The sequence below is a fragment of the Prionailurus viverrinus genome, chromosome D4 (assembly GCF_022837055.1).
Source record: "Prionailurus viverrinus isolate Anna chromosome D4, UM_Priviv_1.0, whole genome shotgun sequence".
In the NCBI taxonomy this organism is placed as follows: domain Eukaryota; kingdom Metazoa; phylum Chordata; class Mammalia; order Carnivora; family Felidae; genus Prionailurus; species Prionailurus viverrinus.
Genome location: NC_062573.1, coordinates 64097508 through 64225537, shown reverse-complemented (window position 1 = coordinate 64225537; position 128030 = coordinate 64097508). Strand labels below are relative to the sequence as shown.

Here is a 128030-nt window from a genome sequence, read left to right as displayed (position 1 = left end):
TATTTCACCCAGAGATTTTACTCTTGGGTATTCACTCATATTTTCCTAAAGCAGTGAACATAAAGGACTGAGCTGCTGAATATGGCAGGGCCAAAAATAGGAAGGGATGATAGTTTTGATATTCATAAACTGATGAACAAACAGAAGTTTGGCTAGGCTAACAACCTGCCCAGGGTCACATGGAGAGTAAATGGCAAAAGTATATTCAAATCTGAGTCATTTATTTTTTTTATCAATCAAATGGTTGATTGATCTTTATGACACAAACCAACATGTTTGACGACTCCTTATTCAGTATATAATTAATTTTCTTTTCACTGAGCTATGCTTTTTGTTGTGACAGAAGCCAGTCTAACCAGAGAATTAAACTGTCATTTTCCACCTCTATGACTTCCCTTCCAGGTTTTGGCAGGAATGTGAATTTAAAGTGAACATATCATAAAGATACATGACCTAGTCATTGTGACCATGATGATCATTCTTTGGGACCGGTATTGATTCCGCAGCAGTTCTAAGTACAGATCATGAGAACAAATTTTGAACTTGGATCAGATACAGTGCCACCTAGCTCAGCAGTCACAAAGGCAATAGGGATTTGAAGGATTTATCTCAATAATAAAACAGAAAACACTTCAGTTTCAGTTCATTAAACATCATTTCATATTGGTATAACAAGTTTTTAAAAGATTCCAGAGGTTATTTATATTTCTAGGATCTTCTTCAAATTCTTGTTTGAGTCATTTATTTTAAGCTCTGTGGCTTTTCCATCGTCGTATTTTAGAGAGATGGGAAATTCTTTTGTTAGAGATCTTCTGTTGAGGTGTCAGAGCAGGAGGGACCACATTATGATTTTTGTGGGGCCTGGGCACTTTTGCCTTCATAGGCCCCTTCTTTCATAATAATATTAATTTCAAATCTTACTTTTGATACAACTTTAAGAATTTTAAGATTTTATTTTTTTAAGTAATCTTTAAACCTAATGTGGAGTCTGAACCCACAAGCCTGAGATCTAGAGTCCCAAGTTCTAACAACTGGGCCGGCCAGGTGCCCCAGCTTTGGATATAACCTTAAATATTTTAATTGTTTTCCTACTTTAGGCGAAATTTAATAGATTTTTCAGGGACCCTAAAATTTTAATTTTCTTTAAATTTTCATTTGAAGAAAATGAAACTTTTTCTTCAATTTCAAAGGTGTGTTTTCTCTCCTGATTTTAAAAGAAATTAAAAAATTTTTATGGTCCCCTAATGTGGTGAGGGTCATCAGCAATATGCCTATTGTGCCTAATGGATAAACTGTTCTTGCAAGCAATCCAAACATTGGGACAATCCTATACATTTCTTAGAGGGCATGATAGTGGTATTACCAAAATGATAATACTTCTGACTCCAGTCAGCTTAAATCAGATCTTCAGGGAAAGGGTTAACACATAGTTATCACATTGCTATAAGCAAATACATTTGAGTCTATGGATCTTGACATTTTCTTTTCAGTAAAACAAACTCATTCCCTTCATCCACACTCAAACACTATAAATTGCCAAGTGAGAATGAAAAGAGAACAAATAATGAAGGGAGCAGACCCTAGCTTTCTGGGAAGCTGTCAATCAATTATACAGCTTCCTTTCTCTGTTGCTGCAACTATTGGACCAACTGAGCTCCCTGAGCTGTAGTAATCAGCAGTAGCTGGGTGGGCAGATCATTACTTGCATCCCCTACAGGGCAGAGCGAAACTGGTATTTTCCACTTGCAGACATCACTATTCTTTATCAAGACTATATCACCCCTCTAACTGGGAAATGTTACCATGAATCAACCTTTGGTCACACCTCTCAGATATCATATGAATGCATTTAATCTGCAGTTCTCTTCAGTCATTTTCTCTATTTCCCACTTGTGTGCCTTTATTCATGTGTTCTTTCTGCCTCAAATACTCTTTCCCCTCTTCCATTTATCAGCCTCCTAGCCAACCTTCAAGACCCAGGCTCCACCTATTCTTTGGCTGCTTTCCAGATCCTTGCTCTCAGAATTAATGTTTCTTTTCTTTCTATATAAATTCTAGTTATCTCTGCCTCTACTATAAAACATGTATTGTAGTTAATCGTGTTGTATCCTTTCCAAAGTACACAAAGATCTTACCTTGCCTATTTTTCTATCTTCCATTCTGCCTGGAAAGTATTCAAAAGCAATTGTTGAATTTGGGGATTGAGTTGAGGTTCTTTAGGTTCGTCATTGCTGTAATTCTTCCCATTTGACTCTTCCATATATCTTGATTTGAAAGATGAAAAATATGCAAGCCCTTGAGCATCTGAAGAGCTAATGCATGTTGCTGAGCACTTCAGACAATCTTCAATGAACTGTTATACTTCAAAGAATCTGTTAAGGATTCAGGATGAAATCGCTTGGTTAAGTCCCTATGTAGGGACTATCACGTAGTTTATCAGGAACCACCAGTCCAGTGATACCTTAAAGCAGGATCCCAAGTTACCTTTGATCACAAAATCCTTAGTAGCTGCCACTGTGCTCAGGAAGAAATGCCTGTATCTCCCCAAGTCCAAGCTCTGGGAGTGTCTGCATGGACCCTACTTCCTACCTTCATCATTCCAACTTCCTTCAGCGTTATTACTAAATAACTTACTAAAATATAATAGCTACCATTTCCCAAACATTGACTGTGCTTCGGGCACTATTTGGTTAACCATACATTGTGTCACTTTTCCTTAAAATATCTCATATTGCTATTACCATGTAATTAAAAAAAAAAAACAAATTCTAAATGGACCAAAACTGCTCAAGATGACTGGATATGTTCTGCACAATCCTATTGGTGGTCAGAAGACCACATCTCTTTCCTCTAGGAAGTCTGTAGCATAAAGCGGAAGCAATTAGAGATGTGGTGAAATGAGGAGTTAACTTTTGAAGTGCCTGAAGCATCCTACCCTGGTGTTATGTCACATGTCTCCTCACAAGTGCTTTGTACAAGGTAGATGCCCAGGACATGTTGGGGCCACTGCTACTGTGTAATATTTATATGAACTCTTGAAAATCTTAAAAATAAAAGGCCAAGGAGAAGTAGTTATTTTAGCTCTACAAAAAGAAGCTTGAAGTTTAGAGGCAAGGAAGACTAGAAATGAAAGATACATTCAAAGGTTCATACCTAGAACTCAACAGCCTTATACTTCAGCATACCCAGAGGAGGCCTTAGATTCCTGAGTGCTTCTGCTGTACTTCTTACCCTTCCTTTCTAGTAAGATATAGGGGGAAAGAAGGGAGGCAATGCTAACTTTACAAGTATACATTTGAAATTGTTGGTATATAGCAGGAGAAGGCAATAAAACATATTTTTATGATACCACTAGATGTTTAGGACTTACTCCCTTTCTGAATATCTGTATCTGGGAGTGGATTAAGGGAATAATTGTGAGGACTCAGCCATATCACATCAAGAGAATATAAGCAAGATAGCAAATGTCCTTTCTGTCCACCTAACACATGGGGGAAAGTTTCTGTGGCTCCCTTCTTGTCCTTCAAAGACTGTGCAAGACTTCTCCAGCACATGCATAGGTCTGTATCAAAGTCTGGGAAATTTCTCTTAAAAATGAGGCTTTATATAACAGAAAAGGCCTAGAGTTGGGTTATCAAATACTTGAATTGAGACCTGATAGTGCTATTTAGGGTAGATTTTCAGAAGTCACATGAGATCCCAAATTTCCATTTATTTGCAGAGCTAAGACCTCTGCAGAGCTAAGACCTCTAACACTTACAGTGCTGATACCAACTGACCCACAGTGTTGTGAAAATTCAATGGGATAATACACGAGGTGTATTTTGCAGCCTGTAAAAGGGCTATTCAATATTTACTTCTTATTTTTAATTATTTTTGAAACTGAAAATCTAAAAAACTAAGACAGTCATATAAAAAGCTCACTAAAGGGGACAAACTTAGCATTCTCTTGGGAATTAGACATAAAACAATCCTTTTAAAATGTGCTTTTATTCTATGTGGACATTGATTTATCATAAATTATTCATTATGTCTCTGAGGCTTGTTTAATCAGACAGAGACAATCATAAAATGTGTAGGTCTAAGTGACTTTAGATATGTGCCCACAGATTCACAGATTATCTTTGTTGCCTGAAACAAAAATCCTGGCATGGGGTTGGGAGTACTGAACCAGCAGGATTTCTCTTTTCTTTTCTCTTCCTTTCCTATCTTTTTTCCCCTGGGAACTCTATGAATACCATTTTCTCATAGTATTCTGTTACCTTTTCTGGGCTTCTATAAGACTACATGGTTCCTACAGAATTAAACTTCAAAGGCAGCAATAAAAAAAAGTTTCATGCAGTTTTGCAAACATAAGGGGAAAAAATCATAGATCCTGTCATATTTGGAATCAGAATTAATTTTTCATAAACAAAGCATGATCCATGTAAAGTAGCCAACTTAGATGGCAAGAAAGATTTCCTCAGTGCTACTAAAGAAATCCCCAGTCTTCAGTAAGAGCATTTATAACCCTAAAAAAAAGGAGTCTAGAATAACTAAAACCATTTAAAGCAGTAGAGAGAGACAGCCCAATTTTTCTAAATTTCTGACTGCCAGGGGAAAAGTTCAAAAAATAAATACTCATTATGACACCTAATTAAAACCACCACCACTTCCCCCTCTCTTCATTGGCTAAGGGAGCCCCGTGTTGTGTGAAACAATGGCAAATTCCAGGAGAAGGTGCTTTCTGGTAAACTCCAAAGCCAAACAAGATAGTAAGCCATCATTACTCTTTGTTCTTTTGAAGGACTTACTAGGGATATAATGGAAAAAAACTGCTATATCAAAAAAAAATTTGATTTCCATTGGAAATAGGAATTTTGCCAGGAGACTATGCCATGACTAGCTTCCTCTCTTATATCCTGTCTCTGCCTACTGGGAAGCACTTGGAAACTTTGACCAAGCATCACCATTTCAAGTTTGTTTCAAACTGACAGGAATAAAAATGATGCTTGCATATATGACATTCTAAAAATTGCTTTCAGAGCATCATTACCACAATGAGCATTTCGGAATGTTTTTTTTTCCTGTCTTCTTTCCCAAACAGCTCATATAGAATATTTTCCCTCCTCACATCCTTTTAAGTAAAACATCAATTTAAGCCTAGCAAGACTCTAACTGGGGAGCATTTTGATTCCTTGGGTAGATATGGTGACAATGTAACTAAGCTTGATGTGTGGGGGAAGGCTTCTATTGTTTTGCATTCTGAAATTCCAAAATCAAGTCTAGCTTTGTATTTTTGCCAAATTGGAGCTGATGGAAACACTTCAGGGAGTGACCTGGGTTGCAAAGTGTGCTAGGGAAACAAGCTCCTTGACTGGTTATAAAGGAGTGAGATGCCTAAGGAAAAAAGATGCAAGGTAAACAGCAGCAGTGGCAGAGCCTATAGTTGTAACTTTAGTCCAGCACAAAAAAAGACATCAAATGGAAATATACATATTCATATTTAAAACCTATAAATGCAAACCAACGCTCCATGGCCCCAGTACTCAGATTCATCCATTAATCCCAAAAGTTCTGGGTTCTACTGATTGCTCTGGAGCAAGAATAGTACTGGCTCCATTTTCTCCCTTGTCTGATTGGTTTTGGAGCTGCTGTCAATAGCTCCTTTCCCCAAGAAGTTCCCTGTGTCTCCATATATGTGTCTGCCATCTTGAGAAGTTAGGACTTAATGTGTTTACATGTACATGGCAATACAGAAATACAGACATAATTCCTAGTGGCAAGTTACAAGTGGAAATCCCTAAACTCCTTGCCTAATTTAATTTTGGATAGGATGTCAAATCTAAGGGGCAGGGCACAAGGGCAACCATTCTCTCATGAATATTCCAGGTATATAGTCTAGAACCCAAAGTCCTGGTTGGTTGTTTGTATATTTTGGATACAAGTCTTTTATTGGATGTGTGTATTTGCAAACATTTTCTCCAATGTAGCTGCTTAATTTTTATTCTCTTAACAATGTTTTTTACAGAACAGAAGTCTTGTGTTTTAATGAAGTTCAACTCATCAGTTTTTCTTTCATGGGTAGTTCTTTGGTTATTGTATCTAGAGTCTCATAGCCTAGGTCACCTAGATTTTCTGCTGTGTAATCTTCTAGAAGTTTTGAAATTTTGTGTTTTACATTTAGGTCTGTGATTCATTTTGAGAGATTTTTGTGAAAGATGTAAAGTGTATGTATAGATCCCTTGCTTTTTAATTTTTTTGTTGTTGTTTGGTTTGGTTGTTTGTTGTGTTTTTTACCTGTGGATGGCCAGCTGTTCCAGCACCATTTGTTGAAAACACTATTGTTTCTTCATTGGATTGCATTTGTTGGTTCACCAAAGATTAGTTGACTATATTTGTGTGGTCTGTTTCTCAGCTCTCTGTTTCACTGCTCTATTTGCCTATTCTTTTGCCAATACCACACTGTTTTGATTACTGTAGATTTATATAAAGTTTTGAAGTCAATGTCAGTCCTCCAACTTTATTCTTCTTCAATATTATGTTAGCTATTCTGGGTCTTTTGCTTTTCTTTATAAATTTCTCAATGAGGTTTTTTTTTTGTTGTTAATATAAATCCAGGATACAACCTATAGAGTCTAAAGATTACTAAATCAACATTAAAGCATGTATTTCCACTTTCACATTTAATAGAATAAACATCATGGTGATCATTTAAAAATAAAAATAATTTGTCTGTCACAAATTCAAATGACCTTTTCAGATCCCCTATCTTATGAGCTATGTTGCTACAGGAAAAGGAAGTTCCTCTTCCTTGCTACTTGAAAGTGTCATTTGTCAGACCAGGGCAAAAAGATCAGAAGTAATTTCCAATTGTCATACTATAGAATGTATAAAATTGTGAGCCCTCTTATGTTTCCTCCATTTTTCTTGAATGATATGGAAAATGGTACATTCCAAAGGCTAACAACTACTAGTAAAGATAGGACTTTATTTCTCCCACAGATTAGGCACAACGAAATTTGAGATACACTTTTCTCTAAAATTCAAAATCTTTTGGGTCTTCTTCATTTAATACCTTTGGCTTTTCAGGTAAAAATTCAAGGTATTTTTATTCACATTCATATTACATTCACAGCAATTTTGACAATTTGGGGTAACAAACATATTATATGGACTAGAACAAACATATTATCTGTATCAGGACTAGAAATGGGTTCAAATTCTTGGAAGAATTAGTACATATAGTGGATTATCATTCATTGTTAACTCTCCAAAATCTTCCAATGGTTCTTAGAGCCTTCCTAGAGCTTACTTACATTCATAGAACTCCTCCCATTCCTTCTTTCAGAGGCTTTCTCTCGAGATCTTATCTCATTCTATAAACATCTTCGTGAGTGACTTTTCATTAACAGGCATGTTCCATATTTATTTAGCTGCCTCTCTTTCCTTCATACCTATATCAACTCTGTTAAACTTTGTAGGGCAAGGATGAGTATGTCAACTTGACCCCATATAATGAGACATTAAAAGCAAATTTTCAACAAGGAATAGCGTAACAATCATTTACAAGAATGAATACCATCAGCATGTCTTCAGTAGGAATCCATGGTCATACCGTATGCATTGTCACATGGTAGTATTAGTATTAGGCTTAAAAAAAAAAAAGAACCCACAGATCTTTACACACACACACACACACACACACACACACACACACACATGCTTAATGCAAAATCAGATGTTCTTCCCATGGTATCAGCAAGGAACATCCTTCGTTGTCCATTCTTCTCCTCATTTTCTAAATAATATGAGTCCCACCCAATGGAAGTCCTGTTTTGGAGTGATTCATCTCTTTCAGTAACAGTACCATCACATCCACTTTGTTCCAGTTACAAGATGCAGTCGCCAGAATAATTTAATGCCCTCCTGCTAATTGCCAAGGCTAATAGAGGAACTGCTATAGCTCTTCAAATGCTTTTCATTTACATGTTGATTTCTCACTTTCCCACTTGGGAAAGGTGTGTTTGGCTCTAACTGCTTTTGATCTAATGGTTCTGTAGTCTGACCTACTTTCATTTTTCTTACTGCTGACATTTATTTTATTTTCTTTATTTAAGGGCAGAAAATAACAGAAAAGGTAATCAGCATGCATTTAGGTCATTGTAAGTGTCCCAGTTACATTTGCATTTTTCTGCTTAAAGTCTAATGCTGCCTTTGAATGATTTAAGATATTTGGACAAGGGGAAAAATAACACTTCCTTCCTATAAATCCAGAGTGAAAACAAAGAGAATACATAATCCACCTGCCTTGATTTGGCACTATGTAAGTTACAACAGCTACAGCCATAGATTTTGCCTGGCTCCCAGACATCATCCCTTTAGGACCAATATCCAGGTAAGGCAGAGAGCCCCCTATTCCCTTACAGCACGAGAGACTTTGAAGGACCCAGCAAACAGAGCCTACCTTTTTGATTACTGAGTTTCAAGGCAGAGTGTGATCTTTGTCCCATGTAGGAGAGGTGACATCCAACAGAGGAATCCCAGAGCTCTGTCTTACTCTCTCACTACAGGGAATAATACAAGAATCATGTATGCTTCAAGGATCATTTACATATTTCAAGAATCAGAATAAGGTTGGTATAGACCTACAAAATGATTAAGTAACAATGAGAACACTGCATCTAAAAGATAAAATTGTGCCACACTATTGGGGTGTTTGGGACAGACACTGGAGACAGACAGGAATCACATGATGAGTTTAGCAATAAAACGGCTCCAGAGAGTGGTAGGAGCTCATCTAAACCTCTGGTTAGAGGGTCTTACATCAGTTTCTCAGTGATGGTTTTCTTTTACTCCTCAAGGATTCGGAGTGTAGCATTTCCCAAAGTGCCTTCTACTTTTTAATAGTTGCTCCTACGGTTTCTCTAGTCAAATTAGGTATGAGGAAATTTGGTTTACAGAAAGTTTGTTTCTTTTGTTTTTAATTTACAACTTCTCTGACTTTTTAATTTGGAAATGTGTGTTGTGACTCTTCCAAAAGAGAGAAAAGGTATTAAAAATAAACCAATTGACCAAGGAATTCCCTTTATGGAATGATACTATTCTGTAATTGTTACTGAAATCACATGTACATATAGATATGAAATCAGATTTGCAGATCAAATGGTAATGACCATCACAGTCTCTGACCCCCCATTTCTGGCCACTATATTCCTACTCCAGTAGGAAACTTCATCTAGGCATGTATGTTTTAAGATTTTCTGGATTTTTCTATCATACACTTACAAAATTATTTATTATCAACTTTTGAAATGAAACTTTGACCATCTGCATTGATGGACTGGGAATTTTAGTTAACTTGTACCATATGTCCATTCTCTCTCTACCGTCTTCTTAAAATAGTTATATAATTAGTCACTTTAATCATGAGTTTTGTAACTTTATTTTTTAAGGTTATTTTTTAATAAGTTTATTATTTTTATTTTGACAGAGATAGAGATAGTGCAAAGTGAGGGGCAGAGAGAGAAAGAGGCACAGAATCTCAAGCAGACGCCACACTGTCAGCACAGAGCCCACTGTGGGGCTTGAACTCACAAAACCATGAGATCATGACCTGAGCCGAAACCAAGAGTTGGATGCTTAACTGAACCAGCCAGGCACCCCAAGTTTTATAACTTTAAATGAACACACATAAAAGCTGTTTCTTATGCCATCTACTTTTTTGTCCTTTTCATCTCAAAGTACTTTTAGATTTACAGAAGAAATGTAAAGATAGTACAAAGAGATTCCATATGCCCTTACCTAGCTTCTCTCAATGTTAACACCTTATATAACCATGTTGCATTTATCAAAATAAAGAAACTAACATTGGTATAATACTAATATACATCAGAGACATTATTTTTCTCTCAGTGTATTCTTTTCCTATTCCATGACCCAGTCTTGAATACCACATTATATTTAATTGACTTGTCTCTAGACTTGCCTTCGGTCTATAAGAGTTTCTTAGTCTTGCTTGTCTTTCCATAACCCCCAAACTTTCAAAGAGTACTGGTCAGGTTTTTATCTAGTGTTTTATCATGATTGTACTGAAGTTATGGATCTGGGGGAAGAATACCACAGAGGAGTCCTTCTTTTCATCTCAGGGGTACATGATATCAACGTGACTTATTACTGGTTATATTAACTTTGATCACTTGGATCAGAGACCATTAGCAAAGTTTCTCCACTGTAAATTACCATTCTTCCCTTCCTGTGCACTATTCATTAGAATAGATAAGTGCAGCCATACTCAAGGGTAGAAGAATTAAGCTCTAACTCCTGCAGCTATGAGTATCAAAGAGTTTATGGGTATATGTTAAAATCACAACAAAAGATAATAAGTTGTGGGGGAAGATACTTTGAGACTATGCAAATCTTGCCTTAAACAATCTCTCACTAATTTAGAATTCATCAGTGGATCTTGCCTGCAGTAATCATTACTGTGGTATTCTAATGCCGATTTTCTATTTCCCTCATTAACACTCTATTTATAAATTAGAATTCTTTTGTAAGGAAGATTTGTTCCTTCTCTTCTATTTAGTCATATATGTATGTATGTATGTATGTATTCAAATGTTATTTATATCAATATCAGTATCAGCTCACGTCAGCTCATGGATATTGAATTTTTTCTTTGGATTACAATTCAATAATATAATTAATTTCTTACTTAAATTGTTCCAGTTTTAATCACTTGAAGCTCTTTCAGAGTAACTCTTATGTCCTTTTAACATGCTCCATTTTTTTTAAGGACTTTCTTATTTTCTGTCACTATGAGATAGTTCAGAGACTCATATTTTTCCTAATCTAGTCCTAAAATAAGCCATTTCTTCAAGGTTTCCCCGGCTGCTTTTATTAAAGAACATTATTTAAAAACAAATATCTGAATCCTAGGTGTACTTACTGTGAATGGGGTATCACTGCTTGTAGCCCCTATCAGTGAAGAGGGCTAGGAAATAATGTATGTATACTAACCTATGTGTACACACATATCTCCATTTGTTTCTGTACTTGTGTGTATGTGTGTAAACATGAGTTCATACTGATATCTCTGACCCTATCTGGCCTAGGTTTCATCCTAGCATTTCCAACTTGCTTATCTGTAACTTCTTTCTCTGACAGTATAAATGACTGGGTTCTCATAATATACATATATGTACTTATTGAATCTACTGTTTGGATATAGTTAGTTTCCAAGTTGCTAAATCATATTCCTATAAGAAAAAAAGTTTATAAACTAAAATACAATGTTTGTGTACAGTTCTTTCTTTAGGCTTAGAAAATCTAACCTTACTGTTTTTCAAAAATATTTAGCTTCTTTTTTCTCCATCCCCTTCAATGAGTTGATCGCATTTGTTTGTAATAATAGTTAACGTATTGTGGATTGTGGCAAAGTCCTATATCCACCATCACAGTAACATATAGAAGAGTTACGCTGTTCTAAAAATTGCCTTGTGTGATCCATTTGTAGTCTACTCTTCCCTTGCTACCAATTCCTGGCAAGGGAATTGCCTGCTACCATTTGCCATCCCTATATAGTTTTGCCTTTTCCAGAGTGCTATATAAAGTAAATCATACAGTATATAGACTTTTGGGTCTGGTTTCTTTCACTTAGCTAAATACATTTATATTTTGGCCATGTTGTTGAGTGAATTAATAGTTTTTTTTTATTATTGCTGAGCAATATTCCAATGTATGGATATACCCAGTTTGTTTATCCATTCACCCACTAGAAGGACATCTGGGTTGCTTCCAGTTTTTGACAATTATGAATACAGATTTTTGTGAGAACATAAAATTATAATTCATTTGGGAGTGTGACTGTTGAGTCATACAGTAAAGTGTGTGTTTTTTAAGAAATTGCTAGACTTTTCCAAAATGGCTGTAGCATTCTGCATTTCCATGTGAAATGGAATGAGAATTCCTGTAGTTCCTCATTGTCCCTAGTGCTTGGGATTGTCAGGGTTTCAGGAGGATTTCTTTCATTTGTTTTTACTTTTAACTATTCTAAGAGTTGTGTAGTTGTATGTTATTGTACTTTTAATTTGTATTTACCTAAAAGATAGACAGTGAAGCTGTTTAGGCACAGAGTATCCCTTTGTGGAAGCTTATTAATTACTTATTCAACTTATTTAGTAGATATAGAACTATTCTGGTTATGTATTTCTTCTTAAGTTTCCATAGTTTGTGACTTTCAAAGAACGAGTTCATTTCGCTAAGCTTGTAGAATTTATGAGCAGAGATGTATTTTTAGTAATCTCTTGTTATCCTTTTAAACTGTTTTGGGTCAGTACGGATGCCCCCTATTTCTCTCCTGATATTAGTCTTTAGTGTCTTTTCTCTTTTATTTCTTGGTCAGTCTGGTAAAGATTTGTTCATTATAATGATTTTCTCAAGAACCAGGTTTGGGTTTCATTGAATTTTCTCTATTGTTTTGTTGTTGTTGTTGTTGTTGTTGCTGCTGCTGTTATTAATTTCATTGATTTCTATGCTAATCTTTTTTTTTCCTTCTGCATTTTTAGGTTTAATTTCTCTTCTTTCTCTAGTTTCTTGATTTGGTAAATTAGGTTACTGGTTTTTAGATCTTTTAATTTCTAATATAAGCATTTAATGCTATAAATTTCCCTCAGAGCACAGTTCCAGTTGTATCCTACCGATTTTGATGTTTTGTTTCCATTTTGAGTATAAAATATATTTTAAAAATTTCCTTTTTACTTCCTATTTGACTCAAAGGTAACTTCGAAATATACTGCTTAGTTTCAAAATAATTTTTACTTTTCCCTATATCTTTCTGTTATTGATCCCATTGTTTAATTTTGTTATGAACAAGAAGATACTTTGTGTTATTTAAATTCTTTTAAACTTGTTAAACTTGCTTTTATGGCTGAGGATATGATCTATCTTGGTGAATGTTTTATGTGCACTGGAGAAGAATGTGTATTCTGCTATTGTTAACTAAAGGATTCCATAAATGCCAATTAAGTCTAATTGGTTGACAGTATTATTCTAGTTGTCTATATCCTTAATTATTTTTTACTTATTTGTTCTGTCAATTACTGAGAAGAGATTGTTGAAGTCTCCAACTATAGCTAGACTGTCTATTTCTTCTTTAAAATCTAACACTTTGGGGGCACCTGGGTGGTTCAGTCGGTTAAGTGTCCAACTCTTGACTTCAGCTCAGGGGTTCAAGCCTGGCATCGAGCTCTGCACTGACAGTACAGAGCCTGCTTGGGATTCTCTCTCTCCCCCCTCTCCTCTCTGCCCCTACCCCTCTGGCACGTGCACGCACTCGCTCTCTCTCTCCCTCTCTCTTTCTCTCAAAATAAATAAATAAATAAACTTTAAAAAAATCTAACATTTTGCCTCATGTATTTTGAAGCTCTGTTGTAAGATGCAAATACATTTAGGATTTGTGTGGCTTTTTGAAAAATTTCCCGTTTATCACTATGTAATGTCCCTTCATCCAAACTCTTCTTTGCGTGAAATACGCTATCCCACCTTTCTCTTAGTTAGTATTTGTATAATATACCTTTCTCCATCCTTTTAGAATATCTATGTTTTTATATTTAAGTGAATTTTTGTAAATAACATTTAGTTAAGTCTTGCTCTTATCCATTCTCACAATTTGTCTTTTAAGTGGTGTGTTTAGATCATGCACATTAATAAAGCATTACTGGTATGTTTAGATTAATATCTATCATCAAGTTTTCCATTTGTTCTGTTTTTTTATTTTTTTTCTTGTGTTAATTGAGTATTTTTATTCCATTTTATTTCATCTCTTAGTTTATTATTTATACTTTTTTCCTATCTCCCTTCTAAAGTTAGCTTTTTATTTATATTTACATCGACAATGCTGACAACACTCAAAAATCATAATTCTGAAACAGTCTCCTATACTTTGGCTATAGGTTGAGTCTAAATTTTATATTTGCAACACAATGACTTGGTAATATTATTCATTGGAAAATCATAAACTGTGCTATGATTATATGTCTTTCTTCTCAGTTAAGCACATAATCCTTTGCACTACTCAAAGAAAAATATACAAAAGGTTTCCCATTTCTAACATGCCCTAAGTACTCAAAAGTATGCTGCATTTTGCTGTATACTTGAACAACACTTTTCTCAAGCAGTTTTATTCCTTATTTACAATATTTCTTATTGATGTTCTTTCTTTCTTTGCATGAGGGTGATACATGTAATAGTCACTGTATTTTTACCTTGTCCAAAGTTTACAACATTTTTCTACTGGTAGAATCCATTCAGCTGTTTTCCTTGAAGCCCACTAACTCCCCACTGCAATTATGACCACGACTTTCTTGCACAGTATGCTATTCTTTCTTAAGCATCTAATTGTCTTTATTTTCTTTTGTTCTCTCTTTACCACATTTTAAACTTAGTTCACTGATTCATTTTTCAAGAGTCCTCTGTTCTCCTGCTCAAATTTGGACTGACTTTTCTCTAGGCCTACTGGGGCATTCATTACTGCTCTCCAAGGTGGAATAAATGTTCCTTGAATCCTCTAACTTCCTCCTTCTAGGGTTACTTACTGCTTTGCTGGAACACTTGTTTACATGTCCTCATAGGAAAGTGTGCTTCAGGAGGCATATGGGTAAAATTTTTATCCTTTACATGTCTGAAAACTGCTGTTATTCTGCTCTCAATAATAATAATAATGATAAATAGTAATAATAATTTGATTAAGTAGAGAAATACAAGTTAAATAATCTTTTGCACTACTTGAGTACAATAAGAAATTGAGACCCAAAGGAAATGAGGATTTTATTCTGGGGCACAATCATCCACACTAGCTACACCAAAATCATTCAAGACAATTTGTTCAACTCATTTGGGAGGAAAAAATATCTGAGATTCATTTGGTCTGAGATTTAAATGTCTGTCTGTCAGCCCTCTGTAACTCAATATGGGATGGTTTCTTGTTCTGTATAGACTTCTGATTAATTATTCTCTATGGTTTTAGATCCATCTTTCACTCATGCTCCATTGGACTTGCAAATTTGAGTCAGAAGCTTTGTCAAAGTTCTGCTAGGAAAAGTCAGCTGCCTTACTTTCAGAGACTTTTGTCTGTATATTTTAGGTTCTGGTTAACTTCTCAACTTTATCAGTTGAAAATTCTATTCCTTTCTTAGCTTCTGGAAATTTGATGGAACTTCTCATTCTACATCATTCCCACCAGCTTCTCTATTATCTTTGTCATTTTGGGTTTATATCAATGTTATTCTTTTAGTTTTATTGTATTGAGATCTTGTGAGGTAGAAAGGATAAATGCAGTTACTCAGTCTTCTATCTTAAACCAGAAGCTTTTGTAACAAACATAAATGTTCTCCCTTCAAAAAAGAGAAGATACTGATACCTGATAAAGTTGATGTAATGGAAGGGCACCCGGGTGGCCCAGTTAGTTAAGCATCCAACTTCAGCTCAGGTCATGATCTAACAATTCGTGGGTTCAAGCCGTGTTGCACTCCATGCTATACAGAGCCTGCTTGGGATTCTCTCACTCCCTCTCCCTCTGCCCCTCCCCCGCTCATGCCTCTCATCTCTTTCTCAAATAAATGAATAAACTTAAAAAAATTTTTTTAAGTTAATGTGATGGAAAACCAACCAAACAAACAAAAAAACCCCACAACACTTAAGTGGGAGCTTGGGAGACGAGAGATCTAATGCCAACTCTGCTGCAAAATCACCCCTTCACACATGGATTATTTCCCTATAAATTATAGTGTTTGCCTCTGTACTAGCTCTGATAGCACGTGACTCTTACCCTTTTCCATGGAAATCACGACAGTGAAATAGAAAGAACACAGACTTTGTGTTAGAGGGATGTTAGTTTAAATCCTGACTCAGCCAGTTTTAGCCCTGAAGACACTGGGAATTATTTATGCCTCACTGGGTCTCAGTTTCTTAATTTTGTAATGATATCTGCCATATCTGCTAAGAATAAAAATGCATATATTTTTGCTAACGTATGAGAAGATATAAAATAAATATAAGTAAATCTGTTATTAGGATCTAACACAAAATTTTACTAGAATACAATGGTGCTTGGTGATATTGTGCTGATTATTCTGATTGCCTCCCTATATTCTTTCTCTACATTTCTCTGCCCAGCTATGAGTCCTGGGGCACCTGCTTGGAGCATTTCTTGGGCACTTTGGCTAAGTCTGAGATGAGAGGACAAGAAAAGGAGACAGAGGAAGTTGTGGGAGAGGTATTTTTCTGCCACCTCATTGCAGGGCAGGTACCTCCCTTCATAAGTCCCAGTTCAGAAACTCCTTTTCTGCCATCCTGATTAACCTGGGCTTTATTAACACTATTTCCCTTTTGGACCCTTTGAATGTAAAGAGGTAGTAACATCTTCCTGTGGTGATAGACGCTGTGTGCTTCACCATCTCCTGTGTTTTGTTTGTTTTGTTTTGTTTGTTTTTTCTCTTAAGCCTACCCACCCCTCTGCAAGTAAAACTTCATTAGCATCTTTTCATTTCAGCTATCTTGGTTTTTTGTTTCCTTCCTGGATCATGATTGCTATAACTGACTAAAATCTGTTAAAAGCAAGGTTCCAGCATATTTATTAGAATAAGGATGGAGGGGCGCCTGGGTGGCGCAGTCGGTTAAGCGTCCGACTTCAGCCAGGTCACGATCTCGCGGCCCGTGAGTTTGAGCCCCGCGTCAGGCTCTGGGCTGATGGCTCAGAGCCTGGAGCCTGTTTCCGATTCTGTGTCTCCCTCTCTCTCTGCCCCTCCCCCGTTCATGCTCTGTCTCTCTCTGTCCCAAAAATAAATAAATGTTGAAAAAAAAAATTTTAATAAAAAAAAAAAAGAATAAGGATGGAGAGAAAGACAAGAAAAGGTGTTTTCCTCCTTTTCTGAGTAACGGACCCTCTAACATTTTTAAAAACCAACAGTTTTCTTAGGCACCTTTCCAGCTCTCGTCTTTACTCCTACCATGTAATCCAATTTTGCAACGAATATCTTCCCAAGCATCCAACTGCAGCACCTGGCTGTGCAATCAGACTGGTAGCAAAAGTGACATGGGGTGGCTTTTAGTGGTGGTGGCGGGGAGACGATGTTAATCTCTTTGATAATCGACCTTAGCTTTCTGCATCTTGATACAAAGATCTGACATTTGCTTAATGCAATGCAAGTCCACAAAAAAACAGCTTCTTATTTTCAACTTCCAAACTGATTGTCAAGTCTAAGTTCTTCCTATGTAGTAATTCCTGAGCTGCCTCTGTCATTGTGTCTTTTCTGTCCTGCCTAAAACCAATCAGAAGAAATTTTACCTGTATCATTAGTAGGACCCTACAACAGTACAACAGGTCATGTGCCTGCCTTGTGTTGTAAGTCCAGTACTTCCTATATGCAGCAGAACTACAATGCAGATGAAGCTGTTGTGAATTTATCAGAACTCTTGTCTTCTATAAACTGAAGATATAGTATGCAAACATAAATCAATAAATAATTAAATACAAGTAGAGTTACTGTCATTTGATGAGCTCATTTGATAGGGCACAAAGAGCTGTTTGTCAAATATAATTACAATAATTCTCCCAAGAAGAAGCAGAGACTTCCTCGAAAAAAAGAACCTAGGTGTTCTTTGGGGGCACCTGGGTGGCTCTCAGTTGGTTAAGCATCCAACTCTTGATTTCCGCTCAGGTCATGAACTCACACTTCATGAGATCGAGCCCCATATTGGGCTGTGTGTTGACAGCACAGAACACCTTGGTATTCATTCATATTCTCTCTCTCTCTCTCCCTCTCTCTCTCTCTCTCTCTCTCCCCCTTCTCCCTCTCCCTCTCCCACTCCCTCTCCATCTCCTTCTCTCTCTGCCCCTCCCAGGTTTGCTCTCTCTCTCTCTTTCTCTCTCAAATTAAATAAAAATAAACATTACAAAAATAAAAAAGAACCAAGGTGTTCTTTGAATCTAAGAGGGAGAGAACTTACCAAACTGGGTGGAGAGATTCTTTGAAGGCTAAAATACATGGAGGGTAAAAACTTGAGCCTGATGTAAGGTGAAGAGGCAGTTTGGCTGAAACGAAAGGAGCAAAACAACAATAACGATTTTTAAAAGTACATTGGCAAATAAACACAAGGAGTGATCCTAAACATTGATGTTTTATATTTTAAGTTCATAAAGAAAAAATTTTAAAGAACATGAGATACTTCCCAGTAACACAGCAAAATGTTTATAACCCTGAATTCCATGGGATTCAAATGTAGTGACATAGCTTTAACAGAGTTTCAAGACAGGACTACCACTCACTGCTTTTGAGGGCCTTCCTTCTGTCATTTACCCATAATTCTGCGAACTTTTTAAATAAAACTCAATATTGTTTAAGGAAATATGGTTTGATTCATGGAACTTTGCTATGTAGAAATACTCTAATGAAGACCAATTGGTAAATCTTGATATAACATATAATCTGTTCCAAAGCCCCATATTTTTTCTGTTTTATTTATATATTTATGAATATAGTTATTTTCTAATATTTTAGAGAAAATTTTAAGACACATAAAAGTAAAATATATAATATAAAGTTGTCCCATCATCATGGGACTTTTTTTATATACACTGACACTGTATCATATTTTAAATGTTTTTAAATAAATAAATCATTACACGAAAAATGATGTTCACTAGAGTTCCCTCCTCAACCTCATTCAACTTCCTTTCTTCACAAAGTTTATAGCTATCCTGAATTTGATGTCCACCTTTCTGTTCATGTTATATTTACTGATTTATTGCTATTTTTAGTTTTTTACATTCACATACGAAAGTAAACAATAAAGATAAATGTTTTCTTTTTTTTTTTTTTTAAATATGCAGTATTAGGGCACCTGGGTGGCTCAGTCCATTGAGTGTTCAACTCTTGATTTTGGCTAGGGTTATGATCCCAGGGTCATGGGATAGAGCCCTGCGTTGGGCTCTGCACTGAGCATGGAGCCTGATTTAGATTCTCTCTCTCTCTCTGTCTCTCTCTCTCCCCTGCTTATACTCTCTCTCTCTCTCTAAAATAAATAAAAATAAATAAATAATATGAAATATTGATATATAAACTTTTTAAACTTTTTCAGTTATTTAACAGCTGTAAGTTAGTGTTTCATATGATTGCATCATACTTTACTTACTCATTCTTCTACTGTTACTATGAAAACTTTGTGCATATAGCATTGTCCATAGGTGAAAGAATATCTCTTGGGCATTTACTTCAATGGGAAATTATTGGGCCACATTATAAACATGTTTTATTTTGCTAGAAACCATCAGCTTTCCCCACAAAGTGGTTGTGCTAATGAACATGCCCTCCATGAGAATATGAGAATTCAAGTTACTACTTTCTCTCCATCCCTTGATGTTGTGATACTCCTTAACTTTTCTGCCACACTAACTGGTGTGAAATACAACTCCATGGTTGTTTTAACTCATTATTTCTTGATTTCTAGTGAAGTTGAGTATACTTTCACATGTTTATTTCCCATGTGTTATTTCATGTTTGCCCTTTTCTAATTGATTTGTAAATCTTTTCTGTATTTTCTGGATACTAACCTCCTTTCCATCATCTACATGACAGATGTCTTACTGCAATATTTCAGCTTCTACTCTGGTTCTTTTGGCCTACAAAAGTTTTTAATTTTTATACACGCATATCTATCAGTTTTGCCTTCAAGGTTAATGCCTTACATGGGTTGCTTAAGAAATTATTTTCTATGTTTTGGTCATGAAGATAATCTCCAAAACTTGATTCCCAGGGATTTTATTTTTCCAATTTAGATCTTTATTCCACCAGGAGTTGATTTTCATGGGTGAAGTGATATAGTAATCTGATTTTTTTCTTCCATATAAAAAGCAACATGTCCTAATTTTAGTTATGGAACAGTGTTTTCTTTCACATTGATTTGAAATGTCATTTTCATCATCTAAGAATTCTCAAATATCCATGGGTCTTTCTAGGCTCTTACTTTTTTCTTGTTGAACTAAATCAACACTTAATGACACTGTCATTTTCACATTACCTCCATACTATTGCTTTATTATAAATCTTGAAATCACATCCTCCCTATCTTTTTTTTTTTTTTTTGATGTCTCAGCTACTCTTGGCCTTATGGACTCTACATGCATTTAAGTATTGGTTTTTCAACATTGACAAAACAATCCCATTGGTATTTGAATTTGATTAGAATTTATATATTAGTTTGGGTTCTTAACATATTTTAATCTGTTTTAAATATCTCCACATAAAATGGCACATTCAGGAAAGTACTAGAGGTTAACCAACCCATAGATACACTTAAATTTAAATTCATTTAAATTTAATACACTAAAATTTAAATTCATTTTAGTTGTCATATGTTGAAGAGAAAGAAAGTAATAGAATCTTTTTTGTAGTTGGCGGATTTTTTTGCAGTTATTCTAACAGTCTGGCTAAATTAGACATGTGATTTCAAGTGTTTCCATAATCCTAGATCTGCCCATGGGCTGTAAACAGAGTCAGAAAAATTATATGATCAATATTTAGGAGAAATAATGATTAGACATTATATACTTACTGAACTTTATTCTCAGCACTGAGCCCAGTTCTACAATACACAGAAAGTAGTTTCAGAATTTCTGGCCTATATCACTCAGTTGTGCTTCTAATTTGTGAGAAAACAAATTTACTCAGTAGAGTTCAATGTGTTTTTATAGTTCTTTTTTGTTTGTGCGCTGGGTATATAAAGTCAAAACACAGTGTTTAAAAATTACTTGAATATTTTTTTCTCTCCTTTGGAATGGTTATAGGAAATACAGTGAGGTTTATTTTTTTCTGTTTATATTCTGTTTTATGTTTTCTTTTCCCTCATCTTTGTTCATTTAGTTTTTCTTTTGTTGTTCACTTGTTTTTTTTGCCTTGAGTATGTGAAACATTAACATGATTCTATTATTTTCTATAGAAATTATATGCAGGGAAATGTCACCCTATATCCCTTTCAACTCATTCATACACATCACTTCTAACAATCACATTAGTTTCTGCTTTAGTCTGTTTAAAAAATGAACATGGGTTGCCATGAATCTAGCTAAATTTTAGTTGGGTTACTTCAATCACTAGAAGTAAGAAATATACTAGGGAATAAAAAGGGACAATAAGTAGTCTCTCTAACAAAGTTCACTAAATGGTAGCTAGAGATCTATTAGTTATATTATACTTCTAAGGAGTTAGCTGTTTATAATCACTTAGGATATTTCTACTTAACACACATCTACTCAGTAATACTTTTTTTTAAAGTTTATTTATTTATTTTGAGAGGCAGGGAGGGGCAGAGAGAGGTGGGGAGAGAGAATTCCAAGCAAGCTCTGCACTCTCAGCACAGAGGTCAACATGGGGCTTGAACCCATGAACAGTGAGATCATGACCTGAGCTGAAACCAAGAGTCAGATGCTCAACTAAGTGAGCCACCCAGGCACCCTGACTCAGTAATACTTTAAAATATATGGATAAGATTGTAACTGCCCTACCAGGAAATGAAATTTTGGTGGTAGATATTTAATATAGCTCAGAAGTGTTATGATAAGAATAAAAATAAAACTAAGAAAACACAAAAAAACTGTACCTAAACCAGTACTGAGAGGTTAAGGAAGGCCCTCTTGAACAAGGAAAGTTTAAGGAGAACATTAAAATTTGTTTTCAGGAAGGGAAGTGGGTGGGCAAAGTAGGAATGGAGGATGTCTGGGAGAAGAATCTAAATGTTAAAAGGTCTGAAGGTGAGAAAGACAGAGAATAGTTCAATATGTGTCCAACACTTTGTGCAGCAAGGGGAGAGGTGAGAGATGGCCTGGAGAGAGAAACTGGAGTAGATCACCAATTACCTTTTGGTCTCTGCCAGGAAGCTTGTATTCTATCATTCTAACCGAGGGCAGGGGTGAAGCCATGTAAGAGTTGTAAGCATAAAAGGAACAAGTCACATTAGTGACTTACAAAGACTATATCATATAGAGGATACGTGACAGAGGGGCAATACTGGGTTAGGGTTGCCAGAGGAATAAAAAAGAAAGACAGAGGGAGAGAGGAAGGGTGGGAAGGAGGGGGAGAGAGAGAGAGGTGAGTCAGGTTACAAAACCATGATTTCTAACCATCCTACTAAATAGCTAACAAAGATTCTTAGATTAATTATGAGTAAATTTTTTGAAGTCAGAAGTCTTCTAAACAGGATAAGGGACATGATGTGGGGTGGGAGACATTGGAGTGATTTAATGGTTCTACCTTCGCAGACATGTAAAATTCTATGTTGATGTCCTATTTCTATGAAGGGTATACCAACAAATGGAGAAAGAGAGTATATTTTGAGTAAAATATAAGGTTATTTTAAGATATTGTTCCTATCACCAAAGGAGTCAAAATAACAGAATCCATTGGAAAAAGGAAATTTTCAAAATCTAATGTAAGTTTATTAAAGGAATCTTCCAAAGGACAACCACCTTATTGCAATGTGGATTTAAATTAACTGATCTGTCATAGGGTGTGAAGTTTTAATTAAGGCCAACTGTATATTCTCAAGATAAGTGGAGGATTTCAGCAATTATCTAGTTATTTGAGGAAAATTAGCTTCTTTTCTTGTAAACATCTAGTTAATTATGGCAAAAATACTGGATTTATTACTTGCATTACCTGATAATTGCCTCACTTTCCTTTTTCATTTAGTATCTGCCAATATAACCTCAAAGTCCTTCATAATGCTCAATAGTTAATAACATCAAAGACTTCTCTTAGAAACCTAAGCTACTGCTGATTTTATAAGCATAGTCCATTCATTGGTTTTTCTAGGTAGGGTGGGAAAGAGGGGGAAAAAGTTTGCTGCCCTCATAAGCTCACTGATACTTGTAGTACCCCTTAGGCAATTTGACACGAGTGCGCGCGCGCACACACACACACACACACACACACCCCATAGTCCAAATGTCCTCATCCTGAGTATTGACGATAATTAATCATTTCTATTTTCCCTTTACCCTTTACCCTTTAATCTCCTCCAATGTGACAGAAATGGCTAGTATTTGTCAAAACCATATCACTTAGCAGAACTGTTTCTCAAACACATTTGAAAGGGATAATCATTGCTATACTGTGATATTTGGAAACTCTGGCTTTATATTTCTAAAAATCAATAAAGAGAGTAATTTTTTAATAAATGAGTCTATATTTTCTCTAGTAATGAGATAACTAAGGCTCAGTCTGCAATATGCCAAGAAAGTTAAGAGCTGGAAATTCTTGTCCAGTTTTCTCTATAGTTGAAACAATACATTAAAATGCTTAACATTCAGTCTTATGTGAATTAAATATTAGTTGGACTGAAACTTTAAAACTACATCACTAATTTTGAGTTATCATTTCATGCCAGCTTTATGAACAAACGACTTTGACAATTTCAGATCTTTCTTCTCCATGAACTTACAGGAGTTTGAGGTGTGACGAAATAAGGTACAGTGAGGTTAGAATAATTTCTTTGTATCCTGGAGGCCAATGTAGATGATTTCTCTGATTTTTTCATATTGTTAGAGTTAATGGTTTGAATTCTTCCTACTAATGAAGATTTTTAGACATTTGTGCAATTTACAGCATGTGCTCATTTTTTCTAAATGTTTTATTTTTTTAGTCAATTCATTGATACTAGTCTGGTTTGAATCAGCAACCAATTGCTTGACTCCTACTAGTAATTCAATTGCAAAAAGAAATTCCCACTTAAATGTCTGATGACTTCACATTCCTGTTTTCAAGGTTACAATTAGAGTGGTCAATCACTACTAAACCTTTCACATCAAATGTAGTATCAAATATCCATGTTTTGCTCTAAAATTATCAGCCTCCCTTGCAGTCAGATTGGGGCAAGGTTACTGTGCTAAAGCCAATGGATGTAAGTGGAAGTGATGAAAGCCATTTCTAGGCCTGGATTAAAAAAAAAAAAAAACTTTCAGTCAATCTTCTAATTCTCTTCTCTTGCCATGGTGTATTGGTTATATATGCTGTGCAAAGAATTATTGCAGAACTTAGTGGCTTAAACAATTTTAGTTTCTGTGGATCAGGAATCTAGGTGTATTTTAGCTGTCTGCTTCTGGATCAGAGTCACTCAGAAGATTATGTTCAAGGTGTCGGGGGGATGCGGTAATCTCAAGACTCACCTGGGGGAAAATCTGCTTCCAAGTTAACTCATGTACCTATTGGTAAGACTCGGGGCATCACTGGACCTTGGCTGGAGACATCAGTTCTTTGTTATGTGGGCCCTTCCATATAGCTACTACCCACATTATGACAACTTGATTCTCACAGAATGAGGATTTCAAGAGAGGAGAGAGCGAGAGAAAGAGCAAGGGGGAAAGGGAGAAAGAAAGAAGGAGGGGGAGAAAATCCCTCAAAGAAAGGGGATTACACAAGGGTGTGAATACTTCAACAGGGGGGATCATTGAGATCCACTCAGAGGCTGTGTACCACACATGATGATCTTCAAGGTCATGTGTTCCAGACAGTGCAACTACAAGATGGAAGCAGCCTGAGGAAAGTACCACATTTACACTGAGAACATCAGCCTTCCCCAAGGGACAGAAAGAGTTGCAGAAAGAGTATCCCGGAACTCCTCAAAAGTCCTTCCTCCATGGGGCGCCTGGGTGGCGCAGTCGGTTAAGCGTCCGACTTCAGCCAGGTCACAATCTCGCGGTCCGTGAGTTCGAGCCCCGCGTCAGGCTCTGGGCTGATGGCTCAGAGCCTGGAGCCTGTTTCCGATTCTGTGTCTCCCTCTCTCTCTGCCCCTCCCCCGTTTATGCTCTGTCTCTCTCTGTCCCAGAAATAAATAAACGTTGAAAAAAAAAATTTTAAAGTCCTTCCTCCAAAAAAATCACCTGGGAAGGCTGCACAGGCACAGATACACCTACCAAGAAGAAAGAAGTCTTACATCATTTGAATCAAGTGACTGGTATTTCTTTAGTGCAAGTTTTCTCATACATAAAAGTGGAGATTGTTCCTATTCAACATATTTATTAAAATAACTAAGAGAGATAAATGAAAACACTTAGTTGACTCCCACATAAAATAGGATCAGAATGAAAAAAAAATACTTGGAAATAAATTTAACCAAGGAGATGAAAGATCTGTACACTAAAAACTATAAAGCATTGATTGAAAGAAATGGAGGAAGACACAAATAAATGAAAAGATATTCTGTGCTCATGAACTGGAAGAATTGATATTGTTAAAATGTCTATACTATTCAAAGAAATCTACAGATTCAATGCAATTTCTATCAAAACTCCAACAGTATTTTTCACAGGAAGATGGAAAACAATCCTAACTTTCATATGGAACCACAAAAGACCCCAAATAGCAAAAATAATGAAAAGGAAGAACAAATCTGTAGGTAGGTATCACATTTCCTGACTTTTTAACTACATTACAAAGCTATAGTAATCAAAACAGTATTGTATTGGCATAAAAACAGATGCATAGATCAATAGAACAGAAAAGAGAGCTCAAAAATAAACCCATGCATATATAGCCAATTAATTTTCAATAAAGGAGTCAAGAATAGTTTCTTCAATAAACGGTAATCGCAAAACTGGATATCTACATGCAAAGGAATGAAACTGGACCCATATCTTATACTGTACACAAAAATCAACTCAAAATGGATTAACGACTTGCACATAAAACTGAAAAGTATAAACTCCTAGAAGAAAAGAGGAGGTAAGCTCCTTAATGTTGTCCTCAACAATGATTTGTTAGATATGATAAGTAGCATTGATTCAAAAGATGAAAGCCAAAGCAATACAACATGGGCCACTGTGTTCTGCTAGTCAGAATAGACATGCATGTAGAGATTATTGCATGAGAAGAAATACTTCCCAAACTATGCTTCCCCCCAAATAGCTCTGAATTCAAAAGCTTTGTATGCACAGGCCACAAATGTGGGGATTCATGTGAAATGTCCAGAATAGGCAAATGCAAAGAGACAGAAAGTAGATTAGTGGTTATCAGGGAATGGGGAAGCAAATGGGGAGTGACTGCTAAGAGGTGTGGGGTTTCTGGGGGGAAAGATGATGAAAAGGTTCTGAAATTAGATAGTAATGATGATTGCACTACCTTATAAATATAAATACCACTGAATTACACACTTAAAGTGGTGAATTTTATTTTAAAAGCTATTGAAACGTTAAGATAGTAGATGGTAAATAAACAATGCAAGTTTTCAGTGTTATTCTAAAATAAAATGCACTCTGGCAGGGGTGCTTGGGTGTCTCAGTCAGTGAAGCGTCTGACTTCGGCGCAGGTCATGATCTCACAGTTCATGGGTTGAAACCCCATGTAGGGCTCTGTGCTGACAGCTCAGGGCCTGGAGCCTGCTTCAGATTCTGTGTCTTCCTCTCTCTCTGCCCCTCCCCAATTCGTGCTCTGTCTCTGTCTCTCAAAAATAAATAAAAATGTAAAAAAAAAAATTTTTTTAATGCACTCTGGCAAAACTCCAATAGCTAAACAAGTTTTAATAAGCTCAGGATTATTTGGAATAATAACTGGAAATAATAAGAATAATATTTTGAATTATTTTCCAGAATAATATTTGGAAATTGAAACACTAGTTGGTTATTTGATAATATTATAATTTTTTTCAAGTTTTTACTATGATCATAATGGTATTATGGTTGTATATGTGTTTAACACAGTCCTTATGTTTTAGAAGTACATGTGGAACTACTGAGAGAGGAAATGGTATCCTGGACTTGCTTCAAAATAATGTGGAGAGGGGAATTTGAAAGAATTGAAAAGAATTATGAAATCTAGTACGTGGGTACATTTGAGTTTATTATAATCATTTTCTACTTCCCTATGTATTTCAAGCTTCCATGATAGAAGAATTTTTTAAAAATTATATAAAATATACTAAAATATACTTTGAGTAAAATGTGAATATTAAAGGGAAATTCATAAATATCAGGGTATTTATCAATGTTTTGATAAAACTTTGTTTTATACAAATTGCTACTCCAAGTATTCAGTAGCTTAAAGCCACTGTAGTAAGCACTTGGAACATTTGACTGTGAATGAGTTAGAAAATTTTGTTACTCATTTTTTCCCCCCAATACTGCTGGTATTGGCTTGGAGCCTAGAAAACTGACTTCTAGTCTTATCTGCCTCTGAAATCTGTGTTAACCTGAACAATCCAGCTACTGCTGTGTGCTATGCAAATAATTGGATGTCTTACCAATGCAATGAACCAACCTCTATTTGAATAAGTAATCTTACTTTTACTCCAACCCACTAAAAACTAGATGAAAAATAATAAAAAGTGGGTTAGCAACACATTTAATAAAGGCAGAGATTGTGACAATTTTGTTCATTGATATATTCCCAATTCTTATCACAATCTGGTACATAATAGATATCCTAAAAGCTGTGGATGAATGAAGGGATGGAAGGATGGATGGATGAATGAATTTTAAATAAGTGGATTCTGTGTAAGTGTAAGTAAATCCCAATATATCGTCTTAGACTGTGAATATTTATATCTAAATTCCAATAAAATTTTTAGACTATAACTGCATTTCTCTACTGTCTAGACTAGTGGTTCTCAAAGGAAAACATCCATAAGAATCACCCAGAAACTTGTAAATACATTCTGAGCCCCCACTCCAAAATTCTTGAATTTGCCTTTCAAACAAGCTCCCAAGTACTATGGAGCACAATTTGAGTAGCATTAATAGTTGGTGAGCAGTTTTTGTCACTAACTATGTCCATCAGAATTATCTGGGGAACTTTTTAAATATTCAGATTCCCATGACTCCTCTAAAACCTGCTGAATCAGAATTTCTGAGAGTGAGTTTCAGAAATATGAATTTTAAGAAGCTCCTTAAATCATTCTTAGGCATGCCCAAGCTTCAGAATGGCTTAGACTAGTGTTGTCCAATAGAACTCTCAGAGGTGATGCAAATGTTCTATATCTGCACTTCCAGTGCAGTAGCAATCAGGCACATGTGGCTATGGCACACCTGAAATGTGGCTACTCTGCCAGAGAAACCGGGTTTTTTATTTTATTATATTTTAATTATTTGTAACTTACATGTAAATTGCCACTCAGGCTAGTGGCCACCATATTAGAGCTACATTTTCAACCTTTCCTTCTTGAAACTAGAATTTCATTCAGTCACAGAGCAGAAGGGGTGACTAGAGTATGAAGTTCCCAGGATACCATCCTTTTCTACCCAGAGCAGATACCCTAGTTTACCTTGAGCTTTCGTTTGATACTATGGTTTCTCTGCCAACTGGAGTCCATGGCCATACAGAGACATCCCTAAAGCTCCTGTGAAAGATAAATCCAAGTGCTCTGACACATTTTCAAATAAATGGCACATAGTTAGCTTGATGGAATCATTATATATCTGCCAAATAATTATGCTTTGAGTCTATTTTAATGCCAGCTTCTCAAGGGATTCCAAGTACACTCACCAACTTATTATCTCATTAATCCTCATAATGACTTTGTGAGCAAGAAAAAAGGACTCAAGTTATTATCCCCATTTCACTTGCAGAAAAACTGACTCGAAGGAAGCGAGTGGTTTGCTGAAGCCTCCCTAGGCAACTCCCTTATGGGATGTTATTTTCTCTAACACTTGCCATTCTCTGTAAGTAATTAAGATTCCTACAGTCAAGGACACCTCAGCAGTACTTTAAAAAGCAATTTGCTTTCTTTGGCAGTAAGTCTCCATGAGGATGGAATTTAGGCCCTAGGTGAAATGGGACAAACCCAAACTGGACGCAGACATCCTAGACTTCATAGGGCAGATTATGCTCCTAGACTTCTCAGGGTTTCCTGGAACAACCCACAGGCTGCTAAATTAATAAATTAATTAAGCAGAGAGATGTCCAAATAGGCATGGCAACACATATACTAATTATATTTTTTCTTTTCAGAATCACAGTAGGGGTAGGAAGAATGCTCTGGGTGGAGTAGGAGACAGGAGATTGGAAATGAGATAATAAGTATCTCTCTCCAAATGACAAATTTCAGGTCCTCCCTAGGTGATTTAGTTTCATAGCAAGATTTATGCCTGCGGCACCATCCTCAACTAGATAGATTGAGACAAGACCATAGGCCATCACGAAGTCAAAGGCATGAAATAGTAATTAGCTACAAGTAGCCCAAGGAGACGCGAAAATGTTGTCAAAGTCCAAAAATTTGTGAAGCCAGCTACAGCTTCACTTTACTTTATGCCATGTCATTGGAGCTATCTACACAAAGCCTAAAGGAACTAAAGCAAACATCTCATGGACAAGTTTACCTTGCTGGGAGGAGGAAAAACTCCCACTGTCCTGTCAGTTTTCTTTAAACCAGAGCTTCCTTTCAAGAAGAGGTAGGGGCAGATTCTGGTGGATGCTGGGGGCTGGGGAAGGGGAGAAGGAGAGGGAGATGAGTACATAAAATTGGGATAGCATCCCCTGAGTTTAAAATGGAGAACATCTCCAAGAAGAGAGGCCCTGGGTAGACTTTATTCACTTAATAGACTTTAAGTGCCTGAGGACACAGTACAAACTTGTATCACATTATCAGACAGGCCCCCTCACAGCATCAGTGTCGGCAGAGGCTCATGAATATGTAAATACTATATGTATCTTGGAAACATGCTTGACAAGAGAATAGCTAAAATGAACTGATTCCAGTTATAAGCCCATCAGCCTGCCATTCTTTATGTTTGAACAGGCAGGCTATTGCTAGGTGACAGATCATTAAGGCTATCTACTCAGTCAGCGGAAATGAAGAAATAATTTGTTCCTAATAACCTTCAGATGACCTCCCAGGCAAAAGGGAGTCTTTAAAGTGCTGTCTCTGCCGATACATGTCAGGCAGTGCGTGGGGTTCTTCTGGCCCTGCAGTCAGAGCAGGGCGGCTGGTGAAACAGATTAATAAACACCTACTGACAGGGACACATCGGGAAAAGATCTCATCACCTGCCATTATCAGGTTGATGAATAATTCAGAGCTCTCCATCAGAGCCAGGAATTTCAGGCTGCGCCATGCTGCACGCTCGCAGGGAGGAGGAAAGCATGAAGGCGCTGATTGCCAGGATTAAATGGGGGCCTAGGAGATATGCTGCTGTTCCAGACTGTGCGGGTTTCAAGTGGGTGGAAAAGCATGCAAATACTTGTTTCTTCAGAAGGTGACCAGTAAGGTTTAGGGCCAAAGAGCCAAGGACTCCTGACCATCCTGAAATTTTGGTGCCCAGGGCAGGCCCCCAGCACTTGTCTAGCACCATTGTTGATGAAAGAGGCCCCAGCCTTTGTTTCTTCATTTCACTGGTGGCTTCCAGAGGAACAGATAGGTCAGTCTCTCCAACAGGCCCCTCACTTCTTGGGAACATAGTTTTGCCCTCATTTCTACTTTCTCCCTATTTGTTAGGAAATATTTGCAGTGCAAATACAATCATTGTAACAGCTTTAAGTCAGACAGGCTTCTGTGAGGATCTCAGGAGTATCTAACAATCAGCTGTGTGATCCTGACCATCATATATGGCCTCTCTGAAACTCAGTTCTCTGGTCTGTAAAATGGGTTCAAAAATATCTTATTCAGACAGCCATTATGAGTTTTAAAAACAAGTATGCATGTAGAGGTCTTAGCAGAAGCTTGGCACCAAGCCAGTGTTCACTTCATACTAGAGACAAATAGCTATCTCCATCTACCCATCTGTTCTTTGACCAGAGACAAGGCAGGAAACAGACTACACAGCCAAACTTGGTAATTCAAGGAAAGTTAAAGAGAGGGGCCATTGCCATAGGTGCTGGCCAAGGAACAAGAGTGTGTGATGTGCCTCAGGACTGATAACAGCAGGGATCCCTTATCTCCTCTAGGACCTAAGGGACAAGAGGAAGAAGCCAGCTATTTAGGACAAGAGGTTTCTGCCTGACAGAAGTCTTCTACAGAAGCTCTCAGCCAACTACAGCAAGCTGGCAGGATATGGAAACAGGATAAATATCCCCCCTTTACCAGGGGCTCCCTTTCACTGAACCCAACTAGATTCCAGGCAAAAGGTCTGTTGATGGGTCCTTAAAGGTCAGCTGCCTGAGGCAGAGATGAAGGTGGGAAAGGGTGGGAATTGAATCTGCAGGGACAAACAGAAGAGAAGCAGCATATCACCTGCTTGATCTGACAGTCAGCACTTCTCCATGTATGGTGCCTTTCAATATGTGCACAGAAAAGTAAAGACAAAGCAAAAGAAAGGGCACATCTGTGCATTTTAGGACCTTATAGACTGGACTATTTGGGGGCAGGGGAGAGAGAGGAAAAAAGGAGAAAGAGAATTTGAGTAGTATAATGGGCTAAAGAAAACTTAAGTCATCATAAATCCTTGCCTATCTTTTTCTAAGCCACTTCATCACCTCTCTGGTTTGGTCACCCCTAAAATGAAAACTTTGAACTACTTGATATCACAGACTTTTCCTAGCATGGAATTAATGACCTAAAGCCTGATTAAATAGAGTAGGTCCATCATGCTTTCCCCTTCCCCTTCCCAAGTAGGTAATGGTATGGAAGACAAAGATTGCCATTCTTTGGAACTTGGGAGTCACAGAACATCTCTTCCTGAACTTGAACTTGATTTAAGAGCTCATTATACCAGAACATTTTGATGAAACGTATACATCATTTAGAGCCTACTCATTCCATGTGTTCAGCCCAATTTGAGCTTCACTGGGCTCTCCAGTGAAGGAGAGCTGGGCAAGTGATATTCTTTAATTCAAAGCATATACCTTCCATAATCCCCCAAGCTCTACGTTTTCTTCTTTTATCCTTAATGGAACCACAGAATATTGGGATAAAGAGCACCTTAGTTATAATCTCATTTAAACTCTTGAAAAACTGAAGTCTGGAGACTTAATGGCTCCTTGGACTGGAACTTAGAAATGTTAAAAAGAAAACCACAGGCCCCAAATGGTGCCACTTAGACTAAGTCCCCAAACCGGACTTAATACCTAATCTAATTGCAGTCTCAACCTCCCCCAGAAATGTAGTGAGAATTGGTCAAGAAGTAGGAGAAAAATATGAAGTTCTTTTCCTAAATGATAAGCAGAGAAAAGCCTCCAGCCAGAGAGCTAGAAAGACCATAGATTTTTTTGAGAGTCAATCAGCTCTAAAGAAACATCACTTTAAAGAATCTTGTTAAGTGGCTTAGAGATGAAGTGCATTTTCAAAAGCATTTGGTTTCAAGAAATAGTTTGAAAGTGAGGATGCACTTGGTAATTTGAGGGCTAAGAGGAGAGCAGGTAGAGAAGTGAGCAGAGCTGGAAGGAGAAAGACCAAGTATACCAAGAGATGACCTTGAGTATATGCAACAGAAACCCTGTACATCTTCTTTTTAAAGCATTCTGAGTGCCTTTGGTTCTACTGTATTTTGTATAGAATCCCTGGAAATAAGGAATACACCATACTAGAGGAGGAAGATTTATACCAGGCCTCAGATGGCCTTAAAGAATAAGCTCTTCAGTCACTTGACTCCAGAACTAAGGCGTAACTCACTCATTCTCTCTTTCATTAATTCATATTTTTAAGAAATATTTATTGAGTACTTGATTCCAGAAAGTCTTCTAGAAATATATTCATAACTCACTTAGACCCCACAATCAGGGGAAGTCTCTGAATTTTAAATGATAAAGAAGAACCAGCCATGAAAGGGGTAGCAGAGAGAGTATCCCAGGCAGAGAGAGAAATCAATGCAAAGGCTGCGGAAGCCTGACCAGGCATGTGGCCTGTGTGAGGGGTATGAGGAAGGGTGGTGTGCTGGAGGGTCATGAGTCTGGATGGCAGAGCCTGAGACTGAAGAGGAAGGAAGGGAGCAGGCCCCAGGGCTTTGTGAGGATACTCACTACCACATCTCCAGACTCCAAATAATGAGAAAAAGTACATTATAATGGAAGGTTCAAAGTCTTGTTGGAATCGATCTTCATGTGTTAACCTTGGATCATAATTCAGCAGGTGGAAATGACAGGGCAAGCACATCCACTGATATGAAGGTGCCTTGGGGATGCAGTTAAGCCACAGCAAAGCTGGCTAGGATTCACCTCCTCTGCCATCCTCTTTTTGTTACCCAGTATATGGCATTTGCATTTCTTCTTATGGTTTTGATAGGGAAGGGTCTAAAAGGCCGTGTTTTACCAACACATTCTCCTGAGGCTCTCCTTTAGGACAGGAAAGTCACATTTCAAGAAGGGACACAACAGACCAATTGGCCAGAATCAGGCACCCATCTGCATAGGAAGGGCTGGAGACACACTCTTGTTCAGGAATGGAGAAGGGTCCCTGGCACTTCAGCTGCTCACATGGCATCTTTCTTCTACCTGGAGTGCTTTCACCCTTGAACTGGAACTTAGAAATGGTAAAAAGAAAATCACAGGTTCCAAAAGGTGCCACTTAGACCAAGTTCCCAAACTGGACTTAATACCTAATCTAATTGCAGTTTCGACCTCCCCCAGAAATGTAGGGTTAATTGGTCAGTGAGGAATTTTTTGATCAGCTCAGATTAGTCTGCCTCATGCACCCTCTCAACCCCCAAAAGAAGATGAGGTAATCTGCATGGCAAGACCCCTTGCTTTTCACACTAGAAAGTGGTCTCCCCTGAAACAGTCTTTTTCTTTTGCTAAGTAACTTTCTTGCCCAAACCTCCTTCTGTAAAAAACTTTCATTTTGTACACCTCCTTGGAGTTCCCTTCTACTTGCCAGATGGGATATTGCCCTATTCATGAATCATTTAATAAGGCCATTAGATCTTTAAATTTTACTCCATTGATTTGTTATTTAACAGAGAGAACACGAGTATATGTTTTCTGGGCCTTTGGTTTTTCTTGTAAGTTTACTTCCGATACCTCCAAATATATGGTTTGTCTTCTGGATACATAAAAGGGAGGGCTGGTTTCCTTTAGGAACTTGTCTGAATATGGGTAACTGTGTTTCTGGAGAAGTTCCACTGATCATTCCCTGTTTGGACTATGTTCTCCTTTGCTTATTATCTCTTGCTTTACTTATTACCTCTTGCTTTGCTTATTATCTGAAGATATCTGTTGTTTGTTTGTTTGTTTGTTTGTTTGTTTGTTTTCCAGTAAATATAGCCTCTGGGCTCTGCCATGTATTGGAAACTTTTTTCAAATGCAGGATCATTATTATAACCAGTAGTCATTAACTGCTTAAATGAGGCAGTTAGTTACTGAGGTAAATAGTTAAATTTGTAGGTGACAAAAAAGCTAAGCCAAAGAAAGCAGGGAGGGAAAAGAATAAAGGTGGAGATGGTTTATAAGAATATCAAAAGAGAAAACAGTGGGTATTTTGGTTTCTTTCTTTCTTCCCTATGTCATTAGACAGAACGATGAAGAGTTTCTTACACCAAAAGGATTAAGATGTCTGCTGGGGAGGAAAGTGACACCAGGCATAGAGTCAGGAAAAGTAAATCCTAATTAGGGTGACCGTATGTTTTGATTTGCCTGGGAAAGTCCAAGTTTCCACCTGTTCTTCTGGCATAGTTACTACCAATGTTCTCCCTTCACTTTCAAAAGTATCCTTTTGGGATGATAAATTATATGGTGACATCAGCCTTAACTCTGCTTTCTCTACTAAGTGGGTATGATTCTATGGGTAAATCCTTCATCTCTCCAGACTTCAGTTTTTCAAGAGTTTAAATGAGCTTGTCACTAAGGTACTCTTTATCCCAATATCCTGTGGTTCCATTACGGATAAAAGAAGAAAAAGTAGAGTTTGGGGGATTAGAGAAGTTATATGCTTTGAATTAAAGAATATCACTTACTTTTGAGGGGCATGCTTGCCTCCTGGTTTAGTGCTGCCTTTGTCTTATCTAACAGCATTTATTAATGGTGATTGGAAGATTACTCTATGTAAGTGCTACAATACAGATCTTAAAGGTATTATCTTACTTAATCCCAACAAAATTAGTATGGTTTCTATTTTATCTGGACTCATAGTCACTTCAAACCATCTTTAGACCTAATTCTGAGTATAGCATACTGTGTTCTTAACCATCATGCCATATCTAGGATACTTTCATCAAAAACAGCAAGGAAGGTACTTAGTGGATCAGTCAGGATAGGCTAAGGTATGCAGCAACAACAAACACTCCACAGTTTTACTGGCTTTAAACATTTATTTCCCAATTATGTTACATGTTCATTAGGAGTTCTCTGGGGGTGCTGGGGGTGCTCCAGGACTCACCAGGTTGATGGAGCAGCAACCATCTGGATTGTGGTCCCAGTGTATTGATAAAAGAAAAGAGACAGAGTAGCACATTTTACACTGGCTCTTCAAGCTTTATCCAGAAGACACCACATCACTTCTGCTCATATTCCATTGCCTAATTCAAGTCCTATGACTACACCCAACTCCAAGAAGACAGGAAGTAACATTGTACAATGAAACAGGAAGGAGAACAAGAATATTTGGTGAAAAGTGACTACAACACCGAGGTGTTCCCAGAACAAAAGATCTAAAGTCTCTCTTGTAGTTTTTAAATTCTCCCAGTTCCAATTACTTCTAAGTGAAATTTCATAGAACTAGGTGTGCATTTTGATTCTATTTCTTTAATGCTCCATTAAACTCTTTGTTAACTGCAGACTTACTAACTCACCTCTGCTAAAAAAAAACAAAAAAACAAAAAACAAAAACAAAAAAAAACCAGTTTCTTTCTATCCAGAGAAGCAAGTAGAATGATATGGCTATAAACTACTCCTAATCCAATTATGTCCATCCTCCCTCTCCAAAGGTCTTCACTGTATCTACTATACAACTAAGAGATGACACTTCAGTGAAGGAAAAGGTGTGTTTACCTCAGGAAAGAGTGTCTTTATGACACTGATCTGCTCTGATGAATCCACTAATGTGAAATTTCTGACCCAATAGGCAGTGATTGCACAGCTCTGAGACTCCTCTCATTATTCATGAAATATGTGCCGTGTGGTGTCAGTGCTCTCCCTGCAGACTCACTGCCAAGCAATTACTCATTTCCATCACTTAGATTTTTTTATTATTATTATTTTTCAGTGGGTGTCTATATATTCAGCACACTTCAAGAAGCAAAGCACAGTCCCAGAATGAAAATGATGCTTGTCTTGTTTGATTTTAAATAGAAAAGCACTTCCAAGTCCTTAAAAATTGATGTTGTTTTAAACTTTACAACAAGCAAGAGGGGAAACTGGTAGCTGCAGAAATAAATGGAGAGCAATCAGGAGCATTTCCACTGTTATACATATTTGCTACCCAAGAGCTGCTGGAGGGACTATCTTATATATCCTGATTTATTTCTCTCATTCTCCCCAGGAGCCCTTAAGAGGAACAATGAACCAGAAATGGCAATGGAGCTCTGGTTGCGGTCCTCTGCCAGAGGCAGGAGTACTCATGGGCAGTGGCCTGTGGTTAGAAAAGGGACAGGCTCCAGGAACCATGTCCCTTTCTCATCACAATGCTTGCTTATTATGTCCTTGCAGATATAAATAAAGTCTAATGTAAAAGAATGACTATTTTTTGCTGCTCTGTGATATAATCTGTGCAGAGCACTTGTGCCCCTGTGGATATCACAACTGAGGAACATTCCAACCCCAGAAGTGTGCCAGAAGAGTTTTGGAAATGATGAAACTTATTAAACAAAGAGTCCTTAGTCTAGGCTCCAATCCTCCTGTGCGGACAAAATCTTCTCATATACTATGGTCAATTACAGTTATGGCCCCAGCTAATCTACCAGTTCTCATGTGAATTTGTGGTTCCTCATTAAAAAGGCAGAGTCTCTTTCTCAATTTCTTGAATATGAGAGGGTTTTATGACTTCCTTGGCCAGTCTAATGTGCAGAGGTGATGGTGGGCCAATTTTAACCCCTATCTCCAATGTCCCTGCATGTTGTCACCTGACCTCTCTTGCACTCTTGCTATCACCACTGAAATGTGTCCAGGCTAGCCTGCTAAAAGGTGGAACAGCTCTAAGCTGCCCTAATTGTCCCAACCAAGGCCAGACAGAATAACTACCAGCCAGCTAGCAGACCCTCAAGACATGAGCAAGCCCAACCAAGATCAGCTGAGCCACCAAGCCAAAATCTAGCTACCCCCAGACACATAAGTAATGCATGTCTATAAACAAGTCACATAAATAACTGACTCATATCCCATCAGGAAATTATGACTTACTTTTTTTCCCCTCTCCCACACCTCACCCAGATATATTTTATTTACTTTGATTTTTCAATTTTCTTCAGTTTATTTTATTCTACATATTATTATTAAGTACATAACATTGTACTGGACAGCATGGTTAATGCAGAGACTGGTGAACCAGAGAACTTGCTCTTAGGGAACCCTCATTCTAACATAGCAGTTCTCAGAATTTTTTATCTTGACTTACTAAATGTATGGCATTGATATGTGCAAGGCACCCTCAAGAGCAAATTTGGAGTTATGAACAATTCTTTGTGAATTTGCTCCTTCTCTCCCCATGTCTCCTATGCCCAAGAAATGGCACTTGAATGCTAGTGAGTCAAAGCAGCATTAAAAAGTTTGAAACATATCACAGATGTCACCCTGAATTGTTTGTGTGTTATTTTACCTACCATTCATTGTAAATAACTTTCAACACACTTAACTGCTGATTGTTACATCCTGGGTTTTGATGTCCCAGATGAGAACAACTGGCCTACTGAAAGGAGAATGCTGACATCTGGGTATTAATCACAATCCAAAGCAAACTGAAAGCGGGTTCCACAGAAACACAAGCATCAGATTGTGGGGGTACTCAGAAATGAACCACGTGTGCTTCCAACTGAAGCACATAGAGAGGCTTCCCAGGAGATTTGACATCTGATCTAAACCTGGGGTTTTGACAGAGATTGAATCAGTTCATTAGTAACAGAACACTCTTTATCCATCTCCTCCAAACCCAGATGTCCCCCAGTTCTTTTGACTGGGCTCAGTGGAGGTTGAAATTTCAATCAGATCAAAGAAATTGGACATTATTGCCACACTTTACTGAGATGGGTGATGGGAAGGTTACACCTCAGAATGTGGAGCTCTGAGCCCAGCTTCCCTGACTCTGTTGCTATGTCTCCCCCAAAAGGATGTTGGAGGAGTCAGCTTCCCTCACTTGCATTTCCAGACAAAAGGATAAGTCAGGCCAGGTCCACCGGTTCTCTACCATCTGGTTAAGAGCAGATCTGGGATAAACATGGCTTTCTTCTCCCTGGACTAATGTTCTTTTCGCTTTATTGAATGTTTGATGATCTTTAGAAGTCCTTTATAACCTTGGCTTCTGAATCGTTTTCTTTTGAGTCTTGTCTGTCAGTCTAAAGGCAGGATTTATAGATACCATCCCTCCCACTCCTGCTTTTGAGGACCAAATCACAGGAGTCAAAGCTGCTCTTTACAAACAGAGGCCTTGGGGATTCTAGAGGACTCTATTTTAAGAAAAACTATTTCCCTGTTTCCTCCTTCTGTGTCTATCCTAGCAAAGTGTGATCTTTCAGCTTCATTCCACTGCATGGTTTTCCCAAGTGGCTTTCCCATTATGTAATGGCACAGGAATGGGAAACAGTTCCCAATTGGCAGTAGGTGCCACAATGAGAGCAATAAAGTTCTACAAATAGTATTGCATAAAGAATAAGGTTTGGAAAGGTGCATTCTTTTATGTAGTTTGAAAAAACGGAGCTCCATTGGCAGATGGGGAAGGTGTATGGAGCCTTTGCTCCCCTCTAGGAAAATCACAGTGCAGACTTTTAAGGGTTAAGAGCAAAGCTAGGCCATCCTCTGCAGTTACCAATTGTTTTGAGAAAGAACTTCTGGCTCAGCCCTAATAGAGACTGAATGCTTCATGACAGGCTGCAATCTGTAGACTTACAGAATACCTTGTTATCATTTTGACATTCCACAAAGCAGCACTTATGACCAGAGAACTCAAGAATAGTGTGTGGTCTAACACACCAAGCCATAAAGTTGGATAGGCACTTCAGTACTCCACCATCAAGTGGGAATACTATATATGATACTCCCCATGAGCATGTGGCTCAGATTTTCATGGTTCCTACATTTGCTACATTCCCTCCTTTCTTTCACCCCACCTCTAGGGACTTATTCAGAGTTCCCTATGACCAGTTGGCTAAGACAGAAAAACTTCAAGTTTGCTTTAGAGAGGGTTCTGTATAATGTGGCAGCATCTGAAAGTACATGGCTATTTACAACATAGCCTCACTTGGGGATGGCCCAAAGGACATCTGGTGAGAGGATATCCTGCCATCAGGAAGAACTTCCAAGCAATGTACTTGGTTATTCATTTTTGCCTAGAATGAGAGACAGCAACATATGGAATTACATTGATTCAAGGGCAATGACTAATGGTTTCGTTGAATGGTCGGGGACTTGGAGGAATACCACTTAAAAATTGGTAGCAAGGAGGACTGGGGAGAAGTCTGTGGATAGATCTCTTGGAATAGGCAAAATATGAAAAGATTTTTTTTTGTCTCACAAAAGAGAAGCTTAATGATCAGGTGGACAAGATGACCAATTCTGCGGATGTTGGTCAGTCTCTTTTCTGAGCAACACCTGTCTGTCCCCATTAAACTAGTAAATATAGTGGCCATGTCATCAGGTGTGGAGGTTATGCATGGACTCAAAAACATGAACTTCCAGTCAACAAGGCTACAGCCTCTGCCCCAGGTTCACGCCCCATTGCTGGCTGTGCACCCACAGTCTGTAGCTACACAGAGACAACAGGTTTCCATACACATCTCCTTAAGCTCCCCCTATACTGTCCCAATTTGGTGGTTAAGATGTACTGGGCCTCTTGTACTTCTCTTCAAACTCAGACTTCAGAAGCTTGACAGTGGGCATCCAGAGGATATATTAATAATTCTTTCCCTGATCCTCCAACTTCCACTTCCCTAGCAGGGGGCCACATTTGTATTAAGTCTAATTCCCATAATAAATCTATCCCCATAATCTTCATGAGGGCTTTGTTTCCTTGGCTGAACCTTGTATAAACCATCCATTGAGGCCTGTTGAGATTGCTAGTTTTTCAGGACACACCTTGTATTTGCGGTTTGTCCATAGTCTGGAAAGTGATCAGGAGTGAGTAGGCTCCCTATGTGTAGAAAGAAAGAAAAGGAAATACTCCGAATCCAAAATAATGTTAAAGGCTTTCTTTTGGTAGTGAGACTGCATATGATTTATGTTTTCCTTTTTTATAAAGCTATATAGTTTCCGAATTTTTTATAATACACTTGGTCTATTACTTGATTAGTGAAAAAGTAACAAACTATTTTGAATAAAGTCAAGAAATTTAAAGAGCACAGATCATTTGATGACTTACATACATATACTAGGGCATAACATGCAATCCATTTATTGAAGAGTTGAATTAATCAGTTTGCACCCAGTGTCAACCCATAACAAGGTTATAGTTCAAAAAATACCCTGGTTTTCAGTAATTCAACCAGTAAGACTCACTGGGTGTGTTGGTGAGGCTCCTTTGGCTATAAGAAGAGTCTGTCTAAGGCTCTAAGTATGGTGGTTTATTGTAAGAACATGTAAGACATTACAATTGCTAGAATTTGTAGTTGTCCCAAATTTCATGGAGGCACAGAGTACTTGAAGTTTGGGCCTAGTTTGAAGTTCCTCTGACCCTGAAACACCTCTTAGGGACTTGGGGGAAAGTTATGAGTCTTTACAGAAATACCTAACTAATAGATGATTCACCTTCCTCCTGTGGTTTTCTGTGTGTGTGTGTGTGTGTGTGTGTGTGTGTGTGTGTGTGTGATTGCTAACAAAGAAATTTAGATCATTTATGAGAAAAAATTAAAAAATTATCTCATTCTTTGTATATCACAAGTATTTTATCTTACAGGCAATGGGAAGCAATAGTGAAGTTTGAAGCAAGGATGTAAACTATTCAAGTCTGAGGTTGAGATTAATAATGAAACACCCTGGAAACGGTAAAAGGACAAAAGTTGCAGAAACAGAGAAGCCAAGTTAGGTTGCTAGTATAGCAATCTAGCCAAGAAATAATTGTGAACTGACTCAGCAAACCAGCAAGAAAACCAGCAAGAAGGGCTAAAAATTATGTTAGAGAAACTAATGAAAGTATTAGCATAGTTAGTAACCTACTAGTTTAATTTTAAGGAAAAGCCATATTTTTACTGACAAAGAACCAAGAAAGGTTTGCCTTGCATTTAGCCAAATGTATATGAGATTTACAATCCTATGGATTTGTTAATAGTAGAGTCTTCCTATCTGTCTGACAAAGCAAACTGATGATTCATGATCTTATGATTGCTATATCCGAATGGGGGGAAAGTATTGATCACCAAGATTAGATTGTGCTGCAGTTAGAGCCCCTAGATCTCAGTGGCTTAAAACCACACATCATTCACATTACACGTCCATCATGGTTCAGCTGAGGGTCAGCACTGTTCTGGAGCTTGGCTCCAGGATTAGGCTGAAACTGCAGCCACCATCTGCCACCACTGCCTTTCACTGTAGTAGCAGGAAAGAGAAAGTGGCCAGTCATCTAGCAGCCTCGAAAACATCTTTCTGGAGTGGAATGTGAAATTTCATTGGCCAAAGGAAATCATATGGTTCCACCCAATTTCTAGGCACTAGAATAAGTGCAGTCCTTACATGCCCAGTCAGAACCAGAAATCCTTCCATGAACAACGCTACTGTCTACCCCACTGATTATGGTTCATGGCTAGCAGGGATAGCTGCCTTGAATCTCATGAACTACCCAGAGATCAGGAAAAATGTTTTAAAGTAAGACCCCACTTGCAGCAGCAAGTAGTGATGCCATTATTTCCCACAAGCTTAGTTAGGAAGCCCTAAGGTCTTAGCTATTTATAGTCGCAAACACCCAAGACATTTCCTGACAGATTATGGATGTGGAATACAGTAACAGTCTTAGTAGAATTTCCGTTCTGGTTTCTATCTTGTCGGGAATCTTCCCAGTGGTCTACCCAGGGCCTCCCCCGCCACACCCTGGGCTTCTTCTTCACCTTCTGCCCTGCTGCACACAGTGACTGTTAAGCAGCTGTCCTCTCCTACTGCGGGGAGGGCCTTCCATCCACAAGGCATCGTTAGCACAGCAGCATATGCTACTGGAGCACTGGGGAAATGGGCTGGATGGAAAATACAGGGACTTAATTGAATTAGAAGCATACACTCTGGATATTCTGGTCTGTAGTCTTTACAGCCCTCTTTCTGTTTGCCAGAGAAAATCTGTCTACTTTCACATGACCTGCTAGCATTTGGGATTAATTCTTTGCACTTTCTACTAACTCCAGTAGCTGTATCATATTCCTTTGCATCCTCACTTTCTATAAACTAGAGAAAAGATGGTCTTTAGCAATAGTTCAGCAGTCCTGGCTGGAAATAGACAATAGAAGTAGTTCTAGAATGAATGAGGGCCTTAAGGCATCCCACATGCTGGGTTCTACCTTCTTGGTAACTGGCAGCCCTCTAGGCAAGGATTCCCACACTTTTCTGATGATAATAAGCAATCAGGGTGTTGGTTAAAATATAGATTACTCATCCTGTCCTGGGGAAGATATGAATCAGAAGAAGGTCTGGATAGAACCCAGGAATTTGATTTTAAGAAACACTTGAGATGAATTGTATTGTCAAGCAAGTTTGGGAAACACTAGACAGTGTTTGTTCCCTTCCTTTTGCAATGCTTGGATATTTTTCAGCTTCACCAAACAAAGCTGCAAGGCTGGAGAATAATACCATCAAGACTTTCTCAAATAATCTCAAATCAATCTGCTCTTTTCTGCTATAAAATTTTTCAGCCTCTAAGTATATTTAGTGTACCTTCCTATATCTTTATATAGTGTTGGGCTATTGTCTCCAGCTGTTGTGGTATGTATGTTTAGTCTCTCCCTAAAAATATGAATTCCCTAAGGTCAAGGCTAGTGCCTCTACTTTGTCTTCCTCTCTCTCCTCCCATATCCAGTGATTATCTATCTATCATCTATGTCTCTATCATCTATCTACTTATTCATCCATACTTCTATCCAACCATCCACCACCTACCTACCTCTCTCTTCCCATTAAACTGGAAACTCCCTGAGAGCATGGAGCTTGCCTCCTCCACAGCATCTAGAACTGCTCCCAAGATATATTATGGACTCTGAACAAATAAGTCCTGACTTGTGGGTGAAATTAAAAAGAAGGGTTTGAACAAGTCTGAGACATCTCAAAAGTCACAAAGTTGCCTGCTATCTTCACTGTGCTTTATCAGTATGATTATTCCCCTTTCTCTTCACTTATGCTCTCTTTCCAGTCCCTTTCCTTTTCTTCGGTCTAGATTCTCCTAAAGAGTGCTTTTACCTAATCTAATGGAGAAACAGAAGTGCAGAGGTGAATACAAGTAGCATACAGTTTTGACTTTTACTGACCCACAATCTGTTTCTCTTGCTTTTGTTGGCAGAAGTCTGAATCTCCCTCAGCGAACAATCTCAGTCTCTGTGTTAAGGTAAGATTGTCCCAGACTGACCAATCCACATATTCCTTTGTTTCAAGGCTTGTTTCAGGAATGGCTGTGTGATCTCTGGGTCCAATCAGAGTTGGGGATTTTTGCTGGGACTTTGGGAAACACTGGCTCTGGTATGGCTGAGGCTGTCAGCTGGACAATATTAGAATAGCTAGAGTTTCTGGGAGCCCTCACATAGAAAGAGCCCTCACATGAGATTGAAACTAACACAGAGAAGAACAGGACAAAGTGCTGACCAGAGAAGGAGACAGGCACAACATGCCACCTGAGCACAGGCCATGGCAATGTGAACCAGGGGAACAGGCTATGGGACACACTTTCTCTTTCACCTCATGTAAGCACCCCAAACATTAGGCATAGTCCTTAGGGCAGGCTGGGTAAAGAAGAGAGCTTTTGTTGCCCACACAGAGCCAGGCCAACCTCTTGTCATCCTTGATCAATATTCAGGGGTTTTCCTAAATGCCCTTGCATGCTATTTTTTATATATTTTGCATTCAAATTTCCACACTGTCTACAGTAGATTTGTTTCCACTCTAGTCTGTGAGCTGCTCCTTGAGGGCCAGGGCCAGATTTTCCCCATGTTGTACCCGCATACCTAGCAGTGCCTGTGGATGTTCCATGCTAAATACACACTGGTTACACAATGCAGGGGGTACATATAGTAGATTATAGAATTTACTTCTAAGTTTCCTGACCTGAAAATCCAAGGGACATGCACCCACCAGAATTTAGAGCTACTAAGGGAAAGTGCTTCTTGTTTTCTTGACCTTGCTGGGTGGAGATGAGTCAGCTATGAACTCACTGTCAATGGCATCTACTCCTTCTCTGCACAGATGACAGCCTCCAGCCAACCTGTGAGAAGATATGCCACCGAGAAGCAGGGAGCAGCCTCCTGCCCCTGGAAGAGATGCGCCATGACAGAGAACTTCACCTGCTGCTCTGCTCATTGGAGAATGCCCAAGGTGACCTGAATGCCCCACTACACCCTGTGAAAAGCAGGAGGAAAACATTTCAGGGAGGACAAGAGGGTAAGAGAGAGAGCAATTAGAGGTTTTTTGGCTTTGGTTTTGTTTATAGCATCTAGTTCTAAGGAAAGTGAAAGTAGCCATTCCTCTGTAAGTATATGGATTCCACTGGATGGAAATGGAGGCTGAGGCATAAGTGCGTGGCTCTTTTCTTTTTCTTTCTTTTTCTTTCTTTCTTTCATTCATTCTTCCTTCCCTCCTTCCTCTTTCTTTTCTTTCTTTTTTTCTTTCTTTCTTTCTTTCTTTCTTTCTTTCTTTCTTTCTTTCTTTCTTTCTTTCTTTCTTTCTTTCTTTTTCTTTCTCACATAGTAACATTTACCTCCAATCCTTAGAAAGAGTTGGTATAAATAGCTGTTTACATTTGAGAAGCATTTTGAAGAGCCCAATCAAAAGGCCACTTTTCCACAGCTTGGCTATTGGGAATAATGCTGCAAGGAACATGGGAGCACAGATAGCTTGGAAGTACTGATTTTATTTACCTGGATAGATACACAGAGGTGAGAATGCTGGATCACCTGGTGGTTCTATTTTTAATTTTTGAGGAACCTATATACTGTTTTCCATAATGGCTGTACCAATCTACATTCCTACCACCAGTGTACAAGAGTTCCCTTTGTGTCTGATGGACAAATGGATAAAGAAAATGTGATAAGTATATATAATATGTACACATTTATAAATATTTATAGATCTCTATATAGATACATATACACAATGGAATACTATTCAGCGTTAACAAAGGAGATACTGCATTTGCAACTATGTGGATGAACCTGGAAGACATTATGCTAAGTGACATAAACCAGACATCGAAAGAAAAATACTGCATGATCTCACTTGTATTTGGAACCTAAAAAAAGTCTAACTCCTAGAACCAGAGGATAGAATGGTGATTACCAGGAACTGGGGGGTGCGGAAAATGGGAGTTGGTGGTTAAAGGGTACAAAATTTCAGGTGTGTGGGATGAACGAGTCTGGAAACCTAAAGTACAGCATGATGACTATATATAACAAAACTGCATTGAATACTAGAAATTTGCTAAGAGAGTAGATCTCTCTCAGGTGCTTTCACCACACACAAAGAGAAATGGAACTATGGGAGGGGATGGATATGTTAATTAGTTTGACTGCAGTATTCATTTCACTGTGTCAATGTATATCAAAACATCATCTGGTACACCTTAAAAACACATAATTTTCATTAAAAAAAAAAATAAAGGTCACTGTTCCTCAGTAACTAATTCCTATTACTATGGGATTTCAACAAGCTTTTTCTTTCTAAAGGGAGAGGCTGCCTTTACACACTACTTCTCATCAACAAATCACCACATTCCCACATTATCTTCTTTTTGCCTTGTCCACCTTTTCTTCTTTGAACTCATATTGAAATTATGTCCAAAATATGTACAACCAGTTGGGAGGAGGATTGAGATCATGAAACAAATGTTGTACCTACAAATAGATGCCAGTGAACATGATTCAGGCAATTAGACAAACATTTCTTTCCTCTCAGCAAATATTTTGATGAATGGATCCCTTCTTGGGCCAATGTTACTCTCACATTCTTTCTATCATCTTCTCAGCTCTGCTAGGCTCCTTTCTTCTATTCACTGCTTACCTTGAGGGCAAACTTTAATCGAAGTTTATATGCAGTAAATCAAGATGGAAGAAGGTTCCTTGGAAATGCATAAAGCCACATTCCACAATCCTAGAGGAAGAGGTAACACTTGTGCACATACAGCTAAGTATTTAATCAGCAACTCTGATCCAGCTCATGTGGAAGGAAGATGAATAGGATTCCTATCAGGTGTGCCCAGCTCTTAACGACCCAGTGTCTTATTCTCTTCTCCAGGAAATACACTTACAAAATACAAGCAAATATCCAAGGGCCACTCTCATGCACTTTATAAACGTTAACAATGTTCTCATCACTGACATGATGTTCACATAATGGCTTCTATTAACACAGCCAACAAGTTTTGCAACAGCGTCCTACATTTTTTTGATGCCTCTTGGTATTTCTGTCTCATGACAATGATGAAAAAGAATCCCCTATCTTCCCTGATATTTTGAGGTAATTATTCCCACTTGCTGTAACACAAACTGAGTTGGCTCCAGTGAAAATCCCACTAATAGTGACAACCTGGCATTTGCTACCATTTGATCTCAGGAACAAAAACACCACTCTCTATGTCTATGTCAATGTACAGTTTACAAAGAGGCGTTGACGATTGTTATGCTGTGCATTCCAGAGACACACAGACTTAAGCCAGGTGTGACCCCTGAAACAAATGGCCATACTCAATGTCTCTCAACTGACTCAGTGGAAAACAATGGAAGGCACTGCTAACTGCTGTTGTTTAGTACCATTTATATCTCAAATATATAAGAATGTAGCATTGTGTATCATAATCTAACAAATACCTATGATAAATCATAAATCTATCCTATTTTATATCACTTTTGGTATGACTGATGATAATAACTAGCTTAGGCAATTATATTTCACAACATTAATCCTCATAAGACATGATTGAGTAGTTATAACAATATCACTGTAATAGATGATGGCCTAGGAAAAAAAGAGGTTTAGAAAGAGGTTGCAGACAGGGATGTTTAGGAGCTGACCTGTGCCAGCCTGTAAGAGCTACTTGTACACATCTCTCCCAACGTTACAGTCAGTGACACCACATGGTAGTTGCACACTGGCCACCATGAAAGTATTTACACCATGAAAATTAGCAAAAACTACGGATCAAAAACACGACACCCCAAAAAGCTGGTTGGTAAACATTTACTACTTACAAAACTAGTAAGTAGTGGATTTGAGATTTGAAGCCTGTTCTGACTCCAAGTTGGGTGGAAACAACTGGCCAAAAAATCAAGAGATATTTGTTCCAGTTCTATGGAATTTTATGTCCCTTCATGTGTGTAATAGGCATTTCATTATCCATAGCATGCAGTTCCTAAATCTTTAAATAATGAATAAAAATATGAAGAAATATTTAAGGGCACTATGAGTATATTCTTGCTTGGTGAAGACAAGAGTTATGAACTTTGATGATCACCACTCCCACCACGTTCACTTAGTAGAATTGAAGAAAGGACACTCCTCTTCCCTGGAGGCCCGGGGCGAGCAGCCCCGCCCCCCAGCCATCCTTCTCTAACCCTTCTTCCCCTGGCTCCTTTGGTAAAGTTCACTCAGAAGCACATTCTGAGACAAGGAATGGAATGCAAGTGATTTGTTATGGAAGTGCTCCCTAAGAACCATGGGAAGCAAGACAGGGATGAGGAAGAAGCCAAGTGAAGGTGTGATTTCAGGAGAAAGCCCATAAGAGCTCAGGAGCATACATTATGCCACAGTTTGGCCTCAGATCAAGTAAGCTGGGCTTTTGTACCCCCTCTGTACCCCATCCCCACCCCCGCCACACACACAGACATAGACACTGCCATTGGCTATGGGAGAGAGGAATTAAACTCCCTGGCACTTTGATCTCTACATAGAAGTTTGAATTCAGTGCCCACCACTGGAAGTCACAGGTGCCAGTCATTAGCAGTAGAGCCTGGAGAAGAGGGAAATGGGGGCACAGAGCTGGGGAAAATGATGCAGCAACACTGTTGACTATACTTCTACAAATAATGTTTTACTGAGAACCAGTCTTCATCCAGGCTAGCCTGGGGTAATACAGCTTTTCTCAGAAAAACTAACATGATTTGTCTATTCTCCTGGACCAATGGAGGCATATTAGGGAACTAGTGCTCTCTCAAAATCTAGAAAATAAGAAAATAGTCATTCTGCATAAAAATATCCAGCCCTATTTTAAAGACACAGAGACAGACAGGCAGAAGCAGGCAGATAAAGAATACACATGGTGGACACCACCGCCTGCGCTACACTGACTGTGAAGGAAGGGGGGTGATCACTTGGGGAAGAGACACAGTGTGTCCCCCACCACAGTGAGCCTTTGAATACGGAGCTTTACATGTTATGACATGTCACAGTAACTGAAGTTTTCTTCCCCCACCCTAAGAAAGAATAAAAATTGCATGGCTAGTACACTTGAATATAATTGGGTAAGTGAATATATAAGTGGATATACGACTCTTTAGGTTTGCTCAGCAAAGAGCTCGTATCAGGTTTATGGATGGGCATTCAGACTAAGCATAATACAAAACTATCCATTTGATCATGTAAGTCATTCATGCCACAGGAAACCATGATACACTGAGAAAATCTTTTTATAGTCCTGCATTATTTCCATGAAATCCTAATACGCTACAGAACTCAGAGTGTTTCCCCTTCTGCAAAATGTCCACAGATAACGTAAGAATTATTACCCCATTGTACACTAGGAAGCTGAGGCACCAATTAAGTGGCAAGTCTATTAGAAGGAGTCTTATGCGTTGAAATAATACCTCCTAACAGGGAATATGAATACTTGGAGATACTACTTTTTGTCGCATCTAAGCGACAACACATACAACCCCCTCCCAAGAAAAAATATACACAATGCTCATTGCGTTTTGGGCTATTTTTCTGTTTTTATCTCCTATATCATGCAACTCCATATTTTTTTTAAAGATTATTTTTTTCTATTTTTTCCTTTTATTTTAAAATGTAATCTTAGTTATCTCAGGGAAGTAAAAATCCTAGTGTGAAATAGTTAATAAGAGTTTTTAATAATCATTACTCATAAAATCTCAAGTGGCTTTGGTGGGCATCTGGTCGTCATTAAGAGGATTGAATTTATCAGACAAGTCATTTTGCTTAATTAGGTGGCTAACTGGCAGGGCCTTTCTTACTGAAAAAGCATTAAAATCATCAGTGAAAGCCTCAAGAAGTCCTTGATTGGACAATTTTGTCATTGTTTTACTGGGTATCATCAAATTCCCACTTGCAACCCCAAGGAATTAATTCAAGTTCCAGAAACCTGCATAAAGCTCACAGAACCAGTTAGCCAACTTAAATTATGGAAACTTACCTAAAAATAATAAAGTAAATCAGTATCTCAGCTCCTAATTTACATAAAGGCATTCATGCTTGGCATGACCCTTACTTTAACTATAGTCAGTTCCTTACATCCCCAAGTCTAGCCTTAGAATAAGTGTGGTCTAATAAATTAGGAATGACCAGTTAGCAAGCTCCAAGTCATCCTTCGATAGAGGAAGGGCTTCTGAGACTACAGCAGATGTTTTAATTGGACAAGCACCAACTGCTCCTTCATGCAGAAACTAATAAGCTACAATTCAGTAGCATGTTCATTTTTTCATAAACTTGTATATCAAAAAGAAAAAAGAAAAGGATGTAACATCCTACTCTCAAAGTTTAAAAACAAGTCACCCGAACTATTTGAAAAGGGATTAGCCCTAGAGTAAATAAGCAAGGAAATGATTGGCTTAAGTAGAAAAATACTAGTATGAAAATCTGGAGTACAATCTCTCTCTTCACCAATACTAGGGGCTCTGACACTTTAATAGGCAGTTCAAGCCTTTCTCTTCTGGTAATGTCCTTTTACCTTATTCCTGGATGGGAAACTGAATACTAGTCTTTGAATTCAAACATTCCCCAAGAATCCTGTGGAGGTTTCCCACAGCTCATAGGTCTAACGACTCTATCAGGGTAGAAGAAACAGTAATAATTGGATCCCATGAGCCTCTACTTGCAGTCATCAAGGAATGGAAAGTAAACTGATTGAGCTGTGTGGCCAGGCAACAAGACTTGTGAACACCATTTGACAGAAAACAACCAGAGAAACAAGGAGAGTTGGCCCCAGGGATCTCCAAGTGCACAGAAGTGGCTATGAGTGTACTTGCATGCTCCCTATCTAGGATGCAGAAATTCCAGGCAAAGTTTTCCAAGCCACTAGTGCTTGCTTACAGTGAAGAAAGGTGCTATATATAGCCTACACCTTAGATTCCTTCTTAAAGTCTGTGACCTGAAGTCTGAAGCTGAAGTCACAAACCAGCTGGCCTGTCCTCTCATTAAACCGTCTCTTGTCCTCTACCTAAGCTGAATGGTTTTCTTTTTTTAATTTCAATATTTCACTCATCTTTCCCTTCCCAAAACAAAGTTGACTGAAACTTTGTAGGCATCAAATCTTAAAGCTTTCCTGTATAATTAATTTATGTGCAAAAGCACATGATCCTGGCAAAATGGGAGGTTTTCATAGATTTTACCAAATAACCTAATTTATTTGTAAATGGCAGTTAGACTAGATAACAGGATAAGCCTTGATATATGATAATCTCTTGTTAACAGAAATCATAGGACTCATGAGTTTTGGTTCAAAATACCCTCTGTGTCTTACTCCTTGATCAGCAGATCCAAATAGGGTCAACTAACAGCCCAAATCTCTCATTCAAACTGCCATCAACTACTCGTGTATCTGGGCAGATTGGCAAAATGTACAAAATGTACAAAATGTACAGGTTGGAATACAAAAGGATTCATTCATGCTGCAACATCTATTTTTTTATTGACCATAAAATATAATAAATTAGAAAGTTCCGTGTAGCAGAAGGTGATTTTAAGTAAAAATTTAAGAAGAGAAATTTGGTAGCAATGTTAAGCACCAACCACAGAAGGGTGATTATGGAGTGCGGTGAAGAGAAATAATCATCATAAATGCCATTTACTGAGCACTTCCCATAGACCATGGGATCCTCCAAGGGCTTCCAGGGGTTTTATTGGTCTAAAGTAGCCAATAGGCTATTATTATTATTATTATTATTATTATTATTATTATTATTAAAAACTCATATCAAGGTTTACCATTTCTGTCTTCTCAGATAAGTAGCTTAATTCATATTATGGGAAGGTGGGTGAATCTATCTACTCTTGCTTTCTTCTTTCAGAGATTGGTAAAGGAGAGGACATGGAAAGATTGACATTTCATAGTCTCTTCTAGAGTTGCAAAACACAGGCTGGCTTAGTGAATGTTGAGTAAGTTTGACAGGCTTACATTCAAGTGGAAGGAAGGATAATAAGCTAAGACAAAGTATCTTCCCAGAAGATCCAAGTTTGAGAAGCTCAGAAGAATGGAGTGAGAGGGTGATATAAGGAGATATGGAGCCAGAGAGTTAACGAGCTATACAGATATGTAAAGCTCCCTCATCTTCCCAACCCATGAGCTGAAGGGCTTAAGTTCTACAAGTCAGAATGGAATCAGTATAGAAGACAGACATCAGACATGATAAATTAGTGGGATTCAGAAAAAAAAAAACCCAACCCCAGACACAGAACTCATATAGGATAGCAGCACTCCAAGGAGTTCCCAAGAACTTTGCCCTTCAAATACAACAAGTGATGGAAGCATGGCACTTGTTTTTAAGTCTAAAAGTACAAGACCTCAAATAACTTAGAGATACTTCATCCTCAAATCTTACAAAAATCCTATAAAGTACATATTGCCATCCCCATCTTACATCTTTCTATCCCATCATGGTCCAAGGAAGAGACTAACACTGTGGTTCATGAAGAAAAACAAAAAGGGTTTGGAGCTTTTGTTTTTCATGGCATCAACCAAAAAGCCACAATCTTGGGTAAATGATGGTGCTCCCCATTGATTTCCCAGACTGGGGAAGGTTAACAGCAGCAGGATAGGATGCTCCGTCTTTCCCTAGATGGGAATTAGGGAGTGGAATTTCAGATTATCATTTTTAAGGTGTTTCTCAGTCCTATGACTCTGACTTGAGCAGCATGATTCCATCTGTGGTAACTGGGTGCAGTCAGAGTATCTGTGACCTACTTTTTGGTCCTACTAACATTCCCACAAATATCTGGAAAGGGGAGTTTTTTTGTTGATTATGAAACAAAAACAACTCCAAGAAAGAAAATCTCCCCCAATTTATTTTCCTTAATATTCTTTTTACTTATCCTGGTTTTGTAGAAAGAAGAAGAAGAAAAAAAGGTAAATTAATCCTTTCAGAAGATTCATGACCCCATGAGATAAATTTTCCCTTCTATGTTATCAGTGCTAAATGTCATCCTGTTGCCTTTAAATTATCATATTTCATATAAAGGATCAAAGCAAACCTCCAGTTAGTTTCTCAAGGTGGTTCTGCATAGTGTCAACGCTGGCGTTGTGCTTATAAAACTTTCACCATGTACAAAAATGAAGATGCTGACAAAATGGGAAAGACTTACCTGGACCCGCACACATTTTTGCTTTCTTCCCTTGTTTGGAATATCTGGTCAGAATTCAGGATGAATTCTGTGTCTGTGGCATGGTATAAAACTAACCAGGCCATTAGAACTCAAAGCTGGCACTCGGAATGAATGAGTCTTACCTACTGAGTTATCTGCCTTCTAAGGCCTAAGAACATCAGATGAGACAGAGTCAGTGAGTAAGAACTACATGCTCTTCTGAAAAGAAATAGGCAAAATAAAACCAGTGTAATTTGTGCTAGAATCCCAGGGTTATAGGTAAAATGAAGACCTTTTTTTTAACTATAAAAGTATTAAAAGCTCACCACAGGAAATTTGAGAAGAAAAGCTTTAAAAACTTAAAACCATCTATTTTTTCAATAACATTTGGTACATTATTCTACATGTTTTTCATATATTTAAGAGTATAACTTATATGCAAATTGTTACACTGTATTTTAACATATCAGTTAAAAGACTCAGGTTATAAGCTCTCTCTAAAGATACTTGTAAGTGACAAAATAAATTCCTTAGTGTCTCAGTAAACCATGATTTATGTGGATGGTCTACATTGAGTATTTTAATTATTTTTAATTATTTTTTTACTAAGTAAAACTGTGTTGACATGGGGTGATATTTAATAGTATCAAGTATAAAATCCAAGTTTCTTTTTAATATGGTGATTAAAATTACTTAATGTAGTTATGGTGTTATTTCCACACACAAAAAAAAAAAATCTGGAAGGAAAACAGGCTACTTTCAAGGCAAGGCAGTTGTACCTTTTGAATATGTATGTTTGTGCTCCGCATATGACCCCAGTCAGAACTAGCAAAACAAAAACCGTGTTCCTTCTGCTGTAAACAATAGCAATGACCCAGGGGTGAGAAGAGGCTCCAGCTCCAACAACACACTGCTGTTCCTGGCCTCTGAGCTCATAAATAGTTTCTTTTTCTGTTGTGTTCATTCTATGCTTTACTGTTTCCAGCTAGATTCTGGTGCAGTCATTATGGCTATGGCCCAGATATTTGTGTTTCTTTCTGGTCTGCCCAGTTCTTGTTGAAAGGTCACCGCCTCTTTGATTTCTTTGAGAAGAGACTTCAACCATCTCTTCCATCCTAACAATGGTTCTCAGGGCTGTTATACTTTGGAAGCTGTGGGAGTTGGTAGTTGATTTTGTTTTTTTCATATGCTACAAAATCTTTTTCAGGTTTCATTTCTCCTTTCTCACTTTACTTATTTTTGTCTCATACAACTTTCTAGCTGATGGTTCATTTCTTACCTAACCATCCCAATGTAATTTCAGGTGCTCATTTTCTTCCTACCAGATCCTCTTGCCAATCTTCTAATTGACCAACTATGAAGAAGTCTTCTCCTTGCTACTGATCCCACCAGAATCTCAGAAGTCCCCCTCAGCCACAGAAGGAGACCCAGACAGTTAGAAGGCCAGCAACTTGAAGGCATGAGGCCAAAAGCCTTGGCCTAGTGCTGAAATGTTGTTCTGCTAATGTTTATCTCATGCCTAGTATTTCTTATTAATAAGGCACTAAATAAGAGGGCAATCCAGTGTTTCCATTGCCAAAAGAAAATGTCTCTCTTTTAATTAATCAATGTAAATGGGCCTTTACTGGAAAACAGAAGAGAAGTGTTTCTAGAACTCAGGATATAATGTTACATTAGGGAATACTATACCCTTTTTATTTTGAAGTGGAAAATTTTAAAAAATGCAGAGACGCTAGGTCTGGACTGGCTGAGAGAGAGTTCACAAATCATTGCTGAACAGGTGCTTTTTTGTAAACTCAGGATTTTTGTTTCTCAGTTTACTTTTGCTGCAATTCATTTGGTGGGAATTCATTTGGCTGCAATTCATTTGGTGGGAGTTCAAATCAAGCAAATTATCTGGATGGAGCAATTTATGAAACAAGAAATAACTTACAGTCAAAACTCCACTTCTTCCTTATTCCTCTTTCTGTTTCCCTCATGGACCAATGCAATTATCACTCAGCTGGGGACCAATGTAAATACAGATAAAAACAGGAACCCTACAAGATGACTGCTTGGCTTCACTTCGCATCAACTTACTTGTCCTTAGTGCCTTTCCTGGTGCAGAGGATCATCTTCTTTCATTACTCAGTTCCCTTTTGCTTCAATTTTTCTCTCAAGACAATCTAATTTAAAATTGATCCAAAGCCACCTAATATTCCTCCAATGTCACAGAATCTATTGTTTAACTCAGATATTTGTACACGATTATACACTATGTAAACCAAAGAGTTGACTAAATGAAGGTAAATCAGGAGAAGCTAATTTTTTAAAATGTGGGCTGAGCACATGCATTATCCTCTCTCTTTCCCTTAAATCTGAAACAGAAGCTCCTAAGAGCAACAGGAGCCAGAATGGAGACATTGGCAGATGAGAAACTGAAGGAATTTTGGAGGATGGAACCTCTAGAAATGTGAATCAGATTGGCATCAGATTTTTCATCAGAATGAAAAGGTTAAAAGGCAGCCCCTCAAACTTTGAAAATAAAATGGATTTAGAAGCTATAATTCTAAACCTGCCAATTTTTAAGTTGATTGTGAAGGCAAAATGCAGTTCTTTTCAGTAAGACAATATCTTAAAATGTTACTTCTCTGGAACTGTTTTTGAGGAGGACACTGAGTTGTTGAACTCCAGGCCCCTGAGTATGAACACCAAAAGGAGAAAATGGGATCAAGAAGCAAATAAGACATTTGACAAAATACAGCATATTTTCTTGATAAAAACCCTCAATTAAGTCGGGACAGAAGGAATATTCCTCAACATCATAAAGGCCATATATGAAAGACCCATAGCTAATATCATCCCCAATGGGGGAAAACTGAGAGCTTTTCCCCTGGGATCAGGAACACAACAGGAATGTCCACTCTCACCACTATTGTTCAACATAGTACTAGAAGTCCTAATCTCAGCAATCAGACAACAAAAAGAAATAAAAGGCATACAAATTGGCAAAGAAAAAATTAAAATTTCACTCTTTGTAGATGACATGATACTCTACATGGAAAACCCAAGAGACCACCAAAAAACGGCTAGAACTGATACATGAATTCAGCAAAGTCAAGGGATATAAAGTCAATGTACAGAAACTGGCTGCATTTCTATATACCAATAATCAAGCAGCAGAAAGAGACCTCAAGGAATCGATCCCATTTACAACTGCACCAAAACCATAAAATACCTAGGAATAAACCTAACCCAAGAGGTAAAAGATCTGTATGCTGAAAACTATAGAAAGCTTATGAAAGAAATTTAAGAAGACACAAAGAAATGGAAAAACTTTCCATGTTCATGGATCAGAAGAACCAGTATTGTTAAAATGGCTATATACCCAAAGTAATCTACACATTCAATGCAATCCCTATCTAAATAACACCAGCACTCCTCACAGAGCTTGAACAAACAAGCCCAAAATTTGCATGGAATCACAAAAGACCCCGGATAGCCAAGGTAATGTTGAAAAAGAAAACCAAAGCTGGAGGCCTCACAATTCTGGACTTCAAGCTGTATTACAAAGTTATAATCATCAAGACAGTATGCTACTAGCATAAGAAGAGACACATATATCAATGAATAGAATAGAGAACCCAGAAATGGACCCACAAACATATGGCCAACTAATCTTTGATAAAGCAGGAAAGAATATCCAATGGAAAGAAGACAGTCTCTTCAGCAAATGGTGTTGGGAAAACTGGACAATGACATGAAGAACGAACCTGGACCACTTTGTTATACCATACACAAAAATAAATTTAAAATGATGGAATACATAAATATGAGACAGGAACCATCAAATCTTTCAGGAGAAAACAGGCAACAACCTCTATGACATCAGCTGCAGGAACTTCTTACTCAACATGTCTCTGGAGGCAAGGGAAACAAAAGCAAAAATAAACTATTGGGACCTCATCAAGATAAAAAGCTTCTGTACAGTGAAGGAAACAATCAGCAAAACTAAAAGGCAATTGGTGGGATGAGAGAAGATATTTGCAAATGATGTATCTCATAAAGGGTTAGTATCCAAAATCTATAAAGAACTTATCAAACTCAACACCCAAAAAACAAATAATCCAGGGAAGAAATGGGCAAAAGACATGAACAGACACTTTCCAAAGAAGACATCCAGATGGCTAACAGAAACATGAAAAAATGCTCAATATCACTCATCATCAGGTAAACACAAATCAAAACCACAATGAGATACCACCTCACACCTGTCAGAACGGCTAAAATTAACAACTCAGGAAACAACAGATATTAGTAAGGATGCAGAGGAAGCGGAACCCTTTTGCACGTTGGTGGGGATACAAACTGATGCAGTCACTCTGGGAAAAGTATGGAGGCCCCTCAAAAAGGTAAAAATAGAATTACCCTATGACCCAGAAATTGCACTACTAGGTATTTATCCAAACAACACAAAAATGCTGATTCAAAGGGGGACACGCACCCCAATGTTTATAGCAGTGCTATCAACAATAGCCAAATTATGGGAAGACCCCAAATGTCCATCAACTGTCAAATGGATAAAGAAGATGTGGTGTATGTGTGTGTGTGCGTGTGTGTGTGTGTGCAGGCACTCATCTACAAAGAGTGAAAGTTTAATTTTTTCTTTGCCAATTTGTATGCCTTTTATTTCTTTTTGTTGTCTGATTGCTGAGGCTAGGACTTCCAGTACTATGTTGAACAACAGTGGTGAGAGTAGACATTCCTGTTGTGTTCCGGATATCAAGGGTAAAGCTCTCAGCACACACACACACACACACACACACACACACACACACACACACACAATGGAATACTACTCTTTGATCAAAAAGAATGAAATCTTGCCATCTGCAACAATGTGGATGGAACTAGAGTATATTATCCTAAGTGAATTCAGTCAGAGAAAGACAAATATCATATGATTTCACTCATCTCTGGAATTTAAGAAACAAAACAGATGAACATAGAGGAAGGGAAGGAAAAATAAGATAACAGAAGGGAGGTAAGCCAGAAGAGACTCTTAAACACAGAGAACAAACTGGGGGTTGATAGAGAGGAGGTGGGTGGGTAGATGGGCTAAATGGGTGATGGGCATTAAGGACAGCACTTGTTGTAATGAGCACTGCGTGTTATATGTAAGTGATGAATCACTGGGTTCCACTCCTGAAACCAATACTACATTGTTAAGTAACTTGAATTTAAGTAACTAATTTTTTTTTAATTTTTTTTTCCAATGTTTATTTATTTTTGGGACAGAGGCAGGCAGAGCATGAACGGGGGAGAGGCAGAGAGAGAGGGAGACACAGAATCGGAAACAGGCTCCAGGCTCTGAGCCATCAGCACAGAGCCTGACGCGGGGCTCGAACTCACAGACCGCGAGATCGTGACCTGGCTGAAGTTGGACGCTTAACCGACTGCGCCACCCAGGCGCCCCTAAGTAACTAATTTTTTTAAAAAAAGAAGCATATGAGATAACCCATGAGTTCCAAGAAGAGAAAGCCCTAGAAGGTGGCCTGGGGATAATCAGTCCAGATGGAAGTAGAAATAGACAAAATCAGCAAAGGGTTGATTTGCTGAACAGTTAGGATTTTTTCTTAAGCTTTCATTTTTAATGCTTTTTTCAACTTTTTTGAGGTATACTTACTATGCAAAAAGTTGCACATATTTAACACACACATTTTGATGCATATATCCATGATGCCCTTACCACAAAAAAGGTAATAAACATATCCATCAAACTCCAAAAGATTCCCTGTGTCCCCTTGCTTTGTGACTGTGTTTGTGTGCATGTGCCTGTGTGTGTGGTAAGAGCACTTAGCATGAGATCTACTCTCTTAAGTTTTTAAGCTCACAACACCATACTGTCAACTACAGGCACAATGTTACACAGCAGATCTCTAGAACTTATTCATCTGGTATAGCTGTAACTTTATATCCATTGAACAACAATGCCCCATTTCCCCCTCTCCTCATCCCCTGGAAACCACCATTCTATTCTTTGCTTCTGTAAGCTTGACTATTTTAGGTATCTCCTATAGTGAAATCAGGCAGTATTTGTCCTTCTGTGACTGGCTTATTTCACTTAGCATAATATCTTCCTAGCCCATTTGTGTTGCCACAAATGTTAGGATTTCCTCTTCTGAAGCTTTTATTTTGCTCCAACCACTGACCCTCTATTTGACTGGGTGAGCTTTCCTTTAAATGCCGTCCCCTAGGGTGTTTTGCTGACTTACGCTCTTCCTTTCCTCCTGCCTTGGTCTGAAATACTTTGTCTTGGCAGCCACCATAGGGGCAAGGACAGGATGTGAGTTCAAACAAATAGAGAAGCCAATAAACAGTGTTAATGGGAAGCCCATTTATTTGTTCCTTTACAGAGTGAAACCAGGGGCAGGGTGGTGGCAGCAAAAAATAAAAATAAAAAAGCAAATATTAAGCTTTCATAAAGGGAACAGAACAAAAATCAACTAACTATTCAGTGATTTAAATATTTGGCAAGTTGACCATGATATTAGATGAATAAGTTGGTAGGCTCCAACTAAAATATATTCAAGAAAAAGGAAAGGATTTTAAGAAAATACAAAATGAATAAGAAATGAGGTTATTAGGGATATGATGAGAAAGGTATATGTATCCTCTCCTGAGAAATAAAGCAAAGCAATCAGAAACTCCAAGGGAGGAAAATACTATACAAGGAAAGTATAACGCCAATATGAATCTGAAATTCAGCATGATTTTGAACAATGTGTATCGTTAGAAAAAGGGAAATCCATTTTATCTTCACATAAGGAACATTCTTGGTTGAATGAGGGATGGGGTGAGGGACAGGGTAGCACTGGAGCTATGAGAGAAGGAAATTTGATGATAGCACACTGTTGGAAATGCTAAAAGCAGTGGGAAGGAGCTTCACGATGATCGGAACATGCCTCTCTTTTCCTGTAATATTTTTTAAGTTTATTTATTTTTAGGAGAGAGGGAGAGAAGATAGAGAGAGAATTCCCATTCTAACTGCACGGCTCCACATCACAAACCGGGAGATCGATCATCTAGACGAGATGAAGAGTTGGATGCTTAACCAACTGAGCCACTCAAGTGTCCCCTCTATTTTTCTGTAATTCTTGCTGCTTTTCCTTACTCTGTCAGCTGAGCTTTAAGGCTGGCTTCCTCCTCAACTGCAAGATGGCTGCCTGTATTAACAGAGCCTCATGTTTCTTGTTTCTAATTCAGAAGGAGGAGAGGGAGAGTGGAGTCCTGTAATCATTGAGCTTGCGCCCATAAGACCATCTCTGAGCCAGTCCTCATGACTGGGATGCCATGTGCTAATTGGTTTTGGCATGGATTGTCTGCAGAAAGCAGAAGACACTTGGGTGAGGGCAATTCTACCCCAACCACAGACTGCTGTGCCACAGGGAGGAGGCAGAATGGGTTTGTGAGAGACAAACAACATGCAACACACCATAACACTTTCACAGCTTTTGAAAACTTTGTAAAGAGATTTCCCTTTTCCTTCAATTTACCTTCAGGATTTAGAACTGTGCCATGCTATATAGTAGGTACTAATCACGTGTGGTTATTCATATTTAAATTTTAATTAATTACAATTAAGTATAATTAAAACTGGTTTTTCAATTGTGTTAGCCATATTTCAAACGCTTAATAGCCACACATGGCGAGTGCTACCAAATAGGACAATGAAGATGACAGAAATTTCTATCATTACTAGAAAGTTCTAGTGGACAGCACTAGGTTGGAGCATAAAATGCTCTGACTTGAGGATGGATGTTTTCTATTAAGTATCCTCCTTGGATGTACTTTGTCCATGACTACAATGCCTGTTTCCCATAAAAGCTTGCAGTGTAAATAAGAAACACACAGGTTTTTCAGCTTTGATAATATTTCTTCCTTGTGTACTTACTTTTTCCAAGGAAAGCTTGCATGGGTGACTGGACAGAGATTAAGAAGTAGACCAAATTTTTAGTCTTTCAGCCCTTTTTGGTCTCCCCTTATCTACCTATTTCCTTACATGCCCTTCCTCTAGGCTGTGTCCATTCCATGATCTCCCCCTCAAGCAGTAGCTGATATTCTATGAGGCAGCTACCATTAACTTAGTTTTTAAGGTACATATTTCATTATATTGAAATTGATAATAATGTGTTCATGTGTGTGAGTAGTGGTTGGAGGGCTGGCACAAGCTTTGATGCAAAACTCAGTATTTAACAAAGCAATTATTCAGTGGTAATTGAGTTAGCTAAACTGATATTAGCTATCAGTTATTAGCTATCAGATATTAGCTATCAGATATTAGATATCTGATATCAGATATTAGATATCAGTTATTAGCTATCAGATATTAGCACTGCCAGTATAATTTTTTCTGATTAGAAATTAATTTCTTCAAGTGTTTTAGTGATCGCATCCTTCCAGAATACACAAGAAGGAGCTGAAGATGGTGGGGAATAAGCAGAGGTCTCCAATGTTTCTATTTCTATAAGCATAAAGAAAAGCTTCTGGAATAGGGAGTGATGGGGGTGGGGAGTGATTTAAAGGTTTACCAGTGTTGGGGCACCTGGGTGGCTCAGGCGGTTGAGTGTCTGACTTCAGCTCAGGTCATGATCTCACAGCTCATGGGTTCGAGCCCCGCCCACGTCAGGCTCTGTGCTGACAGCTCAGAGCCTGGAGCCTGCTTTGGATTCTGTGCCTCCCTCTCTCTCTGCCCCAACCCACTCACATTCTGTCTCTGTCTCTCTCAAAAATAAATAAACATTAAAAAAAAATTAAAGGTTTACCAGTGTTAAAAAAAAACAGCTAAGAATTAATGAGAAAATAACATAAGTGACATTTACTGGGCACTTAATATATGCCAGGTACTGTTTTAACTGCTTTATCTGTAATACTCCATTTATTATTCTCATCAACTCTGAGATAATTACTATTATTTTCCCATTTCTTCACTGATAAGGAAACTGAAGGGTTGTGAGGTTAAGCAACTTTCTCTAGGATCCAAGACTATGAAATAACCCTATCTATGTGAGCCAGTCTTGTGATTCCAGCCTAGGCAGGCCGCCTCTGTGGCTTAGTAACTATGCACTGACTTGAGGAAGCCAACTAAACTTCACAATACCAGCAGCTGATCTGCATCCCACTACAAGCTGTGAAACTTTGCTTTACCTGTTTATCAGGAAGTAAACACAGACAAGGAGTTCTAAAGTTAGTTGGTTGGTTTTATGGAATCCCCCATAGCTGTAAAGATTCTAAATAGTCAAAGTTTGCTTGAGACCAATGAAGTCTAAGTCAAGCTAAGTAGCAACTGTTAAAACAGAAATTAGTGGTAAAATCTACTCAACGTTTGTTTAAGCATCTTTATTAATTTAAATCTAGTCCTACACTGACTTAAATTTGGTCTATGATAATGATTAGAGAATGTCAATTATTTTCAAAGAGTCTTATTTTCCTATATATGTTTTCCTATATGATTCTACAAGAGAGTAGTCATAGGACTTTCCAAGGATCCAGGTGTTTCTAAATGCATTTCTAAATGTTTTAGTGATGGAAGGTCCTTCTGGGCGTTCTTATGGGTCATAGTTGGGGGATGGGTGTCCATATCACACATGACAAATCCACTCTACCATTTGGATTCTCTCCAAAGCCTTCGGATTCTCTCTTCCCTAACATGACAGAGAAGCTCTGGAATCTCTATCTCTTAAACTGTAGACCACCATGGAATTTGACTTTCTGTCCACCAACCAATAAGATCTCAGAGTTACCTACAGCTGCACTAGCTAACAGATTAAATCCAAAGAGTGAATTTGAAGCTGAGAGGCAGTAAATTAGTAAGCGGCACAGTTATATGCTGTTCACTGAAAAGAAGAATACTCTTAATTGTTTAATTCAAGGAAATACCTGAAACCTAGCCCAGAGAAGTTAAAACCCAGAACCCTCCCAAATTTTCTAACAAAGCTACTAGCAAAATTCTACTTGTAAAAATTCAGCCAATGAAATAGAAAGCCAGGTAAGTGTTCTTTTTCTTTGTTTGTTAAGAGATTGTCTGCATTTGAAAATATTTGTAACAGTCTCTTATTTCTTGTGTTGTGACACTGTGAGATCTGAAGGGGTTTTTGTATGACTATAAATTCATGCGTCTCACACAGAGAAGCAAGAGAGCCTGATCACAGACAATGAAACCTGTGATTACAGGCTAATTATCAGTGTGATCTGGTCACTTGCTGACTCCTGTCGCCCCAGGACACCTGTATCAATATACTGTATTGCCTCTCCACTTCACATTTATAGTGGGTTACAAAGCATTTCACAAAATGGTGGGAAAATGAATTTTCTGTAACTTGCTGGCGAAGGCGATATTTGGGGAAAAGAGAAAACTTTTTCCCTGGGGCTATTCCCCTAATTTACTAAAGGATCAGATGAAGTTGAGAGCAGTATAATTTTGGTCAGATCCTGCCACAGGCTGGGGAGGGTGAGGAGTTATCTATTCAGCTGACACTGAATAGTATTCTAGGCATTACCCTTAGGAAATACCCTGCTATCCGCTCTTGGTCTTTTTAAGATACTGTTCAGACACTTTATTTTTTATTGTTTTTACCTTTTGGTTGGTGGTGGTGGTAAAAACTCGTAAGTTCTATTCGCTCAGCAAATTTCAATTATACAATACTGTGTTATCAACTGTAGTTACCATGTTATACAGGAGATACTCAGCTCTTATTTAGCTTTTAATAGACATTTTGTACCCTTGTAACAACCTCTTTCTATTTCTCCCATCCTCCAGCCCCTGGCAACCACCATTCTACTCTGTTTCTAGGAGCTCACCTTTTTTTTTTTTTTTTAAAGATTTCACATATAAGTGATACCATGCAGTATTTGTTTTTCTCTGCATGGCTTAATTTCACTTAGTGTAGTGCCCCGAGGTTCATCCATCTTGTTGCAAATGGCAAGATTTCCTTCTTTTTTAAGGCTAAATAATATTCTGTTCTATAATATGCACCACATTTTTTTATTCATTCATCCATTGATCAACACATAGATTTTCATACTATTTATTATGAATAATGATGCAGTGCACACTGGAAAATAGATATCTCTTCAAGATAATGATTTTGGTTTTTTGGATATACCCAGACACAGCATTGCTGGATCAGACAGTAATTGTATCCTTAATTTCTTGAGAAAACTCCATACTGTTCTCCACAATGGCTGTACCACTTTACATTCCTACCAACAGTGTGCCAGTTTTCCTTTTCTCCACATTCTTGCAGCATTTGTTATCTCTTGTACTTTTGATAATAGACATCCTAATGAATCTCCGGTGATAACTTCTTGCAGTTTTGATTCTCATTTCCCTGATGACTACTGGTGTTGAACCCATTTTCTATTGGTCATTTATATGCCTTCTTTGGAAAATTTTCTATTCAGGTCCTTTGTCCATTTTCCATTGGGTTGTTTTGGGGGTTTTTTGTTTTTTGTTTTATTGTTTGTTTGTTTTTTTGGTGTTGAGTTATAGAAGTTCCTTATATATTTTAGATATTTATCCCTTATCAAATGCATGATTTGCAAATATTTTCTCTCATTCCATAGGTTGCCTTTTCATTTTGTTGATGGTTTCCTTTGCTGTAGAGAAGCTTTTAGTTTGATATAGTCCCACCTGTCTACTTTTGCTTTTGTTGCCTATACTTTTGGTGTCAAATCAAGAAAAAATCATTGCCAAGACTGGTGTCAAGGAGGCTAGTTTCTACTTTTCTTCTAGGACTTTCATGGTTTCAAGTCTATGTTCACATCTTTAATCTGAGTTAATTTTTGTTTATGGTCTAAAAATGGGTACAATTTCATTGTTTTACATGTGGATATCCAGTTTTGGCAGCATTATGTATTGAAGAAACTATCTTTTCTCCATTGTATATTTTTTGGAGCCTTGTCGAAAATTAATTGACCATGTAGGCATTGGTTTACCTCTGGGTTCTCTATTCCATTCCATTGATCTAAGTGTCTGTTTTTATGCCAATTCCATACTATTTTGCTTCCTACAGTTTGGTAATATAAATTGAAAGAAGGAAGTGTGCTACCTATAGCTTTGTTCTTCTTTCTCCACATTGTCTTGGTTATTTGGGGTCTTTTACGATTCTACATGAATTTTAGGATTCATTTTCCTATCTGTGAAAAATAACATTGGAATTTTGATAGGGATTGCACTGAATTTGTGATTTTAGGTAGTATGGACATTAAATCATATTAATTTTCCAATCCATGAACATGAATATCTTTTCATTTATTTGTGTCTTCAATTTCGTTCATCAATGGTTTGTATTTTCAGTGTACAAATCTTTGATCTTCTTAAATTTATTCCTAAGTATTTTATTCTTTTTGATGCTATTGTAAATAGAATTTTCTTAATTTCTTTTTCTAAATACTTTGTTGTTAATGTATAGAAACAGGACTTTGATTTTTAAATATTGATTTTGTATCCTGAGTTTATTTATTACTTCTAAAAGGTTTTAGTGGACTCCTTAGGGTTTTCTATATATAATATCATGTCATCAATAAACAGACCTCTCTGGGGGCGCCTGGGTGGCTCAGTCAGTTGAGCGTCCGACTTCGGCTCAGGTCATGATCTCACAGTTTGTGAGTTCGAGCCCCGCATCAGGCTCTGTGCTGACCGCTTGCTCAGAGCCTGGAGCCTGCTTCAGATTCTGTGTCTCCTCTCTCTGCCCCTCCCCCGCTCACACTTTGTCTCACTCTGTTTCTCAAAAATAAATCAATGTAAAAAAATTTAAAGGGGCGCCTGGGTGGCGCAGTCGGTTAAGTGTCTGACTTCAGCCAGGTCACGATCTCACGGTCCGTGAGTTCGAGCCTCGCGTCAGGCTCTGGGCTGATGGCTCAGAGCCTGGAGCTTGTTTCCGATTCTGTGTCTCCCTCTCTCTCTGCCCCTCCCCCGTTCATGCTCTGTCTCTCTCTGTCCCAAAAATAAATAAATGTTGAAAAAAAATTAAAAAAATAAATTTAAAAATAAATAAAAAATAAAAGAATAAACAGACCTCTCCGATTTGGGTACCTTTTATTTCTTTTTCTTTCCTAATTTCTCAGACTAAGATTTCCATTATTATACTGAATAAAAGTGGTGACAGTGTGCATCCTTGTCTTGTTCCTGATCATAAAGGAAAAGCTTTTAGCTTTTCATCATTGAGTATGATGTTAGCTGTGGGCTTGTCACATGTGGCCTTTATTATGTTAAGGTACATTCCTTCCATAACCATTGTGTTCAAAGTTTTTTTTTTATCATGAAACAATGTTAAATTTTATCAAATGCTTTTTCTGCATCTATTGAGATGACCATATGACTTTTTTATCCTTTATTTTGTTCATGTGGTATGTTACATTTAATGATTTGCATATATTAAACCATCCTTGCATGCCAGGAACAAATCCCATTTGATCATGGTGTATTTTCCTTTGAATGTATTGTTGAATTTGGTTTGCTAATATTTTGTCCATCAATTTTGTATCTATGTTCATCATGGACATTGGCCTGTAGTTTTCTTGTAGTGTCCTTGCCTGGTTAGGTATCAGAGTAATGCTGAACTTGTAAAATGAGTTTGGAAGTATTCCCTCCTCTTCTCTTTTTTTTGGAAGAGTTTGAGAAGGATTTGTATTAATTCTTATCTAAATGTTTAGTTGAATTCACCAGTGAAGACATTTGGTTCTGGAATTCTCTTTGTTGGGAAGTTTTAGATAATTGATTAAATCTCCTTGATGACAGCTATGTTCAGATTTTCTATTTCTTCATGATTTAGTCTTTGTAGCTTGTGTGTTTCCAGAAATTTATCCAATTCATGAAGGTTATCTACTTTGTTAACATAATTTTCATAGTAGTTTCACATGAATCTTAATATTTCTATAGTATCAGTTGCAATGTTGCATCTTTCATTTGATATTTTTTGTCTTCTCTCATTTTTTTGCTTAGTCTAGCTAAAGGATTGCCAATTTCATTTATCTTTTTTTTTTTTTAAAAAAAGCTCTTTCTTTCATTAATTTTTCCCATTGTCTCTCTAGTCTCTATTTCATTTATTTCATTTCATTTATTTTCTTCTGCTAATTTTGGGTTTAGTTTCTTCTTTTTCCAATTCCTTGAGGTATAAAGTTAGGTTGTTTATTTCAGTTTTGTCTTTTTTCTTAATGTATACATACATCACTATAAACTTCCCTCTTAGAACTGCTTTGCTGCATCCCCAGAAGTTTTGGAATATTGTATATCCATTTTTATTTGTCCAAGATATTTTTTATTTCTCTTTTGATTTCTTACTTGGTCATTGATTACTCAGGACTGTGTTGTTTAGTTTCCACGTGTTTGTGAATTTTCCATTTTCCTTTTGTAATTGCTTTTTAGTTTTATACCATTGTGGTCAGAAAAGATGCTTGATATTATTTCACTCTTCTTAAGTTTCTAAGACTTGTTTCGTGGCCCCACATATGATCTATCCCAGAGAGTGTTCCACGTGCACTTACAAAGAATGTGTATTCTGCTGCTGTTGGATGGACTATTTTATACATTGTCTGTTAGGTCCATCTGGTACCCTCAGGCAGCAGTTTGTGAGGTGTGCAGTCAAATCCCTTCCAGGGAAAGACTGGGAGCCTGGTGTTTTTGCCTGTTCTCTCTGCGTTAAACCCTGAGGGGACAGCTGTGGCAAGTGTTTATGTGCCTTTTAACAAGTGCTTCTTTGTTTGCTATAGTCCTGTGGTATTTGTGAATGCAAGCCCCCTTCTCTTTTAGAGCTAGATGATTTGGACACATGTCCCTGGGATGGTAGTCCACATTGGGGCACAAAAGAAATTGTGGTCTAAACCCTTTACTCCTGAGGTAGAAAGCTGGGAGTTGGGGATTCCCTCCTGATCACATGGCATTGTGCCAGAGGTAAGTTTATGGTGAGAGTGTGTCTACGTCTTTCTTACCTGTTTTAAGGTGGATGTTGCTTGTCATCTGGTGTGTAGGAGTCATTCAACTCATTTCTGGATTTCTCTCACAGGAAATTGCTTCGTGTGGCTGTACTCAGTGCATCCATAAGAAGAAAAAAATCAGGAGCCTCCTCTGTCACCATCTGGTCTGGATCTCCCAGGTTATCTCAATCAAGTAATTTAAAGGACTAGAAATCTAGGAAGGAATGTGTGAGAAATTATTTCATCACAGATGCAAAAATTAATATTGGCATATTAGTTGTAGGGGCTAAGATGTATTTTGTGTCCTTCAATCCTGATGACTCTCCAGAAACGTAGGTGTTATCATTCCCATTTTTGAGATAAGAAAACCGAGTCCAGGAAAGATAAATGTCTTGTCCATGTTAGTCTTAGAACCCAGCTGAAAAGTTGGTTTACCTCCTTTGAGGTTCCTATTTTTTCTGCTTTGTCACCTCTTAATAACAATTAAATATTATTAAAATACTTATTTAGCACTGAAAAAAAATGTCTTCACAGCCTACACAGGGAAATTACATCAATTATCCAGGCAACTGGAACAAATAAGACCTACAGTAGGAGAGGAGTTTATAATTATTTAGATAATAAACTGATTGCCTATTTTATCCAATGTATTACAACAACGCTCCGTTTCTTCCTTTCTTTTTCAATAAGTCTAAGTACATAACATACGAAATATAATTTCTCTCACATTATTTATGGCCTCCTTCCTTCCACATAGCTTTCTAATTGTAATAGGGTCAGCTTCAATTTGCCATATGGAAACTTAATTGAAAATGAGTGGATAATCCAGTCCACTAAAATGCCAATCCTGTAAGTAGAGAAAAATAGGTCAAGTTAATAATTTAGCCTCATATAAGATTTACTGCCTTTCTTATTTTCTACTCATTTATACTATTCTTTCATGAGTACTGGCACCAGTCTTGAGAATTGCAAAGATCATGCCTTAAAGTGTTCTGTAAAATAAACCACTGAAGAATCTGAGGCTATGTGCTTTTCTTCTACAAAAATGTTAATTAAATTTGAGAGTGTTATTAAAAATGATATTAGTTGAAATAGTGCATTGTCAAACATAATTCCAACATATAATATAAAGTATTAATGAAAATAGATGTTTTCGTGAGTTTCCCCCTTTTTCTAGTAGCATAAAGAATCAAGTCCTATGATTTACTACTTTAAAAAAAAGTTATTTCCCAACAATAGACACCTTAAAAGCAGAATCTGGAGTTCTAGTACCTTCAATGACCCCCTGCAACCCTTGTTCTCATCCCCTTGCACAGCTCCTGATGAATTTATACACACACCCTTCCACATAATCTTCAGGCTTCAAGAAACAGTTTTAAGATCATTGACTAGTCCAATCCTTTCCTTTGGATGGGGAAATGTGCCCAAGTATGTCAAAGCCTGAAATCACAGTTTTTCACAGGCAGAAGCGGCAAAGGACACAGGTCTTATGCCTAAACTGCCATTCTTTGGATTGGACTGCAGGGATTCCTTCAACCACTTTCTCTTTAAATGCAGGAAAGGCTAATATTCAGAGGGGTGGGATTGGGGGGGGGGGGCGCTGATTTACTTCAGCATTTTCAGAAGTCACTCACTTTGAGGAAGAGTTGCAGAATTACTTTCCCTGAAGAATAAAACAAGTTGACTAGATACCCATCTGTTCAGGACCAGAAAGGAGCGATGTAGTCTTCAGAACTTGCTTCCTCTCCTATATTACTACCCTATCTGCTACTTACATAGATATAATTTGGTTCAAGCTTCAAAATACTTGTTTCATTATTTTGATTAGGAAATGAATCAACCAAATTTATAACTGATTTTAAAAATTCAGCTTTATTAAATTTGCTTATAATAAACTGCATCCATTTAAAGAGTAAAATTTGATGAGTTTTGACAGTTACATACACCAGTGAACGACCACCATTATCATGATACAAAACATTTTCATCACCTCAAAAAAACTCCTCAGGCTTTTTTGAAATTTATCCTTCCCTTCGCTCACAGCTCCAGGCAATGTTTGGTCTGCTCTTTGTCCCTGTAGTTCATCTGCCTTTTCTAGATTTTTATATACTCTGAAGTCTTGTGTCTAACTTTTTCCATCCATGTTGACAGTTCTTTCTTTTTTCTGGCGAGTGGTATTCCATTGTATGGATATACCACTTTTGGTTTGTCCATCAGCTATTGATGGACATTTGGTTTGTTTACAGTTTAGGGTCATTATTAATAAAGCTTCCCTGAATATTCACGTACAAATATTTATGTGGACAAATGTTTCATTACTCTTCTATAAATATCTAAGAGTTAAATGGCTAAGTTGTATGGTAGATGTATGCTTACTATTTAAAAAAAAAAACTGTCAAAATGTTTCCAATGGAAAAGTGGTTTTCCATTATATACATTATCAATGATATATGAGCATTCCAGCTGTTCCAGGTCTTTGTTAACACTTGGTATTTTCAGTCTTATTAATTTTAAAAGTTTAATGGTTATATATTAGTACCTTGTGGTCTTAATGATCATTTCCTCAATGATTATAGATGTTGACATTTTTTCCCATGTTTGTTGGTCATCGTACATCTTTTTTGAGGAATCTGTTCAAATGTATTATTGAGTTGGTTGTCTTATTGAGTTTTAAGATTTTTTTTATAAATTCAGAATACAAGTTCTTTTTTTAGGCATATGATTTGTGAATATTTTCTCCCATTCAGAGTTCTCACCTTTTACACCATGAAACCTTAATGGTCCCTATAACCCATTTTTGAGTCATATTATGTAGATGGCAAACAAACAAAAAAGGTTACAATGTATTATTCCATAATTTAATTTTAAAATATGCATTATACACTGATGAGTAGTGATTATCTTCTCCTCGGCCCGGGCTGTAAACGATGTACTTCATAGTCTGATTCTTCTTCTCCGAAAAAATAGTATATTACAGTTAATGCACGGGGCTTTTCTTGACACTAATATCCTTGGTATTTTAATGGCTAGTTTAACACACACATGCCCACACACATAAACACAAGCACACACACACAATGTATTTCAATGACCCCAAACCATAATTGCTTGTTGTTTGTCTTATGTAAATGGATCTCTTTTCAAATGTGGAAATATCTGCTTAACAATAGTCTTATAATTAGCCCACAAAACAGGCATGAACATTTGCTAGAAAAACGAAGTGGACTCAGCTCATTTCCAGCCTGAGATTCTGAGCATCAAGATTGAACTCAGAAGAGCTTTTATAACCCATTGATACAGCCCTGAAAATGGAGTTTCCCACTGGTAATGCCAAGAGACCCTTGAGTACAGAATCGGGCGCTGTGGTGATAAACATCTGACATTTTCATTTGCAAGTATTCATGTTTCCTTTTAGATAATGTTCCCTCTATTTACTTCTTCAGCAGCAATGCATCAAATATCCTACAGTGTAATCCTTCTCTCAGCACTTATCAATGAACTATGAAATAGTATTAAATAGAATTAATTAGAAGTTTTAATGAATCATGTCTGTCCTCATTTATTATACAATGTAATTTTCAAGGAGTGATTAATTACGAGTTACAGATGAGTGAATGGTTAATGTAGTTTGCTAACCTTACTAAGGAGTGACTGTACACAGCAAGCTGCTTCTCCTCTGTTTATTAGCATGTGGCTTTGTACCACCAGCAGATCAGGTGAATGAAAGGGTTTTAGTGACGGTGCAATTAATATGCACTGTCAGCTAATAATTTACTCCCTCATTTTCCTTCCTGTATATCATAAGAACATTGTGGAGATTCAGAGGTAGAATTTAGCCATCCTTATTTTGTAGTGTTTCTACAGGGCTATTAGTTTGCCCCTATCACATCCACCTAAGCTGCATGATTATTTTAAGTAGATCCTATTTAATACAAAGCAGCTTGTTTGAGATGATTCTCCCTGCATATTTCCTTGAAGAATATACCAATTTACCACATCATTACTATCATTATCTAAAAAGTGGTAGTTGGCTGCCCTTCATTTTCAATTTTCTTACATGTACCTTTCAGAAGCTGAAAAATGCCCAAGCTGACAAAAATGTAGTAGTTAAATACAGAATAATTTGTGGACAGAGAGTAATTGAGAATGGCATATACGAATGCCAAAAAGGTGTTTTGTTTTGTTTTGTTTTGTGTTTGTGTTTTTGTTTTTTTGTTTGCCTTCCCAACAGACATACTCACAAAAGACCACGTGACCTTGGGGATAAGTCACCATCTTACAACATTCTTCTCTGCTTCTTCTTCAAAGAACTCATTTGCTGTGGTTATATGGAGGTGGAAACCCTCATGGCATACCCCCACACTACCTGTATTTGCTGGCTGAAGGGCAGATAGCAATAGCTCATTTTGCTGTGCAAAGCAGACACTAGTGTTTTCTGCTCTGAATCCAGGGGAGCTTCACAGCTCTTTGAAGGCCCAGCTAACCTCAGCAGGAAAAATAACAACACTTATTTATATTTGTGTGATATTTAATGATTTTCATTATTTTTTCATAAGTATTATCTTATTAAATCTAGGTAAAATTCCATGAATAAAGAAACTATTACAAGATATTAGCTGATTTGCCCAAGGCCCCATAAGCAATGGGCGGATAAGCCAAACACTCATTCATTCAACAAATATTTATTAAGCACCTAATATCAGACACCTACTACTTTTCATTGACTGGATAACTCTACATCCTTTCCATCACAGACCTTAGATACCAGTAGGCGAGACAAGAAATAAAGGAATAAAGATAGTGATAAGCCCTGTAAAGAAAATTTAAAAAGCAAAGAGGTTAGAGAGAAATGGGGCACGAGGAAGGTTATTTTAGACAAGGTGGTCAGAGAAAGCCTCCTTGACAAGATGCCATATCAGAGCAAAACTGACTGATGAAAAGGAGTCTGTTAATTGAAGAAAACATTCCAGGCAGAGAGAACAGCAAATCCAAAGGTCATGAGCCCTTTGGTGTGTTTGAAGAAGCACAAGAGACCAATGTGGCTGGAGAGAAATACAGCCAGGGAAAGATGAAGCTGAAGAGATACACTGGGGAGATCTAGTTAGTTCCATTGGAGGTGCGACAAAAATTTTGGATTTAAACTCAAGAGATAATGTATGTTGAACAGCCTTTTCCAATCCAATTATGCCTAGAATTTCTAGGACATGAGAAATGGAAGATAATGTGCTAGAACATCAGGTAGCATTTTCCATTTCTAATTTTAAGGAAAAGAAGAAGAAAAAAGAGCCTAGGATTTGAAATTATTAATATAAAAGTATACTGGTAATGTCCTATCTTTATTAGGGGGCTCAACTTCCAGATGAGCAATGCTCTTTGAAGTCAAAAACTTCTTTTTATTCTGTACTGCACACAAATCAATGTCTCGTGTTTCCAATCAGTGCTCTCTGAAATGAACTGAATGACCTGATATTTATTGCTCTGTCCAGCCCAAGTCTGAGGAATCCTGATAGGAGATGCCATGGTATTTGAAATCACTGTAACAGAACAGAAGGATCCAGAAAGCAGCCCTCACTTAGCACTTGGCTTCACAATGTGTGTGCTATCGATCCAGACATCCAATTTGTCTGTAGTGGGGTATTGCTAATCCCTCAAGCAAGTGTGTAATAATGCACTTATTTTGCAAAGCATTTTCTTTTCTTAAACCTACATTTTCTCACCTACTTCCCCAAGTAAAACTATGAGGATTATAAACGTTAATTCTCTAATGAATGCTATGGAAAATCTGTTTCTACTTCCACCCTACAAGACTCTTGGGAGGTGGTGAGTTCAGATGAAGGAGCAATACCACTTTATGTTACAGCAACAGGATTTTACTCAGGAATCTCAATACTATAAGCTCTAAAAGCCCATTTTTTTTTTATTAAGGAAATTTTTAGATGGCCCACTGTAAAGTGTATGCCTTTGTAATCACAAAAGCAAGTGTAAAAGAGGAAAAGACTTTTCTCTGTCACTCTTCTTGGGTTCAGTGGCTAGGAACTGTGAGTTTATTCCCTGATGTAGTGATGGTTTCATGTGTGTATGTATATGTCCACTTTATTCTAACAGTAGTAGATGGGAAGATAAACTGAAATGTAATAAGCAAATATATGAACACAGGTATATGAAACCAAGTTGTGGCATTTGCAAAGTTCTATTGCATAGTAGTTGACAAGACTAAAAGGGGAGAAAGAATTTTTAAAATTACAAAACACTGTAAAAATGCTGAAATGTATGCTACATTATATAAAACAATACTAAGTTTCTCAGAAGGGACACTACGTTAAAATGAAAGTTTGAGGTGAAAATTCACTGGTCAATTCTTAATTTAATTTTTAATAGACTTTATTTTTTTAGAACAGTCTTAGGTTCACAGCAAAAGTGAACAGCAAATACAGAGAGTTCCCATATACCTACTGCCCTTACCCTTCCCCCATACCCATACAACCTCTCCAACTGTCAACCCTCCACACCAGAGTGGGACATTTGTTACCACTCTGGTGAACCTACCTGTTGAACCTACAATGACACTGACCTAATTATTACCCAAAGTTTATCATTTATATCATGGTTCACTCTTGGTTTTGTATATTCTGTGGGTTTTGACAAATGTAAATGACATGTATCCACCATTATATAGTTTCATACAGAATTGTTTCACTGCCCTAAATATCCACTGTGCTCTGCCTACCCATCCATCCTTCCCTTCAATACCCTGCAACCACTGATCTTTGTACTTTATCCATATGAATCTACTTTTTCAACTCTAAATTCTATGAAGTTTAAAAATATATCAAATATTTCAATGAAAATTTAGCATTCAGTTTGAGATATATTTTAAGTGTAAAATACAGATTAGATTTTGAACACTTAGCATGAAAACAATGTAAAATGTCTCAATCATTTTTCATACTGATGACATTTTGGCTATATGGAAAGAAATAAAACATGTTCTTGGAGAGCTTGGGTGGCTCAATGAGTTGGGTGTCCGGCTTCAGCTCAGGTCATGATCTCATGGTTTGTGACTTTGAGCCCTGTGTTTGGCTCTGTGCTGATAGCTCAGAGCCTGGAGCCTGCTTCAGATTCTGTGTCTCCCTCTCTGCCCCTCTCCCACTCACGCTCTGTCTCTCTCCCTCTCAAAAATGAATAGACATTTAAAAAAATTTTTTAAAGTTCTTGAAATTAATTTTATCTATTTTTACATTTTTAGTGTGACTACAAAAGTTTTAAATTACATATGTGGCTTACATTGTATTACTGGATAGTGTTGCTTTAGACTTATGATAGCTGAACTCCAGAAATATCATTAACTGGGTGAGCAAGCATTTCTCAGGCATAATGAGTAAACTGCCTTCCACTCTATTTCATTAAATTAATATTAGATGAAAATTTAAGAAATTTGCCTGCATAAGTATGATTAACTATTGACTAAGACTAAATAACCATCAGCTGATATGTAGATTTAGTGAAGCAATATAGGGAAATTAAACATCTTAACCATAAACATATCACACAGGTCCCTGTTTTTACATGATATCCATGGGCCTTATAACCACATGTCCCCATTTTTCCCATAAACATCATGCCACACAGTTCCATCAACTTTTTGGTATACATCTTGCTGGTCCATGTGGACCCTTGATCTAATAACAAATGCCAGAATTTCCCCCAAGAAAATAGAAGTAGGCAGATAGAACTGCTTATTTTTATCCTGGGCTGACAGTCTTTTCTATTCTTTCCACCTTGTCATACATTAAATATGAAATCAGAAGGAAGGAGGGAGAAGAAGGCACTGCAGAGAGTTTTTGGAGAGAGAACAAGTGGAAGGTTACACACCTGCACTCTCTCCTTTTTCTCAGCTCTTAGATTCACTGATGCTTAAAAGGGGAAATAACACTTAAAAGTGCTATATTGGTACTCACGCTCAATCCAGTCTCCTCTCTCATCTGTGTTTCCACAATGCTGGGGGGTGCAGGGTGAGGCAAGGACCCAGTCTTTAAAAGTGTTCTTTTCATGCTCACTCAGCACTCTCCCAGTTCTTGGATCCCACACATGATATGAAAAAGGACATGAAAAAGCATTGACTGAATTCCAAATGGCACATTATTGTTTCTGCTCCAGCACACGTTCTTGGAGCAGCTTTGTTTTGGCTTCCAAGTTAGATGATTTTCATTAGGTATTTGGATTAATCTACAATAAAATAGCAAATCCATTTGTGAGGTGGTTTGGCTGCCCGCAAAGTGGGGACCTAGGACACATACCACACAGTATTTATAAGAGTATTTGACAAGTATTATTTAATTTTTATCACTTCCTTCCCTATCCAAGTGGAAGGATGGTGTGGTTTTCTCTAACTTGCATGTTCTATTTTAAAGAAATTAGTGGCACCTGTGTGGCTCAGTCAAGCTGAGCATCCAACTCCTGATTTCAGCTCAGGACATGATCCCAGGGTAATGGGATCACCCCCTGCATCCAGCTCTGAGCTGAGCACGGAGCCTGCTTGAGATTCTCTCTCTCTCCCTCTGCCCCTATTCCACTCCTACTCTCTGTCTAGGAGGGAAGGAAGGAAGGAAGGAAGGAAGGAAGGAAGGAAGGGAGGAAGGGAGGGAGGAAGGATTGAAGAATTATGAACACTTGAAGAGTGAAGTAAATAGATCTCTGATTTTAAAGTTTCATCAAGTTGAGAAGTCACTTCCTGTTCACCCAATGCATCATATGAATTTTTACTTCAAAATGTTTCCTTCTGTCTGGAATCCTCTTCCTACACTGGCCTACAACTCCTCTTCATCCTTCACATCTCAGTTTAAATGTCATTTCATAGGGAGGTTGAGTATCATATAGTATAAAGTAAAAAATTAAATAATTATTGCAATTCTTCTCATTTCTTAAAACCAGTGAAAGCAATATGATGCTGAGAGAAAGCAATAAAGGCTTACTCATCTATAAATACCCTAACTTGAAGGTACCCCTTCATTACATTTGTAGTTTACCCTACACTTCTACATAACACTAGCACTATTCAATACCTTTCTCAATGACTAGACTACAAATAAAAGTAAAGAAGCTGTCAGCTCAGAATAAAAAAAAGCTCCATGAGGGAAAATATGGGTCTGGATTTTATTCCCAACACCTAGCCTAGTTCCTGGCATACAGTAGGCACTGAATAAAGATTTATTGAGTGAATGAATAAATAAATGCAAGAATAAAGAGGTTATATTTCATGTTCCTCAGTAGTGCTTTACTAGAAAGGGTATTTTGGGAAACAGACCACAAGCCCATACATATGGAATGATAGAAATCAATGAATAGAGTATCTCACTCACTTTTCAATATAAAGTACTCCAATATCTACTGTACTTGTTCTTTAACCACTGAAATGCAGTATTATAATTGAGGTAGATCATCATCTATTTAGCAGGATGTAATTTTTAAAAGTCCTAAGTTAAGGGGCACTTGGGTAGCTCAGTTGGTTAAACATCCAACTTAGACTCAGGTCATGATCTCACAATTCATTGAGTTTGAGCCCCTTGTCGGGCTCTGCGCTGACAGCTCAGAGCCTGGAGCCTGCTTTGGATTCTATGTCTCCCTCTCTCCCTGACCTTCCCCTATTGACACTATCTCTTTCTCTCAAAAATAAATAAACATTAAAAAATTTTTTGAAGTCTAAAATTAATAAATTGTATGTGTATATTTAGGATATACCTATTAACAGTTTTTTAAAAAGCAAATGATTAAAAGCAGTTGGCTCCGGGAAGTGGGTCATGTTGGTGCTTTAAGTGACTATTCTTATGTAAGTCCTTCTGTTCCTTCTGTATTTTGTTAACATATTTGTCTTTTTTGATGGAAAAATAAAAATCTCTCCTTACCCATTTGCTTCAGAGTCGGTCACTAATTTTTACTTAGTATCCTCTGTTTTATAATGCTAAATATATTTTCTCAATTAAATTGTAAGATCTGTGACGTCACACACATACATCTTTATACTTATGATATATAGTACAATGTGCTCTATATAGCACATATTAATAATTGTTGACTGATAAATGAAGATAGGAGGTTATCATTTCTAACTCAAATAAATTACATTTCTAGTTTAATTTTTATTTATTTTTCACATTCTCTAAACAAACCCAACAATGAATATTGTCATAACCATTTTTTAATTATTTTAACAACATATGATAAAGATACAGGAGTTAATATATTATCATCCATGTAGTAACAGCCTAAACATCTTGGTATCTCAGGCCAGCAATATGATGACATTTCCAGGTGAACATTTAATGCTAATAATAATAATAATGTTATAGAACTTTTGAAGATATTTCAATGATTATCCATGAAATGGTTTACTATAAATTACTATAATGTCCAAACTAATAATAAAATAAATAATAATTTTAATAAATTTTAATAATTTTAATAAATAAAATAAAATATTGATTGAGATTCTTGTCATTTTTGGAAGCAATAAGTGTCTGGGGAAAACAGTGATAAAGTTTTAATCATCTATAAATCCAGAGAAATGTCTGTGCGATCAGGCTATCTGTTGCCTATTAGAATCACAGTATCATGTAACCATACAATCCCAGGGTTGAAGAGACCATAAATGGTTCTTTTTCCAATTTTCCATTCAGTGTTTTTAACTTTGTGCTAAAACATACAATGTCTTAAAACATACCAATGTATACTGTGTTGTTAAACATTCTCTCCTAAGGAGAGTCATGGCCACTCCAAAATGTTCTTTAGAAAATGTTTTTTAGAAAAATTTCCCTTACACTGAGGTAAAAAAAAAAAAGTTTCTATGTACAACTTCAGTGGGTTGGTATGACCCCTTAAGGTCATTCAGAATGAATCCAATACCCATTTTGTGTGAGAGACTTTCAGACATTTGAAGCGTAGTTTTTGTCTTCTCTTTCCTCAACTAGATATGATATGAATCTCCCCCCCAGTACTGGAGCCTGCCCTTATAAACCATGTCCACTGTGTATTCCCATTATTACTATGTCATTTCTGTCTTCAGGAATCTCTGTTACTTTGGGTTAAATTTTAGAGAGAAACATGGAAAGATCTACAAAATCTAACATAGAGATCCTGCTAACAGAAGAAAGCCTAGGAGAAAGAAATCTGAACATTTGCTCTTAGAAGGAAGTCCCAGTGTGACATAATGACTTTCAAGGTCAAGAGTTTGGAATAAACTCAAGAAAGTATTTCCCATTCTTCCATCTACACTGATTTTTAAGGAAGAGGGAGTTATTTTTTTTTAATTTTTTGTAACATTTTTATTTATTTTTGAGACAGAGAGAGACAGAGCATGAACGGGGGAGGGTCAGAGAGAGAGAGGGAGACACAGAATCTGAAACAGGCTCCAGGTTCTGAGCTGTCAGCACAGAGCCCGACGTGGGGCTTGAACTCACGAACCGCGAGATCATGACCTGAGCCGAAGTCGGACGCTTAACCGACTGAGCCACCCGGGCACCCCGGGAGTTAATTTTTAAATCCTCCCTCACCGCAGCTCTGAACCATCCTCCAGAGCAACAGATAAACGACCTACAGCAGCAGGAGGCAGAACAGACAGGCTCTGTTTACACCTTTTTTTTTTTTTAATCTTTGCCACTGTGATAGCTTCGTGTTTGTTTCCCCTTTACATGACTCAGTTGTGAGGTACCATGTATTATTGCTCATTTTTATTCTGCACAGATACAATTGTTGACCTTCAATGTCTGTTTCTCAGACTTTGAATGGCAGTGACCCTGACATCAGTAATATCACCTATGTCCCCTGACACCTTTGCAAATGTACTGGGCCAGAGATCTTATTAATATATTTTCCCTCCATTATTTCATTAACAGCTGGCTTTCATTAAACTACTCTTACCACTTCAAGTCAAAGGGATTTCTCATTGAAACAAGAACAATGTTTTGAGTGCTCATAGAAAACTGAGTTTAAGATTTCCATGCAATTACATTTTTTACTCAGCTCATGTCATTATTCTTACCCTGAAGGTAGTCAGAGTGAAAACTGTCAAAATCTTTGCTTTTCCAACTAACTTTTGGCTTTCCAAAATCATGGTCTTCCATTGAGAGCATTTTGAAGTAAGGGATTCAAATTTTGAGTCTTTTAAGCTTTAGAGAATACAGAGTATTGTATGGGAAAATCAGTTATTCCTTGGAGTTCCATTTATTTTGTTGGAAGCAACACACATACTCTCTCAGAACTGAAAGCATACAGTAATAGTTCATTAAAATGGATGAGAAAGAATATGTGAGCACTCATAGAAACCTTAGACCAAACCAAAAGTGGCAGTCATATTGAAAAGTAACATTGATGTCTTTCTTGCTGTCACTAAATTAACCTCTAAAATTGTATTATTCCCAGTCATCATCTGTGTTCATGTCCACTTTATTACAACCACATTCTAGGTAATTGTCAGATTCCAATTTGGTTTAATTTTTAAGCTGGAGGGGGATCATATCCAATTTCAACCTAACAGAAGGTACTTGGGAAGGACTATCTTTTCCTGTTATAAGGAGAAAAGTAGGCAGAGTTTAGAAACACTTCTACACTATTGCCCTACTCAGTAATGTGACAGCGAGCAGTGCTGACCATCAAGAAGGTCGTCACAAATCTTAGGGCTGCTTCTCAAAATGTGGCTCAAAGAGTCTGTACCCATTTCACTGGGGGAGTTTGTTAAAAAATGCAAATAAGTCCACTTGGATATTTTTGAGAAAGAATCCACTAAAAAAAAAAAAAACCCAAACCTTCAAACAAGTGACACAATTTCACCATAAAATCCAGTGTTACAACTCCCTTTATAGAGTTGGTCATCTACTAAATCTTCCCTTCTCTATATTTTATACCCAATATTGCAGGAAATGATTTATCTCCACACCTCCCACATACACAGGTCTCAAAGTCCCCACACAGGTTGCTATGCAGATGACAATGCAGATGTCAGTGGCTTTCCTTAAAAGATTTCAAAACGCAATCTATCAAAAGGCACATGCCCTGGGTTTCATTTCATGCTAATAAAATCATACATTGTAATTCCTGACCCAGATTAGCATCACAAAGTCTATGATATATTTTTTCCTACTCTCATCTTCTGCAAGTTCAAGTGTTTTCTACTTGCTTTGCAATCTGCAATCTACTCCCTTTCCATTGCATCTTACTGTTGTTTGCTTCTTTCTGGGGTTTTTTTTTTTTTTGAAAATAAAAAGAACAATTGTTGATTGAAGTAATAAAGCTCCCATAAAATAGGATTTACTGACTGATTTTCACCATCAGCATTATAATACTAGCTTGTGATTCAACACTAGTTGAAGAGTCACTTCTGTCAGTTTCTGAGTTAGCATAATTCAGCGTTTGAGTTCCCAGGAATTCATAAAATACCAAGAAGAACTTAACATCTATAGATCTGTACAGTGTCTGAAATTGTGCTTTTGCAAACCAATCAGAAAGAGCTAAACCCACCACTTCGCCAAGCCCCAATTATCCTAATCTGCAACCCAAGTCAGGATTTGCTCAAAAATATCTGCCCACAAGCTTGACACCAACTTATAGAGGCATTCTTTGGAACTAAGACATTACCACAATCTATTCAGATCCCCACTACACTGCAAATAGAGAAGATGGCAGGTCACCCACACATTAGCATGTTTTCAGATTAGCTGTTGTCACCTTGAGATACAGAATAAGTGAGGCACAGGACTGGTTGATTTTAATAGGGTGTCAAGGCACAGATCATCGACTTATAAACTCCTTCAAGAAATAAACACATCTCTTATGTGGATACTGAGAAACTTAACAGAAGACCATGGAGGAGGGGAAGGAAAAAAAAAAGTTAGAGAGGGAGAGAGCCAAACCATAAGAGACTCTTAAAAACAGAACAATCTGAGGGTTGATGGGGGGGTGGGACAGAGGGGTGGGTGGGTGATGGGTATTGAGGAGGGCACCTGTTGGGAAGAACACTGGGTGTTGTATGGAAACCAATTTGACGATAAATTTCATATTAAAAAAAAAAAAGAAATGAACACGTCTTTGAAATTCCCAACATATCTAGAATATCACTGGTCTTTATACTTGCTCAACAACACTTCTGCAGAGAGCACCAAGAAACAAACTGAAATCATTCCATGTGCCTGTAGAAGGCTTCTACCAACAGAACTCAGCTACCTTTGACCTCAACTTACTGCCTGCTTACATGTTGGCTTGTTTCCTTGACATTATGTCCTCCATGTTCTACATGAGTGAGTTTAGATTTCCTAAAGTTTTGTTTCTGACCATCTTATCCTGGAGATAAAGAAAGAAGAGCAGATATAAGCCTCTATGTGTTTGTGATGGTGCGGATAGAAAAGAAGGCATTCTAGAAGTAATATTTATGATCATCTTGACCTTCAAAAGAGAAGTAAAAGTTACTCATAATGTGCTTAGGTTTAGATATTGAGTATGTTGTATTTAGTGTGTATAGTACTTAATAGAGGCAAAAACAATTTTATTCAGGTCAGCACAGCCCAGTTTGGCATTTTAAAAAATATTTTAAATCTTTACTATTTACTATTTTAATATTTACCTAATGTGATTTAATCAAGTTAAAGAAGATGTTCCATTAATTAGTTGCCAACTTCTTACAGGGGCTTTAGGAGTAAGTAAACCAAAAAAATGAAGCATCATTTCCAATGCATCAATGGGGAGCTGATTGTGTTTTTATGGGGATGGGTGGGGAGCAGGTGCAGAGGAGAGAGAAGTACACTGCCTAATATTAAACAAGAACCACACCTTCTATTAGGAGACGGAAGGAACTGCTGCAGGGAGCAGCTCCCTCACAGAGGATGTGTGGAGACTCCACTAACCCACCTGTCATTATATTTTTGTTGGGTTGTTTGCTTAATTTTTTTTTTCTGCAAGCATTGTAATGGTTTATTTTTCTTTAACTCTGGTTTTATTTTTTCCCCCAGGTTTGAGGTATAATTGACAAATAGAAAAAATATATATTTAAGGTGTGCAACATGATGGTTTGATATAAATACACCTTGTGAAATGATTACAATCAAGTTAATCAGCTCACAGAGTAACCCTTTTTAGTTTTTTTGTTTTTATTTTCAGTGTGATGAGAACACTTACTATCTACTGTCTTAGCAAATTTCAGTTATACAGTAAAGTATTATCAACTACAGTCACCATGTGGTACATTAGATCCTCAGACCATATTCATCTTATAACTGAAAGTTTGTACCCCTTTAACAACTTCTTCCCATCTCCCCAGCCCCCATGCCCTGACAACCACCATTATACTATATTTTTTCTGAGTTTGACTTTTTTTTTTTTTTTTAGATTCCACGTACAAACGATAGCATGCATTATTTGTTTTTATCTTTTTGGCTTAGTTCACTTAGCATAATGCCCTACAGATTCATCCATGTTGTCACAAATGGCAGGATTTCTTTCCTTTGTAAAGTTGAATAATATTCCTCTGTGTGTGTGTGTGTGTGTGTGTGTGTGTGTGTGTGTGTATCCATTCATCCAGTGACTGACACTTAGGTTTTTTCCATACTGTGAATAATGCTGCAATGAACACAGGAGTACCCATATCTCTTTGAGATAATGATTTTGTTTGCTTTGGATATGTACCCAGAAGTGTCATTGCTGGATCATATTGTAGTTATTTTATTTATCTGTTGAGGCACTCCCATACTGTTTTCCATAATAGCTGTAGCAGTGTACATTTCCACCAACAGTGTACCAAGGCTGTCTTTTCTCCATATTTTTACCAGCATTTGTTATCTCTTGTCTTTTTCATTATCTAAACGTGTATGGGGTGATATGTCATTGTGGTTTTGATTTGCATTTCTCTGGTGATAAGTGATATTTGAGTGCCTTCTCATATACCTGTTGACCACTTGCATGCCTTCTTTAGAAAAATGTTTATTCAGTTCCTTTGCCCATTTTTTAAACCAGATTGTGTTTTTGTTACTGAGTTGTATGAGTTCCTCGCATATTTTGAATATTAACTGCTCACTGGATATGTGGTTTGCAAATCTTTTCTTCAATTCCATAGGATGGCTTTCATTTTGTTGATGATCTCCTTTGCGGTGCAGAAACTTTTCAGTTTGTCTATTTTTGCTTTTGTTGCCTATACTTTTGGTGTCATGCTCAAAAAATCATTGCCGAGGCTAGTGTCAAAGAGTTTTTTCCCTATGTTTTATTCTAGGCATTTTATGCTTTAGGTCTTTAATCCATTTTGATTTGATTTTCATGTGTGGTGTAAGGATTCTGATTTCATTCTTTTGCATGATATCCAGTTTTCCCAGCACCATTTACTGAACAGATGATCCATACCTCATTGTGTGTTCTTGGCTCTCTTGTCAAAAATGCGTTATATGCTTAGGTTTATTTCTGGGCTCCCTATTTTCTTCTATTGATCTATATGTCTGCCCTGATGTCAGTGCCATACTGTTTTGATTACTACAGTTTTGTAATATAGTTTGAGATAGGAAGTGTCATGTCTCTAACTCTGTTCTTCTTTTTCAAGATTTCTTTGGTTATTCAGAGTCTTGTGTGATTCCATACAAATTTTAGGATTGTTTTTCCTATTTTTATGAAAAATAATACAATGCCACTAGAACATTTATAGGGATTGCATTGAATCTGTAATTCACTTTGAAACCCATTTTTCTTTGAATGCACAAGAGTGGGATTGGATAAAGCTACTCAAGATATGGCTGGAGGGACATCTCCCAAAGGAGTCCCATTGTTATCCACATTTGTTCTAGGAAAGAGAGTGCCAGGATACTGAGATTATCTCACCTCCTTAAAATCCTTCCTATGTTAGACTGTGAGAGAACAGAAATTTGGTCAGCTTATGCCATTTCCTTTTTTGTCTGCAATAACAATAATAAACAAATGTTTTATTGAGTAGTTACTTTGTGATCAGGACTATGATAACATTTAAGTGGCTTATCCCTTTACTTTCCCACACATTATGAAAGAGGTGCTATTTTTACCCCATACAGATAAAGAGACTGAAGCTTAGAGGGAATTAAGTATGTTACACAAGGTCACACAGTTGCTGAGTACTGAGGCCAGTATTTGAATTCATGTACTGCTGAATCCAGAGGTTACATGCTTAATCTCTGCTTAGTACAGCCTTTTAACAGGCCCTCCTTCTCCACTGTTTAAATTCCAGATTTCATGTACTTTATTTGGTTCATCTGCAGAAATGGAACAGGGACAACTAAAATGGGCTGTTCACTTCAGAAGCTGCCTGAACAGCCATCTGGAATCAATATGTCCTGCAAAAGAGTATTTCTCAATCTATAGATCTTACAAGACAGGAGCTCTCCCACTAACAGACTTGGACACAATAGGTTTTGAGAATGGGTGTAGAGTATAGCTGTTCCAGATCAGCGAACCTCAATTTCTACATCAAAGAGAAATTATAACAGCCAGCCTAATTTAACTGGATATAGGAGTAGGTAGAGATTGGAGACTGGAAAGGCATGCTTATTATAATACCCTTCTCAGATTTTCCAGGATCTCAGTTAATTTTTGATGAATGCTAGAAAGCACTCAATGGGAGATTGAGTTCTTTAATGAGTTTTTAAAATCAGGGTGTTTTGTATTAACATTCAATTCAATTAGAATTCATGGTATTGAATCCTCATCAAGGAAGAGCAGGTAATGATCTTAGTTTTGGTTTTGGGAGTTCTTATTCTACGATCAGGGTCCTGCATATATTACCAGAGTCCCTTCTAAAGGATCTTTTCTCTCATCTACTTAAAATCCTTACATGCCTTCTGATTTTAAATTTCCTTGCCAAGACTCACAAAGTCTTCCTCTCCTCAGTCTTTCCTCAGTCCTTTACAGAGCCCCCACACTTTGTACCATGTAGAACTATTGGTAAGTCTCAAAATATGGCTCACCCTTGGACCCTTGTGGGCCTGCATCCATACTGATCCTTCTGCTCCCAAATGGTTTCCTATTTTTTTACCAATTCCACCAGCTCAACCTAAAATGTCAATTTATATCTCCTCACTCTGGGTCAAGTCTCTGAATGGTCTTACCCGGACTCAATGAAAAGCGCGGGCTAGTGTTCTCACCAGTGTCTACAAGCCTGGCAGGCAGTCAAGAACTCATTCTGTAGTCACACAGCAGGGTTTGAACTATCATTACCACTTAACAGTTGAGTCAACTCAAAGCAAGTTATTGACTTCCCTGTACCTCAGTTTCCTCATCTGGAAGATGGATATTAACAGGACCATACTCAAAGATTATTGTAAAAATTAAATGACAACATAAAGAACTTAGCACAGCACCTGACTCAATTTAAGTTTTCCATAAATGCTAACTAATCACTGAACAATAACACTGAATTCTTTTAGCATATTTATTATCCTATCTCTCATAAAACTATGAGACATGTGAGGTCAGTAGCTGATCTATTGTCTCTGTTTTCCCTTGTGCTTCATGCATAGTAGGTGCTTCATAAATGTCTGTTAAATGAGTGAAAATTAAATATCATGAAGATGACCAGTGAATGAACAAGATGCCCATGCTTAAATATGCCACTTAGTTAATTATTGTGTTAAACGTGTCTAGAGGTCTTTAAAATTCTCCAAAGGAGTGCTCACCTGGTGGAACTTTCACTTAATGGACTACACATAAGTCACATCCATAACATGTAAGCATAAGAAAGTGGACTCTTTATTAAAACAGTATAAATCCGGGGCACCTGGGTGGCGCAGTCGGTTAAGCGTCCGACTTCAGTCAGGTCACGATCTCGCGGTCCGGGAGTTCGAGCCCCGCGTCAGGCTCTGGGCTGATGGCTCAGAGCCTGGAGCCTGTTTCCGATTCTGTGTCTCCCTCTCTCTCTGCCCCTCCCCCGTTCATGCTCTGTCTCTCTCTGTCCCAAAAATAAATAAACGTTGAAAAAAAAAATTAAAAAAAAAAAATAAAACAGTATAAATCTATCTGATACAGAAGCAGAGAACAGCTTCAGGATTAGAGCCTCTAGGTGGAAAGAGATCACTATGATCTTGGTCCCCAATTCTTTTCCCCTCTCCCCTGCCCTATGTGAGATTATTTCTGCTGCCACCAACCACCATGTAGGGTCTCCCCACCCCAAAACCCCACTCCCTCTTATAAACACCTACTTCAGACATACACTGAAATATCATCATTGCACACTCTCACGATAGCTGTCAAAAACTACAAAGAACATGAAAATGCCCAAGTTATTCAAGTTACTCAAGTACAGTTTTAGGATCACAGAACTAAGAAGTCCCAATGCCCTGGGACCATTCTGCCATCCCACGGAAGCTGCGGTCAACAGGCTCATCCATTCAATATCTGCTTTAATTTCCATCTACACTGCAGAAGTTAGGAAGATATGAATTATGATTCCCAAATGCTGTTGCAGTTGGGTTGCAGATGTGACAGGTTCTCCAATCACTCTCACTAAACTCAGTGGGGAGAGGGTAGAGAGAGGGAATGGCTTGGGTAGTATCTGTTTTGTCAGCAAGGTTAAAGCTCTTTCAGGCCTAGAAGTCAGCCCTGGGGCCATTGGTGTTCTCAGTTCAGAGCTCTCTAATGGCAGCAGAGCATTGTTATTTCTGAGACACTGTGTGGAGAGTGATTACTAGGGGCCCAGCTGGGAGCTCACTTCCTTCAGCCCAACCACAATTTTGTAAGCATCTAAGTCCTGGTATTAAATTCTTTTCTGCTTAAAATAACTAGAAGAGTACGATACAATCCCCTTGGCAGCCTTTCCTTGCAGCTTTGTTGTTGCTGTGGTCTTGTTCTCTAGCCAACATCTTCCCCCTTCCTGGCTCCCCTTCCTTTTTCCTCCAACCCTACCCATCCTGTACTAGAAACTGATTGCATGATGTTATCTTTCTCCAGATAGGAGTTAGAGGCCAGTGCCATACCTCATGACTCTCAATTCCCTACTCAGTTTGCTTTCCAGCCCCAAAGTTCCACTTCTCATTAGGAAGGACACTGGTCCTTTGAGAAGGGTACTTGTTAGGATGAGCACTGCGTGTTGTATGTAAGTGATGAATCACAGGAATCTACTCCTGAATCCAAGACTACACTGTATGTTAGCTATACACTCACTGAGCCCCAGGGAATACCTTACCTCACTTTAGAACACATGTTCCCCCGTTTTCCAATATCAAATAATTCCACCTGCTACCAATCCCTCATAGAAGAATATCCCAAAAACACAATCCTGAAGGATATTTCAAGAATACAAACTCGATCACAGATAGATAGTAATAGCTGCCACACATAAAAGTACAGATGGCCACAGAAATATAGCTCCAGCTTTTCACAGCTTACACTGTGTTTATTCATACACGTGAACACCAAGGGCCTTTTGCTTCCTCCTCACATTTTACTCCTCTCACTCCCTTCGTAAGAGAGGAGGTTTATTCCGTAATGCTAAAATCACATTTTGAAAATGCTAAAAAGTTACACAGCCAGGTGGTGAGCGCTTTGAGAGCAGGAACTGTCTTAACCATCTTTCCATCCTAAGCACTAGCATTGAGCTTGGTCCACAGTAGCCATGTGCTACTGGATACCCACTGGATATCCTACAATTTAATTACATTCTGACACCAACTACATGGAGTTAGCACAGACCCCACAGATTAAGGGCTCGGTCTGATAAGACTGTACCAATTTCAGGTGCCAGTCAGAAGTCTCTGGTGTCTCTGATATACCTGCATTGCTTCCCAGTCAGCTACAAATTTGAGGGCTCTCACAACACCCTCCAGGTTTGATAATTCACTAGAGTGATCTACAGAACTCAATGAAAGCACTACACTTACAATTAGCATTTTGTTATAAAGGATGTAACTTAAGGACAGCTAAATGGTAGAGATGAACAGGGCAAGGTCTGGCAAAGAAGAGGGCAGAGCCTCCATGCCAGTGTGGACTCAGGGTGTGTCCCCCTCCTGGCACATTGATCAATATGTTCATGAACCTGACAGTACTTTGAGCTTTACTGTTTGAGTTTTAATTGAGGCACAACTGATTATGTCACTGGCCCTGTGTTTCAATCTCCAGTCCCCCTTCTCTCCCTCAAGGTGTGGAATTATTAGCCTTTATTAGTCCCTTAAAAGATCCAGGGTTCACCTTGAATCACCTTGTTAGCATAAACTCAGGTATGGCCCAAAGGGGCTTGTTAAGAATAACAAAAAGCACTCCTATCAGGAAAATTCCAAGAGTTTTTTAAGCTCTGTGACATGAAGCAGGGACAAAGACTGATACATTCTTTATTATCTCACTCTGTCTGAGGCATATTTGCCAAATTGAGTTGAGTTGGCTACCTCCAAGTTCCGGTTAGTCATTATAAAAATTAAATGAAAGGGTCTTCAATTCTAGGATTAAAATGCTCCCATTGGAAGTAATGGTCTTTAAGTTCTTCCTTGAATATTCATTTAAATCACAGTTTAAATAATTCCCAGGTGAAAGCCTGAATTTAAAGTCCTTTTTAACTAAGATGATAGGAGATGAATTCCACCACCCCAGATGGGCATTTAAGGCTTTAGTATATTTACTACCAACATTTTTATATCACCTTTGAAGTTGCTATTGTAGGGATACCAGATACCTTTATGGACAGATTCTGGGCATATACTGCTCTGTCGGCCAGAGTAAATATCAAGCACTTTGAGTTTTATCAAGGTAAGCACACAGTAGAATAAAACATTTCTTTGTGTGTCTCACCAGTGTTGTTTTTATCAATGAAAATGGAATAAGAGGATAGAGATGTATAGTTACTATGCTCAAGGCTTATACTACTTTAATTAGAAGACAGAAAAGCTGCCAGGAAAGGTTTGCTTTTGTATGGAAGGAGAATTATTTATAGAAAGACAGACAGATAGATATTTATATATATACACATATATGTGCATATATAAAAATGCACGTATTTGAATACACAGAGTCAGTGAGTTTTTTTGTTTTTGGTTTGTTTTGTTTTTTTTTTTTTTTGCTCTAAAGGGACACATAGTAAATATTTTAGGCTTTATAGGTCACAATTAGTCAACTCTCCATAGACATTACATGAAGAAATAGTCATGGCTGTGTGTTTTTTTTTTAAGTTCATTTATTTATTTTGAGACAGTAGGGGAGGGGCAGAGAAAGAGTGACACAGAGAATCCCAAGCAGGTTCCCTGCTGTCAGCCCAGAGCCTGACATGGGGCTTGAACTCAGGAACCATGAGATTATGACCTGAGCTGAAGTCAAGAGTTGGTTGTTTAACTGACTGACCCACCCAGGCGTAGTCATGGCTGTGTCTAATAAAACTGTATTTTTGAAATCTGGATTTTATCTAATTTTCATGTGTCACGTAATCATATTCTCTTTAAAAATTTTTTTCAGGGGTGCCTGGGTGGCGCAGTCGGTTGAGCGTCCGACTTCAGCCAGGTTACGATCTCGCGGTCCGTGAGTTCGAGCCCCGCGTCAGGCTCTGGGCTGATGGCTCGGAGCCTGGAGCCTGTTTCCGATTCTGTGTCTCCCTCTCTCTCTGCCCCTCCCCCGTTCATGCTCTGTCTCTCTCTGTCCCAAAAATAAATAAAAAACGTTGAAAAAAAATTTTTTTTCAACTATTTAAAAATGCAAAAACCTTTTTTGCTCTCGGGCTGTGGCTGCAGACAATGAAGATTAATCTAGTGATGATGTCTCCTTGCTCTGGTTGCATGATCTGAGTGAAGCTGTATGACCCGGAGACTCTTCTTCTGCCCACTCTCCCTCCTCTAACTCATTCTTGAAAGACAAGATGGGTTTAATGGCAAATGTGCCCCAGATACTTCCAACATTGACTGTTCATGCTATTAATATCAAGGTAACATAGCTGGTGACAGCTTCTTTCATTGATTCATAATTCATGTCCCTGTTAAAGGGTATCTGATCTGATGAGTTATACATATTTCACTCTGAATATGCTAATGTTGTCAGTTTATATCAAAATAAACCACAACTTATTTCTTTCTTGACTAGGGAATTAAGGGAGAAAACGCCTCTGTTGGAGGCAGGTGGGAAATCCCAGGGCCCCAAAAATACCTCTGACTCTGAAAGATCAAATCCTGTTCAAATCACAATCAAAATGCCTCTTAGAGATTATGCCCAAGTCAGTGGTGGATGGCAATATGGCAGTATTTCTTATGTACTAGCTTCACAGAGTCTCAAGCTTTGCAAATATATTTCAGGAAGTGGTTGTATTTTTTAAAGCAATTTTTAAAATTCTCTGTTTAAGTGAATAGGTTCATCAATCAGAAGGCCCAAAGGCAGGTGAAAAAAAAAAGGGCAATTTTTGTATTGTTATTAAAGTAGGAGAAATAATATCTGAGGCCTGAGGCTCAATTTGTGAAGAGCATGATCCACGGGACTCCTGTTCAAGGTAGGCAGCTGCTGAGACACTTCAAAAGATCATCTTTATTGCAGAACAATTGCCTGACCCAGTTTCCTGGTCAGCAACATGCTTTTGTAGAAACTTCAGGAGCTGATGAAAAAGCTCAGCAAAGTTAGCATGTGTACTTTCATCTGGGGCTACTGGGAGGGGAAATATGAAAACGTTTCCAGGTCCCTTGGATTTAGCACTGCCAGCTCTACAGCCATAGGAGCAAAGAATGAAACAAAAGACATGAGCCTTGTTTAAAAGATGGTGTCTAATTTCCTGGCAAATGTGCTGGCTATTAGGGTTTGTAGAACACAGAGGCCTTTCTGTATTCATAGTCCTTTGCCTATCAAAATATTTTGATATTGTAATAAAATCCTACTGTAAAGTACATTTTGACCGTTGACTAAGGATTCACTGCCTCAGTATGAAAAGATATTCTTCTACCCAGTCTTATGTCTCCTTGAGAAACAACAGTTCTTGGTGCATAAGCATCTAAACAATATTTAATTTAGAATTCCGACATGCATCATAAAACTAACATAAAGAGCAACAATGTATGTTTTAATGATTTCAAAGGGGAAAACACATTTCCACAAATGGCTCTAAGTTAAGTTCCATTCATTGCATTCTGGAAAATATGACATCTTTAAGCAAAGAGCTCTTCAGCTTTTATTTTAAGCATCTGTATACTTACATTTATCAGCAAAAAGAATCTTTCAAAAGAGCTATTTGGTTTTAGAATTTCCTCTTCCAGTTTTTTTTTCCTTTAGGTTCATTTTAGAGAATGTCATTTCAATTCATTTTTAACCCTACTTTTTGTGGTATTAGTTTCCTGGGCTATTACAACAAAGTGCCAAAAACTGAGTAGTTTAAAACAATGGAAAACTATATCTCACAGTTCTAGAGGCTTAAAATCCAAAATCAAGGTGTCTGAATTTTGATGGCTCTAGGAGACAATCCTTGCTTGTATCTTCTAGTTACTGGTGTTTTCCAGCAATCTTTGGTGTTTCTTTATTTGTAGATCGCTCAATATAGTCACATGGCCATCTTCTCCCTATACCTTCAGGTGGTCTTCCCTCTGTGCACTGTCTCTGTGTCCAAACTTCCCCTTTTTATAAGGATGCCAGTCATATTGAATTAGGGCCAATCATAATGACCTCATTTTACTTGATTACCTCTATAAAGGCCCTATTTCCAAATAAGGTCACATTCAGAGGTATGGGGAGTTAAGACTTCAACATATCTTCTGTGGGGGGCACAATCTAGAACACTTGCATTGTTATGAATGTAATGTAATAATAACAATTTTGTTATTTAACAAAAATAACAATATTTACAGAGCACGACTGAGAAAATTAAACAATACTAAAGAAGGTTGACGTGGTCCTTAAGTCATTTCCAGCTGTCCTATGTTTTCACAACTTAGGGTTATCTGTTCACAAATACAGCTTAGTCCACCCCATCCCAACCTAACTGTAGGACGGGATAGGTCTGGGTCTCTTTCTGGAAGAAGTTTTGCTGAAGGCTCCTAATAAAATATCTGGACCCTCTTAGAATCTGCTTCAAGACCCTCTACGTCCACCAGCCATAGTGACTCTACAAATGAGCCAGCACCAATGGAGTTGAGCAGTCCACATTGCAACCACTCTACAACCCCTCTGATGAGGCACCACTCCTAGCCCATGCTGTGGCAGTGGGAGACACTCCGACTCACAGATCCATTAAGTCTTTGGCATCTGAGTGTTGGGAAAATTCATTTCAAACAGAGATAAATATTGGAGCCTAGAGCAGCGGTTCTCAATTTGAATCACCTGAAGAGATCTGAAAAAATCTTGGTTGCTAGTCCTCACCCCCATGCTTGTAACTGAACTGGGTTACTGTGCCACCAGGGCACATGCACTTTAAAGCTTCCCATGTTACTAATGTGCACCCAAAGGTGAGAACAGCTGATCTAGCACAGTGTTCCTCAGACATCAATACGTCTAGGAATCACCTGAGGATCTGGTTAAAATGCAGATTCTGATTCCACAGATCTGGGATGGGGCTTCAGTTGCTGCATTTCTGACAGTGTCCTGGGGGATGCCAATGCTGTTGACCCACTGGCCACACTTCTAGTAGCCAGGATCTAGAGAGCTGGTTTTCAAATGTGGCCACACAATGGGGTAACCAGCAGAGTTATACAAATACTGACACCTCCAGTGATTCTTATTTAATTGATCAGGGTTTCTGTGTGAGCGTCAGGGTCTTTAAAAGCTTCCTACAACATTGTAAAGTGTAACCCAGGGTGGGAAGCACCGTTACTAAAAAAGGCAGAAACAATCTTCAGTTGTTTCTGGCAATCCAACAGTGTGAGCAGGTGGGTTGCATCAGGCATCACCTTCAATGGCAGGGTCATCAACCAGACATACCTGCCTTCCAAACCTATAGTATAGACACAAGTGTACCCACACCGGGCAAGGGAAGGTCATACCAGTGAGTCATTCTAGAATACCAAGAAAGATGCCTAAATAATCCTGATGTTCTAGCTTTAGGTTTGTATTCAATGTTTATTTCCTCTTACCACTGCTATGTGCTCATTAATACACTGACAAGTGTCCTAGTGATGTCAAGCATTCTCCCTGAGTCATGTCCAGGGTCCATTAATAATTGCCTTTCTCTGCCATGTCCCAACTTCCCCCATAGAGAGAAGGCTGACTGGTCCTGTGGGCTCTCTGCAGGAAAGAAAGAAAGCCTGGCTAAACTCCCAGGGATGGTGACAGCTAATGGGGAGGTTCACATGTTGGGAATATAATTTGGGAAGGTGCCAAAGTGTGAGAGGTAAAATTAGGGAGAAAAGAGGAAAGAGAATAGGCGAAAGTGATTTTATTACACTGTGTTCACCACTGGGGAGAGTGAGGGGAACATTATTTTCAGTCTCCATGGGAGATCTTTAACAGAATTGATAAGGCTCACAAATGCATTCATGGGGAATGCAAAGTGCTCCTAAGCCTGACTTCAAGGCTTGTGCAGCATAAAAACAAAGACTGTGCAAGGAACCAGGAATATGTGTGTAACAAATTTTTAAGGACAGGTGATGGGAGATCAATAGGCAAAAAGAAAGCAGACAAAGCTGGTTCTGGGGAATGGTGTTAAAAGAAGTTAATTAAATCTCTTTCATCTTGGTCAGCTAAGTACTTCCTTAGTCCACCTGAGAGCTGAAACAAGCTTTTGTAACAGGAGTCAGAACTGCAGGAGCGGACCCTGATCCCCAGTGAAGTAGGCTGGATATCCCTCACGACCAGCAGCACCACTGGGATGGCATGGCCATATATCCAGTCCTAATTCACACAAGTTGTTCCAGCATCTGATGCAGTTGAGCATTTTAGCACTCTCACTGTGTTTGGGTTTGGACAAGAAGTGGTCAACCCAGTCAAAGGGTAACCTATATGTTATAGGCTGAGTTGTGTCCCCTCAAAATTCATGTGTTGAAGCCTCTGCCTGAATCATGTCATCCCATCAGGCCATAAGGTCAAGTTCAAAGTCAGTAATAATTAAATACATTCCATCACCACAGCTATGGTAATGGTGTGAATATACAATACTATTTAAAGGGAGAGTGAAATTTTACATTAATTATGTGATCTATCACACGTCGGTTCTGTCAGTGTATTTTTAGGGGTTGATCGGCCATGGACTTGGTCTTAATAAAAGAACTTCAGAGTAGGGACTTAATATCAAGCATATCTAGAATATCTGTCTAGACAACTTACTATGAAGCAGTCACTTCCCATTGCTGAGCCTCAGTTTCCAAAAAATAAATAAATAAATAATAAGTCTTTTGGGGCACCTGGGTGGTGCAGTTAATTAAGCATCCAACTCTTGATTTTGGCTCAAGTCATGATCTCATGATTTGTGGGATCAAGAGCACATGCACTCGATCTCTCTCTCTCTCAAAATAAATAAACTCAAAAAAAAAAATAAGTCTTTTAACTACTTTGGCATTTATAACATAGCAACCACTTAGCCCACATAGTGTTTTGTTTACTTGTTTAATTAGTTGCAAATATTTTAAAGGATTTCACACTAAAATCTAGTTTCTCTCAATAAACTGGAGACTCTGACAAGAATGAGCGTCAAGACAACAAACACCAGGAGTAGAGCTGCATTTCCCCCTTTAGATGTCTGCCCTTTCCTAATGCCACAGTCCCACAGGCAACTTCCATCAGGCTACGTGCTTGCCTTCTAATTGAGCTTGGGCCTCAAATCTAGAGTGTCCAGCTACAAAATTCTGAGATTCTAAATTGAGACAGGATATTCTCCCAATACCAATTCACTTCCAGTACTGCTCTTCAAACAGTACTAGTCTGTGGTTAGCAGTGTTTAAGTTTGGGGAGAATTTCTAACTACAACTTTTGCCTTGTACATAAAATCTGTTCTTCGCACTCCTTCTTCAGGGAATACCTTCTGGGTCCCCAGTGCTCCAGGTTTCTACATAGGGATTTTCTCTTAAGAGTTTAAAGCAGTGTGGCACTAAAGGGACTCCGTTTTGAGACTAGTTGGGGACTTATCCTGAATAAAAACACACAGCTTCTCTTCCTACACACCTTCCTCAATCCATTGGTTGTTTCATCAAAGAATCATGTCCAACCAGCTGCCCTACCATTGAAAACAGCTTGTCTTTGGGACCAGCTATAGTGATGAGTGGGCTTCCAGGCATGCTCAGTCTGCTCCACCACACTTTATCATGATGAGAAAAGCTCTATGAAGGGTGTCTCTCAGAAAATAACCTCAGAGAAAAGTTGTCAGAACCTGGAAATAAAAGGACAGACAAGAACTCTGTGCAAAAGTTGAAAGATTTAAAGGTAAGTGATTTTGGTATTGTTGTTTATTGGTTTGGGCTTGGCAGCTGCCCTAGAAAACAGAAAGGAGAGAAGGAAGAGAGTCCCGAGAGCAATACATAAGAGAGGAAATGAGAACTACAGAAACTAAGAGGCCCAGGAAATTCAGAAGTACCAAGAAAAACAGTTGAAGAAAGAGATTCCATCGGTCTTTCCTTCATTGACCCATTTGAACACTGAAAAGTACACTTAGGTGAGGGCATCCTTCCTGGGGCTTGAAATAACATTTTCAAAGTCTTTCGTAGTTAAATGTATTCATACACTTTAATCCCATTTAACCTTTTCTAATGTCTGATATTATTTTTTGGTCACTCGTTGAAAATTTTGTTTTTGGCTGGACGCAGATATAAAAGCTCTCAAAAAGGACAGCTATGTCTTTTGGCAATCTGTTCCTGGCATTTTTCTTTGATCTCCTTCATTCTCTTGTTCAAAAATCTATCAAATACTGCAGCCCTGTCCTTATTTTCCTTAGTACACCATCTCTTTATATCAGTTCACTGATGTTTGTGTCACAGGACACGTGGAGGAACAAACACTGAATCTTGAATACTTTAGTCCTGGGGCTTTGTGCAGGCGTTTTCTGACAACACACCAGTGGGCATTAACTTCTTGAGAGAGACTGAAAATCTGCATATTCTACTAATTCTTTTGGGCCCCCAGTGACAAGGCATAGTATATCATAGCATCATTCAGTTTAGGAATATCTTTTTTTTTTTTTCAACAATAACCAAATTGAGAACACTCATATTGGTACCTACAATGAAACCTTGAACAGATTTGTACTTCCTTTCTCCAGTTCCCCTTGGTCTATAACAGGAATGCCCCTACTCAGTGATAAGCCAAGATAGCTACGGTCAAGACAGCTTGCTTCATGGGGAAACCTTGTTTGCTGATCTGGACCATACATTCTTTCCACTCTTTACCAGAGCATCAGCATCAACTTGTGTCTCCATACCTTTCTCACTAAAGGTATGAAGTTTGCATTCATCATCCACTTCACTGAGTTTCTGGCAGCTGGTGACTGGGAGGGAGATTTTCAACTTTATCCTGAGGCTGCTGATCATCTCCAAGATGCCCTGAAAAAGAGATGACTTCATTTAATCTTTATGACAATCCTTTATCTCCCTTTATATATGAGAATCAGAAGCAGAGAGATTTTTCTCAAAATTATTCATTCCATAAATGGTAGAAACAAGATTTGAAACGGTCTCTGCTGCTCCAGACCATGCTCCTTCCACTGCACGAACCTGCCATCTTTAGATAAATAGGTGGGGATGGAACAAAGGCCTGAAACTGTTAAAATACTTGCACAAATTTACATAGCTACTAAATATCAATGCCAGGATTTGATGCCACCTTTCTGACTCCAGGCACTAAATGCTTAAGCACATTGATGACTAGAATTCCTAAATCTTTCCACATAGGTAGATATAAATCTGGAGCTTAAATATATCCTGGGAAGGGAATCATATAAATTTATAACTATTGAGAGAAAATAAAGGACGAATTATTAATATTCCTAATTAAAATGAATCCCCCTGGCATACATAGCCCCTAAGTATGCAGGTATAGTTTAAGGGAAGAGCCAGGAGCCTCTGTGATCACTCCAACTTTGTGGTGGAGGGGCAGGGGGAGGATGTGGTTGTAGGAAGGGAGCTGAGGTGCTCTGATGGAAACAGGGATGCTGAGGTCAGGAGACACACCTGGATCTGACATCGGCTGGACAAACAGGCAGGTCAACCTTGTACAGTAAAGAGGAAGGTCCAAGGTCCACCAAGATCAGAAACCAAGAATTAGGGTAAAAATAAAGCAGAAGTGATAATGGCCATAACCAAAGTTGGAAAGAATGTGCTATGTATTATTTTGTAAACATTTTGTCTTCTACTTTGGGGATAAAGACATTGAGGTTGAGAGAATTTAGACACGTTGCCCAGTGCCAGAGTCAGAACGTGGCAGAATAAAGATTCAAATCCCAAATTCCTGGGTCCTCAAGTACCAAGATGAAGACCAGAAACTTCCATGAGTAGGAGGGTTCAGATGAATCTTGGCTATGAGGAAATTTAGTAAGGCAAAATTCAGAGGGCAGAGGGCCAATTTCCCTTAGCATAGCCTTCAAAAGTAAATACTCAAAGCCAGCATCCTACAGTCACATTCTGGGAGAGGAAAAAACAGGTAAAATGAAGGAGAATAGGAAAAGATGGAAGGATAAAGAAAAGAAAGGATGGAGAAAGAAAGTAAAGAAAGAAAAAGAAAGAAATTTTAAAGAACAGGGGACCCACCACAAATTAGAGCCCTCAGCAGTGAATCTACAGACAGCTGTCACTGAAGATTATTTTTAGATACTGAAATTAAATACACCCTTTATCTTCTGTGCCCCCATAGATCATGAGTTCTGGAGATCATAGTCTACAATACAGACACAATTTTGATAATTCTCCAAGGACTTAGAACAATACTGTGCATACAGTGGGTGTTGAATAAATAAAAGGTTGACATTGATTGATAGTCTCTTCCCTAAAGGAAATTGATCTCCAATTCAAATCTCCAACATAACACTGAGCAAGGTTAATCTTCATATCCCCACAGATGGAGACTAATGGGATAGACCTAAGTAGGCAGAAGTGCATCAGGAAACCAAATTGGGAAATGATAGCTATTGTCACCTAGGGAATTGCCAAAAATGGATGTCACTCACGGCCCCCCACTCCAATGTCTGAACACTTTTGTCCCCTGTAGATACAAATAGAATGGTGAAAGAATACTGATAAAAATGAAAAATGCATGTAAATAAAGTTTTAACAAATTATTGAAAACTGACTTCAGCAAGTTGGTCATGAGCAACTCTTAGTCATGAAACTCTTAGCTTCTGAAAAATGGCAGCTGCTGCAATGCTGAAGGAAGGTGACAAGCACTTCCTCCTCTCCGTCCTCAGACCACGTCTCAGCCAAAACACTGCCACACAAACACAAGTACTGAACAAACACACACCAGCAAAGTGGTTCAGGTACTTCGTAAACAACATCCCTTAGTAAGCTGACACTAAGCTCATATGACCTGCTCTGTAAATCTGAAGAAGTCTTAACTCTGTCCTTTCAGGAACTCCTAAACATTTTAGCCAGCCCATGTATCTTAGATATCATTCATTTCACCAATGAGAGCCCATTTCTAATATCCAGTATGCTGATTAGAAGTTAGCCATCTTTAAATACTCTCCTTTTCTATTAAAAATAATTATTTAATAATTGGCAAGAAAAATTATTCTAATATACACATTAAATATACTTAATATTTTCTTCTTCTTGAATGGGAGAGAATATAAAAGATGTAATGCATATTATTCATATAAACATAAGAAAACCCGGACACTCCAAGATAGTTTCATACCCTGTGATATGACCTATATAATGTTTTGAGCAGCAACTTTCATGCTTGTCTTTTCAGTCGAGGGAAAACACATGAATAGGAGTCACTCTGCTTCCTACTTTCTAGGTGTTTGGCTCGACTCCCAATTCCAAAGGCCAAGGAAATTCTGTTGTCCTCCATAAGACTTCTGTAAATTCCCAGAGGGCCTTACAGTCTTATATTCCCTCAGGCTCTGGCAGGTACCTGAAGTTGTATTCCTGGACTCACTGTAATTCAGCTTATGAGTCTTACCCTCCCATGTATCCCAAACCTTTTCTCATCATCTGACCCTAATATGGAAGTCAGCTCCTTTCACTGATTTTCAGAATACTCCCACATGCATTTCACATTCATTCACTCACTCATTCATTCAAAGTCTTTACTGAAGGTTTGGCACAACTGAGGTTTATACTTCAAAATACAAAATTCTAAAATTTAAGAGAAAACTACTTATTTTGGCCATTCTGCCACACAGACTGAGGTCCCACATCTGGTTGCTTACTGGTCCTCTGACACAGTGGATTAACTGGTTTATGACCTATTAGTTATGTCCTTTTATAGAGCAGGGTTCAGTATAGTCCTTCAAAGTCTCTCTTCCTTCACCCTTAGTGCTTTCAAATTTTGCACCATTGGGTGATTTGATTTTTCTACTAACATAAGACTTTTCACAATTGGGAGGAATAACAAACAGCAAAGATATTCAACATAATGGCCATTTTAAAGCTATATAATGTGTGAGAAAGAAATACCAGGAGCACTCAGATCACAGGACGATTATCTAGAAATCTCTAATACCCATTTTCTAACTTTATTTAAAAAAACATGTTTATTCATTTTTGAGAAAGAGCATGAGCAGGGGAGGGGCAGAGAGGGAGCGAGACAGAGGATCCAAAATGGGCTCTGTGCTGACAGCAGAGAGCTCAATGTGGGGCTGGAACTCACAAACTGTGAAATCATGACCTGAGCTGAAACCAAGAGTCAGATGCCTAACCAACTGAGCCACCCTGGAGCCCACTCTAACTTTCTATTTCTGAGTCATTTACATAAGAACTATTATCCAGGAAGGGTCATTTCTCCATTTTTCTCTTCCAATATTAGAACAGTACATGATTATTTTTTCCACATCTAATTTTGTGATACATGACCTTTCTTCAGTTTCCTAGAGAAGAAAAGATTATTTTATTTCCTACATGATGGAGACCTTATTCTCCCACAGACAACTTTCTTATTCTATTCAATTCTCTGAAGATGAAAAACTAACCCTTTGAGATTATAAAAATAATCCACGGGTATGTTTATATTCCCCCTGGGGTCTGGACTGTAAGGTGACAGAGAAAGAGGCTGGCCTACTTATTACCAATAAACTTATCATGTTTGTTCCCTTTATTATCATAAAAAAGATAAATCTGAGGTCCATTTGCCTATCCAAATGCAAATGAGGGAAATTTGGGCCCTTCTGTCTTCTGATGCCTGAGTACTGCAGAAACCAGAGAGCTTTAACCCAAGAAGCATGAGCTAGCATGTTTGCTTCCAGAACAGTCCTGCCCAGGTGCATGTGAGAAGTTTGGGGAGTGTAAGTTGCCAAGAACTGCACTTTTGACCACGTAGGAATACGTTTTGTGAAAGACAAGCAGCAAAGAAATAGCATATCTCTAGCAGCAGTACTTCTCAAACTTTAATGTATAAAGGAATTAGCTGGGATCGTATTAAAATGTAGTTTCTGATTCATCAGGTCTAGGATGGGGCATTTCTAATGAGCTCCCACGTAATGTCGATGCTGTGGTCTAAGACACAGAAACAAGTAGAAGTCCTCAGATGGTCTCCAGAGGACATCCTAAATACAAAATATTTTGAGTTTTAGTTCAGTGTTACTAAGGCCCTCAAAAGCATATACATTTTTAAATGTCTGGATAAAGTCATACTGTTTTAATTGTGTGTGTGTGTACGTGGAAGTAAATGGCATACGTAAAAAGTGAGGAAATCATGCTTCGTGGATTTTTCACAAAGCCCTTTAACCACCATCCAGACCAAAAAAAGAACATATTACCAGCATCCTTGAAGCTTCCTCACACCCACACCTAAATCACTTTTCTCCCCCACCCCTTCTTGAAGGCAACCACCCTCCTGACTCCTGTAAGCAAGATTGGTTTTGCTGCTTATAAACTTTAGAAAACAAAATGCAGTAAGTACTCTTTTGTTCCTGGATTCATTCACCATTACGCTTGTGATATTCCTCCACATTATTGTATGTAGTTTGTTATGTTTCATTCCTCTGTACCAGAGTTCAGCAAGCTTTTTCTTTCAAGACCCAGCTAGTAAATATTTTTAGTTTTGACTGTCATAAAGACTGTTCAAACTACCCAACATGGCTGCTGGAGCATAAAACCAGCCCTAGACAACCCATAACAAATCTGGCTCTGTTCCAGTTAAACTTTATTTACAAAAGTAAGGTCAAATTTGACCTGTGGGTTATAGTTTGCTGACCCTTGTTCTATTGCAGTCCATTATTTATCACAATTTATTTCTCCATTTCCTTCTTAATGAGTATATTAGTTTTCTATTGCTGCTGTAGCAAATTACCACAAATTAAGCACAGTGAAACAACACAGTTACTATCTCCCACTTCTGTAGGTCAGAATCTGGGTGGGCTCAACTAGTTCCTCTCTTCCAGGTCTCACAAAGCTGAAATAAAATTATCATGGGCCTCGGATCTTACCCAGAAACTCTGGGAAAGAAATTGCTTCCTGGCTCATTCTGGTAGCTGATAAAAGTTGATTCATTGTCATTGTAAGACTGAAGTCCCTGTTACCTTTTTGGCTGTCAACTGGAAGTTGCCTTTAGCCCCTCAAGGTCTCTCTTTAGTCCTTATCCAAGGCCCCCTCCATCTCAGAATCAGCAACAACAGGGCACATTCTTCTCACACTTGGAATCGCTCTTCCAGAGGCTTCATTTATTTATGTTTCACATTTAAATATATAATCTTCCTTAACTGGTTTAGGGTACGGTATGAAGATATGATGAAGAATCACTCTTTTCGCTGTGTGTGGATATCCAACTGACCCAGCGCTGTTTATTGATAAGACTGTCTTTCCTCCACTGCTCTGCAGTGTCAAACTGTAATCAGTCTGGGGCGCCTTGGGTGGCTCAGTTGGTTAAGCGTCTGACTTCGGCTCAGGTCATGATCTCACGGTCTGTGGGTTCGAGCCTGTGTCGGGCTCTGTGTTGACAGCTCAGAGCCTGGAGCCTGCTTCTGATTCTGTGTCTCCCTCTCTCTCTACCCCTCTCCTGCTTGCTGTCTCTCTCTCTGTCTCTGTCTCTGTCTCTCTCTCTCTCTCTCTCTCTCAGAAATAAACATTAAAAAAAATTAAAACAAAATTGTAATCAGTCAATGGCCATGTATACATGAGTTTATGTCTGGACTACTTGTTCCATTGTCTAGTTCTCGATCCTTACACTACTAATAACTTCAGCTTTTTTATAAGCTGACAGTGTAACTCTTTGAATTTTGTACTTTGACACTGTGAATCTGGCAGAGTTTGACCTGAGACTGATTTTGATTGGCATGTGACACATGGTAGGGAGGTTGTAAGGGTGGTTTCCATTGACCTCTAACCACTGAAACTACCAAATACCTACTGTAAAGAACCTAGGATTCCCGTATGAATTAATTGGCTACAGTCAGTTTGCTATGCATTGCTAGGTAATTTTGAACTTTATCCTGAAGGCAAACAGAAATCAGTAAAACAATTTAGACAAGCAATTAGGTTTTTTAATTGCTTTTTAATAAAGAAGTTAGGTGAGAACAACATGGTTAAGTCTTATTTCAAACAAATACACTAATAACCAGAAAGAAAATGGGTGGTAAATTGGGAGTTTATTGAAGTGTTTAGGTCTAGAGATGACAGGACCTGAGATGGGCCTGTGACAATGGCAGTAATAGCTAAGGTAGTAGAGGTAATAAAAAAAAAAAAAAAAAAGGATTTAATGGATGCTACTCGGAGATTAATTATACCTGGAGTATTGGCTCCAATGATGAGAGACGTGGTACCTAGCCAATGCTACTGACAAAGAACTCAGGAAAAGTTGTATATAAAGATAATGGATTGAGTATTGAGTATGTTGAGATTAAGTTGCCCGCAACCTATCTAAATGGGCACATTTATTAGAGAGAAATAGGGGCTGGTGCTCAGCAGAGAAATCAAAGCTGGAAATAGGTTTGGGGGAGTTTTCTGCATTTAGATAACTGGAGTCATGACTGAATCAGATCATCCAGCAAATGTGTACAAAGACGGAAGAAAAGAGTACTGTGGATAGAATCTTGGTGACTTTCAATGTCTATAAGCTGCCCTAAGAGAGAGAAAAAGAGAAGGACTTATTTATCTAAAGTGTTTTTCTTGAGAGAGAGGAAGCACAAGCAGCAGAGGAACACAGGGAGAGAGACAAGAGTGAGACACAGAATACGAAGCAGGCTCCAGGCTCTGAGCTGTCAGCAAAGAGCCCAGTGCAGGGCTTGAACTCATGGACTGTGAGATCATGACCTGAGCCAAAGTCAGATGCTCAAATGACTGAGCCACCCAGGTGCCCCAAGAATGACTTATTTTAGAAGTGGAGAGGGAATCAGGAACAAACCATAATTTTAGATCCACCTCATGTTACAACTTCCTCTACAATAGTAGAATTACTGCCATCTTCACATAGCAACCGCTGTACTTAAAATACATAATGTTGCATAGAAAAAATATTGACTTTATCTTTGTCCTTTTCTAAAGGAATTCATCAAAATAGTGTTGTCAATAGTTGAAGCATTATCTATGATGTTAATCAAATTATATGACCACACCAGAGATTAAACTGATGAGGAAGGCATTCCTAAATGATAATAATTTTCATGACGCAGTGAGGTAGCCTCATTTTAATTAAAAACCAGTAATGACGGACAAGTAGAAAAGAAAATTTTTCAGCTGGAATCATGTGCTCAGGACTATAAAGAAACTACAAAGTTTCCTTTAAACTTCCTTGGAGCATGGAGACAGTTATGGTGAGTTGGTTAGACTGAGAGGGAGCTGGTGTATTCCTATCTTCAATTCTGGATTCTGTTTGCATGCCTTCATAGACAATGAATATTTCCAGCTTTTGATGATGATGTTGGGAGTTCCTAGTGATCTCTCTGTAGTTTCCTAGCAGGGTCCCTACAATGAAATACCTGCAATGTGGATAAAAGTAAAAGGCAAGGCATGCTGGAACAGGAAAGCTACTCTGCCAGCCAAGCTGTCCTCAACCTGTGAAGGATCTGTTGCCCTCTGGGCTCTTGAACACAACAACCAAAGGCCATCAGTTCACGGGTTCCATGTTCATTTCATCCAGTAAAGGAGTTGCTTCATCCACAGGGCAGCAAAACAATATAAAATTAGAGGAGGGAATCAAATCAATAGTCAGTCCAGCAGGAGACAGTGAGTGTTCTCCTTTGAGCTGTTAGCAGGTGCACTGGGTGAATACAGATAAGTTGATAAATGGCTGATTCGATAGACTGGTAGCAAACACATGCTTTGCCAGAGATGACTTTTTAAGTCACCATACATCAAACAGACAGTGTCAGCCTTTGAGGATAAACCTGTGAAGCCTTGTTGTGCTCTTTGAACTACCTCTGAGACCCAGAGACTGAAAGGGGGCCTGAGTGTTCCTCTGAATCCATTGGGAGGATTGAAAGCTTCAAAGAGGAGTGCCATCATATCCAAGGGGAAATACATTGATTGAAGGAACCAGTGTGAAATAGTCTTTAATAATTACCAGAAAGCTGGAATCGACTGGTGTTTTGCTGAGCTATATTTTATCTTTATTGGATTAACTGTGACACAGTAGGTTATGTCAAAGGGAATCTGCATGAATATTAAAAGTAAATGTGGTGTGAATAATAGATAACTTACATTAGATGCACCAGCATGCAGTAATTTTTATTCACCTACATAATTAGATTAAAACAAATCTGCTGAATAAAATACATTGTCTTACTATAATCTGGTTTGAAAATACCCAAAAGTTATGGCCATAAGGATGTTTGCTGGTATTTTACATTTAAATACATAATTCACCCTAAGAAATGTTTTCCAAAAGGTTCCTGTAGTTATAAGAGTGGGTGAGAGTGAATATTAACAGTCTGAAGCCATAAGAAATACCCTTAAGGTCAAATAAGACTTCTACAATGTTGACATCAGAGTAAAACCACCAACATGTAATTTTTATGTTCATCTCTGGGAAATTACAAGGGATACTAAATTAGCTAGGAAAATTAACCTCCAAAAAGCCCTTATCAGCCACCTAAAAGCCCACCATGATTATTTTCATATGTCAATTTTCTTTTGTCTACTTTAGTTCTACAAAATAAACTTGTTTTTTTTTTAATTTTTTAATGTTTATTTGGGGTGGGGGGGCAGAGACAGAGAATCTGAAGCAGGCTCCAGGCTCTGAGCTGTCAGCACAGAGCCTGACATGGGGCTTGAACTCACAGACTGCGAAATCATGACCTGAGCCAAAGTCAGATGCTTAACCGACTGAGCTACCCAGGTGCCCCAAGATAAACTTGTTTTTCTTTTTCTTTTTCTTTTATTTTTAAATTTTTATTTATTTTTGAAAGAGAGAAAGAGACAGAGCGTGAGTGGAGAGGCAGAAAGAGAGGGAGACACAGAATCTGAAGCAGGTTCCAGGCTCCAAGCCATCAGCACAGAGCCCGACCTGGGGCCTGAGCACACAGACCGCAAGATCATGACCTGAGCTGAAGTCGGACACCCAAAAGACCGAGCCACCCAAGCTCCCCGATAAAATTGTTTTTAAGTCAAGCTACATTCCTCTTTTGGGTGGGGGAAAGCTGGCATCAAGATTTCTCAAAACCTCCTGGTCTGTGAGCTGGTGTCTTCCCATCCTGCATCATCATCTCCCCAGAGGTTATTTTCCTTTGCTGGAGAAGTTCAGCTATAATCTGTTGTTAACAAAAGGGCGGTTCTAACGTGGATTCCACCTAACTGTGGATGCTGGTGACTCCCTCATCATCTCTTTCTCTGCTCCTAGAGACTTCAGAATAGTCTGTACCACTACAAGAGTGTCCACGTAGGGAAGTTTAAATGTGGCTCAGCAACGTACGTGGGAGGAATGGACATCACTTCTGCTGGTTATGCTGGCAGATATAGGTGGGAGGCTCTCCCCAGAGCTGCATGGTTTATCAAGCAAGTGATGAGTGAGGTTTACTCTCAGGCTAATGGATGGGCTGCCAGTCTTCACTGATCCCCACAGCTCTCCAGTGTGGCAAGAGACGGTGTTGGGCTTTTCTGCTGATCTTGCTCTCCTCCACGTAGTGCCCCAGGTTTCAGTTCCCTCCCTCATCCAGCTCTTCTTCCCCCTTCCCAGCCCAGTGCACCTTGGCTAAATGGCCACATGCCCTGATTTGCCTGAGTCATGTCCTGGCATACTCATTTGCTCCCAGTATAATGAATAACAATGCCTCCTTTAACCTTCAACTTTGACCTGTTTGTGGACATTAAGTTATGTGGTCACCCTTATCTTGTCCAGTCTTGCCAAGGAGGTCATTGTCTGGGTCCCCAGTCCTCTCTTACAACCTGCTGTTACAGCACAAACTTGATTCCTTGTTTCTTTGGGGGTCTTATGCTTGGATTCTTAACAGCCTTATTTTTTTTTTCCTCTTCACAAAAAATCAACTCTTACCAGTGAAAGTTTAGGTATCAAAGTTAGGCAACACAAGCTTATTTTGGAAAGCCAAGATGGAATATTAACTGTTTTGCTCTCTCTTTAAAGCCCTACTACTCTAATTCACTTTCAGGCAATGTAGATGGCTGATGGTGGAAAATATCACCTACAAAAAAGAAACTCCAAGGGTCATATTAGAAGCCATTTCCTCACTATTCTCCCACTTCCAAGCCCCCATCTTCAATTTGCAATCTCAAGACATTCTTGTCAAACTTTCTGTGCCTGGTGTAAGTTTTGTGAAAAAAGTAATAATCGCTATTAATTCTTATTTACTAGCTTTCAGGTTACCTCATGTAGGGTGGGTATTATTATCATTATCTCCATTTAACAGATGTGACAGCTGGTGCACAGAGAAGTTAACTCAGCTGTAATAGGTTATGCAGCTCATAAGTGGTTGGGCCAGCAGCTAAGCCTGGGCAGCTTAACTCGAGAGCCCATGCACTTAAAACAGAAGGCATTCCTGAAGACACAAAGCTTGCAGATCTATAACTTGGCAGATTAATCAAAATACAGTATAAACTTCCATTCCTGAGAGAGATGAGGGTATGGTAAGTGCTGTCAGAAACCCGTTTTCACTTGTGTAGTTTCCCCCCAAATGACCCTAAAATCCTCCCAAGAGCAGCTTCCAAAGAAGCCCTTGCCTATCTTCTTCTGACAGGATGGGCCAAAAGTCTTCCCCCAAGAATTGCTCTCTCCTCATAATTATTCACATCTGCATGCATTTCAGCTCAGAAGCAAGCTCTCTGCAAGGAAAGGGTCAATGGAGGAGACTGGTTAAAAGTAGCAGCAAATCACTCCAAAGGCAGGACGCAGTGTGGCACCTGAGCTCCACCTACTGTGCTTCTGGAAGTTGTCTTAAACCCAGGAGCCCAGCTGGCCCAGAACCCAGGCACCACTATGCTCCCCAGGTGCCCATGGGCTGTGAGGACCCCACTAGTGAAAGAGCCATCAAAGAGGTTGCCAAGATCAGAAGTCTGGGGCTGCATTCTCTCACAGCTTCTCACGGGAAGTAAGAGTTGCAGGGAATGGACAGAGGTAAAATCTGCAAATGTAACTAGAGGTATGTATTTAAAAGATGAATAAGAACAAATGAATACGTTCTGGAAATCTAATTCAACGTGTATATGCATCAGAGCAGAAATCATTTCAGCCAGTCTCTCATGAGAGTGGATTACAGTACGTAAACGGAGCAACTAGCCATTATAAATGTAGAGTGCTTTAGGATTGTCAAAGCAATCACACCAAAATTACCCCAGTGATACCTAATCTCCATCACACATTCAATATATATGTGGACCTATATGATAAGGCGGAATTAATATCTCAAAGACAGGGCTGTTTTTTTCCCTGATTGAGTTAGGCGTTTTTCAGTGATGGATGAGGTCAAACCGTGACCGGCAGAATTTGTCAGAATTAACACAGATGTTCCTACATGTGGTGTTTGGGTTGCGATTTTCATTTGTGGGTTTTATTGTTCCTTCTCAACGTTTCACGGCAGTGGCAGATGTTTCCTAAGTGTGCACCCCTTCTATTACTTTACATCCCTTTGCAGAGTGATTTTGGGCCAGGGCCTCCCAGGAGATTACAGCTAGTGAATCTTGTATAAAATGTTTTTCCTTGATCAATGTAATGTATGCATGTAGTCGAAAATCAAATAGAATAGACTGGCTTATAAAATACAGTGAGTGTCTGTCAACTCACAACTTCCCACTCTACTCTCCAAGGGCAATCATGTTTATTTCTGCTTCCCCTGCTTTTGAGAGTTAGACATCATTCTGAATAACTTGTTTATGGGGCTATCTTGATGTACAAACTTTATATAGTTTCAGTCAACCTTCCTGCTATTATTGAATAAGATACTCTTTAATATCACTTCCCACACCCTCTTCCCCTTTTCTCAATTCTTAATAGTTATATCACTATTTTAGTGCTCCTAAAAGTTATCTTTGAAACTGCAAATGAAATACATAGCCTCTGATTTCATGTACCATACATTTTTGAAAATATAGAATGGGTCCCAAATTTCTAAAATATGACTTTTAAGTGTGTCTGTCCTCCCCCCTCTCTCCCACCCCATCCTCTCACCTCCCAGTCTATTTTAAACATTTAATTGTAGCTCTTGTTTTGACTACAGGTTTGTTACAAAAGTTTACAACCACTAAATACCTTAGCATGATTGTAACTAGATAAATATTGCTCATTGTGAACTCAGAGCATGCTAAACCTCATTGTCTGCAGTTCCTGTGACATCACCCCTCTCACCATCATTTAAATCACAGTGCTCCTAGAAACAAAGTCACTGGTTGTCATCAAAATCAAAGTCATTGGTAAAATTTCTCCTTTATTCCCCTCTACTAATAAATCAAAACCATGCCACATTTTGTGTGTTTTTTTGTTTTTGTTTTTGTATTTGGCCCATGAGTTGTATATTTTTCCGGGCATTTCTTAGTGCCTTTCTTTTTTTCTAGTTGAAAGTTGTATCTCTTCATCATGTGTCAAATGTGTTGCAGGCTTTCATTCTCTTTTACTTGATACACATCCCAATCTCTTGAAGATATTTTACTTGGATCCCACTAACCCATGCTCTAATTTGAACTTCTTTAAGCCTATGACTCAACAAGTCTCTCATAATTTTATTTTATTGGTTGTATAATCTCAACAAGTTCCCTCCTTTCAGTGTTGGAGTATATCCTCAAGTAATTTCCTCAGACAGGGTAAGAAGAAACTTCTTGGGGTGCCTGGGTGGCTCATTCAGTTAAGTATCTGACTACTGATTTCAGCTCAGGTCATAATCTCACAGTCAGTCATGAGATAGAGCCCTGCATCTGGCTCTGCGCTGGGCGTGGAACCTGCTTAAGATTCTCTCTCTCCCTCTCCCCTGCCTCTCTCCCACCTCCCCCACCCATTCCCTCTCTCTCTCTAGGGAAGGAAGGAAGGAAGGAAGAAAGGAAGGAAGGAAGGAAGGAAGGAGGGAGGGAGGGAGGAAGGGAGGAAGGAAGGAAGGAAGGAAGGAAGGAAGGAAGGAAGGAAGGAAGGAAAAGAGTAAACTTCTTGAGTTCTTGCATATTTGGAATGATTTTGTTTTGCTCAGAATGTGACTTGATGTGGGTTGGGGTTTTTTGTTTGGTTGGGTTTTGTTTGTTGTTGTTGTTGTTTTGTTTTGTTTTTTAATTTATCCTGCTTATTGGCTACTGGTCTCTTTTATTGCAAAGATTCCTTGTTCTCATAGCTTTGAGGTTTTTGTCTGTTTGTTTTTTGCTCTTTTATTACTGTAATACTTTCTTCCTCCACACTCTCTCTGCTTTCTCTCTCTCTGGATATCATATTAGAGATTTCAACTTCTAAACTCCTCCTCTACATCTTTTATTACTCACCTAATATTTATTTCCTTGTCCTTTTGTTCTACATTCTGAAGTCTTCCAAATTTTCTATTAAGCTTGTTATTATGGTAATCATGTTTTTAATTTCTAAGAGGATCGTGACTTCTCTGATCATTTCTTTGCATCTGTTCTTGTTTTTTTAGAGGACATCCCATTTTGATTCTGAGAATCCCAATCACATTTTTTCAAAAGATTTTTTGCTAATTGAAATGTTTATTGAAATCTTTAGTATGCACATGCAGTTGTAAGAGATAATATACAGTGATCCCAAGTATACTTTACTCAGTTTCCCCTAAAAACATTTGTGAAACTACAGTATAATATCACAACCAGGATAATGACAATCCACTGATCTTATTCATATTTCCCCAGTTTTACTTAGACTCGTGTGTGTGTGTGTGTGTGTGTGTGTGTGTGTGTGTGTGTTTAGTTCTATACAATTCCACCACATGTATAGGTTTGTGCATCTGTTACCATAATCAACGTATTGACTAGATCTGTCACCACAAGGATCCCTCATGTTTTCTTTTGACCCTCCACTTCCTTTCCTGCCCCATCATCTACTTGACAACCACTAATCTGTTCTCACATTTGAACAATTTTATCATTTTAAAATGCTATATAAATTAAATCATATATTATGTAACTTTTCACTTATTTTTACTTGGCATGAATTACCTAGAAATTCATCCGAATGTTATTTTTATTGATCTTTTGTTTCTTTTTATTTTTAAGTAGTATACCATGATATGTATGTAACATAGTTTAGCCATTCACCAGCTGAAGGACTTCTGGGCTGTTTCCAATTTGAGGCTATTATAAATAAAGCTGATATGAATATTCACGTATAGGTTTTGTATAAACGTTATTTCTCTGGGATAAATATCCAAGAGTGCAACTGTTGGGTCCTATGGTAGTTGCATATTTAGTTTCATGAAAAACTGCTGAACTCTTTTGCAAAGAGATGACTGTGCCATTGAACATTCCTACCAGTAATGTATGAGTGACCTGGTTTCTCCATATCTTCACCAGCATTCTGTGTTCTCACTTTTTTCTTATTTTAGCTACTTTAATAGTTGTATAGTCATATCTCATTATACTTTTAATTTGCATTTCCTTGATGCAAATATCTTCAGTGAAATGTCATTACATATATTTTGCCTATGTTCTAATTAGGTTCTTTATTTTTTTCCTGCTGGGTTTGGGTAGTATTTTATATATCGTAAATATCCATTCTTTTTTTTTTTTTTTTAATTTTTTTTTTAACATTTATTTATTTTTGAGACAGAGAGAGACAGAGCATGAATGGGGGGAGGGCCACAGAGAGAGGGAGACACAGAATCTGAAGCAGGCTCCAGGCTCTGAGCTGTCGGCACAGAGCCTGATGCGGGGCTCAAACTCACGGACCGTGAGATCGTGACCTGAGCGAAGTCGGACGCTCAACCGACTGAGCCACCCAGGCGCCCCAATATCCATTCTTTATTGGGTACGTGGTTTGCAAAAATTTTCTCCCAGTCTTTAGCTTGCCTTGTTAGCTTCTCTATATGGATGTTTGCAGTACAAAAGTTTTATATATTGATGAGGTTCAATTTATGAACTTTTCCTTTTCCCTCTCATTTTTTTTTTCATGTTTTTCGTGTCAAGTCTATGAAATGTCTGCCTATACCTAGGTCCCAAAGACAGTTTTCCTATGATTTTATTTTCTAAAATTTTAAAGTATCTTTTACTTGTTTATTTATTTATTTTTGAGAGAGAGAGCGAGCACATGAACATGAGCTGGGGAGGGACAGAGAGAGAGAGACAAAAAAAGAAAGAATCCTGAGCCCAACATGAGGCTCAGTCCCATGAACTATGACATCATGACCTAAGCTGAAATCAAGAGTCCAACACTTAACCAACTAAGGCACCCAGGTACCCTGTTTTTAAATTTTTTTATCAATTTACATTTTATATCTAAATCTATGATCCATTTTGAGTTAATTTTTGTACAAGGTGTAAAGTTTCAGTCAAGGTTCTTTTTTTTTTTTTTTTCCTTTTTTGCCTATGGATGTCCAATTGCTTCAGCACCATTTTTGAAAAGTCTGTCCTTCCTCTAGTGAATTACTTTTGGATCTTCGCCAAAATCAATTGGGCATATTTGTGTGGATCTATTTCTGGGTGCTCTTTTCTGTTCCATTGATCTATGTGTCTATCCCTCTGTCAACACCTGCTGTCTTGATTATAGTGGCTATATAGTAAACATTAATACATGAGTGACTCCTCCCATTTTATCCTTTGTCAAGGTTGTTAGCTATTCTAGGGCTTTTGCCTTTCCATGTAAATTTTAGAACAAGCTTGTCTATGTGTATAGAAACACTTGCTGGGATTTTGATAGAAATTTCATTAAGCTGATAAATCAATTCAGGGAGAATTGACATCTTTACTATGTTGAGTTTTCCAATTCATGAACACTGCATGTCCCTCCATTTATTTAGGTCTTCCTTGATTTCTTTCATTAGCATTTTGTAATTTTCAGCATACAGATCCTATATATGTTTTGTTAACTGTAAACCTAAGTATTTCCATTTCTTTGGGTGATTTTAAAATGGTATTGTGCTTTTTATTTTGGTTTCCACATGCTCACTGTAGTATACAGAAATGGCATTTATTTATTTTTTTTTGCATGTTGATCTTACACACTGTGACCTTGATGAACTTATTAGTTCTAGATGTTCTTTCACAGATTCTTTGGAATTTTATACATAGAAGACAATATCATCTGCAAAAGAGACAATTTTATCTCCTCCTTTCCAATCTGTATGTCTTTTACTTCATCTTCATTATTTCAGTAGCTAGAATCTTCAGTAATGTAGAATAAGAGTGGTGAGAAACGACATCCTTGCCTTGCTCTTGATCTTAGAAGGAACGCATTCCACCCCCCACCATGGTATTGTGTATTTTTTTGTAGATGCTCCTTATCAAGTTGAGGCAATTCCCCTAAATTCCTAACTTTCTGAATTTTTTTTATATCATTAACGTGTGTTGAATTTTGTCAAATTTTTTCTCTGCCACAATTAAGATGATCATATGCTTTTTCTTGTTTACTTTGTGGATATGGTGGATTAAACTGATTTTTTTTTTTGAAAGGGAGAGTGAGAGAGTGCAAATGAGGGAGCGGCAAAAGAAGAAAGAGGAAGAGAATCCCAAACAGGCTCCATGCTCAACATGGATTCAATTTGCAAATTATTAATTTGCTGAAGATTTTTTGCATTTAAGTTCAGAAGAGGTATCAGTCTATAGTTTCCCATTTTTTGTACTGTCTTTGTCTGGTGTTAGTATCAGGGTAAGGGAATCTATGCCATCTTGTCCAGACTGGAAGTCTTCAATTCACTTTTTTTTTTTTTTAAGTTCTATTATGTTACTTTTAAATTTTCATAATTATTTGTTTACTTTTGTCTTTCTTCTTCTGTACTTCAGGATTTCTTAAATATGTAGTGATTCTTACTTTTCTATTGATACAAGTATGGAGTAAGAGCTCCATGCAACTGGATGGGGCTTGTCTACTTCATTTTACAATGTATAGGCAGAGAGAAAGCCATCAGTACATGAAATACTATTAACTTTCTGAAGGACAGAAGGTTATTTTAAAACTCAGAGAGAAAGAACAGAGCAGAGATGCTGCCCCCAGAGTATACACAAAGAAATCTGCTGATTAGAAGGAAAATGATACCAGCAAAACCTCTGAGAGGTGTGAGCCATAGCAAATGAGATGGAAAGGAGAAGTGAGAAGTAGCAATGAAAGCACATGATTATTTCCAAGTTCTACATTTGGAATTGTCCACTTTTTCCACCTCTTCCCTGTCTTCTGTTTTGCTTTGTTTTATCTGCAGATAAGATCTTCTCGAAGTAAGGTAAAAGTATGGTAGGCAGAAGTCAGGGCAGCTACCTTAGTGGCTGGACTCAAGAAAAAATTCTCCTTCATTACAGCTTTATAGATATCTAGATATTAAATGGCTGTCTCCTAGCTTATACACTCATGTTTTCAGGTTACTATTTTGAATCAAAGTCTAGTACAATATGTTATTAAATTTCTCTTAGGAAGTATTGATCTATGCCTGAAGAGAATGATAGAGTTTTCATCCAGTTTTTCTCTTTATAGCAAGAGTAGGAAACACCCCTCTGATTTTAAAGCACTAACCAACTGGCAAACTCTCCTACTTCCTCATCTATGAATAACATGGTACTTAAAACTTTACCTTCGATCTCTGGTCTTAAGATCCCCCTTCCACTCTCTCCTTTGTGATCCTAGTTCCCGGGATGGACAGCAGAAGCTATCCAAGACTCGACCAAAGGCAGAATGGGGCTTCAGGTATAGAATGTGATGAAATCTGAAAAAGGCCAGTACAAGGCCATCAAGCACCAAAAACTGTATCCATCAGGTAGGTTTACAGGGCAGGCAGAGCACAAAAATGTACTATCTTTTGTTGTTTTAATGAAAAGGCTTATTATAGCCAAGCAAGACCCTGGAATATTGGGCTTTAGGTGTAGATCAAAAAGCACTGCTCTTAGAGATTGGAAAGGGGCTCAGATGTCATCAGTATCATTGCTGACAGAAAGTCTGATTGAATACTTCCAATGGCAGGGAAGTCACTATTGTAGGAGATTGCTCATACCATCAGAAAATATTTCTTCCATGAATAGTTCAACACATACAACTCCCTAAAACAAGGCGACTGTATTTTGGTTTGCCCACAGCAGTTCCAGTTTATACCTTTCATCCTGATATGACTATTAAGTGTGCTCCCTTTCACCCTCAAAAGTTTCTTGGTCATCTGCCTACAATTGCCATATTTTAGTTGTAGTTTTGTCCCTGAAACTATAAAAAGGTCTCAATATATGAAGATAATCAGTACCCAAAAAAGGAGACCACCTAAAGTTAATCCACTTAAAAAAAATTTTTTTTAACCTTTATTTATTTTTGAGACAGAGAGAGACAGAGCATGAATGGGGGAGGGTCAGAGAGAGAGGGAGACACAGAATCTGAAACAGGCTCCAGGCTCTGAGCCATCAGCACAGAGCCTGACGCGGGCTTGAACTCACGAACCGTGAGATCATGACCTGAGCCGAAGTCGGACGCTTAACCGACTGAGCCACCCAGGCACCCCAAGTTAATCCACTTTAAATGGGAACCAAAATCTCATGGGAAAAGTGAAAAAGAAAATGTTTGAATGAGCCAGTACTTTGAAAATGAAACTTAATAGTATAGAAAAGACACATGTTTATCTTGGGCCACTAATGGAATTTAGGTAAGAAATGCATCTATATACTAATTCCTAGGCTTGGTTTTTCTTAAGAGGCAAAAAAATTTAGATATGAAATATTGATAGAACATTTATTAATTGCATCTTACCTTTATATTACTACAAAGTAGATAATTTTTGCAAAGGTATTCAAAAGTTTCCACCATTTTCCCAGGGATTTCTCTTAATCCTTCTTTTTTTTAAATATGAAATTTATTGTCACATTGGTTTCCATACAACACCCAGTGCTCATCCCAACAGGTGCCCTCCTTAATACCCATCACCCACCCACCCATCCTTCCCACCCCCCATAAACCATCAGTTTGTTCTCAGTTTTTAGGAGTCTCTTATGTTTTGGCTCGCTCCCTCTCTTAATCCTTATTATTACACTAATCTTATTGGAAGTATCAATCAAACCATCTTTGCACCTTCTTCAGGCTTCATTTGGACAGCCATACTTTTCAGTGGCTTCACATGGAATCTATTAGTTCTCCACCATCACTTTCATCAATTCTATGAAATCCTGAACGGTTTGCAAGATAATCTGCAATTTCCCCATGCAATACATTACTCTGATCTGCATTATATTGTGGACCACTGATCAACATCAGAGAATGGGGGAGAATGAAAGACCAAAAAAATTTGATGTGATAGGTATGGTTTTATGTCAGTATTGAGAAGTAAAGGTGTTTTATGTCTGAGCTTTTGAAAATATCAGAACTTAATTAAAATCCAGGTATGTGTTCTGTGTCTACTTTTAATAGCAATAATAATAAGTACCATTCTTGAACAATTACTGTATGTTAAGCTCTTCATTAGGCAGTATGGATACAGAACTGAATATATACTCTTTAACAGCAACCAAACAGCTTAAAAAGCAATTCAGATAAATTAAAAGACAACGATCTAGGTAAACAGGTAATCAGCAATCTCTTAGTGCATGGGATATTTGATGAATGAGTAGAGTTTGGCCATTTAAAAATGTGAAGTGGGGGAAGGTGGCACCAGGCAGAGCAAGCCTGGGAACCTTTGTGAAGTTCAAAGATGGAAATACCAGGGCACTTTCTAAGAACTGTACTGACAATTTTTCAAAAATGGATGGAGCATGGCATACAGTACCAAGGAACAGGACTACAGAGGTTGTTATGACCAAGCATTAATTGGCCAATAAGTGCAACAGAATAAAAGAAGTTATTGTGGATGAATAAGAACTGAGAAGGAAAAGCCCATTCAATCAGTATTGCCCTAACCACCACCTCTAAACTATGATACTGAGGCACTTTCTTAAAGTTTTCTAACCCAGTGGTTTTTCCACAGTATATTATTGTGTTGCTTTCTCACTAGCAATAGATAATTATATTTGCCTAGTAAAAAAGAGCCAGTGTGGTTAGTAGATAGATATAGACAGACCAATAAAAAGGTAGGAAAACGGGATTTTTTTTGTACCCAAAATATTTTTAAGTACTCCAATTGTATTCCTTTATATGCTAACACTTGCAGAGTGCATCCATAGTCTTTGACTATTTCCAATTCTTATCTTCAACCAACTAAGATAGGCTCAAGACCACCTATCAAATGTAAAATTATTCTGGCAAGTTATTTTGGATTAAGTTTTCATATAGCAGAGTTATAGTCAGCCAAGAAAACAAGACTTCTCAAATATGACCCTGAATATGACTGATTATAAAATATGATATGAAAGAAACCCTTTTAATTAATTTTGACTTGTAGTTTCTTTTGAGAAAATGCCTTTTTTTACTGTAAAATTATGTAAATCATGGGAAATAACCTACCTTGTGTAATTGAGTGTTGTAGGTTGAATTTCCTTGAAGCACACTCTGTGACAGGGATTTGAAGATGCACGATGAATTGAGTTAGTGCTGTTAAAAAAAAGTCTTGTAAGGGAGGAAGTGAATCAGGATAGAGGGGAGGTAATAACTGAGCAAGGATGTGGTCTCAATCCACAAGGGCTCTGGAGCATAAATTGTACCACAGTATTATTTCCTTAAGGCAGGAGCTTAGCTTTTGTATTCTCCTAGCACTCAGCCTTTGGCTATGGTCTTTCCTTGGGATGCAGGATGATACTTAAAAGCCCATCATATAAAACCAATTACTACAAAGCAGAAGGTCATCTGTGAGCATTTACAGCCAATATTCACAGCATCCTGCTAAAGAGGATTGGGTGGGGTACCAAAACAACGTCCAGAACAGTCCACTCCTTGTACTGCTAAACGCACTTGTTTCTCACATTCCATTCACTCAATCCAGTATCCAGACATAGCCACTCCAGGATTCTATGGCCACAGTTTCTAGGGAGATTTACAAGAAAGGAATTTGTGGGTCAAACTATAGCACCCAGTGTTATATTTAAACCTGAAATAATGTTGATATTACTGTTTCCATCCTTTACCATCAATTCTAGACTTCTCTCACTCTTAGTTCGTAATTCTGCTACCCTACGTGTCTTGTCTGATGGAATGACCCAGATTCTCACCACTAAGTATCTCAGGCCCTTTTAAGGTTATGGTTGCCAATTTACTGAACATAAGAACACTAAGACATGGGGGTGTCTAGATGGCTCAGTTGGTTAAGTTCCTGACTTGGTTTTGGCTCAGGTCATGATCTTGCAGTTCATGGGTTCAAACCCTGCATTGAACGAAATCTGCACTGAGAGTGCAAAGCCTACTTGGGATTCTCTCTCTCCCTCCCTCTCTGCCTCCCTGTCTCTTTCCCTCCTCTCTCAAAATAAATAAATAAATAAATACATACATACATACATAAATACATAAATAAACATTAAAAAAAAGAACACCAAGACATGTCCTAGTGGATTACCTTAATACCAAACATATTCTTTCCTACCCCAGTATGTAGCAGCATTCCTACTATTTATGATATTCAGAGACAATTACCCCTTCTAGTATGGTAACTCTTTTCTGTGCCTACTGGTCTACTAGTACAGGAGCTCACAGTGATCAGGTAGCAAACTTAATTTAAATTAAGTGAGACTCTGACTGTGTTTTTCTGGAGGAATGCCTCCATATCTGGGAACTAGGACCACTAGACTAACAATCCCAAATTGTGGGGATGGAAATCACAAATCCCCCCATAAAGTCTCTAAAAGTAATTAAGAACAGGACCTTTTCTACTTCTACCCTTTGCTTCCCAGATCCATGTATTCTACCTTCTTGGAACTCAGACATATATAGTAGCCATCCACTTGTATCTCAACATTCTGAAAGCCAATGGTATTTAGATAGAGGGGAAACTGGGAAGGTATCTTAGACTGATCCCTCCAAAACAGAACTTGAGATAAGGGTCCAAATGTAAGGGACTTATTTAAGTGGTAATCACAGGAAGCTTCAAGAGGAGTTGGAAAATGAAACAGGAAAGAGAAGAAAACCAATACACATGTATCAGTGAACAGGTTACTTCTGTGGGCAACTCTGACTCGATCCCAATGGGAGCCTATGGAGAGATTGTGAAATACACCTCAGAGTTTTCTACCTGAGGGGCTAGGAAGCTAATGTATTTATTTTTTAATTCTCATCCATAATTGGTTGAGAGCTACTCCATTTTGCCATCTATGTGGATGAAAGAGAGAGAGCCCTCAGGTAGAGAGTTGTAGAAGTTGTAGAACACACCGTGGGCAGAAGTGGGTAGTAAGACACCATAATGGGAATGGTGAATGCCAAGGGGATATGGTGGGGGCACTGACAGAATTTATTGGTAGGCATCCTAAACACATGAAATTAAGTTTCTAGCACCCAGTGCATCATGGGCTTGTAAGAGATATTTAGCCAGTTACCTAAGGGAAAATAAAGTTACATTTCTTATATACTGGATTTTGTGGATGAACATTTATATACCTTAAAGTTAAATCCATAGTTTACCTTGATATGGGAAAATCAATTCAGAATGTTGCTATTTATAACACCAGGGCCATGAAGAGAATGACTGGTCTGGAGTTGAGAATTTGCATTACAGCTTCTAGTGGGCTTCACTTTCTCCCTTGGTAAAAGGCAAACACTTAATTCCAAGGAGTTTAGTTTCTGTAAAGAGCATTAACGTTCTGGGGTAAGAGGAACTATAAAAGACACCATAAAAGTTGACAGATCTCAATTTAGTGGTAAAGAAGTACAAATGGCACATATCAGAGTTGTGTTGGCCAAGACCCTGTAATTATAAACATTTAATAAAATTAATTTATTGGCCAATAAGCCAAAATTTTAAAAAGCATATGTGAGAATCAAATAAAATGGAATAAAAGAGTTAATTTTAGACTTTTAAGGAAATTATGGACTAATGATTTCTGCAACAAGCTTATGACAAAACAACTCCAGACGTCATAAACACTGAACTAAGTCTGAAACTCTAAGGCCAACCAGATACATAATCTTCCACGTGTAAGGGAACAACAGTAAGGGAACAACAGTAACAGTAATTTTACTTATTTGAAAGGAATAAGCATAAAGAGCTCCAACAAAGACAGTAATATGGTATAGTAGAATGAATATAAGATGTTAGTCAGAAGATCTGGATTTTAATCTTATCTTCAACATTACATGACTAGGAAAACTTGGACGTTTCTAAGCTTTGCTAAACCTACTTCCTAAAAGTAATAATACCTTTCTATTCAGATTACTGCAGGGTTATAGTAACTGAGATAATATGCATAAAAGTAGTGTGTGTAAATCATGTATGCTTAATACAATTAAGGCCTTAGTTGCAGAGCAGAGACAATTAGCCAGATCCAACAAATAAAAACCACCTACCATGCAATTACAAAGAAAAGATGGATGCTAGGTAGAAAAGGTAATTTTGTATAGACCATTGAAAATAGGAAATTTTGGGGCGCCTGGGTGGCGCAGTCGGTTAAGTGTCCGACTTCAGCCAGGTCACGATCTCGCGGCCGTTGAGTTCGAGCCCCGCGTCAGGCTCTGGGCTGATGGCTCAGAGCCTGGAGCCTGCTTCCGATTCTGTGTCTCCCTCTCTCTCTGCCCCTCCCCCGTTCATGCTCTGTCTCTCTCTGTCCCAAAAATAAATAAATGTTGAAAAAAAAAATTTAAAAAAAAAAGAAAATAGGAAATTTTGTCTGAATCACTGTAGTAGCAGGTAGGACTTCTAGTCCTTAAATTTATCTGGTCCTTTCTCATACTGGACATGTGGGAGGATTACCTTTCCCTGCCCTTCTGGATCTGGAGCCATGTGTCTAGTTCTAGGCTAACAGTCTGTTAGCAGAAGCGATATCTGAGTCTACTGGGCTAAAGCTCTAATAGCCAATGCAAAGCCCTCTTGCATTTCCTCACCAACCACGGGGACGGAGGAGGTCACAGTTGAGATGATGGAACCAAAAATCAAAGCCCAAATGAACAGAAGAACCTTGCCCTGGAGGGTCACCTGGACCCACAATAGACTTTGCATGAGCAGGAAATAACCTCTATGACACTCTGAGTTTGTTTTGTTTATTGATTTTTGTTACTGCAGCATAACTCAGCCTATCCTCACTAGTACAGTCACTGAGATAACTGCCAGGGGTTTCTATGTTGCTACATATGACACAACCACAGAGCTCTGCTGACATTAAACTTTAGACATCAGACTCTCATAAATGCTACTAATAAGGAAAACGGTTTTTGGTATGATTCACCAACTTTTCTTTAAGCTGCATCTTAACAATGCTAGAAAAATTGGCCGGTTTAGTAAAAGCAGAAAAAAACACATAAGTTACTTTCCTTCACTCACAAATAATGCTTTCACAGACATGTTTAGTCACTACTGAATTTTTCCACTATCCTAAATTTAGTTTATATTATTTACAAAATATGTACTATAATTCATCTGGCTAGTTGCACCATGGTTTCCAAGACAATAAGATGGAGATGATTTTGTGATATTTATTTATGATCCCACATTCTTCTAAAAGGATTTGAGACTAAATGACAATTTATTCTCCAACTTCCTTAACTTCTCTTATTCCATAGCAAACTGTATTGCTATGAACCAATCATGAAAGGAATGAAATTAAGTATAAGGATGGGTATGTCCATTCATATTACAAAATATAGATTATGAAGCCATAGAATGAGCACCCACAAATATATCTCTGCCATTACCACAAAAATCTCCATGGCTCTGGGCAAATTATATATAGTCTATTGCCATTTGTATGTCTTTGAAATTGGGGAAGTGTTTGCCATTCCAAACATACTGTAACAGGAGAGACAGGTAGCCTTGGGGAAAGAGAATTTGTATAGAGAGTAAGAAAACATTCCAGGAGCACTCAGCTCATTAGAAAAGAGACAGACTTACAAAGTAAAATCAAAAAGAACATTTAAATTGCAGTAGTTCATCAAGTATATAGTTGGTTTTTAATTTCTCTTTTATTTTGAAAGAACTGACTGGAAAAGAATAACTGCCACTTAGAGTGGAGAGGAGTCATGGGGTGGATTTCTGAAGAGGAAACTGTGTTTCCTACATGGCTTTGGATTAGTCTCTTAAACACAAATCAATGTCCCTAACCTTTGAGATATGTAGTATGGTGATTTGGAGCTTTGTTATTGATCCTCATTGTATTGTGGTTGTCAAAGTGCGGTTACCTGGACCAGCAACAGAAGCATCACTTGGGGGAATTTCTAGAAATGTGAACTTGGCCCTACCCCATCCATCAAATCAAAAATTTAGGTAGGGCAAGGCAATCTGTTATAACAAGTCCTGCCTGTGGTCTTTATGCATGCTGAAGTTTGAGAAACATTGGGCAAAAGGGTCTTTCCTTGGAAATCTGCAAAAAAATACTCCAATGCATTAAATATATTCTAGCATTCAGAAATCAGATATAAATTGAGCACCTATAAGATCCTTCCTAACAGAGAATCTATATTTTTTTGATTCTCTTAGATTAAGACCTGACTCCCTAAATTTCAAAATGGAGCTAGTTTTTATGTTTAAGTAATAAACCCCTGAAAATATGCGATTTATATTGGAAGTGCTGACACAATCTTAATGATAGCATTGCAAATGGCGATGCTATAATTAAGCTTCGATCTCCTTTGGAAAAAAAGAGGGAGAGAGAACGTGAAGAAGGAGGTTACTGTTCAATGAACTGCTCTGTCATTTGCCGCAGTGATTCTTAATTGTGTCTCATTACGGCAAGATGATCATTACTCTACTTGTCTGTCTGATTTAGAGACCACTAAAAGTGTCTTGTAACACGCAGCCGTCTCCCGTGCAACAGTCCTTTGGCTCTCACCCTCATTACTCAGAATCTGTCCAATTATTTGTCATTAAAGTAATAAAAAGGACTGCAGCAGAAAATGTGGGAGGTAACTGTTGGAGGTCTGCCCAGGGAGGAAGAAAAAATGCAAACTGTTTTCAAGGCACTGGGAAGGTGACATCGTTAATTAAGTGTTAGGGAATATGCAAATCAGTCCCACTCTCAAGAGACTGTAATAAAACTGAGAAAACATTATTATCACTGCAAGTAAGAGAAGGCCGTGTTGCCCCATCTGGAAGACTATGTCATTTTCTAGTGGAGACTCCAGCAAGGAGGGGAGGGGGCTGGGGAAGAGATGAAGAAGGTGGAGTTGTTCAGGGCCATTGAGTGTGCTCAGGCTGTTAAGAGTTCAGAATTAAGGTGTCAACATGGAGGGCCAATGGATTACAACTTTTAATGAGGGATGTTTGTCTAATCACAGGATTTGCACACCCAATTTCCTCTGCAAAATGACTTACAACTCATCAGCAGGCAGTGTTTTTGTAGGTTAAAGGAAGGGGAAAGGAAGTGAGGGGGAGGTTGACAGCTGGCATAGCAGGCATCTTGGGTGTTGTTCCAAAGGTGGTAATGAAGCAAAGCACTTAGAGGTACGTGGACACTTGCTTATTTATTAAAAATATACTGAGCACCAACAAAGGCCTCTGGGTTTGCTCAAGCTGAAACCTCTGTTTGGAGTGCCTTTTCTCTTGTCCTCCTGTATCTTGTTGCCTTGGCCAACTCATTTCTCATCTTTTGTTGTTTGTAGTAAGAGTCAATTACTCATGAAAACTATCCCTTATTCCCATCCCAGATAAGTATACCAAAGCAAAAATGAGAAAAACAACAACAACAGCAAAAACGTGTGCTTGCCATGTAAATGCAGCTTCAAGGCTGCTCTTGCTTCCTTATTCCATCCAGTTTCAGATATTTATATAAAACCTTCCTATATGGAAATATTGGAGCCATACCTGACTCTAGAGTTCCCCAGGTGGATTTTATTTAATCACAAGGAAATTAAAGTCTTCTCAATAACTTTTAGGAAAAGCCATCTTGCATACTGCATTAGTTAATGACTGCTTAATTAAGATGCTTAATTAATACTCTGTATGTCTGTATGTCAGCTGGGCTTACACAGGAACTTTGGCCACTTGGAGGTTGGGTTAGATGACCCTGCTACTGGGTAGGCTGGGCCTACTCACGTATTTAGGTGTCTGTTGGCTCTAAGTTGGCTGAGAAGTGCCTTAATTTGGACAGTTGGGCTCTCCTTCACAGGGTCTCTAATTTTCCAATAGGCTAGCATATGTGAACCAAGTTGGCAATACACTTCTGGGAGAGAGTGGAAATATGCAAGAGGTTAAGGCATAGGCTTGGAATTTGTGTGCTTTCACTTTTGTCCCATTTTATTAACCAAAAGATTAATTCTAGAATCAAGAGGTGGGAATTCACTCTATTACTTAATGGGAGGAGCTACAATGTGACAGGCTTAGAGACAGGCAATATTGAAGAATTAAGGTACTCAATTCCTATTTGCATGAGTGGACAGAGCTGAATGTCCTATGCTGTATGGATCGTGTGTGTGTGTGTGTGTGTGTGTGTGTGTGTGTGTGTGTAGGAGAGGTATCTTATTTATGCCAAAAACCACTTTCAAAAGATTGCAATAAAATGGAGAAAACTGGTTCCTTCCAACAACAGAATGAACTTCCTTGCTGTATTAATTTCCTGAGGCTGCTGCAGCAAATTACCATGAACACAGGGAAATTTAAAAAGGTAAATTTATTTTCCCACAATACTGTAGGATTGAATCCTGAAATCTTCCTCTTCTCTTTTAAGTATATTTACATTGAATTTAGGGCCCACATGGATAATCCAGGATGGTTTTCTCATCCAAAAATCTTTAACTTAATTATATCTGCAAAATAAGGTAATATTCACAGGTTCTGGGGATTAGGAATAGACATGTCTTTTCAGAGGTCACTATTCAGCCCACTGCAGTCTACCATCTGGCCGCACTCAAGTATGCACGTCATTTCCACATGCAAAATACATTCATCTCATCTCAAAATCCCCCAAAATCTCAACTCACTATAAGCATCAACTCAAATTTAATCTTTCATTGAATATCATCAACTCACAAGTCAAAAATCACATCAAAATCATCTAAATCATGTGGGTGAGACCCTTAGTATGATCCATCCTGGAACAAAACTCCTCTCTATCTGTCTGTGAATCTGTAAAATTAGGTCACAAGTTACCTGTTTCCAAAATTCAATGGTGGGACAGACATAGTATATAACAGTTATAGACATTCCCCTTCCAACAAAGAGAAAATGTAAGGAATAAAGGAGTCACTAGTCCCAAGCAATTTTAAAATCCAAAAGGGAAAATCCCATTAGGTTTCAAGGACTAGGAATAATCCTCTCTGGCTCAAGACTAGACTCTGGGCCAGTGGCTCTGCTGGGTAGGCCTATGGCAGCTTGGCTGGCTTCTGCTCCTGCACAGCTCAGCAGGCCTCTGCCTCTCAACCTGTGGCTCCACTCTTCAAGCCAAGTCTTAAAGACTCACTCTTCAAGTCTTCTGTTTTTTGGTTTTGTTTTGTTTTGTTTGAAGAGTAGCACAGACTGAGCATTATAAACTAAGTAGCTCTAGCAGCTTGTTTCTTTCCCATTGGCTTTTGGAGGTCCAACAGACCACTTTCACTTTGCCCTGTCTCTATTCCCTTCAGTTCAAACTAGCAGTGTCTCTGATGATACAGCATTCTCAAAAACCTTTTGGGTATTCTGTGTATGTCACAGGGATACACACCATTAGACAAGAGAGTTTCCCACATATTTTTCCTGGGAAACCTCGTCTCTCCTTCTTCTGAGATTCTCTGAGATTCTTCTGAGAGGTCTGGATCTATGAGTCACATACCCAATCACCTCAGCAAAAGACTGTTCAGACACACCCTTGACCTTCTCTCCAGGGTACATTTTCCTAACAATGAATCTCCCAAGTTTAGCACCTTTTGAAATCAGAATATACTCAGAGTTTCCCAAATAATTAACAGCTTGCTCCTTTTTGCTTAACAGTTTCTTCCTCAATTTATCTCTTTCCCCTTGCATTTTGCTATAAGCAGCAAGAGGAAAACAAGCCACACCTTCAACACTTGGCTTGGAAAACTCCTCAGTGAAGTATCCAAGTTCTTTGCTTAAAAGTCTATGTTCTACAGATTTAATACAATCCCTATCAAAATACCAACAGCATTTTGCACAGAAGTAGAACAAACAATCCTAAAATTTGTATGGAACCACAAAAGACCCCAAATAGCCAAGGAAATCGTGAAAAAGAAAGACAAAACTGCAGATATCACAATTCCAGACTTCAATTTATATTACAAAGCAGTAGTAATTAAAACAGTATAGTACTGGCATAAAAACAGACACATAGATCAATGGAATAGAATAGAAAACTCAGAAACAAACCCACAATTATATGGTCAATGAATCTTCGACAAAGGAGGAATGAATATACAAAGGGGAAAAGTCTCTCCAACAAATGGTATTGGGAAAATTGGATATCTACATGCAAAAAAAAAAAAAAAAAAAGAAATTGGACCACTTTCTTACACCATACACAAAAATAAACTCAAAATGAAGTAAACACTTAAATGTGAGACCTGAAACCATAAAAATCCTTAATAAGAACACAGGCAGTAATTTCTTTAACATCAGCCATAGCAATTTTCTAGATGTATCTCCAGACAAGGGAAATAAAAGCAAAAATAAAGTATTGGGACTACATCAAAATAAAAAGTTTCTGCATAGTGAAGGCAACAATCAACAAAACTAAAAGGGAACCTACTGAATGGGAGAGGTTATTTGCAAATAACATATCTGATCAAGGATTAGTATCCAAATTACATAAATAACTGATACAGTTCAACACCCAAAAGACAATTAATCCAATTTAAAAAATGGGCAGAAGACATGAAAAGATGTTTCTCCAAAAAGAGATAGATAGTCAACAGACACACAAAAAGATGCTCAACCTCACTCATCATCAGAGAAATACAAATCAAAACTGCAATGAGATAGCACCTCACACCTGTCAGAATGGCTAAAATAAAAAATACAAGAAACAACAAGTGTTGTCTAGAATGTAGAGAATTACATTATGGGAATGTAAACTGGTGCAGCCACTGTGAAAAATAGTATGGATGTTCTTCAAAACATTAAAAATCACAGTAATCACACTACTGGGTATTTACATAAACAATACAAATACCCTAATTCAAAGGGATACATGCATCCTTATGTTTACTGCAGCATTTCTACAATAACCAAACTATGGAAGCAGCCCAAGTGTCCATGGTTTGGTTATTGTACACACACACACACACACACACACACACACACACACACACACGAATATTATTCAGCCATAAAAAAAGAATGAAATCTTGCCATTTGCAACAATGTGGTTAGTCCTGGAGAGGATAATGTTAAGTGAAATAAGTCACTCAGAGAAAGACAAATACCATATGATTTCATTCATATGCAGACTTTAAGAAACAAAACAAATGAGCAAAGAAAAAAAGAGAGAGAGAAACCAAGAAATAGACTCTTAACTACAGAGAACAAACTGATGGTTACCAGAAGGAAGGTAAGTTGGGGGATGGGGGAAATAGGTAACAGGAATTAAAGAATACACTTACCATGATGAAAAAAAAAGTCTATGTTCTATACAAGTACGAAATGCCATTTAACCAGTTTTCTGTTACTATATAACAAGGATTGCCTTTCCTCCAATTTCCAATAATATCTTTCTTATTTTCTCTTAGCCATCAGAGTCTTTAACATCCAAATTTCTACCAATGGTCTACTCAAAGCAATTGATTTATTTTATCATGCATCTCAAAAATTTTCCAGCCTCTACCCATTGCCCAATTTCAAAGCCACTTCTGCATTTTAGCAGCACCCTA

At 38.1% G+C, this 128030-nt stretch overlaps 1 long non-coding RNA gene across 1 annotated transcript; it reads right to left on the bottom strand.

Annotated features, from left to right (window-relative positions):
• Positions 1–8452: 8452 nt before the first annotated feature.
• Positions 8453–67858, bottom strand: LOC125149825 (uncharacterized). The gene is made up of 3 exons (XR_007146079.1): positions 67701–67858; positions 17986–18070; positions 8453–8546 (listed from the first exon to the last, which is right to left on the bottom strand). It is a non-coding gene; the product is annotated as an uncharacterized LOC125149825 (long non-coding RNA).
• Between the last annotated feature and the right edge of the window lie 60172 nt (positions 67859–128030).